The sequence below is a fragment of the Macaca nemestrina genome, chromosome 4, assembly GCF_043159975.1.
Source record: "Macaca nemestrina isolate mMacNem1 chromosome 4, mMacNem.hap1, whole genome shotgun sequence".
Classification (NCBI taxonomy): Eukaryota; Metazoa; Chordata; class Mammalia; order Primates; family Cercopithecidae; genus Macaca; species Macaca nemestrina.
The window spans coordinates 95,783,558-95,927,736 of record NC_092128.1 but is presented as its reverse complement, the minus strand read 5'-3'; the positions used below and the strand labels follow the sequence as shown (position 1 = coordinate 95,927,736).

Genomic DNA, 144,179 nt, shown 5'->3' with positions numbered 1-144,179 from the left:
TTCCCAGCGTTCTTGCCCCTTTGTCTCTCCATCTGACCTACCTTGGAATCCCCAGCCTTTGTGAAGACAAACAAACAGCTGAGCCGAGCTGTAGGAGACCACATTGCACAGATCGGCGACTCAGAGACACGTTGCACCACTTCTTTTCAGATTAACACCTTCTTCCATTCCACACAGATGTTTTTCCAACTCTCCAACACTCTTATGAGCCTTCTTCCTTTTTTTCTATCCACCACCTTTTCCCCTAGCAGATGTGCTTTACTCCCTCTCTACAGCAGAAATAGGCCTGTGAAGGAAAAGCTGGTGAAGTTGATGAAATTCTTGTATCTGAACCAGTTGTGCTTTCTTCCCTCCAGTCTTGCAGAAGAAGCTCCTCTTCAAACCACTAAGCAATATCCATGTTGTCTCTGAGTAGCATCTACTTATGCTTTTGTGATGTTGCTAAAAATAGAAGTCCTGATCTTACTGTATGTTTGATGTGCACTTCTTTTACTATGAAGGAGGACAAGCATCTTTTAAATGGTTTTATGTACATTGAATCTTCTTTACCAATTCCTTCCAACCAGCATTTTTCTCTCATTCTTTTTCACATTCTTTTTCTTTCCTTGTTATTTTTCTTCCTTTCTTAGTTGGCCCTCTATGTTCTTTGCTATATTTGAGCACTGTCTATTCTCATTTGCTTTCTTTCCACTTTTGCCTTCATTTCTGTGATGGTTTTACCTTTTTCTTACATTTCTTTGTTGAGTTCTTCCAGCTTACATTTTATCATCTCCTATGTCTCACTACCTTTTCCTTGGGCTCTTACATATCTGAAGTTCCTGTTTCATAAAAGCAGTTGCTTTATTGATTATTTTTAATTCACACAATATATATGCAGTGTTTATCTGCTTCAAGGCAGTATTTTTCTCATGAGTATTTCTTGTCTAACACTTTTTCTGTTCCTTCTTCCCTTTCCCTGTGGTGCATAGTTAGGTGGATTTTCACTTTTTGATTCTTCATTATTGAAAGAGATAAATTTTTTCAGACCAATTCTTTGCAGGTGCTTTCTGGGAAGAGACCAGTGCCAGGCTCCAACCTGGCTAGAATTCCTCATCCCCCAGGGTTTTGTGAATGGTGATGATGGGCAGCGGTGGTGCTTTCTCACGATAACAACTTTCTCTTCTCCCCTGATGTCATAGAGATGGTCCATTTTCTCTACATACAACCTTTCTGTGTGACTTCTCATTTGGCTCTGCTTTCTCCAATTTTTAAAGGCAAATAGTGTGCAGAAGCACCTCTGCCCCTTATCTGTGTACCCTGTTGCAGTGAGGGTTTGGGGTTTTGCGCCTCAAGGAGTATTCCTTTTACCTTTGATGGCTCTTTGAGATCTGCAATCTCTACATTCTCTCTCTCCATTCTTATCAATTCTTACCTTCTCTGTTATTGCTTTGGGAATTTACAGCTCCTTACTTTAATCATAGTGGAGTTCATATTTTTGGTTTTTGCATTCATTTTTTGCCTTTGGATGATTTTTAGGAAAAGCTAGAGGAAATGCCAAATATGTGCTTTAATATCTAAGGCAGGTCTGTCCTTTTATACTTTCTCTGAAACCTCACTCTGTGTATATTTTCAAGCTCTTCTATTTTTTTCTCAAGTTTATGTAAGGAAATAAAAAGTCTCCCTGGTATCCCTTGTACTTAATGTCCTTATCTACCACTGTGTCTCCTCTCATTCACTAAATATTTATTAAATGCCTACTATGGATTGGGCATAGCAGCTGGTATTAGGGTTTTAATGTTGATCAAGGTCAATGTCACCTCTGCTTCCTCTGAGCTTTTAATCTAGGAGAGAGGCAGCTGAGAATCAAACAAGCAATACAAATACTTTAAATTCACTCTCCCACCTTTCATTTACTTTCCAGTTCTCTGTAATCAAGCGTCTGTCCCTCAACTCTGCTAATATTGTTCAGACAAAGGCACCAGAGAAAATTCCATTAACAAATCCAGTGGAAGATCTTCAGTCTTCAGCTCACCTTTCTCCTCCATGGGGCAGTTCACCATTCCTCTCTCATTGAAACGTACCCCAGATTTCCGTGACCTCTCATGCCCTTTGCCCTTGTCATCTGCCCTTGATTTCTCTGTCTACTGACAGCTCCTCCTGCTTCTCATTAGCAGCGGGTATTCTAGGAGCACTGCACTAGCCAGCATGGAGGAACATGGAGATTCTGAGCTGACCCCCAGCTGCAGCAGGCTGCGCCCCGGTAGTGTTCACAGCAGCTGTGCTCCCTCACAGGCCCTTCAAGGGTGGCTGGATGGGCACCCACACTAAGTATTTAGAAATGATGGAATGAGGGACAGGAGATGACATCCAAGTTTATACAGCATTCTTGGTTTACCTGGACCTCATGGAGAGTAAAAGTTGGCATGAAGTCAATTGTGTGTGGGAATGGCAGAACTGCAGCTCATCTGCCTTGCACTGAGCTAGAAGGGGAGGGGCTGCAGATTGCGGTGTCTACCCCCTTCACTGCTTCCCTCAGCCATAACCACTCAAGGGAGATCTTGAAGGCATCTTGGAACACAAAGATGTTCCAAGTGGCATTACTTTTAATAGCCCAAAATATAAACCACCTAAAAATTTAGGTCAGGAGTCAGCAAACTTTTTCTATAAACGATCAGAAAATAAATATTTTAGGGTTTGCAGGCCATACTGTCTCAGTCATAACTTGTCAACATTGCCGTATGTAACACAAAGCAGCCACAGACAATATGTAAACAATATGGGTATGGCTGTGTCCCAATAAAACTATTTATAAATGTGGTACCGTTGTTTGCCATCCTCTGGTCCAGGAAACAGTCAATAAAAGGATATATATGAATGGTACATTAAGTACTCTTTGAAAATTAGTAATGAATATTATTTAAAACATGAGAAAATGTTATATTAAATAAAAATTGCATGATACAAAAGCGTATGAATGGCTGTAATCATGACTGAAATAACACATCCAGCACAGGATAAAAAGATGACAAAGTCAATCAAATTACTCACTGTGGTTGTAGTAGGATGGCAGGACAGTAAATAGATAACTTTGTCTTTTCTCAATATTTGTTTTCATTTGTATTACTTTTATAATAAGAATTTTTTACCTTAAAAAAATTGTTTTAAGTGGGTATGCACTCCAGAGCTTTGTTCTTGGTCCTTTTCCCTTTGCATTCTGTGTGTCTTCCCTAGATATCTTCCTGCACCCTTACCGTTTACTCTACTTTCTATGACAAACAACGGTCAAATCTATGTCTTTAGCTCAGGCTTTTCTTCTGAGCTCCAGATTCATATTTTAGCCACTTACTAGACCTCGATACCAGGGTGTCCCTCCTTCAATTCCAACTAGACAGATATAAAACTTCAAAAGTAATAATATTTGAAGTAATAACTCTGAAGTAATATCTCCAAAACGATTACTAAGCCAATATCCCCCTGCCTGGTTTAGTGATTTTTCTGTATTCTGCTTTGCCCAAAACTAAAGCCAAGCATTTACTCTAAATCCTTGCCATTTTCTGATAACTTTATATGTATTTTATTTATTTTTCCTTTTTTCTTCTTTTTTTAACTGGAACCACTCCACCTGGATTCTCCCCTTCTTCCTCACCCAAAGGAAGAGGAGAACGACCATCAGTGGCAAGTGGCAGTAGCAGCAAAGCAACTCCACTAGCCAGCTTCACACTCAGGATCACCCTGCACCTTCTCCTTGTGGGTTCTGCTGCTCTTCTGCAGCTCTGTACTCATTCAGAGAAACTTCCCTAGTAACAAACTATAGAATTGATCCATGAAGTATAATCTCTCAATGTATTTTAATTCTGCTCCCTGGCCTCCAAGCCCACTTTGACTGCCCTGGTCCAATCCCTGGTTGTTCCAGGCCCAGACGACTGCCATCGCCTCTCAGCTGGTCTTCCTGACTCAGTCTCACTCCCTTCCAGGCAATATTTCCACCAATCTCAGGGTGATCTTCCTAAAATCCAAATTGAATCACAACAGACTCCTATTTAAATCCTTTAATTCCCCCTGCTCCTTCTTCTGGATAAAATATAAACTCTTATCATAATTTTAAAAACCTTGTATGATCTGGCCTCTGCCTACCATCCCAGAGTGATGTCCTGCTGCTCCCCTCTGTCCCCTGCCCTATACCTTACGTGCTACTATGCCTCATTACTCCTTCTCAAACCCACCATGACAGTTCAGCCCTGTACCATCCAACATGCTTTTTCCTGGGATACACTTCCTGAAATATTTCTTTTCCTGGATCACACTTCCTGTATTTTTCTAGCTACATGTATCATTCTACAGGATTCACCTCAGTGGCTCCCTCCCCACCGAAACCTGGCCTGCCCCACAGCCCACCCTACAACCTTGTCTCCTCTGAGCTCCTGTTTTATATCCTAGATGCATCTGCCCCATTGCATTGAAATTCAGTATTTGTTCATCTGGCCTTTGACTAGGCCAAGAGCTTCTTGAGGGCAAGGACAGGGTCTTACTCATCACTGCACACTTAGTATATTCCAAACAGCCTAGGGCTTAAATGCTTGTGAATGAATGAAGGAGCAAGAGATTGAATGAACTGTAGTGAGATTATGATGCAGGGAACAACCCACACTAGTCAGTGGGGAAGGCATTTTGTAGCCTTGGTGGTGTTGAAAGATAGGAAATACAGTCTTTCTCTCTGGCTATTAAGTGATTTACAGCAGATCTTTTCTGAAGTGTTAAAAGTTAAATCAATTTCCAGGAAAACATGACTGGTGATGTAAAATATGTCGTGAGGGGAATATTTTCCCTCCTAATACTTTCCATGCACATGAAAGGGAAAAGTGCCCCCACCACATATGCATGATGCTGTCATCTAGAAGTTCATGCTCTCATGTTTCTCTAGGCCCTTATGTGCAGGGTAGCAAATGAGTATGTTGGCCAGGGATCAGTTCACGCACAAAGTTGGCGTGCTCTTTGCTGTGTAATGAGTCATCTCCCTGTCGGTACCTGGTCAGCCCCAGCTCTGAGACAAAGCAGATAGGAAGGGACCCATTTGACATACATCCTAGATGCATCTGTCCCATCGTGTTTGAATTATACTGTACTGATCTGGCCGGGCATGAGGAATAGTGCTCCATTTAGGCATGGAGTCACCCCTAGGGCCCTGTCTACTATAAAAGACAGCTATTGGATCCTGGGAGTGCCCATGATGAAGCCAAAAGAGGTATCAGACCACACACATAAGGAATCCATGGGTGTTGAAAAGTATTGATAAGATGGACATTGTGTCCTATGATGGAAGTCCCACATGAGAGCAAAGGCAGAACCTAAGGCCATGGTCAGAAGTCAAGGTACAGGTTCAAAGTGGACCCCAGGGAGCAGGCAAGGCAACAGCAGTTTCCTTAAGAAACAAAACATACACTCAAGACAATGGCAATATGGTATTGATCCTGGTATTTTTATGCATATAGATAAGGACTATGTACTGAACATTGTTTTGGTTTTGGGTGCCCAGAACCATTTCCTCATATGGTAGGTAATAGAACCTATCTTTCCGGTGGAAAGTGTATTCCTGTGACTTGAGTGAAGCTAACCTCACCCAGCCTTGACCCCACAGTGGGCACATGGCCCAGACCTGACCTCACATTCCTCCCCAGGATGCTGGGTCTCCAAGGTGGTTGATTGTAAGTGCCAGGCCTCTGGCAGCCATGTTGCTTTCCCGTCTGAAGGATGAACAGGCAGAAACAAATACAAGTGTGAGATGCAGAGAGAGTCAGAGACTGGAGAAGAGCATTTGACCCCTGAAGCAAGAAGCAGCACTGGAATTTCTTTTTAAAGTCTGAATTGGGTGTCTGTGGCTTGCAGCCAAAGGAATCCTCCCTCTAGAGGCCAACGCGTGTTGCTCTTGAGAGGCGGACGGACTTCATCAATGCTTGGGGCTGGATTTGCAGTGTGAGCAGGGCACCAGATCTTCTGAGAAATTTTCACAATTCTCTGTGTGACCACCACATTTTATGCTGAGATTTTGTTTCCCAAAAGATAAGTCTAGATTTTTAGTCACTGCTGTTATATTCTTTCCTATGCCTTTGTGTTCCCCATCCTTATCACACTCATGTTCAACCCTCTGAATGAGAGTATAGGAAGGCATTGGCTGTATAGCAACTTTAAGACCACTTGAAGCCACCTATGCAAAGGATACTAGAAGTCATCCTCTGAATATCCAGGGTGTTCTTGCTTAGTGGAGGGCAAGGGACTCCTAGACCAGAATTACCTGTGATCTGAGAAGTCAGCCTAGGTCTGATCTCCCTTAGAGTTTCATTTCACCCTGAAACTAAAGCTGGAAATAGAGCTCTCCTTAGTCCTCCTCCTGCAGGATCACATAATGGTCCTGTATAATTAGCCTGAAGACATTCCCTGCTATTAGTTTGTCACAAAAACAAGCAGAAAGCACTAGAAAGAAGAGTAGTTATTTAGAAGTAAATAGCAAGGGAAGGCTGGAAATGTTTGATCTCATATATAGATACGGCTTTGCGTTCTCCAAGTAATTACTTTTGGTTTACTTTTTTCGTAAAGTGCATTGAGATTGGAAGGTTAGTAAAAATGAACAATAAAATTAGGTACTAAAAACAAACAAGGCTCTCAAGGGATAGAGTCAAATAAGAGAGAGAAAATCTTGGCCCTACACTCGTTGCAAAACAGAGTTTTGTCAGCCCCTTCGACATTTGTCAGACCTTCCCTGCTAACACCAAATGAGAGAGGCGATCTCAAAGTTTGGGTCAAAGCCTTTGATTTTCAGATAAGAGATCACATCAACTTTCAGAGAAAATCTCAGATGTCCCTGATATTTCTTTACTATAAAACCTCCTCCAAGGTCTCGATTCCAGAAACGTTTGAATCGCATTTCTGCAAGGTACAAATTAACAGCCCTTACAAAGACTGTCAGAGATTTCATTTTAAAACACTATTAAATGTAGAAGGTGTTAGCCAAATTGGAGAGGATGTTTGATCCTCTCCCAATTTTCCGCTGCTGCAAAGCAGAGACTCATAGTAAATCATTCTTTGCTGTCGGTTCTCCCGTTTTTTAAGAACAAGAAATAATTTTAGAAGTTTTTCTCTTTTCTTCCTTGCAAGAGCTTTATAACATCGGCACACAGCTTGTGAAATAGAGGGAGAGAATGGAAACCACATCCGGAAGTAATCGTCTCACCAGCACTGTAATGGATTGTATGTGTTAAAGGGGCCGTGGACTACATTAGCGTGAGGGTATTTCATAAAAAGTTATGTAAATCTTAAGTGGAGGTAATGCTCTTCTCCTTAAACTTAGGGATGAGGAAACGGTAGGCCCCAAGACCTTGCTACAAAACAGTAGCTTTGCTGCTTCTTGTGCCACTAGATTAAACAGACAATTGGAATGAAACTATCACCTCATATACTCACATAAACTAAGTTTTATTGTCAACCTGGACACACTGAAAAGCATGAGACTAATGGAGCCAAACTTCCCACAATTGTTCAGTCAATTTGCTATCCTTCTATTTTTTAATTTTTGGTGGGGGAATAGGGAGGAGCAAAGTTGCCTTTTTCTCAGCACCTACTCAGTCTGTAGATAATAGAAAGTTCTTATTCCTTTTAAACTTGTGAATGAGATTCTTTATCTCAGAGGCCCAATCACCACTCCAAAGAGAATATTTTTATTTTCAAGAGATTCTGCTTTTAATTGGCTACTTAGAAAGTCTATTTTAGAAATAGACTTGCTGGAGTTAACTTGTTCTATATGGTTCAAAAAAGAAAAAAATCTACCAAAAGGAAAACAAAATGGACATTGAAATGCTGTTTTCAGGGATAATAATACTTAACAACTTGGGGGGTTGAAGGAAATCGGTCCCCTTAATATCTCAGTTCACACTTTGTCATGTTAGCACTATGCTAGTCGCATTGTGCTCAGAGGCAATCAGACACTTGCAACGATTGCTTTTTAAGCACCACAGAACTACCTGCAGTAATTTGGTTGTTTTCAACCATTCTCCAAATAAAAATATCCCTTTAACCCAAAGGTTCAGAGTTTATGAGTTTTTTTGGTTTTTTTGTTTTTTTTTAAGAAACTAAGATACACATTCCCTTGCATTTTTATCACCTTAGGCTAAAAATATAACAGAAGCAAAGACTGAGAAGGAGCTGGAAGAAATTAAGAAGAGTGCTGTCCAACGTTTGGAAATTCCTTGAACAATAATGCACATATAATGTATATGCAATAACTCTGCAGTAAAGGAAAAGACATAAAGAAATGAGGGACTGCATAAAAGCCTGGGCAATTCTATGTTTTAAATAATAAGGTGAAACAGCAAAATGTTTTGTTCTATGTGGTACCCGTTCAACTGTAATTCTATACTCCACGTGATGTGAAAATCTAAGTTTGAGCAAAGTTGGCCTTCTTTTTTTCTTTAATCCACACTGATATTGTGCCCAGAGATGGGGCTCTAGCTGTTGAGAGACTGGAAGAACTTCAGGGAGTGAGTGATCGACTCATCACCGAATCCTCTGTGTGCCAAGAGGATCACTTTGACCCTGAAGCCATTGCAAATTGTTGCTTTTTCTTGTAAGTAGCGTCTGCCCCCAAGTGGTGAAAGTGAGAGGCTGCTTTTTACATCCCAGGACACCTTCCTCTCGCTTCTAGGGCAGCAATTTTTATAGAGACTGGCTCCCTTTTACCACCATCCTCTCTGAACTACTCTTTGTTCTTCCCTCCCCTCTGTCCTACTTCCCCCTTTTCCTCTTCTCCTTCCTTTCGTCTTCTTTCTGTTTCTTCCCCTCTACTTCTTCCTTCCCCTTTGCTTTCCTGAGCCCTCCACTGTATTATTCAGTGGCCCAGACCCCCTGTCTGGGGGAGGATCCGGACTCTAATTTAAGGAATTCAGAAAAAAACAGTTTCAATAAATAATTAGCGAATAATCACTTTAAGGGATAACAACATGACATCGTAGATCCTGAACCAGAAATTGAGAGACCTAGCTTTCACTGGCCCTTGGCTCTGTCCCAGAAATAGGATATGGATATGACATGTTTATATGCAAAGCAAGAAATCTAGGCATAAGCCCAGCTTCATAGAGAACCAGGAAACAGAAAAACAAAATGGGTTCATCTGCCCTCTTTTTAAAAAAAAAAAAAAAAAGCAGTAAAGACACAGAATGCTGATCCCACCGGCTCCCGCTGAGCCACTCCAAATACATGCAGTCTAAGCAATCGAAAACCAGTGCTCATATGGCAATACAGCCTCAAGATAAAGCTCCTTGTTTCCCTCATGGTCCTATTACAGGCAGCCTGTCATCCCTTAAGGCCATCCTGAGCAACCAGTCCACCCTGGACATCATTTTCATCATGTCACATCCCTACCCAGAAATCTTCAAAGGTATATTGCCTTCAAAGTTCAAATACCTTGTGCATTATTCAGGATATCTCTCTCTCTCTCTCTCGCTCGCTCGCTCGCTCTCTCTCTCTCTCTCTCACACACACACAAACACACATACACATACACACACACACAACCATAGTCTCAACCTACTCAAGTTCTCTACTCCAGCCACATTTCCCTCCTGGGCATCCCCCAGTGTCCATCTTTTTCTTGCCTCTGTACTTTTATATGTGCTGATTCCCAGCCCAGAATAGTCTTACTCAAAGCCCACAGCCTTTTGTGGAGCTTATGTCAATCTGGAAGTCCTTTTTTTTCAACATTGAAACTGCATTAGTACACAAAGCAAGACATGTTACCCAGGGAGATGGAAGTTGAAGGCGCTTTCATACCCATATGAAAGCCTCATATCAAGATATAATACATATATTTTAATACAACTGTAATTTACAGAGCTATTAATCTTTCAAGGCAGGAGGTGGGGTGAGGGTAGGGAAGGGCAAAGTGTTCATAAACTACCAAGGAAGAGTTCTAGTGGTTTATGCTATTGCCAGAATCCTGAGACGGAATTATGACCCTATAACTCAAAGTTAGCCAGCTCTTTCCATTCTCTAATGGATGCCTTGGAGACGTGGCTTCCTGCTCAATTTCTTTGTATATTCCAGATTTCACTCCCTTCCAAATGCACCAGGGAGCCTCCTAACCACCTCATATGACAAGTTGTTTGAGCTATGTCTTCGTTAGGGAAATGCAGAAGGAAAACTCCCATACCCCTTTCAATGTAAAGATTCTGCATAGGATGGGGGCAGGAAGATCTCTCTTCCATAGCAGCAGATAGAAACCATGAAGCACCCACCCATGGCCTCTAGATCTGGCAAAAATATCCACAGGTAAGGGAAGAACTAAATACCACTTAAGGGTTGCCCATCATTTACCTTCTGGATGCACAACTAGTATAGTATTACTCACTGTAATCCATGAACCCTCTGCATCGTAATCACCTGGCATGGTTCTTGGAAATGCCGGTTCCTAGGCTGCACCTCAGACCTATACAATCAGAATCTAGGGGGTAGAACCTCGACATATGGAGGTGTTATTAATAATTGAAGTCATTCTTACCCATTTGAGCATTTGAGCATCTCTCTTTCAGGTATTCATTGTGTTTTTCTTCATTGTGCTGAAGGCAGTACTCCAGACAGGTCCTGCCTCATACAAAATCACAAAGGGCTAAATGTGTCAAAACTGCTGCTTCGTGAACCCACATCTGCCCTTGGACCTGCTGCTCCCAATCTCTGGCCCTGTGGCTATGTCAGTGCGCTCATCCTGACCCGGGGCCCACTGAAAGCCAGCCTGGACTTATCTTGCCCATGCGAGCCTGTGTGAGCACCTAGGCCATTCCTTTCACCTTCCTGTCTAACAAATTGATTTGATTTGTGCCTGGTTTTCCCGAGATTTTGCTATTCATTAGATGACGGTTAACCAATTTAATTTAATGACTAATCCATATTAAAGGGTTAATGTTGGTATTTGTTACTCTTTGGCTGAGTCGAGGGACATATTCTGAGACAGATGAAGAGGGGCTTGGCCTTCTCAATCACACCAGTTAGGTTTATCCTGTCTCTACCATTTGCTAGGAGGTCTCAAATTCTATGCAATTTTTTTCTAAAGTGGATTAATAATCCCCCCACTTATCCCCAAAGAGTGGAGCTTCAAAGCACTTTAGGAACTGAAAAGTAGTACATAAGCAAAAGAATTTGTTATTATTCATCTCAAGATCAGCCCTGATTTATGGATATTGTGGAAATTGTTTTCCTGATTTTCACTCTCCTGGTGGTAATAAAAAAATTCTGATGAAGGCCCTTCCAGCCAAGTCTATGTGGAATATGTCATTTGATAAGGTGGCCAGCGTTCCCGGAGCTGGCCCTGCCTGGGCTCATCCTCTGTGTCCTCTCCAACCTCATGACACTTAGGCTTATACCAGCTGCACCATGTGAATATGGCCTATTAAGAATCACCTAGGGAGTCCTACCCACCACACTGCACAGAAAGGAAACAGCTCCAGAGAGGTGATGGGAGGTACTGGCAGAGATGGAACCAGAACCTGAACCTTCCGACTCCCAGCACAGGACACTACACTGCCTTGAGGTCACTGTTTCCAATGTATTTTCAGATGTCTTTGGGACATTTTTATGGTTCTTGGGGATGTGCCCACCTCATCCGTTTCCATCCCTTGATGTCTCCCATTCTCCTCATCACCATGCTATGACCAAATTACCCTCTAGATAGTTCTTCTCCTCAGCTTTCACTTTTGATATTAAGAACATCCTCTAGGGGTGGCACGACACACCCAGATTCTCTGTGAGCAAAACCCACACCCTGTGCTTTGCTGGCCGTTATCTGTGTGTACTGTTCTTTCTCTGGAGTTTCATGACACGCTGACATTTGGCTGCCTACTTGCTGCTGAAAGGCTTACGTGATGGATGAGCAGTTAGACTGCACTAGTCTGCTCTGTACACAGCTACGGCCTCACATGGATGATAGGAAGAGCTGGAAGGATGGGAAGAGATCTTAAAAGTCATGACCAACTCCTCCAAAGAGATAGACAAGAATCCCACATGGAGTGTGTTGCAATATGTTCAAGGAGCTTTTCTAAAACCTATATTTCAAAAAGACTAAGTTCAAGCCTCTGCCCTTTAGGCTACATTAGAACACTGAAATGAGCCCCACAGATGGCCTTTGTACATGAACTCCTGGCATACTGGGTTTTTTTCAGCCCTAGAATTCCCTTGAACTTTGGAAAATGCTAATTGAAATACAAGGCATATGTTCTTTAGTGTGAGCCAGTGAGAGAAATCTAAGGGCTGGACAATGCTGTCAAATAAATATGATGCACAATAACAGTGGCTGTGAGTAACTGGTAGTGAATTTGAAAACCAAATCTGAGAACATTTGGTGGCTTGATTAATTTGCTTTGCCTATCCGCCATCTGTTGTTGTCTCCAGGAGCTCAGGATGGGGTGCCTGCTTGGTTCTGCTGACTTAGGCCACCTGGAAGCTCTCCTTCTATAGGGAGTGGGGGTGGACTCTGTGGAACGAAAGTCCCCAGCCCTGCTCCTCTGATCCCACTGTGCAGCTGGGAAATCAGGTTTGTAGAGGCAGCTCCTCCCATATGCTTCAGAATTACCTTTACATCCTCTACCTCTGTTTAAAACCAGTGTACATTCATAGTTTCACCTGTTTTATTTCTTCCCATGCTGAAAACTGCAGAGAAAAGTGAGGTCACTTGGTGACAATCGGCCAATTGCTTCTTTTGAGCTGAACTGTAGAATGTCACATTGGAATTGTGCCCCCCGCCCCACCCTTTTTGGCTGAATTAACTCATTCTTTTCAGAGCAAAGCTTTTCACCAAATGCCTTATACAAACTTGGTGTATAGTGCCCTTGATAAGAAAGCTCAGCCTTGCTTTCTGAACTAGGTCATGAAAATAATGCTCATCTTTGCCCTTGTCCTGCTCCCCCGACCCAGACACTTAACTGCCCCATTCATTTCTCAATAGAAACATAGTGAGTGTTCACATGTGAGCTAGATACTGGGGAGTCAGAACTGAAAGCTTAGTCCTTGGTCCTCACGGGGCTCACAGGCTAGTGGGGAAAGATAAATAAATAAAAATACGCTGCAGATATTTTGACAGAGATTTACTCAGGCTACTTGTGGCAAAGATTTATTGCTACCCCCCAAACTGATTCCACTCTTCTTCCATATTAATTGAAGAAGCTCCACACCATACCTCCTTCCCTTCCCACAAACTCCCTCCCTGCAACTTGGTGTGGTCATATGACCAGCACCTCCCCATCAGGAATATGAGTTAGAAGTGATGTGTGCCACTTCCAGGCCTGGGCCTTCAACCATGGCACACGTCCTCTACCACTTTCTTACCCTTTCTGGTGAGCTGGAACATGATAAGGCCTGTAAACTAGCATCAACCATGTAGAAGAGGATGGTGCTCCAGGTGGTGGGGAGAAATTAGATGGAAGGAGCCCTTGTGACTGCACAGAGCAAATGGGCCCCCCTACCGGTTCTGGATTGCTTCAAGAATGAGAATAAAGGGCTTTGTTTCTTAAGTCACTGTACTGTTGGGCCTCTTTGTTACTGTAGCTTAGCTTTCACTCTAATCAGTACAATTCTGTGTGCCACACTGAAGCACTGTCTGAAATGGGAGTAAACAGTCTTCTTCTGAGATTACACACAAAGGATCTCCATATTTCCTCGATTCACATACACCAGATGTTAATGCTTTCCCATATTTATCCATCATTCTGTTTGTATATGTAAATATGTATACATTTGTGTGTGTATTTCCCCTGAAATGGTCATGAGAAAGTTACAGACATAAATATTTAAGTATTTCTATCAAAACCAAGGACATGCTCTTACATACAATAGTACAGTTGTTAAAATCTGAAAAAGTAACACTGATACCCACCTTATTATGTTAGCTAAAGACCTTATTTCATCATTAGACTAATTGTCCTAATAATATCTTTTACGCAAAAGAGAGAAAAAATGTATTATTCAAGGATCCAATCCAAGATCATGTCTTGGGTGATCATTTTCTCCTTTTCTTCTTTAATCTGGAATAATTTCTCAGTTTGTCTTTGTCTTTTATGACTTTGACATCTGGAAGAATACAAGCCAGTTATTTTTGAGTTTGTCTCTCTCAGTGTGGGTTTGTCCTCAAGATTAGATTCAGATTATATTTTTGACAGGAATCTCGCAGAAGTGATACTGTGTTCTCATTGCCTCCTATCAGGTGGCACAACATTTCCATCTGTCCCATTACTGGTAATGTTAACTTTAATTACTTGGTTAAGATGCCAGATTGATCCATTGTAGTAACTATTTTTTTCCTTCAAAATAAAGATGAAAAAGGGAGAGAAAATGAAAGGAAAGGAAGGAGTCATTTTTCCCAAACAATTTTGAAATCCAGCAGGGCAAATTCCATTCACCTTTAAGGAATGGGAATGATCCCCTGGGCCTGAAGCTTTGCCATTAGAGGCATCTTTCTTTTTTCTTAAAGGGCCTCACATGTTTGCAGTTTTTATTAGCCCGCTTCCTGCCTGTAGAATTTTGGAAGTTCTATAGCCTTCTTTCACTTCGTCTTGTCCCTGTTTCTCTCAGTCCAAGCTGGCAGTGTTTCTGCTTATATAACATTCTCAAAAACTTTATGGGTCTCCTGTTTAAGTCATAGGGATTCATACCATTAGACAAGAAGGCTATTTACAGATCTTTCTTTGATAACCCCATATCTATTCCTGGCTTCTTCTTAGATGGCTTATGAGTCACATCTAATCTCTTCACAGAGCCCTCTGTGTGACTGAATACTCTGGTCTTTTCGTCCCTCTGATGCACTGGCAAGAGGTTGTCCAGCCACACCCTTGGCTTTCCCTTTAGAACATACTTTCTTGACAGTAAATCTCCTCATTTTAGTGTCTTTTGAAATATGGATTGGCTGAGAATTTCCCAAACTATCAAGTCCTGGTTCCTTTTTGCTTAACAGTTCTTTCTTCAATCCTTCTGTTTCCTTTCACATCTTACTATAAGCAGCAGGAAGAAACAAGGCTGCACGTTCAACTGCTTGCTTTCAACACTAAGCTTTCTGCTACCAGATAGCAAGGATCACCTTTCTTACAGTTTTCAATAAGGTGTTCCTCATTTCCTTTGTGCCTCCATCAGCAGTGATGCTAGCATCCACATTTCTATCAATGGCCTATTTATGGTAATTGAGGTATTCCCTTAGAAAACATAGGTTTTCTCTACTGTGCTCCCCAATTCCTTCTGAACCGTCACAAGTAAAGTCTTTAATATCAATATTTTACTTGCAATCTATTCAAGACAGTCTAGGCTTCTTCTATTATATTCCTCAAAATTCTTCTAGCATCCACTTGTTACCTATTCCAAAGCAACTCACACATTTTTAGGTATTTGTTACAGCAGCACCCCACCCTTAGTACCAAAATCTGTATTCATTTATTAGTACTGCTGTAACAAATTGCCACAAACTTTGTGACTTAAAGCAACACAAATTTATTATCTTATGGTTCTAGCGGTCAGAAGTGTAAAATGGATCCATAGGACTGCATTCGTTTTGGGGACTGTAGGGGAGAATTTGTTTCCTTACCTTTTCCAGCTTCTAGAGGTCTCCTACATTCTTTGGCTCATGACCTCTTCCTCCATCTTTAAAGTGTCTTCTCTCCTCCCTGACCTCTGCTTCCGTTCTTAAATCTTCACTCACATTTCTGTCCCTCCTGCCTTCCTCTTGTAAGACCCTTGTGGTTACCTTGGTCCCACCCAGATAATCCAGGATAATCTCCCCATATCAACATCCTTAACTCAATCACATCTGCAAAGTCCCTTTTCCCTATCATGTCTTGTATTCACAGGTTCTGGGTATTACAATGTGGACATTTTGGGAGGCCAGCAAGAATGTTCTTGAAGGTCTGTCTATTGTCCATAATGACCCACACAAAAGAAGGTAGTTAATTCATCAACTTAAAGGTGAATTCGTTGAATTAGAGGTTAATTAGTCAGTCCTTGGTATAATCACCAATAATTACAGGGAAAATAGTTGGGTCAAAAAGGAGCCCCCAACACAAATGGTGAGACATTTCATGGTCCATTCTCTTCCACATACAAACATAGAACCTGAAAGTTTCCCAGTTACTCCAATTTGATATTTGTTGTTAAACTTGATCTCAATCACAAGTATGTTGAGTTAAAAAAACATGGGCAGTGTCACTGAGCAGTTACAGTCATAGGTTATTTAACCTAACACTGCTCAGGCAGCAGGAAAAACATATGAATTTACAATCAGTCAGACTGAAACAATGTTGTGCCAGACTGTGTGTTTGTAACCACTGATAACATCAGACATAGCAGAATAATCCAGGACCAATCATGTCCCAGGTTTCTTTTGCCCAGGCTGCCACCTGGAAAATGTACCTATCAGGTTGACCCGGGTTTGCTATTAGGGGAAGGAAAGACATACCATGTCCATGAATGGTCAGAATGGAATACCAAATTGTCATAACAGATCTATATAACTCTGTACTCCTTTTGTACTAATTATTACCCAGGAGTAACCAAAAAGAATGAACTTTTCTTGAGACAACCAAATTAAGTGACCAAATTGCCTTACTAAAATATGTAGACCGGGAAAATGTACCCAACAAAGAGTCAGAAACATTTTTGTGTTAATTTTTGAGAATGCCATTCTAGCACTCAGCAATACTGAATATGGTAAGGAATACGGAATGTCCATTAAATTATTTGACTATTATTTCATTGTTAGATGTTCTTTGCAAATGATTCAGAAAGCCTAATGCATGACACAATTTCATTTTAAAGCACAATGGTGGGGCTACAGTCAGCAGATTGGACTGAAACAGCAATAGCATAACCTTAAAAAGAAAAATGTCAAAGCAGTGAGACAACAACGGTAGTCACAAAAGGGGGTCAAAGATTTGATATAGTCAATTTGCCAGGAACAGACAGAGGTAATGTCCTGTGCAATGTGGCCTACTTTACCACAGAACAAACAGGCCAAAATTTGGCAGGAGTCGCAAGTCTGGTATACAGTGGAAGCTTCTGCATCAGAAACACATGGTCTTTTACAGTGTCTAGTCTGCAATGGTGGATCTGTTGCCATTTCTGATGAGGTGAGGACACCAGGCAGCAATAGCAGCAATCTAGGCATTGCACGCTCAATCAACAGCTCAATTCTCATTGTTCCCATCAGACAAGAGGCCCTTACAAGGGCATCAACATGAGGGACCCAGACTCTCTGCTTGGGAGACACAATTTGTTTATACAGTTCATGGCCGCAGAGAGGGATGTCTTTATCTGCCCGTCTCAGTCTTTCAAGTGGCAGACCACATGGCTAGGCCATTGGTAACAGCCTAAGAGTCAGAAATAGCCCTTAGGAGTACTATCTAAGGTGAGGGTGTGGCTTTCAATTCAGCCCATTGTGCTGCAGTTGGTCTTACAGAATTGTCACTGAGGCTGGATGGTTGCTGCCACCCAGTGGACATTATCAGATGTCATCTTAGCTAAACCATCATCAGTGAAAGAGCTCAGGGTTACAGACCAACCTTGATGAATCAAGGGCCCTATTGAGCCAGCAGCTTTCCTTCAGGCAGTGGAGTGGGAGATAAAGTTTCTCCCAAAGAGATGACTGCTACTGTTTCATGTAAAACTCAGTGGCCCCTCAGATGCCACTAGAGCAGCACTCTTAAATATACTATTTCTATTTGATAAGACAGGCTCATTGGGCGCTTCCCACCTTGTTTTGTTGAGTCCCATTTGACCCATCCCAAATGGGAATATCCAGCCTGAGAGTCACAGGCCTCTGTTGGGAAGATTTTCAGTTTAAACAAGAGCTTAGTAGCAGGTTAATAGCTGCCAATAGGGAAGAGTCAGGTGGGAGGAGTACTCGGTGGCTGTGTGAGAGAAGTGGAGCTATTGTACTAAAGAATGGCCTCTCCTAGTACTCCAGCAGTCACTATGCCTCACTAAAGCTGACATTTCCCTTTCTCCCCCAGGTTTATATATTGTTTCTGTTGGACTTGCCAGACGGTACATGTGGTCATCCCTGAACAGGAAAATTCCCTCTGATATTTGTGGACATTCACAGTACAAGCATACAAAACATCATTACTAATCATGCATTCAGCCATGCAAACCACAACAGGATTAGCCCAGAAGTCCCACCCAGTAGGCCACATTATCTTCCCCTCCCTACTTCCAGTTGTGTCCAAATCCCACAGGCTGCAAGGAGCTGACCTGAATACATGTCAAGATCCACAGCAACAGCCTCTAGACCATGCTGTTTCCCAGCTGAGAGGGCAGGGGTTGAATGCTAGCAGGGAGGATAAGGCTATGGTGTTAGCCTTTTCATTTTACCTCTTTCGACCCCTCACCCCCAGGTTGGTGCCCAAGCACCAGCACTACTTCCTCTTCATATAACCCCTGGCATCCAGCGAGCACCAGGGCTCAGTGTCCCCTTTCACTCTGCCCTGTAAACACCCTGGCTACAGCTCTACCATGCTGTTCTGAGGGCCTTTGGAGACCCCTGTGCCTAGTGCCCACCTCTCACTGGCCAAGTTGAACTGTGGCAAGGACCAGGGACATGACTGCAGCACTTCAATGCTACTAAGCAAGGTTCTATGTTCACTTTTCCTTCTGAGCACTCTCCTGCTCATGGCTTAACTGATGTTTTCAGCTCATTTAAACTAATGGTTTTGGTTCATGGAAAGCTCTATGTAAATAGCAAAGTCCTCATTGCTAACACCAGTTATTTGGCTTTGAGGACTCCTGGCTCAATGTCCATAGAGACACTGTTTCAGCTGGGGCCAAGGAGCTTGCTCGCCCGTTGTCCTGATAACATTCCTGACTCTGCCCACCAAGAGGAGAGAATGAGCAACAATCAAGCACCATTCAGGTGGCTTGTTTAATCCTGGTTTTTGCAGCTCAGCCTCTAAGCATTAATTCAACTCATGTTTATTAACAGATAGAACAGTGGCAAACCCCTCTTCCACCACCACCTTCCACATGCACAATCCTCCCCTTCCCAACTACCTGGGCAAGAACATTTGCTAGCAGATCCCAGTGAGTTTTCTCATCTCTCTGATCCTGGTTTATGGAATCCTTGTTCTTCCTTTTCAAGAAAGCCAAGTCCCTTGGGCCGGGTGCGGTGGCTCACACCTGTAATCCCAGCACTTTGGGAGGCTGAGGTGAATGGATCATGAGGTCAGGAGTTCGAGACCAGCCTGGCCAGCATGGTGAAACCCTATCTCTACTAAAAACACAAAAAATTAGCTGGGCATGGTGGTGCACACCTGTAGTCCCAGCTATCTGGGAGGCTGACACAGGAGGATTGCTTAAACCTGGCACGCAGAGGTTGCAGTGAGCAGAGATTGTGCCACTGCACTTCAGCCTGGACGACAGAGCAAGACTCTGTTTCAAAAGTAAATAAGTAAATACATAAATTTTAATTTTAAAAAAAAAAAGGAAAAAAAAAAAAGAAAGCCAAGTCCCCATCTGCGTTCCTTCCTTATCACCAAAACTGTCAGGGCTGCAATTTTATTTTATCCTACTTTTTTAAGCCACCCTGTTATGGATACTGGCAGAAAACACAAAACTCTGGGGTCAGAGACAGCAGACTTTATTACTCACAGCATAGCAAGCATCATGAGCATCAGTATGCTTACACTGGTTCCCCTTGCTTGTATGTCCCATGATGGCTACATGGCAGGTCTGCATATGCAGTATGCTGTGTTATGGAAGAAAAACATTGAGCTTCAAAAATCTGCCACTTTTGGGCCGGGCACGGTGGCTCACGCCTGTAATCCCAGCACTTTGGGAGGCCGAGGCGGGCGGATCACAAGGTCAGGAGATCGAGACCACGGTGAAACCCCGTCTCTACTAAAAATACAAAAAATTAGCCGGGCGCGGTTGTGGGCGCCTGTAGTCCCAGCTACTCGGGAGGCTGAGGCAGGAGAATGGCGTGAACCCGGGAGGCGGAGCTTGCAGTGAGCCGAGATGGCGCCACTGCACTCCAGCCTGGGCGACAGAGCGAGACTCCGTCTCAAAAAAAAAAAAAAAAAAAATCTGCCACTTTTATAGCAAGCAGTAAGCAAGCCTGTTCTTTGTCTCAGAGGGAGACATTACCTCATTTTTCAAAGTTATTCACTACAGATGAAACCCTGAGAAATTACCTGGGTAAAGAGAAGTCAAGGCACATTTTTGGCATACCCAGCAAGATGTGTAAAAGCACAAGAGACCTATGGAGGGGTTTCTTAACAACAATCAGCCCTCTTGTAACCTCCCAATGGGTTCACCTTGCCTGCTCCCTAGACAGAGCCCATTTATCAAGATGGGGGAATTGCAATGGGGAAAGAGTAATTCATGCAGAGCCGGCTGTGTGGGAGATGGGAGTTTTATTATTACTCAAATCAGAGGAGGGACTTGGAAGTGGGGAGTGCTGATTGGTCAGGTTGGTGATGGAATCACAGGGGGTCGAAGTGAGGTTTCCTGCTGTCTTCTATTCCTGGGTGGGATGGCAGAACTGGTTGAGCCAGATTACCACGGTCTGGGTGTCCCCAGTGTCAGGTGATCCATCCAGTGCAGGGGCTGCAAAATCTCTCAAGAACTGATCTTAGGTTTTACAATCATGAAGTTATCCCCAGAAGTAATCTGGGGAGGTTCAGACTCTTACAGCCAGAGGTTGTAACCCCTAAATCATAATTTGCATAATCCCTAAATCATAATTTCTAATCTTGTAGCTAATTTGTTAGTCCTGCAAAGGCAGACAGGTGCCCAGGCAAGAAGTGGGTCTTCTCAGGAAAGGGCTATTACCATTTGTGTTTTAGAGTCAAACCATGAACTGAATTCCTTCCCAAAGTTAGTTCAGCCTATGCCCAGGAATGAACAAGGATAGCTTAAATGTTAGAAGCAAGATGGAGTCTATTTGGTCTGATTTCTTTCACTGCCATAATTTCCTCATTTATAATCTTTGCAAAGGCAGTTTCAATCTGGGAAAAAAAGAATAATAATTTGTAAAAGTCTGAATTATCATCTTTGCCAACTTCCTGGTTTAAATACTCCCACCATGGCTGACTTCAAACTACCACTATATCATCACTCAACTCAGAGTCGGGAAGAGATGTGCACATGTGCTGGCTTGACCAACCTTTGATAATTCTTGCTTAAATCAATCATTACTATGATTGTTGTCCTTGACTTTAAAATCCATATCTGAATCTTTCATCAAACATACACATGCATCATGTGACATACAATCATCTCCCGTTTTCAAAATGTATCCCTGAGTAACTTTCCAACTGTATATTATCATCTCTTTGTAGTTTGCTTACAAGACTGAATACAAGAGCATTTCTCTTCTGAGGATCTCAAAACAATTTCTGGAGAGGTTTGGAGGGAAAATCTTGGGTTATAGTCATGGCTAAAATAGAACCCAGAAAATCACAATGCTAAGAACTGGGATGTGACAGGTCCAGCCTCTGGCTAGTGGTCAACCTCCCTCAGTTCTTTTTGCATCTTTAGTAAACCATTATACCTGTGTTTTTAAATTTCTGAATCTGTGATCATCTTCTACAACATTATCTGATGTTAATTTTCTTCATAGTATTTATCATTCTCTTAGATTTCCTGGGTTTTGTTTTTGTTTGGTTTTGTTTTTTTAAAACATATTCATTGACTGTCTTACTGCCTTTAGGGTACAAAAACAAGAATTTTGTCTATCTTGTTTACCACTGTTTCCCCAGCACCTAGAACAGTGTCTAGCATGTGAAAGATACTCAATAAACATAGGATAAATAAATAAATTCTGATTCCTGATTTGGTATCTATTCCACTTCATTATCTTGCTTTTTTGATAGCAGGCATAGAAGATGGCAATCGAGATGGCAAACAGAAGCTCTAAATTTTTCCTCTTGTAATTAAAACTTCATTGAGTTTCAGGACATCTGATATCCTAATGCTGCCTCTCATACACTATATAAAATCAAGGAAGTCATTCAACCATTCCATGCCTCAGCTTCCCCCATCTAAAGTGCTCAAGGATCTCTGAAAGAATTGTTTCTATTTTCATTGTCGTTTCTGGGACCATGCCATGCTGGGTACATATCAACAAGTTTTTGTCTCTTTCTGACAACATTCATCTTTCTGGAGGGTAGTGGGCGAGTAGAGATGAACAGCTGTAGTCTTACATTTCTGTCACTATTGGAGAGATTCAGAAATTCTTTGAAGGCAATTTCTCAGCTTCTCTCTAACCAAGATCTAAAACATCACTCTGAAAAATTTCCCAAACTTACCACTCATCCATTTTCTCATCTATAAAATGGGGCTAATAACACCTACATCACAGGGTTGTGGCATTAATTAGATAACCTAAATCAATTGTTCTCAAAGTGGGATCCCTGGACCAGCAGCACTCGCATCCCCCATCAGCTAGTTAGCAGTGCAAATTTCTGAATCCCACTCCAGACCTGCTGAAGCAGAAATGCTAGGGTCACCACCTGCAGTTGTGTTTTAATAGGTATTCCAGGTGATTCTGATACATACTGATGTTTGAGAATGGCTGACAGATGAAATCACCTGACACTTAACACACAAATGTTTGCTTTTCATTTATTCATTCAGATCCATTAGCCACCCAAACCAATCCCAGATATACTACAGAATTATTCATCCTCAGCCCACTTGGTAGATGTAACCCATGGGTGGGAGACTTGGGAGCAGACCCTGCTCTAAAACCCAACTGTAAATGTTTGCTTCAATTGCTGTTCCTCTTCTCCACAATTTTTGCAACTTGACTGAAGGTTACCTCCATGATTATACTTTTCTTTTTCCTATATCTTGTTTCAATAGGCCACTTTACACACACATGAGTAGCTAATTGGTCACCTGCACAGTCAGATTCTAAGAAGGCCAGTAATGCTTAGGGCTGCTGGCTTCGGAATCAACCACCCTGGGGCTCACACCATCCAGGTAGCACTAAACAAGTTAGTCTTGGTGGAACCTGAGTTTTTCAAATGAAAAACTGAGTTAACAACAATAAAAGTCTCCATTTATTGAGTGACTACTATGGGCCAGGCACTATGCTAGGTATGTTACATTTGGTATACGTTGTCTCATTTAAACCAAAACAATGAATAATCTTTTCTTCAAACATCTCATAGTTAAATACTTCTAACATTTTCAATATGGTGTTGCAACATTCAGGACCCATCATATCTCCGTTTTTATAACCAAATGATAGTAAAGACATTTTGCAGGAAAACAAGAACTTCGTTAATTACTAGCTTTTCAGCAAACCTGTTAGAGTGCCCCAGTTCCATTAAGTGAGCTGTATCAGTTGGAAAAATGGGGTTAATTTTGCTGCAGGTTTAGAGAAAGTGGAAATAACTTCTAAATAGTGGTGTATCTGTGCTTTGTGGTAGAAGGTTCCTCGTTCATACTTAATTGAGAAGGCAAGTCACTGTTGAATTGTGAAAATCCTGGAAGAGTTTTTAAAGTAATTTAATGTAGCATTTTATGGTAGCTTTTGTAAGTTTCAAATTTGTGATGGATATCGAGGGATGTATATGCCTTCTGATCCCTTAGATTTAATCAGACTTCTCACTTGCTTGCTTGCTTGCATAATGGTTTATGGTACCTTTGATGATTTGCAGCCAACCTAGCACTTTTAATAATTTACTGTAAAAGCATTTAATTTTTAATGGACAAGAATGGGCTAGAGGTAACTTTTGCATTGATAAGTGTTCTCATGAAGAGTGGAAAAAAAGAAACAGTATATTTTAAATTCCAAACGTTACTGAAAAGCATTCGTCTTTTATTACAAAAATCAAATGCATAATTGAAGAACATACCTAACCCAAAATCATTGTTCATGCTTTGTTTAACTGTAAGATAGCATTGCTTTCATGATGCTATCATGAGAACATTTTTTCAAATTCTCATTTCTTTCTTATCTTCCATAGTTTTCAATAGGCTGTCCCACTAGAAAAAGCATACTTGCCACATTTTGTTACAACTTGCTAATCGAGAAGAGCCCAACAAAAGAATGGCTTGTAATGTCTGGTACCTATTAATAAAAGAAAAAAACTATCATTTTATATTCATTGTCCTTCAAAGTTTTTCTAAGAGTTCCTTCCATATAATGTGCATACCTAGGAATGACTTCACAACTAGTCTTTAAAAATATGAGAGTTTCCATGTGGAAAGAAAAATGGGAAGATGCCAGGATAAATATTTTTTTAAAGACTTGATGGAGGACAAAACATATCTTGCCTGCAGAGGCACATAAAACAAAAAATGTTGCAATCACCAAATAATCCCTTTTTCAGATATGCCATATGTAAAAATAAGAATAGCTTCACAGAACTGCTTTCTGGGGAATCAACTAACAACCTACAGCCCTGGAAAGTTTTCTACTCATCTAACATTCCACAGCTGACTGTCCCCACACTTACCCTGAAAGGGGCTACAGGGAGAACTCTGATGGTCAAGGGTTAGAGGCTGTGAGCTCTGTTTCTGGAACACTTTTTAGAATTCAGGCATCAGAGCAGTTGCTTGAGAATGTGAAACTCATTCTCTTTGTTTTGGCTTTCAAATAGCCTTAAAGCTAAACCCTGTTACAGAGGATTGGCTCCCAGGAACACTTGGTCCTTAGCCAAGGAATTTGTGCTTGGTCAAAATTACCCCATCTAAAGATAAAAGTTTCAGCATACAACCCCCATTTCCATGCATGGTTTGCTGGGGTGAACCTGCAGGTGCAAGACTTAGCTGGTTAAGAAGGACTCTTCTACTGCCTGTGATCTATTGGCTTCCTGGCAGGGGTTATATATAACAATTCCTTTCTCTATTAGCCAGATTCTCATCTCCACCCCAGCTAATGAACAGAAACTTCTAGAGCTAGTCAATTGTCTCCTGGATTTGAGGAAGCAGGAATTGCCCCTGAGCAATTAAGGGGCAATTTCTTGTTAACTTAGCTATTCTGAACTGACAAGTTCAGGGGCACCTGAGTTGGATGATCTTTGCCAATCATATCCACACATCTCTTTTCTCCAGCTCTCTCAAATTCTTTATCTCACATCACCAACAGAGTTTTGGAGGTAGAGAGCCCTTAAAGATTATTCCACAATCCACAAATTTTTTTGCAGGAAGAAACGAAGAGCTAGATAACTTGCTCAAGGTTACCCAGAAGTTAGAAATCAGAAGGCAGACTCCCTAACTTCCAAATCAGGTGCTTGTCCCATTACTTTATATGGTCTCTTTCTCTCCTCCCTCCCTTCCCCAACTACTATCATCCATTTTGCTTTGGTTTCAGGCCTTGCCATGGTGCCAGGGGTGCTGAGGAATGTCACTTCCCTGCAGTGGTAGACTTCATTGCTGCGGGGGAGGAAATAATGGGTGTTCCTGACCCCAAGCTAACAACCTTTCTGGCTTAACTTTTTTTCACTCTTCCTCTTCTAATCAGGTTTGCTACCTATTTTTTACATTCTGACAACCTACGGAAAGAGTTGACTTAATCCTGCCTAATTTGCCATTCTAGTCTCTATGACAGAAACATAATTAATTTTTTTGGACACATTGATTCTCTTAATATCCTTACCAGGTTATAAGTTTATAAACCATCTTCAAAAAGAGAACACAGAACTGTAGAAAAGGATGTTATAAATGTAGCCTTCTAGCCAAGCTCCATCTTGGCCTGAGTCCTTACATTTCCCCAAATATATGCCAACCAAATACATGAAGCCATGTACCACAGTGTTAACATTCGTCATGCATGGGCGTAGAACTGCAGTGTAGTAGAGCCAGAGAGGGAGATTATTATCGTCATTCTAGCACATCTTTTAAAAGGTTTTTTAAAATGAATGAAGGAAGGGAGGGAGTGAGGAGAGAGGAAGGAAGGAAGGAAAAAAAGTGAAAAAGAGTGCCCAACCCACAATAAAATTTGAAGCCTGAAACCTAGACTATATCAGGAAAAAAAATTAAGTATTATAAATTAAAAGGCTAAAAGCATAATATAGTCAAATCTGTAATTCCATAAATCTATAATGCCAGCTTTTTAATGAAAGGTAAAAAGGTCTATAAATTCAATTTTTTCCTTTAGCAGGTAAAAAAAAAAAAGAGAGAAAATTCTGAGTTATAGACTGGTAGTGAGTATAGATAAAAAAAGGTCTCCGCTATGAATAGGTACTATGTTCATACAAGGGGGAAAACAGACTGAGTAACAGTCAATCTTGCATTTTTGGCAGACTAAATGATTAACCATTTCACATCAGAGTCTATCTCAATCCAATCAACTCTATGGAAATTAGTCACTATAATGGAGAAAGTACTTAACTCAAAAGGGTTCATTCATTAATCACACATCAACACACCAGAAAGATAATCTTTCTGCTTAAGCTCCCAGGTTCTATTTATTCATCCATTCCTTCAGCAGACCTTTGTTGAGCTCTTGCAATGACCCAGCCACTCTGTAGGGCACTGACAATAAAAATACACTCCTTAAAATAAAGGCAATTATAGATTAGAAGGGGAAAATAAAAATAAATAAGTTAGTTCATGATCTGAACATTAACATAGATCTGCCACACACACACACACACACACACACACACACACACACACACACACAAAATACTAAAGGAGCAGGAGGCAAAAGGGAAAAATTGCACATCCGTTCTAGGACAAGTGGAGAGATCTTCACAGTGGAAGTAACATCTGAGCCACGACTTGAAGGATGAATAGGAGTTCACCACAAAGTTTCCAATGAAAATCAAACCCTGAAAACAAAAAAGAAGAGGCCAAGTTTATGAATGCTTCCATTTAGGCCAAGATTTCCCAATTGTTTACAGATCTTACCTGTAAAAAGGGATTCCACGATGGGGCACGGTGGCTCACGCCTGTAATCCCAGCACTTTGGGAGGCCAAAGTAGGCAAATCACCTGAGGTCAGGAGTTTCAGACAGGCCTGGCCAACATGGCGAAACCCTGTCTCTGCTAAAAACACAAAAATTAGCCAGGTGTGGTGGCAGGCACCTGTAATCCCAGCTACTCGGGAGGCTGAGGCTGGAGAATCACTCGAATCCGGGAGGCAGAGGTTGTAGTGAGCTGAGATCGCGCCACTGCACTCCAGCCTGGGCAACAAAGTGAGACTTTGTCCCAAAAAAAGAAAGGGATTCCACCATCAAAATAAGATTTAGAAAATGCTGGATTCTACAACATTAAACAGTTTTCTTCACAGAACCTCACATCTCACAAAATGTATGCCATAGGTTAACACTGGTTACTCCATGGGCATAAAACTGCAGTGGAGGATACTCCGTGCACATTATGAATCTAGAAAAGAGGGACACAGTATGCAGTGATATCCAGGCTTAAGGAAAGCCCGCCTTTTTGATAGAACTTGAGGGTCTACTTTTCTGTGTATACACTTTATGTCTGTATTTGTAGTCTGAACTTATTTTCATGCATGTTTTAGACTAAGATAAGAAAAGATGACTGTATGTTCCATTAATGAATGTGGAGTCCCTCTTGAAAAAAACAAAAAAGTAGCAGCCAAGCTTTATTTATTATTACTAATATCAACATTGCAAATATTCTCATACCAAAAAGGTTGTCCTTGCCATACAGGATCTTAGGAAGATGTGCTACCATTTTGTTTGGCTTTCATTGTTACGAGAAAACTAGAAAACCCAGAGTAAGACGCTGAACAATGCAATGCATATAATTGGTGATTGTGTACGAGATAGTTATACCAAATAGCAACCCAGGAATTACTTTTCTTCTTTGGATAATCCTCAACAAATAGATGAATAATGGATTTTTTCCTTCATATCCACTTCATGTGTGTGAAATAGTTTCTATTGAGTTCTGCTTTTTTTCATTTGTGAAAAAAGTACAACTGAAGTATATTTTAAAGAGTGCTAAATATTAATAAAAAGTAAAGGGGGGAAATGCAGCTGGCTGAGGTAACATGGTGAAAGACAAATGACTCAGTCAGTCACTATTCCTGTGAACAGAACTTCAGAAACTACAGCTAAAGAAAGACTTCAGCCCTCTCATATGACGCTATTTAAAACCTGTACTACCCGTATAATAGGCTGGAAAGGAACTATTCAATTGATGAAAGGAGATTTAGATCTATGACTTACATTACCATGATGAATCCTCTATTAATATTAAAGTTCTATCCATCATATGGGAAATTTCCCTCTAGAGTTTTTAACATGTCCCTGGTGGCTGCCTTAATATATAAATCATTGCCATCCCAAGAAGTCAGCACAGGATCTCTGCGTATAACTTTTTCTATATTACATCTTTTCCCATTTTATTTCTGTGCAAATTTAGTCCTTTTTAGTTTTAGAACACAGAAAGTCGCCCTCTTGCAATTATCCGTGTCCACCTCGCGCTCACAGGTGCTCTCCTTCCGCGTTTGATACTGTTTCCCCTTTCCCTTTTGTTTGCTGACAGTAAAATTAGCAGCAGTAAGAAGTCTGCCCTGTAGGTTTAGGAAATACGGCTCAAGCTGTCGGTACAAGCAATAAATGCTGGCCAGCTTATATTTTGTAGCCTGTAAAAATTTGGATACCACAGCTCAGATTCTTTGGTCGGCGGCCACAGTCTGCAAATGTCACATTTTGTCAAAATCATTTCAGCAACTGTTGTTCACAGGCATGTCCAAAGACGGGGTGATGCAACAGGATCCTGTGGGACTGGACTTGGAGTCTCTCGGCCTCATTTCATCCGGTAGTAAGAACAATGCTGTCGCAGGTTCTCAAGTGTGACAATAATTTGGGAATCTCCAAATTCAACATGCTCCAAATCCAACTAATTTTGAGATTTTGGGCAGAGGTTGGGGAGGAAGAATAACAGGCCAAGAATCATTCAATAGGCCTGGTTCTCCCTTCTGTGCCAGGAAGAAAACCTAGAATATAAAGGTTCATCTTCTACCAACCTTCAAAATTATGCTCTCCACCCTTTCAACCTGCATCTCACCTCCTCTTCTCTCCACTCACAAATACAAACACACACACACACACATATATACACACACAAAGTCACTAATTCTGGAAGATTAGAAGAATAATAGCAGCAGCATTAATGCCACCAGTAATTAACATTCACTGGGAGCTTACTAGGCTGAGCATTTGCTCAACTTTTTCTTTAAACGGGTTCTTCAGAAACCTTAACAGGCTTACGCCTGTAATCACGTGGATTGCTTGAGGTCAGGAGTGTGAGACCAGCCTGGCCAACCTTGTCTTCACTGAAAACACAAAACGTAGCAAGCGTGGTGGCGGGCGCCTGTAATCCCAGCAACTCAGGAGGCTGAAGCAGGAGAATCACTTGAACCCAGGAGGCAGAGGTTGCAGTGAGCCAAGATCATGCCACCGCACTCCAGCCTGGGCAACAGAGCGAGACTCCGCCTCCCCACTCCCCAACTCCAGAAAAAAGAAACCTTGACTGGACTTCTGAACAAAGAACACGTGGACACTGAATAGCTGCCCTTCACCCCACAGCTTAGTTTTGTTACAGAATGTGGCCAACCCACATGACCCTCTTCCACTTCAACTCTTGTCATAGTTTACCTGTCAGAAGGCTCCCCAGAGAGGGAATGTGTTTCCTCTGCTCAAACTCACTCCTGAGGGGGAGGGGTCAGCATACCTCAGAGCATCCCAAATGTTCTTTGCTAGTATGGAGTTAGAGGAAGGAGGTGTGGAACAAAATGGCCCCAGCCTCTTAGATGGCGGGCACCCACTGCTAGCAATGTAAGGGAGAAATGACCTGCCAGATTTTTCATTCAAAAAACTTTATAAATTTTTAAATCTTACTCTTTCAGAATGAGCCATAAATGGGTCAAATGATACAGAATAGTCTAATAGATGTGGTATAAATTCTTTATAATTATGGAAATGGTAGCTTCCTTATTGGTCACATGAGTCGTGTAACATGTAATTCCCTGTCTCAAGTTATTAATAATGGATACACAGTTATCAAATTGTTCTAATGAACACTTTTAAAATACTTTCTGTCACTGAAAGCAAATATTTTATTGTAGACAGATATGCTTGTATGAGTGAACTTAAATGTCCCATTATTACTACTGCTAATTTAGTGTAAATCCTGTTTTAAAAAAAAAATTGACAGCAATGACACACCAATTACCAAAAGAATAGATACTTACATTTGGAATTATACACAAGGGTCTTATTTTTACTATCTCTAAAATAAACACTCCTTACTGATCTGTACACATCAGTATATAAAGAAAATAAATTTGGGATTGTGTCTCCAAGGAAGACTACCCAACTGTCAGGCAGAGATTGGCAAATCTGCCAACTTAATAGAAAAATTAGCTTTCTTGCTCAAAAAAAAAATTCTACTTTGGGTCATAGAACTTATCCCACCTTGATAAACTCAGCGGGAAGAAATAAGGCAAGCTAGTACCATCATAGCAAAATAAAGGGTGTAAAATGTTTAGGAAAGAGGCCCAAATTGAAAAGAGTTAGGACCATTTAGGGACCAAACCATCTGGTCCCGGAATTCTCTGAGCAGTGCTTCATATCTGGTGTGAGCATAACGCTGGAAACAGGAGCACCTCCAAATGCCAAGGAGCAACACCTGAGCCAAGGCTTTCACCTGCCAGGGGAGACCAGGAATCTTATAAGCTCTCAAAGTTGGCACTGCTTTTGATGGATATATGGAGAAACAGCTGGGAATTGTGCCCTCAGCTGCCCCTGGGGAAGGAAGATCTAGAATTTGTTTTGTTTTGGAATTTTTTTTTTTCCATCAAAGCCCCATATGAGCCACAAAAATATCGCACAAGAACACCTGCTTGCAAAAACAAAGATCCAGATGGCACAGCCGAAAGCACTGTTTCCTGGTATCACCAGGCTAGAATAAAGACCTCCACAGCATCTTGAGAGAGACACAGAGAAATACCTGCAGTAACAGAGAATGGTTAAGTCACCCTCTGATTGCAGGTAACAACTTAGGTTTTCACCAGCTAAGGAAATAGTTTTTCTCAGCACAAGGAATTGGAGTCAGGGAGAGATGAGTCCAGATTCTCCCTGACCTGCTCTCTCTCTAACTGTACTGGACATCTTTTGTATTGTCTTACCAGTAGTGCCGCCCACCCCCAGCACTTCTCAGAGGGTTATAATAGGATCTTCTATGGTAGTACAATGTAGACCACCCCTGGCCACAGATGATTGGTTCAGATGGGGCACCTTATCTAGACTGGGCCTATCAGAGTCATCCCCTGGTACTTTGAAACTGAGAAACCTAAGGCAGTGTTTCCTAGGGTAGCCAGAATTGAGGATATGTAAACTCAGGAGGTTTTGACAAAAAGATAGAGAAGTTTAAAAATCTAGATAGTAGTAAGAGGGGATAATGAAACAGACGCAGAGAATAAATGAGAATCCAAAAGAAAGTCTCGATGGTGATTTGAGTCTTTGGTTCCAGATGTTCTATAGGCCCTATTCCCATTTATAAGACATCCCAGTATCCTCATAACAAATTCCTCATTTTGCTTAAGTGCATTAGAAATTTCAATAATGTGCAACTGAGGAGTACTGAGTAATAATATATCAGGTAAATGAGAGCCCAGTTTTGCAGCTGTGCTGATAGGAAAGATTCAACTACACAACATTTACAAGAATAGGAAACTTGGCTGGGTGTAGTGGCTCACACCTGTAATCCCAGCACTTTGGGAGGCCAAGGCAGGAGGATTGCTTGAGTCCAGGAGTTTGAGACCAGCCCAAGCAACATAGCAAGGCCCTATCTCTACACAAAATAGATAGATAGATAGATAGATAGATAGATAGATAGATAGATAGATAGGAAGTGGGCATGGTGGTATGTGCCTGTGGTCCCAGCTACCTGGGAGACTGGGGTGGGAGGACTGCTTGGGCTAGGAAGTTCGAGGCTTCAGTGAGCCATAATTGTGCCACTGCACTGCAGCCTACAGAGACAGCCTCTGTCTCAAAAAAAAAAAAAAAAAAAGAATAGAAAACTGCCCAAGAGGCAGGGAGGGCCAATGTGTGCCCACAGTGGTTTCTCTCCTGTTCCACCTCTCGCTGTGCCCTGCTTAGTCTGTATGTTAGGGGCTCCCCCTAGTATTCTGGGACTCCTTCTCCATGGATATTTTTATCCGAGTAAGATCAGATTAAAATATACATCAAAGGAAGTTTGGGAGTGGTAAATATAAATAAGCAATCAGCCTAAAGTGTATGAAAACATAGGAAGAGCTATTCCACCTAAAGATTGGGGCATGAGGCATGGACAGAGGGGGTGTTCACTGAAGATCCACATTGCTCTCCTAATTGGATGCTTCTAGATTGTGAATCACCGCCTACTTCCATCAGTGAATCAGAAAGACATCTGAGGCAAAGGTCCCACTATTCTAAAACTGCTCTGGGTCATTCAAGTCTATGTTTATAATAGGCTATCATCCCTAGAACTTCTGTGCCTACTTCTGCATTTAAATATTCTCTAAAACCTTTACCAACTTATTTTATTTTTATTATAGGTTCTCAAAAGAGAAATATCAGATCTCCTAAACTCACCAGTTTAAAACCTAGGAAGTTTTACAACCCAGTATATAATTAAATCCATTAGGTATGTTAAAAGAAAAACTTGAGACAAATTAAATGTAATAGTTTAGTTGAACAAGAATGAGCCTCAAAACCAAAACAGCTTCAGAGAATATCAGCCTGCAACGTAGTCTGGCGGCATTTATGGACAAAAAATGTAAGTGAGATACAGAGACAGCTCGACATTTGCTTTGTTTGAATATGGTCTGAGGGGGTGGCCACCGAAGACTGACTGAAGCTCAACTGCAGTGATTGGATATGACTCAGTTGTGTATTACAAAAGTACTCTCCTAAGTTAGGCTTTCATTTAGTTTAGGTACTAACTTAGGTTGTAGTTCTTTATGTGAGGAATCAAGTATGGAGGCATCCTCAGGCCAACTTAAGTTTCATTTAACAGGTATTTAATACTGATTATATTCATATTTATGTAGCTCATTTTACCTCAATTAGCACAGAAAATTTCACTTTAGAGTTTGTCTTTTAGAATCAGGAGATGGCCAGAAAATCTCCCCTGTTAATTACATTTATACCTAAAGTTGCTATAGGTTTAAAAGTGTATTTTTAAGTACTCCTCCAAAGACAGCAGTAACATTTTAGCGGAAGCTTTTCCTGTTTGCTTGCTTGGACTTGGTTGAGTTTTGTCATGGAATTGCTTGAGAACTGCTGTGCTGTAATTCCTGGCTGTAGCACGAACCCATCCCTTTGTGGAGGTCCAATGAAACTACTGTTGAAGGGAAGTGCCAGCTCCTCAGTACTGAAGGGCAGTCTCTCTGACTCAGGTGAAAGAGGCACCCACTGGGTATGAAGTACCCACAGGTGCTCACAGGTAGAGCAGAGGGGCATGGAGTGTTGCCAAAGCCAAAGGGCTACAAACAGAAGAAAGTCAAAGTCCCAGTGTGTTCATGCAAGGACGGCCAGAGCCAGGCCAGCTGCTATTCAGAATCTAGGCAATCACATGGATGCTATGTGGACCTTTGAGGAAGTTCTTATCAACAGCACTCAGGAGCCCAGTACCAACATGGCCCCCCATCAAAAAGAAAACAAACAAACAACAACAACAACCCCTTCATATGCGCATTTCAATCCGTTCCCTTTTCACCAGACGTGAAAGAGCAGCTGGGAGGACCCACATTAGTGATGATGTTCATTCTGCCTTTATTCCTATGCTGGAGATGGGAAAACGGCTGTCCTTGCAAACATCCTCCACGAGCCACATCAGTGTAGGTTTAAGCAACAGATTTCCTCCCCAGTAAAGATGTGGCCTGGCACCAGGCACAGTGGCTCACACCTGTAATCCCAGCACTTTGGGAGGCCGAGGTGGGCAGATCATGAGGTCAGGAGATAGAGACCAGCTTGGCCAACAGGTGAAACCCCATCTCTACTAAAAATACAAAAATTAGCTGGGTGGTGTATGCCTGTAGTCCCAGCTACTTGGGAGACTGAGGCACGAGAATCGCTTGAACCCAGGAAGTGGAGGTTGCAGTGAGCTGAGATCGTGCCACTGCACTCTCGCGTGGAGACAGAGCGAGACTATGTCTCAGATAAATAAATAAATAAATAAATAAATAAATAAATAAATAAATATAAAATGTGGCCAGGCTTATGGAAAAGCGCAGCCTAAGGATTAGGCTACGTCCTTCCTAAACCACTCGAAGTCTTAAATTTTCGTTTTTTGTTAAAGCAAATTATTACTTGAAGAGTACATTCTACATTTTAGAGCAGAATCCTTCAAAAAAAAAAAAAAAGATAAATCAAAAACCCCCAAGATATTGAAAAAGCACACACTTTACAAGAAATTAAATTGTCCTGCTCAGGTTAGAATGACAAGATGGCTGCTTGCTTATTTTAAAAATATCAAAAGCAAGACTGGCCAAAAAGAAAAAAAAAATACGAGGGAAAGTTTTGGTTTCCATTACCTATATTTGTGTAAAAGCTATGTGTTGTTTTAACTAAACATCTGGCCTTTGTCTCTCATGTACAGAATTCTGAGTTTTCTTGACACTTTGGCAAGAGGTACCACAACCCCCTGCCAGGCCAGTAAAAATCACACATTTTTCCTGCAAGAGAAAAAAAAGTCAATAAAAATGAAACATTAAAAAAAGTAAAAGCTTGAATTGGAAAGCTGTGCTGTAGAGAGCCTCCTTCCTAATCAGCTTTACACGATTGCTTTAAAAAAATCTTTAAAAATACTACCATTCTCTATTGTTTGAAAGATCTAATAGAGATACTGAATGTTTGCTCAACATATTGCTCTAAAATACATCCTTTAGATATAGGGACCTTGCCATTGATTCAATTTTCCAGAGTAAATCATGTGAATTAATTTTTATAAATATTTAATGTTTATTCTTGTACAAACTGATTCTTTAAGTTACTTCAACTCGAGATGAATTTCAACTGCTTTTACTAGATGGCAGAATAATCTCTGTCTTACATTCACATCAGCACCTTCTAAAACCCTGGCATTATCATCTGTCATAGTAAAAAGCAGAGAAGTAAATACAATCCTGCTCTCCAAATATGACAAGCTCATTATAACAAGCCACTCATAAATCCTGAAACAAAAAGTACTACCATACATTTTTTAATAAGAATTTTTTACAATTTGCATAGGATGTTTTTATTTGGAACAAAGGCAGGTATTTCTTTCTCCTTGCCACACATTATGCTGAAATGAATTATGTGGTAATACTACCATCTGCCTCGCCTCTAAAGAAGGCCTGAATTAGTTCACAAATGGTTGCAAAATACTTCGCAAACATGAAATGCAAAATAAGACTCTAATGCCTATAAATACTTCCTTATAACAACTAGGTTATACTTAGATGGAAAAGAAGAAATAAACATTATAAAAAGGCAAGTGCCCTGGAAGTATGCTGCTGGGTTGAGGAGAAGGGCTCCGTAATGGGGCTCCTCCAGATGTTAAATTAACCACCTTTTGGTAGCCCTCACTGTGACCTCAAGAAGCATAGAACTATGCATAGAGTGAGCTGCCCCTTCTACATAAAGATTTAAGTAGAAACTTGCATCCCATGGCACAAAACCTCTTATTTTAAATATTTACTAGAAGTGCAAATAGACAAGAACCTTACAAAGTCAAAAACCCAAACTTAAGTCAGCTCCTTTTCTGACTGGTGAAATTGAATTCCCATTCTACCTGCCTGCCCGAAGTTAGAATGGGTCTAGTGGGCATAGAGACATGGTAAGCAAGCAGAGAACCCTTTTCTGTTCTAAAGTGGGCCTGGTGGAAGACCCTGAAGCATCACCAGGAAGCACTCCCTGGGACTGCGCAGTCTCTGTTCCTACCTGTCCTGGTGTTTGGGCAAAACTGACAGCCATCAACACAGTAAGATCCATCAGAACATATTGAACTTATGGAGCTGCATATTCAGCCGGAAACAGAAAAACCAAAATTCACATTCAACCTACTTATACTTAATTGTATGGAGCTCAGTCTGGGAAAGTCTTCAATGTGAAATCCCAAAAAGATAATGTTAAGACATTATGATTTCACAACAAGCCACAAACCTAGGCCAACACTGGGGAAAAATAAGTAAACAACTTCAGTTGTAACTCCTATTTCACATAATAATAAAAAATTATCAATTAACTTAGAAATAAAATTTCCTGGGCATCTGTGCAATAGACAATGAAAATACTCCTATGTTCTACACAAGCAAGCTCCTTCCCTCACAAAGTTTGCGGAGCCATGGATGGTTCAGGACAAGTCAGAGTGATAAGAGCAATGATTAGCAAAGAAAAACCAGTTATCTCTTAGAAATGGAAGTCAAGAGAGACTTTTCACAACATATCATACCTCAGCTGAGGCCCAAACAGTGAATAGGTGTGAGAAGGAGAGTGGCCAGTGGACAAACGTTACATGCACCGGAAAATCATGGGCAGAGGCCTGGAGGTGAGAGAAAGCTCATCTATTTGGAGGAACAGAAAGAAGTTCATCATCAAGCAAGGAGCTGGTAGGGGGTGTCAAGAGTCCATGCGGGCAAATAAACAGAGATAAACAGAGTACAGATCATGAAGGGTAGGCAACCTGAGTGATTCTGAGGGAAATGGGAAACAACTGAAAGACATTAAGAAGGAAAGTCATAAATGTACTTTGGGATGCCAAAGAGGGTGGATCACGAGGTCAGGAGATCGAGACCATCCTGGCTAACATAGTGAAACCCCATCTCTACTAAAAATACGAAAAATTAGCCAGGCGTGGTGACACGTGCCTGTAGTCTCAGCTACTTGGGAGGCTGAGGCAAGAGAATCCCTTGAACCCAGGAGGCGGAGGTTGCAGTGAGCCGAGATCACATCACTGTACTCCAACCTGGGCAACAGAGCAAGACTCCATCTCAAAAAAAAAAATTTGTCTGATTGCGCCATGGAGAAAGAATTGGAAAAGATCAAGAAAAGGATCTAGGCAAGAGAAAAATGACAAACTGAGTTATGGCCATGGGAGTGGAAAGAAGCAAGCAGATTTAAGAGCCATTTAGAAGTTGGAAGAGAACAGACTTTATCAGGCAGACTAGTATAGTCATTAAGTTCAGACTGCTTGTGTTCATACCCTGGTTCTGACACTTACAGGGAAAGTTGTTTAATCCCTCTGCACCTCAGTCTCCCTTTCTGAAGAGCAGGCACAATAGTAGTAGCTGTTCATGGGATTATTATGACAGATGAGTGAGTTAATTCACAAAATACTTAGAAGAATTTGTGGAACATGATAAATGCTTTAAAAAATTGGCTTTTATTATTATTGAGTGTAACAGTCCGAAACTAGAAACACAATTATCATCAACTGTAGAATAAGATGTGGGAGGAAAAAGGAGGAAATAGGGATCTCACAAGGGAATTTAGCCTGGATAAATGAATGGATGATAGTAACCTTGCCAGTTATAGACCTGTTGCTGCTCAGCTCCACATCTACCCTTCAATGCGTGCTTCGAGATAAGGGAGATGGACCCAGTAAGCATTTCTCCTTTGCATAAGGGATAATTTTAAGTTCCGTCAGTAGAAGGTACTGAAGGGTTACTAAAGCAAAGAGGTACTTTTCCTGATCTAATCATGCATCCACTTGCTTGCTTCTCTGTGTGCAGTGGCCAGTAGTGCATGTGGGGTCATCCAATGGTGCTCACCCCCATCAGGTTTCAGTGAGAGATTCCTAGGAGTCTCACAGATATTCTAGAAGTTGCTTGGCCTACCTACATTCCAAAAGGTCTCCTGCTTGAGACTACAGATAAGTTCTGGCCTGGAGCAACACAGCAAACCTCCCTGCCATCACACTTTCTCCAATATGATCTAAATTCCAACCAGCTTGTTCTTTCCTTGGATATTGTCTCTCAACTGTAGTGTATTCTTCACCCCTTTATAGTTAATTTCCTGTTATGATTAATAATTATTTATATTAATCACTTTCTGTTCAAGTTACTGTGTGTTTTCTGTCTCCTGATTGGACCCTGACTGATGCAGTACTATTCATCATAATGAGAAACATAGGAGGAAAAATAGGTATGGAAAAGATAAATTCCATTTCGGACATACTGAACTTGAAATGCTTGTGGGATGTCCAAACAGCACTGTCTGGTAGGAAGCTGAGTGTTTGGGGGGTTCAAAAGCTCAAGAGAAGTGACCAGGCTGGAGAGATAGGCTTAGAATTGAGTAGTCCTAGAGCCACTAAAATCTTAGCAAATGAAGCGTGTATTTAAATGTCACAAGTCCGAGAGAGAGATTTTTTTTTAATTTTTCATATGCTTATATGTCTCATCAAGAGATCCTAAACCAATTAATCTGTATGTATGTATACAGTAGCACATTTCAACAAAAGATTTATGGTGATTTCATATTGTATATGTTCTATATCTGTTAACACTATCAAAGTTAAATGAAGATATAATTGAAAAGAGCCAAGCCCCATTTTGTTTGTTTGTTTGTTTTGTTTGTTTTTTCTTTTTATTGAGATAGAGTCTCACTCTGTCACCCAGGCTGGAGTGCAATGGTGCGATCTCAGTTCACGGCAACCTCCGCCTCCTGAGCTCAAGCGATTCTCCTGCCTCAGCCTCTCGAGTAGCTAGGATTACAGGCATGTGCCACCACTCCTGGCTAATTTTTGTATTTTTAATAGAGATGAAGTTTCAGCATGTTGACCAGGCTGGTCTCAAACTCCTGACCTCAGGTGATCTGCCCACCTCAGCCTCCCAAAGTGCTGGGATTACAAGCATGAGCCACATGCCTGGTCCAAGCCCCATATTAATAAGAGAATTCTAATTACCTTCCAAACTTGGAGACCCAACCTGGTGAAGGCAGGGAGCAATTAGTCATATGTGGATGCTGACTGTAATCAGGAAAACTCTAATGGATATGCCAACACCCCAAGTAGCAGCACTGAAAACTGGTGAGCTGCTAAATTTGCATTTTATTTGAAAATGACAACTAGATAAAAATATATTTTGAAAAAGACCCAGGCTGATGCCTTCTGCTTTTTCTGGGGTATGAATTCAGTCAATAAAACTTGCCCCTTGATTCATCCATTTCTCAAAAGTTTGGATCTACTGACTACACACACACACACACACACACACACACACACACACACACACACAGAAATTCCATCAGCATTTTGCAAAAGAACAATTTGGAAGAGGAATGTATTAAATCCTCAGGGAAATTAAACCCAAATAATCCAATAATGGCATTACAAAATTAACACTAGACTATGAATTGAATTAATTGCCTCCTACTGTGGGGTTCTTGGCTACCACAGACCAAAACAAATGAAGCCAATGATGTCAAATGCCTTAAGAGAGACCACAGGCAAGTTTGTATCACAAGAGTTCACCCACTGTGGTTTTTCAACTTTCTGGCTTGTTCTGGAGATCAATACGAAGAAAGATCTTCACTTCTGCCATCTCATGTCTCAAATTACATACGGTAGGTTGGTGAGAGATGTGAGAGGTGGCCCAGTGCTAGACACAACAGAGGAATTTTACGACTCTTTGTGAATTACCTCTAACTGTCTGTGTCTAGAAGTAGCTGGACTGTTGGAAATCCATGCAAGTCTTTTTCTCCTGAAAGGGCTGAGGGACTGGTGGGAACAAGTAAAGGTGTCTCTAGAACCCAGGCAGTCTAGTGATAAGGCAGATATTTAAGAAAAATCAGCTGCTCCAAAAGAGATTCGCTTTGGCATTTCAGTAAATACGCATTTATTTCTGTAAATTCTCTTTTAATGCCATGATGTCAGCATGCCTTTGGCAATACGTGATTACCTAAATAATATGTGTCCTGGGACCAACAAAATTAGCATGTATATGACTTACCAGGCCCCTGCTCATCTTCCTAAGGACTTTGAGAGGGAAGGAAGGATGCAGCATCTTGATGGAAAGAAAATTTTGGTGATTTACACAGCTTTACAAAATAAGACCCCTAGAGCAAAGACAGAGGGTCTGACTGCCTCCAGCTTCTCTTGAGACTCCAGTTTGTCAAAATGCCTCTCGAGTATTTGCTCGTATACACATCCTTCACGCTACAGCTGACACTGACCCCTGAAGCTTTTTAATTACCAAATAGCATTTTACAAAAAACTAATTCATGGCATTTTGTTGGGATATTATAATTTTTTCACATTCTTAATTTTGCTTGACATTTTGAAAATACTATGCCTGACTCTTTTGTGCAGATTAAAGAAAAAAGAAAAACCATCGCTAGCATGGATTAAATACTTCTTTTTCCTTCCCTCAAGAATTGACACAAACACCAAAAACAAAATACTTTTTGTTTAAGCTTAGAGAAATGAAGCATTCTGTTTGGAATCTTAATTACTATTGCCCCAAACTTACCTAATTAGAAACTCTTTTATAATGAGGAAAATTATTTTCAAAGTTAATGAATTTGCAAGCACAAGTATTGCTGTCTTCCCAGAATGAATTATTCACATTCCTTACATGCATATTTTAGTTGTACACTCTAATTAATATTAGTACTTAAAATGTGTGAGATGGATTTCACTGTTAAAAAAAAAACTTGCCTTTGTTTTTAGATGATATAAAAACACCACAATTTTTTTCTCCTCTCATAAACATTGGGCTGCACATAGAGACTTAATTTTAGATTTGGACAAAATGGAAATTATTTCATCAAAACTATTCATTTTATTGACTTTAGCCACTTCAAGCTTGTTAACATCAAACATTTCTTGTGCAGATGAATTAATGATGTCCAGTCTTCACAGCAAAGAAAATTATGACAAATATTCTGAGGTAAGTTTTTAAAGTCTCTCTGAGTAGCATTAATTATATAATATTAATCCTAAGTCTAATGATTTTGTAAAGAGTAAGAAGTAAGTTGGTGTGTACTCTGTTTTATTGTCAAACTTCAGCCTTCCTCTGACAATGTATACATGTAACTTGTATTATTTAGCACAGCAGCGATCAGGCTGGCTTCTGTCATAACAATTGTACTGGTGAGTATGGTACTTAGCAAGCATACAGCACATTAATAATTTTCAATCAACTCACAAGTGCATATTTGTAGTGAATGGTTGGCAGAACTAAGATTTGGATACATTTCAGCTGGACATTCAAAGTGTTTTAAGCTGAAAACAAACAAAAAAAACCACATTTATTTTGGGCTTAGCAATTACAAACTGGCCAATGTGTACTAAATCTATACCTTAATAAAGTGTCTACCCCTAGATGGTAAAATTGCAAATTGTTTTTATGTTCTTTTACATGTTTTGCAAATCTGCTGAAATTAGTGTGTATACTCATTTTACTCAAGCAATAATCAGAAAACAATCATTTAAAAATCTCCATATGGACAAGCTCCTATGGTAAAGACTAAATCTAATTAAATATTCTCTGTATTTGAGATGGTTCCTACAAAGTTGGCATATTTGTGATGCAGTAACCCATAAACCAATGGGTTCTTTACTAAAAATGTATTTTGTATTCTAATAAAAATGCAATTGGTTTCTTGAGAAAGCTTTAGAGTGGAACCCTCAGTAAGATGGAATAAAAAAAAGAAATTCACTGGGCCTCCTACAACTATACCCCAAAAACTGGCCAGCATCTCTGTTTCGACGTACCATGTTTCCATGTGCCACTTTGGCCTTTAAAGAGAACCATGAAAAAGGAGTGGGAAGTTTCTCCAAAATCAAATTACAAAAATATATAAAATATTCCATAAACGATATGAATCAAAAAAAAAAAAACAAAAGAGAATAACTGCAGTAAAATAAACTTTTGCCTCATTTCAGAACTTCATTATGTTCCTGCTGCTTGAACTCATTGTTGTATTCACTATATATATTTTATAAATATTTTATGGTTGTCTTACAATAGTCTAGGGACAGAGAAACTAGATTGCTTTAAAAAGCTTAACACAAATTATTTATTAAAAAATTCTGCACATAAGAACACAAATTTTGTTTATAGCTTTAACAATTCTGCAGATTAAAGTCTAGATTTCAGTTAATTGGGGGCTTATATCTATTGCTTATAAAAACAGTATGTTGTTGTAATGGTTATTTCTAATTATAGCCTAGAGGCTACCCAAAAAGGGAAAGAAGCCTCAATTTTGAGGAATTAAAAGATTGGGGACCAAAAAATGTCATTAAGATGAGTACACCTGCAGTCAACAAAATGCCACACTCAGTCACCAACTTGCCATTGAGATTTGGGAGGACCACTGAAGAAGAAAGAAGCGCTGGAGCAACAGCCAACCTGCCTCTGAGATCTGGAAGAAATATGGAGGTGAGCCTCGTGAGACGGGTTCTTAACCTGCCCCAAAGGTTTGGGAGAACGACAACAGCCAAAAGTGTCTGCAGGACGCTGAGTGATTTATGTCAAGGATCCTTGCATTCACCATGTGCCAATGACTTATTTTACTCCATGACCTGCCAGCACCAAGAAATCCAGAATCCCGATCAAAAACGATCAAGGTAAATACCTGAAAACCAGTCAAAGTGCATGGGCAGTTATATAGAGGTGGTCTAGAAACTTTAAAAATGACTACACCTTTTCAACATAAGTTTCTAAGACAGTAAGTTTCCTAGAAGGAGAGAGAGGCAAAGACACAAGGAACTGAATACCTGTACATTGGGAACTATAGAAGGCCAGGTATAATAAGCATGGCTCAAGGTATAAAATCATAAGATGGCTTCCCCTAAGCCACATATGAGCATCAGTCTCATTATCCTATAGCTGCTCACTAAGTCCATGCAATGACAGGATATTGTCTGACACGGGACCTCTCCCACATAAAAAGCCTCACAGGAGAGAGTCGTTCAGGTGTAAAGGACCCCATCTCAATAACCCAGGTCTCAAATGCAGCAGGTTTTCTTTCCTGACTTTTAATCAAAGTGTTTTCTTTTTTCTGGATCTCATCTTATAAACTCTGTTATAATCATTATTTATATTAATTAAGAAATATGTATTATCTCCTATGTACACATCAGAATGTAAGATTTAAAAATTAATAAGCTACCCACCTATTATTTTACAGTAGAGAGTGTATGCTTAAAAAAAATTTTTTTTATATGAAGTAGAACATGATGCTTTAGTTAAGACTTGAAGAAAGTACAGTGGCAGACTGTGTCACCTTATCTGAGAGACCTTCTCAGGACACTCCAGGTTTGTTCTTTTCCATGGTACTTATCCCCATCTGACATATATTTAGGGTCCATGTCTTTTCCATTTCTTTTCCATGTGACTTATCCCTATCTAACATATATTTAGGGTGCATTGCCTTTATTAGAATTTCGGTCCTACAAATCCCATAATTTTAGTCCACTGCCATTTCCCCAGAGCCTAAGAACTGTGTCTGCCACATAGTAAGCCCTCAATATTTGACAGAATAAATGAAATAAGAGAGGCACTAATAAGGTCCTGCAGAGTCAGAAAGGTCAGAAAAAAAGAGGATGTTTCTGTATGTGGAAACCTGCCTTTGAGAAGCAGCTTTCTCTTGAACATTCGGAGACTGGTGGGAAGAGGGAGGTCATTTTTAGGCACTAAAGCAAGGTGAGCCAAGAACAGCCGAGGCACCCTTTGGCAAGAGCAAAATGTATGCGAAGAGGAGAGAAAGAAGGCTAGACAGAGTAAGAGCAGACAGCGCAGATATTGAGGACCTGGACAAGGACTTGGGGCACCATTCAGCAGGAGAGGGAGAACCGCTGACATTTCTGCTGAGGTTCTCGGGTGTCATACAGTGGCACAATTGACAGCTAATCAGATGTTGGGAGTGGGGCGGTATGGAGGGAGAGAGATGAATCAATGATAAGTGTTTGGGCCTGAGTGCCCATCACAGATTCAGCATCTCCCCAATATCTCACTCATGTCAAGTGCAACACAATTCAACTCAAGTATAATTAGGCAGTTAGGACTATGGCTTGTATTTGTATGGACTCTTGCATGCTGTTGTTCTGATGGGTGAGAACATTTTGCACTGCTTACATTTTAGGAGACTGGTATTCCAGAAAATGGATGATGCAGAATTGAAACAAGAAAAATAAGAAACCTGGAGCCTGTCCCTAAAGCTGTGGCCTGTAATCTACAAATGGCTCTATAGCGAAGACCACAAGGAAGAGCAGCTACTTACATTTCATCAGCTATGGATCATCAACGGCAATTTTTCCTTGTCAGTACGACTATAATAGTATCTTGAAAGTTGTAAAAATTTAAAGCATATTTGTTATGTAAAGTTAAAAGGATTTTTGTCTGAATAAAAAAGAGCATTGCAAATGCTTTAGAAATCTCTGGTAATTGAGAGAGAGAGACAGAAGACCCTCCTCACTACCCTATATAAAAATCATAGACACAGTTACACTTAATTAAAAGAAAATTAAACAGAAGAGCACCGTGAAAAACATTATGATGGAAATTAAATAATTTTCCAGAATAACATGGTTGACAAATAAGTGAACAAGGATTACAAATCACTTATAAACATGTTTCTGTACACCCTTTCTATCATGTCAAATGTTAATGAATCTGTGATCGATTGAAATGTAAATGTCATGTGATACTACAAAATAAAAACTCTTAGACTTTAGGGAGATAAAAGAAAAAGGAAACTATGACTTACCTCTTTTAGTGTCTCCTCTGTCTACATCCAGAAATTTGCTTCTGGTGAGTTTCTTTTCTCCTCATTTAACATTTCAAGTTTTTGGTTTGCAAAAAGATCTGGCTATTTCTCAACTAAGAATTTATAAATTCAGTACCCCACAACACAAATGCACAGTGACCTGCCTTTAATCCTGAGGATATGAAGTCCTTAATCAGATATAACTAGTTGATTGAACAGTCTCAACTCCACTGGGCGCACACAGGAAATGGTTTTATTTTTCTCCCATTGTGCCCCCCGCTGGGCTGTGTTGAATCTCCTGCCCCTGCTGATCAAAGTTCCCTTAACGATACCCTGGACATACTGCATAACTCCCTCAGTCACTTCCTGATATTAAAAAACTTTGTCAAGTCCAGTTGAAGACGCCAACCTCATATCCAAAAATAAAATGTCCCCACCCACCCCCATGTCTGGCTGGGCTGGAGGAAAGGCCTAAAGTGGGAAAGGGGCAGGTCTGCTCTTTCTCCCTTCCTCCCCTTTCTCGCCTGAGAGGTAGGGTGCTGGGAGGGAACATGGTAGGCTCTGAAAAACAATCTCCCCTCCTATCTTCTCCAGGGCACAGGAGGAATGGGGATAGTGGGGATGGTCAAGAGAAACGGTCTCCTCCTCTCTGTATAAAGTTGCTGCTTCTACAAAAGCATTCTTCAGGAAGACTTGCAGGGGCCTTCACACAGGTCACCTACCTGGGGGCTCTGGGTGCTACTTGATCTCTTCCAGCTACCCCCGTCTCATCTGTTCTCCCCATAGTTTTTATTGCCAGACAGAAAAGCTCAAGCCAGCCACCCTCCCAGTGCCCGCTTGATGCATAGAGAATGCAGACATCCCAGCCAGCCCAAGGGTGGACTGCAGGTTGCCACTCCACTGCCCCCCACTGTCTCCACCCCTCTTATCCCTGTTTAGGAGGGGGCAGGCCGGTCATAAGTCTACTGCCTAAGCAAGCAGCCAGTCAGAAGTAGCATGCAGTGCGCCTGTCAAAACCCCATATTCTAGAAGTGGTTTTCTAGGAACCACTCTTACTTGGCTTCTTGGGGGAGCAGCAACTGCAGCAGGCCCCCTCCAGGGCAGACTCTCATACCTGCACATGTTGGAAGGGCACGGCCAAGGCAGGGAGGGCTGCTGTGGCTCTGCCAGGTCTTAGCAAACCACGAGCGGGTGTCTGGCTCCTGCCATCCACGGTTCTCTTTACTTAGCATCTCTTCTAAAGTATTTAGCCTCTCTGTACACCTCCAGTTGTGGTCCGCAGTTGCCAATTCTGAGTGATAGAGAGAGTGTCCTGCAACATCCTGCTACACTAATAAATAAAAGACCACCTGGTCCTGTGAGAGTGTATGACACAGGGAAACTTCTTGTTATAAAAATGGGTTCTTTACCTAAGCCCCTAATCTACGGGAAATGTTAGCTGAAGAGCCAACTGTTGGCTGTCCCCTCATCTGCTTGGCTTATTCTGTTGTGCCACCACACCGGCTCCTTCACTGGCTTCCATAAGAACCCCACTCACGTAACTCAATGTGGAGCTTGCGATTTTGCAAAGGATTTGCGGGATTGCATGGTGCAGCATTTCACTGGGAAAGTCTCCATCAGGCCTCTTCCGGGTCCCTCATTAACTGGACCACTGGCAAGTTCCCCTCCTCTCTGACCTCTGTTATTCACTCCAGAGTGGCTTCATGGGTGTGCAATCCCTGCAGTCACACAAAGCCCCATGCTTGGCTCAGTACTCTGCTGTCATTGTCTTGAATTTCTTAAGTATTTCAAGGGGCCCCACATTTATATTTGCACTGAACCCTGCATATCATGTAGCCTGTCTTGCTTCCCCCAGACTCAGCCCTGCTGGATCCCACAACACCCGTGTTTGTTAATCAGAGCAGCTTCCATTTTCTACATCAAACCCAAAAGCCAGCTTCATGCAGACCTGCATGAAGGTCTGCTTCCATCCTACAGTGGGTATCAAATACAACTGTATGATTCATGAAGTGTGCTCAAAATGCAAATTTATTTTTGTGCCCCACTGCCGCTTTCTAATACAAGGGATGGGGAAGAGGGTGTGCAGAAATCTTCCTCTGACCCTCAGTGAAAACTTGGCCAGATGCCATGAACTTCACCTCTCTCTTAAGTAATGGCAAGCCTTTGGCCTCTCTGAGTCAAAAACACGAAGTCTCAATTCCATTGTCATCAACCTTTCAGCCTGCGTTCAGCTGCTCATACATTCATTCTGCACCCTTCCCTTGTTGAGGCCTAAGTCTGGAGACAGGACCGTGGTTGGCTCCTGTTCTCTCTTCCACCCTCATCTGCTGCTTCTCTCCCTGGCTGCCTTTTTGGACTGCACTGGGAGTTAAGAGAATTTGGGATGAGAGGAGAGGGGATGAGGTAGTTCTCACCTGAAGGGACTCACTCTCAGGACTCAGGGGATGGCACTGCCAACCATTACCGGACCCTCTCCCTGCCATTCTGTCGTACTGTGAAACCTTCCAGGCCCCACCGTGGCCTCAGCCCTCAGCCCTGGGGCATGGGCATCCACTCCATACATGCTTATTTCTCTTCCGGGGTCCTCCTGAATAGGACTTGAAACATCTCCAGTAACTCTCTGCCTGCCGCAGCCTGTGGCTGGTTGTGCGCAGCTCACCCTCCACACCTGGCTGTGATCCCAAATGGCTCCTCTGTCCTGCTGCCCCCAGGCTCTTCAGCCTTTTTGGCTTTTGTTTTTCTCAACCTCATAGAATACATTTCCTTATCCTGTGGAAGCCCCTCCCTGATGAAGGGTGAGGAAGCAGTAATTCCAGACCCCTGGGCAGGGACACAGGTACCAGCTCACAGCGACAATGTAACAGCTCTCTCCAAAGGAATCTCTCCTGAACCCAAACACTAACCGTTTATTGTCTCCAAGTCAGCGAAGGAAATGAGGACTGGTGGAACCAGTTTCCAACCACATCCTTTAGAAAGTCTGCAAATAGTGATCTGACTTCACTATTAGACAACTAATAGATAATTGTATATCTATTAGTTTTGGGGGTTTTGGTTAAAACTTCACTTTTCACATCCTTTGCAACAAAGATGAATCTCTCCTTAAGCGGAGTGCTCACGGCTGCTAAAATGATGTTTTGTCTGAATCCATAAGCGTATATATACATTTTTCTGGAGAGAGAGTTCATAATTCTTGTGGAGATTCTCAAAGGAGTTTGTAAACCCATAAAGTTTAAGAATCACTATAATAAAGTATTATGTCTAGAATTATTTTAAGTTAATATCTAATCCAACTTACAGACGAATAATGTTATCTGACTGGCCATTTAGGTGTTGAGAACACAATACCAGAACAATCAAAATCATTTCAGTCATTTAGCTTGAACTCCCTCCAAATACTGGCATTGACAGTGGGATAAAATAGAAGTGAGGTGGTCATTGTGTTTTTCTCCTTAATGTGCTTTTCCAGGCACTTCCTTCCAAATATCCATTCCACCCTTCTCTTCTCTTCCAACACTTCCCTTTCCCAAGGAAATTCCCTCTGGACTGGTCCTAACCCAAGCTTCAGCTGGCCTGTGAAGGCAGCAGAGTGCGGGGCTTCAGAGGGACGCTGGGATGGGACACACCAACACACAGCAAGGGTTTTCATGGAAGGTGGCTTTCACGTGCTCTCAGGTCCACATTTCATACATCACACTATGACAATGACCTTGAGAAATACAAAAAGGAAAAAAACAAAGTATTGACTCTGGGACAAATTTCTCAGTGAGAAAAATGAAAGGTCAATGTTCACCTGACTGTGACCAACAAAATGAAATGGACAAGGAAGGTGAGTGTGTTGCCCTCCGTGTGTTTATTCCTTTTTTCCCCTTGAAGAGCTTCTTGGGAACATTATGTGAGGCTCTGTGACCCAAGTTTTCTTATTACATAATTAACACACCAATCCACAAGTTATTTCCTGAAAACATGCACTTTCACATTTCCGTGCCTTCGTTCCTGCTAGTTCCTTCAGCTCAAAGGTCTTTTTTCTACCAATCAAAATCCTTTGAGACATAGGTCAAATTTGGATGTAACTGCATATAATAAAAACCTAAATAACACTGTTTTAACCAAGAGAAACTTTTTTTTCTCCTCACACCAAATGGTCGGGAAGGAAGCAGTTCTGGGCTGGCATGGGAATTCCACACCCTCATCCAGGATCCGGACCCTCCCATCCTGCTGCTGCACCGGCCCAAGTACACGGCTCCACCAGGCCGGCACGTCCCTTTCCAGGCAGTAGAAACAAAGGGGCCGGGTAAAGGGGTGCTCTTTCATTAAAAAAAAAAAAAAAAAAGCCTGTTTAAAGAGCACCATCCAGTGGGGTGGAGAGCAAGGGGAAGGAGAGCATTAGGACAAATAGCTAACACACGCAGGGCTTAAAACCTAGATGACAGGTTGACGGGTGCAGCAAACCACCATGGCATATATATACCTATGTAACAAACCTGCACGTTCTGCACATGTATCCCAGAACTTACAATAAAATAAAATAAATAAAGTGCACCATCTGACTACTTCCTCTTTCAAGTAATTGATCACCCCACTCTGCAGGTGAGACTGGGAAATGTCGTTTCTCCATTAGGCGCATTGTCTCAACCACCATTATATGAAAAAAGAGCATGAATATCAAGTGGACAACTTAATGGGTCCCCCCCCATACGTGCTCACTGCTTTGTTATAGAAAATATGAAACATATATTAATGGTTTTTCTTCACTAAACCAGGGTTAACAGTGGTTCTATGGACATCTGGGACTGTGTCATTCTTTGTTGTGGGGACTTCCTGGTGTATCGTAGGATGCTTAGCAGCATCAGAAGCCTCTAACCACCAGAGGCCAGTAGGATCATTCACCTATTGTGACAACCAAAAATATCTCCGGACATTGCCAAATGCTCCTGAGGGTGGAGTGGGGGGTCATCCTTAATTAGAAACCACTGCACTAGACTCCTGTAATCATCTTTGACCCCCCTCCCCCCAGCTTAATAATAATAGTGATTATTAATTGTTATGATAACTACATATTTAAGCATTTAGGGCTATTTTAACCACTTCTGTTAATACTCATTTTTATGCATGAGAACTGAGCTCAGAAAGAACTTTCCCAAGAAATGAGAGCTAACAAGTGGGTTCAACCAAGGTCTGATTTTTAAGTGTTTCTCTTCTGAACCATCATCCACTGCCCTGTTCACTACCACACAACCACCTGCCATCCAACCCTGCAGCATAATAAGCATTCAGGAAACATGCATTGAATTATGTTTAAATAAGAAAAAAATAGATACACTGAAGCCCAGGAGTAAATCCCCGGCATTTTAAAACACTATATAAAGATTTTAGAAGGAAGGGAGGCAGGCAGGAGTGGCGGCGGAGAAAGGAAGAGAGGAGGCAAGGTACGAAGAGGGAGAAGAAGGAAGAGAGGGGAAGGGAGGAAGAATGGGAAGAAAGAAGGACCATAGATTCCTGAAGAGCTTTAGTTTAGTTGTTCTTTAAGGTATCTACTTCTACAGCAGGCAAGGAGATGCCTACCTTACCAGTCATGAGTGATTGTAAAAGGTAAAAGCATCACAGAATACAAACCTGACCACTTTTATCTTGGACTTCAGTAGTAAAACTGAAGTGGTCCAAGCCAGGCATGGTGGCTCATGCCTGTAGTCCCAGCACTTTGGGAGGCTGTTGGGTAGATCACTTGAAACCAGGAGTTCGAGACCAGCCTGGGCAACATAGTGAGATTCCATCTCTTTTTCTTTTTTTAATTTTGTTTTAATAAAAGGAAATTGCAGCCATCCAGAGAGCCACTGAAATATGCAGTCATGGCAAATGGAGTGAAGGCAAAGGCAGTCAGTAGGTAAACTTCTGCCTGGATGGGTCTTGCCTCCCTGGCTTATTTGCAGTCTGCTACAGATCTCACTTATGAATTAGGACAAAGCAGTAAAGGAATTAAAATCAATCAGAAGTAAGTTTGCTCCTGCGCACTGGCATGAATCGTAGCAGCCGTCCCCTCCCTCTCACTCAGATGGGCGTGCGAAGCTGAATGCTCTGTGGAAAACAGAATCACTTGCTTCTTGGAGTCAGGCCTGTATTCGGAAAATAGTATGTGGTGAGCATTTGTCCCTCTTTATTATATCCAGTGTTTACTTGGATTTCTTATTAAGTGCCCCAGAGTTCCTGAAATGTTTATTAGATGTTGTACATTTTATTCACCATTGCTAGAAATATTAAAAATCAGAAAGATTTCATTTGCCCTTTTCAAATGTTTTAAATTGTAGTAAAATATATATAACATAAAGTTGACCATTGTAACCATATTGATGTGTAAAATTCAGTGGCATTAAGTACATTTCACTTGCCGTTTTACATAGTCTGATGCTATTCACTAATTATGCTCACACTATTAATACCTACAAAATCACACCCAAAGCTTAAGTGCTATTTTAGCTACCACACACACACACACACACACACACACAAATCCTATGAGAAAAATAAGGATTTATAAATGACAGACTCTTATTTAGTAATGCCACATTTTTCACCAGAACTTTAAATTTTTCCTACAGCGCCGTTAAGCCTGTCTTAAAAGGGGGTAGTTGTTGCTAATCTTTTTCTCTCCTGAACTCTTTTATCATCTCACCAGTTTATAATGTATTATATTCACCTGAGACCACAGCGACTGCTTCTTTGGAAATGCCTGAGACAGCAAAGGTTTCTGTTAGCAGTCAGAGATGGACAGACATTAATTTCAGCACAGTAATGAAAATGAAGAGTTGATTAGTTTAATTTTCCTAAGAAATGAAGAATGGTCAACAACCACTCATCTGCTATTTTATAGCACTTTTCTTTGACCTTCTGGGCTCCTTCACATTCTTCCTAATAGCCTATTTGTACTTTGCTTCTCATCTGCTTCCCTGATCTTTTTACATTGCAGTCAATAAAATTTAGAACCTTTGCACTTAATATCTTAGAATATATAATAATAATAATTAGTGAAATAGATGCCCAAGAATAACTAATAAAAATAATTGCTCATAAAACATGCCACAGCGTTTTCCTTTCATAATATAACACGAATGTGATACGTATAATCCTATGTGTAGCTTAGGAAATAGAAAGTATTATCACCCATTATTCTCTTCCTAAATATAGGAACTAAAGTATGAAAGAAGCTAAACAGGAAAATCACGATTAGAATCAGGAGCGGAATTAAATTATAACTAGATTAATGTCAAATTAATCCTCTCTTTGTAGAAGTAGAGAAATATTATTTTAATCCTGAAGAAAAATTATCTTAAAATTTATTTCCCTTCTTGCCAGATTTCTAAGCATTGGTATATTGTGGTTAATAAAACATAAAACTATTGTTTCTCTTTCTTAAAATATGCAACAACAATAATTAGCTACAGCAATGCACCAACATAATTTGCAAACTGCTTTTAAAATATCACCTAGCTTCCTCCTTTGTAATTGAAAGCACAAAGATGTAACCAATATTGCAAAATTACTTTTAACCACTAGAGGGCAGAAAATACCCCACATTTGTGCATAATTAATTTTAAATTCTTAGACCAAAACAACAATAAACACCACCAGCACAACAAAAAGACCTTCTTGTTTTATACTGTACACTTAAGGCTCAGTTAATAACCTTAAAACTTTTTAAATTTTAAACTAAAATATAATTCCAACAGTTTAAAGAAGGCAAAAGTAAACATGTTTGTTGCATCTTAAGTCTAGTTACACATTAAGGATCATTTCTTAGCAGCAAGGAATCAGCACATCCTCTAGAAAAGGCAGAGGACTTAAAACAGCACCCATTGAGAATAAGCAAGACTATTTTTACATTAAAATATCTGCAGTGGAATGTAAAGGTGGTATTTATTATAAAATTGAAAGTCACCAAAGTCACAAAGCAATCTAATGCGAAAATACTTACATTTGAATCTTTAATGTCTATATGTATTCTCTTTTATTACAAACCAACTAATTGTGGCAAAGATCTAATTGTGGCAAAGATAGTTTTAGCTTCCTCCTAATTTATCTATGTGACCTAATTAACTTTTGCTTCCCTCCCAATGAAGCCATTTGCATTTCAGTAACTAAGGCATTACTTTGTTTGATTAGAAAGTACAACCTCTTCACTTTTTCACTCTCATTAATTAAAACACATCATGGTAAATTAAGCCATTTGGATTTCAGTGTGGGTGGGTGACATTTTAACTACTGCCCCTTCAACCTTCTCTCTCTGTCAATCTCAGCTATGTCCTACATCATGGGAGAGTGAGAGGGCAATGGCAGCAGGCTGATGGGGGAACGGAGCCAGCAGGGAGCCAAGGGTTATACATCACTGCAGACGGTGACTTCTCTGATGCATGAGGCACTCACTTGCCAATCAAACCTGATACAGCTTTTACCTTGTAGGGTTATGCGTGACTTTATCCAAGACATTAAATCATTTCTGAGGTCTGGTTTCTTAACCTACACAAACCTGCTCTCCCCACTTTTCAAGTCTCCCCGCTCTTCACTCTAACACTAATAAACACAGCACAGTGCTACAGCTAAGGTGGGGTTGGGACAGGGTGGAGGTGTCACTCCTTGCGGACTAAGAAAAGCAATGCACTTTTAAAAGCAGGGCTAGTCACAGAAGAGAAAAGCTTCTGTATTATCATCTATTGGTGGCAGTTACAAACTGACAAATTTGAAAGAATCTTCTAACAATTATAGCTGCCCAGAAATAGATCTAACATGAGCCACAGGAAGGTGTTCCAGGATGGTTATACAACAGGAATATCACACATGTCATTTCTGCATGAGATGTGAAGATTTATGAGTTGACTTCTAAACCCTTATAATTCTTCTTTTAAAATTAATGTTATCTTTCACAAAGAAATACATGTATAAAGATTTAAAATTCCAAAGAATTCCACAAGGCGAATCACCCCAGTTTCCCAGGGACAGTTCTGATGTATATGAGTCAGCTTGAGCTGCCACAACAAATACTGTAGACTGGGTGGCTTAAACAACAGACATTTATGTATTTTTCACCATTCTGGAGAATGGAAGTCTGAGATTGGGATGCCAGCATGGTGGAGTTCTGGCGAGGGCTGTCTTCCTGGCTTGCAGATGGCCACTTCTCACTATACGTTCGCATATCTTTTCCTTGGTGCATGTGCATCAAGAGATCGCTACCTCTCTCTTCTTCTTCTTAGGAGGACACAGTCCTATAGGATTAGGGACCCATCATTATGACCTCATTGAACCCTAAGTACTTCCTAAAGACCGTCTTTCCAGATACAATCACATTGGAGGTCAGGGCTTCAACATACGAACTTGGGGCAGTGGGGTGGGGGGAGGCACGACTTAATTAATAGCACAATTTATGCCTATTACCCCAGTGTAATTATTAACAGTGATCCCTTTCACTCTCAAAAATGTCTTAGTTGGATGGAAAATGACCATCCCAAGTCCCAACTTCATCCAATCCCAATTCCTCTTCCCCAGAAGCAACTACTTGCCATTTGTTATGACTTCCTCTATTTGGCTACAATCGTCTAAAAATCATTATTATACCAGGTGCATCAGTTGAAAATTGCATTTGGATGGCCAGGCATGGTGGCTTGCATATGTAATCCCAGCACTTTGGGAGGCCGAGGCGGATGGATCACCTGAGGTCAGGAGTTCGAGACCAGCCTGGCCAACAGGTGAACCCCTGTCTCTACTAAAAATACAAAAAATTAGCTGGGTATGGTGGCGGGCACCTGTAATCCCAGTTACTCAGGAGGCTGAGGCAGGAGAATCGCGTGAATCTGGGAGGCAGAGGCTGCAGTGAGCTGAGGTTGTGCCATTGCACTCCAGCCTGGACAACAAGAATGATACTCCGTCTCAAAAAAAAAAAAAAAATGCATTTGGATACTAATTTAGAGACCAAGGGGGAATATCATTGACTTAAATAGAAAGGAGTTCCCGAGAGGTAAGTTTCATGAAGATTTATTTATCTGAAAATAAATTGTCCTACCTCTAAATTTTGTTAGAATTTTATACCCAACCAAATTCTCAGCAAAGTGAGGGGATAGGAAAACTTGTGTCCTTGTTAAGACATGATACCTACACCTCCCTTCACAGTAGGATTTGCTAGCCAAGCTGTCAGATTTAGCGGGGAATGTTCAGCTGCGAAGAGCTACCTGGCCCACCAGAATGCCTTCCCAGGTCAATGGCATCCAATACCTTGTCAAAAAAGGGGTATAAATGCCATTTACACCCATCTGGATTGCTCTGGCAGGCCATATGTGCTCCGGAGCATCACAGAGGGTTAGCCAAGGTCTTGCCAAGGTTTCCTCACAGATGGACTTCTTTTTCTGCCCAGTTCTTCTCTTCCTTATCTTTCTTCCTCAGGTGTTGATCTTCAATAAACATCTTGTACTCCAAACTGCACCTCAGCATCTGCTTCCAGAAAAACCAACCTGTACCAAATGAGCAACACAGTTCAAAATTCAAAAGGTGCAAAAAAAACACCAACACAGCACATGTATACATATGCAACAAGCCTGCACATTGTGTACATGTACCCTAGAACTTAAAGAATAACATATATGTATATGTAGTGAAACCTCTCCCTCTCTCCATACCAATTCCCCTGGCCAAAGTCAACCCATGTGGCCAGGTTCTTGTGCATATTTCCAGAAATTTTCTATGGGCATATAAGAAATTGTGTGTGTAAGTAATTTATAAGAAAATATGACTCTCTCCTCCTGCCACCCAAGATGCTGAAAGGAAAGAAGGCCAAGGGGAAGAAGGCGGCTCCCGCCCCCGCTGTCATGAAGCAGCAGGAGGTTAAGAAAGTGGTGAGTCTCCTGTTTGACAAAAGGCCTAAGAATTTTGGCATTGGACAGGACATCCAGCCCAAAAGAGACCTCACCTGCTTCATGAAATGGTCCCACTATATCAGGTTGCAGTGGCAGAGAGTCATCCTCTATAAGCGGCTGAAAGTGCCTCCTACAATTAACCAGTTCACCCAGGCCCTGCACCACCAAACAGCTGCTCAGCTGCTTAAACTGGCCCACAACTACAGACCAGAGACAAAGCAAGAGAAAAGGCAGAGGCTGTTGGTCCAGGCTGAGAAGAAAGCTGCCAGCAAAGGGGACATCTCCACTAAGAGACCACTTGTCCTTCAAGCAGGAGTTTACACCGTCGCCACCTTGGTGGAGAACAAGAAGGCTCAGTTGGTGGTGACTGCACACGATGTGGACCCCGTCAAGTTGGTTGTCTTCCTGCCTGCCTTCTGTCGTAAAATGGGGGTCTCTTCCCCTGCATTATCAAGCGGAAAGCAAGACTGAGTCATATAGTCCACAGGAAGACCTGGACAACTGTCGCCTTCACACAGGTGAACTCGGAAGACAAAGGAGCTTTGGCTAAGCTGGTGAAAGCTATCAGGACCAACTACAACAACAGATACGATGAGATCTGCCATCACTGGGGAGGCAATGTCCTGGTCCCAAGTCTATGGCTCACATTGCCAAGCTTGAAAAGGCAAAGGTTAAAGAACTTGCCGGCCAGGCACGGTGGCTTACGCCTGTAATTCCAGCACTTTGGGAGGCCGAGGTGGGCAGATCACCAGGTCAGGAGATCCAGACCATCCCGGCTAACGCGTGAAACCGCATCTCTACTAAAAATACAAAAAATTAGCCGGGTGTGGTGGCGGGCGCCTGTAGTCCCAGCTACTCCGGAGGCTGAGGAAGGAGAATGGCATGAACCCGGGAGGCGGAGCTTGCAGTGAGCCAAGATCGCACTACTGCACTCCAGCCTGGGTGACAGAGTGAGACCCTCTCTCAAAAAAAAAAAAAAAAAAGAACTTGCCACTAAACTGAGTTAAATGTACACTGTTGAGTTTTCTGTACATAAAAATAATTAAAATAATACAAATTTTCCTTCAAAAAAAAGAAAGTATGTAATTATTTTATTATCCAAATGGTAGCATACCCTATGAATATTCTATACCTTAATTTTTTTTTCCGTTAAGATATATCTTGGAGGCCAGGAGCGGTGGCTCACACTTGTAATCCCAGCACTGTGGGAGGCCAAGGTGGGCAGATCACCTGAGGTCAGGAATTTGAACCAGCCTGGCCAACATGGCGAAACCCCATCTCTACTAAAAATACAAAAAGTAGCCAGATGTGGTGGCTCACACTTGTAATCCCAGCTACTCTGGAGGCTGAGGTAGGAGAATCACTTGAACCTGGGACGAGGAGGTTGCAATGAGCCGAGATCACGCCACTGCACTCCAGCCTGGGAGACAGAGTGAGATTCCATTAAAAAAAAAAAAAAAAGTATATATATATATATATATGGGAGGTTTCACATTAGTACATAAAATGCATCATCAATAACACAACCTATGGGATACAACAAAAGCTTTCCTAAGAGGAAACTTTATAACAACACACACCTACAACAAAAAAGAAGAAAGACTGTGTAAAATTTGTGACAGTGAAAAAAAAAATGTTTTTAAGGGGAAGACCCTAAATAAACCACCTAACATTACACCACAAGGAACTAGAAGAAGAACAAAACACAAATTTTTGTTTTCTTTGAGACATGGTTTCACTCTGTCACTCAAGCTGGTGTGCAATAGTGCAATTGGCTCACTGCAGCCTCTACCTTCCGGGTTCAAGCGATCCTCCTACTTCAGTCTCCCAAATAGCTAAGACCACAGGTGTGTGCCACCATGTCCAGCTAACTTTTTATTTTTTGTAAAGACAGGATCTTGCTGTGTTCCCCAGGCTGATGTTGAACTCCTGGGCTCAAGAGATCTTCCCACCTCAGCCTCCCAAAGCACTAGGAATACAGGTGTGAGCCAGTGTGCCTGGCCTAAACACGAAATTAAACAGAGGGAAGAAAATAATGAAAAACAGAATAGAAATAAATCAAATTAAGCACAGAAAAGCCATAGAAAGAATTGACAAAGCTAAAAGTTTTTTTGAAAAAATAAAATTGACAAACCCTTAGCTAATTTAACTAAGGGAAAAGAAAGAAGACTCAAATAAATAAATCAAAAATGAAAGTGAAGAAATTGCAATAGATGACTCAGAAATAAAAAGGATTATAAGAGACTATTTTGAACAATTATTTGCCCACAAACTGAATAACCAGAGGAAATAAAGTCTTAGAAACATACAACCTACTAAGACTGACTCAGGAAGAAACAGAAAACCTGGACAGACCAATAATAAGGAGAGAGATTGAAGAAGTAATCAGAAACCTCCCAACAAAGAAAAGCCAAGGTCTGATGGCTTCACAGCTGAATTCTACCAAACATTCTAAGAGGAATTAATACCAGTACTTCTTAAACTCTTCTGAAAAATAGAACCCAAAGAAATATTTGCAAACTCATTTTATGAGGCCTGCATCACCTTGATACTTATGCCAGACAAAGATATCACAAGAAAATAAAACTACAGACCAATTTGTCTGATGAAAATTCATGCAAAAATTCTCAATAAAATATTAGCAAACCCAATCCAACAACACATCAAAACAATTATACATCATGATCAAGTAGGATTTATCTCTGGCATGCATGGCTGGTTCAACATATGCAAATCAATCAATGTCATACATAACATTAACAGAATGAAAGACAATCACATGATCATTTCAAATGGTACAGAAAAAGCATTGGACAAAGGCCAACATCCTTTCTTGATAAAAGTTCTCAACAGTTTGGGTATAGAAAAAAGTTTTCAACATAATAAAGGCAACTTACCAAAAATTCACAGCTAACATTATAATCAATGGGGAATAATGAAATCTTTACCACTAAGACCTGCTACAAGGCAAGGATGCCCACTCCCCTTGCCTTATAAAAACAATCCTAATTATGCAATGATTATTGCATGTAAAGTGATTATGTAAAGTGATTATGCTCGAATTTTCATCAATTATAAAATATATGGCCATTATCCCATCTGCTTTTCTTTTTCTCTTCCTTCTCTATTCACTTTGTCACATGAAAGGATTGATCCTGCAAAAAGATGTACATGGCTAATATTGTGAGATATTAATTTACATATTTAGCCCTCCCAGTATTTCTCCTTTGCTCTTTCCTATGCTGCATGCCTCAGGTGAGGTATGTGGTAAGGTGCAAAGTAAAGAACCAACTTTCTAGCCCTGTTTCCTAAACTATATGCCTCAGAGCAAGGATAGCGGTTTTTTGTTTGTATGTTTGTTTGTTTTTTAAGAAGCAGCAGCAGAATGTCTGAAAAGAGGAGGATGGAGCAAAGCATTCCTTCAAGCTGAGAGGAGCAGAAAGAAACTCGTGGATCCTGAAGCAGTGGGAACCAGGGCACTGGAGTGAGGCCACAGCCAGTTGGGTTTTCTGTGCATCATAGAGTGAAGACATACAAATACAGAAAATTGACATCACAGTGAAAATTGCCAACTTGACTACCAGAATGGTCCTTCTGGTCACTGCACAACACCCTCCACCATCTCCATGAAACCCAGATGAGGGAGGATATACCCAAGTTACTGATGTAAAATCCTCCCATGGCCTGCAGGCTGACAGCTCAGAAACAAAATTAGATTTATATATAAAAAAAGATGCAGTTTGGTTTTGAGCTCCTGAATGTTGTATCCTAAAAGATATACCCCCTACAATAGAAATAACTGAGTTGCTCTGGACACAGAAAGTCAAGATTGTGTCTTGGTGCTATTATTTTCCTCCATGGCACAAGAGACAATGTGGATAGTCCTGATGTGGAATTAAGCAATGAACAATGATGCTTGCATTTTCCATATCAGGCAATCGAAAATCATTCCCTTCTCACTTTACCCATGACCTGCATCGGATAAGATGCTTTTGTTATAGCTTTGCATATTAGTCGGATTTGCTGACAATAATGTTGATAATTTGGCTAGCTACTCTTAAATTTGCCATTTTCCTCATTGGAGCACCTATTCGCCAAAGGCCATTAGCTTAATAATTAGTGGCCAGTTCTCAACCCTGATGTGGTCATTCATTTATCTTTTAGAATAGTTTAAATGTTTTGAGATAAATGGTTTTCTTTTCCTTTTCTGACATCTGATCTTTATCTTTCTTGCAGAGAATTGCCTTTCCAAAAGGACAAATCACCCGAATGTCTGTCAGAAGAATAGCACTTTTTGGTTGTTACTGTTTTGCTTTCTTTTATTTTGGACATCAGGTGCTTGCAGACAGTTGGGTTACTTGTACTCCTGAATTCAGGGCATGCTATCATGCCCCTCTCATTTTATATTCTTCCCTTTATCACTGACTACCACTTCCACTCCCTCTTTCCCCGAAAGGCTCTAAATGGATTCAATATAAGTCTTCGAATATGCATGCATCCTAAATCTGTGTGTGTTTAATTCAACTCAGTGATACAGTGCTTTAGATCGCATTCTGTTTCTTACTGTTTCAGTCAACATTGTTTTCTGTCTATCCATGGTGCAATATGCAGAGTTAGGAAAACAGAAACCAAACTAGGCATTTCGGCAGAGAGAATTTAATACAGAAAATTGGTTATACAGATGTTAGAGGCCTGAAACAAAAGCAAAAAGAGGACATAGGAAACCAGAAATAATAATGACAGTAAGCAGATAACACCCATACAGCTGGGGAAGCAGAGGAAAAACTAGAAATTAGCAAATCCTAGAAGCTCAGAGAAGATGCACGGAGCTTGGATTCAGACCTCTTGGGGTATAGAGTCTCAAATGTAGAGCAAGACTCCAGGAGCCTGAGAAGAGAACAGTTGCCGGAAGCGCAAGTGTTAAGCAGAGATTCTGGACACTTAACAGTGCTGAGGTGACAGAGGGGTTCAGGCCCAGCCAGAGGGACTTTGATGAACATCCTGACCCTTTAGTTGAGATCCTTTTGTAAAAGACCGTGTCCTAGCAGTGGGGCAAAACTGAAAAAAACCCACCCTAAAGCCTAAAATGAAGCCTCAACAGAATCAAAGCAATGTGCTGGTGATTTAACAGCTGCCAAAACAAAACTCAACACTTTTTAGAGGATCATAGCATAATCCAAAGCTTCTACAGTCTATATCAATAATATTTGCAGTACAATTTTTAAAAACTTCTAGACATGCAAAGAAGAAAAACATGTCTGATAAGAGATAAAGCAATCACTGAAGCAGACCCGGGAACAATCCATATATCAGGTATTAAAATAACTGTGATTAATAGCTTTTAAATAAATTAGACTCCTAATTCCAGCTCTGACATGTGAAGAGAGTAAAAGGTGTCATTCCTGTTCTTACAATAACAGAAAAAAAAGCTGAAAAAATGGAAAAGTAATGACTTTTCTTGGACCCATTAGGCAATTGAGGCAACAGGGAAAACCACCATCCTGAAATCTAAAGAGACATTTGAATACAAACACACACACACACAACTAAGGTTATGCTTACCTGGAGCAGAAGCCACTGGAGCTGTAAACAGGTAGTAACACACAAGTAGTAATTTTGACAAACTGTTGAGAGCTGAGTGTAGATTAGCATAAGAGTGAAAAATTCCTGGGGGCTACAGTCTGAGATATAACCTTTTGTAGATTTTACCTCCTCAAACCCAACCAAGTTCTTATGGTCCACAGTCAAGAAAGATCCCCTTGTGGCTCTAGCAGGAGAAGGGGAGTTATAACCATTTATAACCATACGCCCAATCCTTGTCTAGCATTTCTGTCTCACCTACTCGGGGGAGGAGAGTGATGGCTAAGTAATACTCCTGAAGGACATTGTCCAGGAACACAGGCCCACTATAAAAATGAAATTCAATTATAATATTATTGATAACTTCCCCTCCCCCTACACCATACCACCACATCAACAGCCTCCAGTATAATAACAATGAATTATATCTGAAAGAGCTGCAGGGTGCAGATTCTATTTAAGAAGGCATTCTGGCCGGGTGTGGTGGCTCATACCTGTAATCCCAGCACTTTGGGAGGCCGAGGCGGTCACATCACTTTGGCCCAGGAGTTCAAGACCAGCCTGGGCAACATAACGAAACCCCATCTCCATTAAAAGTACAAAAATTAGCCAAGCATGGTGGCACATGCCTGTAGTCCCAGCTAATGGGGAGGCTGAGGTGGTAAGATCCCTTGAACCTAGGGGGTTGAGGCTGCAGTGATCTGAGATTGCACCACTGCACTCCAGCCTTGGCAACAGAGTGAGATGTTGTCAAAAAAAAAAAAAAAAAAAAAAGAGGGAGTTCTTAGAGAAGGCCAAAGACAACAGAGGAGAAATCATGGACACTGGAGTAATTTGAAGCCTCTGGCACTTACAGCTATAGAAGCATTAAATACACCCCAACTGTTAGCCAGATTAACATAAAACTTCACAATAAAGAACTATTCCTATTATCCAACCTAACATAGCTCACTTTAAACAAAAATGTACAAGACATGTTGAAAGAAAGAAAAAAAACACAGTCTGAAAAGACAAAACAAGCATCAGAACCAGACACAGATATGGCACAGACTTTGGAATTATCACATAGGGAATTTTAAATAACTATGATTAATATGTCAAGGGCTCTGATGAAAAAAGTAGACAACAAGAAAAGCAGATGTAAGCAGAGATGTAATTTAATGTAAGTAGAGGGAGAGAAACTCTAAGAAAGAATCAAAAAAGAAATGCTAGCAAGAAAAAAAAAAAAAACACTGTAACAGAAATGAAGAATGACCTTGATGGGCTCACTAGTACACTGGAGATGAATAAGGAAGAACCAGTGAGTTTGAAAATAGGTCAACAAAAACTTCCCAAACTGAAATGCAAAGAGAAAAAAGAATGGGAGAAAAAAAAAAAAAAGAATAGAACATCCAAAAACATGGGATAATTGCAAAAGGTGAAATACATGCATAATTGAATAACAGAAGAAAAAAGAGAGAATAGAGCAGAAGAAATATGTGAAATAATCATAGTCAAGAGCTTTCCAAAATGAATGACAGACACCAAACCACAGATCCAGGAAGTTCAGAGAACATCAAGCAGTACCTAAAAAGTCTACACCTAGGCATCGCATACTCAAACTGCCAAAAACCAAACACTTGAAAAGAGCCAGGGGAAGACAAATAAATTTTTAATGGGTAGAATGAATAAAAACATGGAGTATTTTAAAACATAATTTAAATCTATTAAAAAATCAAATTAAAAATTGCTAAATATGAAATCTGAAATTTAAAATCCTTTGGAAGGAGCTTAACGACTGACTAAACTCAGCAGAAGACAGCATGGGTAAACTTCAAGCAGATCAATAGACAGTATTGAAACAAGAGCAGAGATGACAAATAACAAAAATAGAACAGAGCAGAAGAGAAATGTGAGACACAATCAGAAGATCTCCAAAGGGTAGGAGAGAATTTGATAAAGCCAGTACTTAAAGAAATCCTGGCTGAGAACAATCCAAAACTGATTAACTACATCAATCCAGCGAGTCAAGAAGTTCGAAGAACCCTAAGCAGAAAAAATAAAAAAATAAAAACAGACCTACACCTATGCACATTATAATTAAAGTGGAGAAAAACAAAGTTATAGAGGAAATCTTAAAAGTAGGTTGGGCGCGGTGGCTCACGCCTATAATCCCAGCACTTTGGGAGGCTGAGGCAGGTGGATCACCTGAGGTCAGAAGTTCAAGAGCAGCCTGGCCAACATGGCGAAACCCCGTCTCTACTAAAAAGACAAAAATTAGCTAGGCATGGTGGTGTGCTCCTGTAATCCCAGCTACTCTGGAGGCTGAGACAGGAAAATTGCTTGAACCCGGGAGACAGGGGTTGCAGTGAGCCGAGATCATGCCATTACACTCCAGCCTGGGTCATAGAGCAAGAGTCTGCTAAAAATTACATGTTATTTTCAGTGGGAAAATGCAAATTACAGTTAACTTCTCAACAGAAACAATGGAAGTCAGAAGACAATGAAGAGATACCTTATGTGTGCAAAGAAACAGTCAACCTATACAGTGAAAACATCTTTCAAAAATGAAGGTAGTCTCCACTCCTGTAATCCTAGCACTTTGGGAGGCGAAGGCTGGTGGATGGCTTGAGCCCAAGAGTTTGAAAGCAGCCTGGCCAACATGGTGAAACCTCATTTCTACAAAACATACAAAAATTAGCCGGGCATGGCAGCACCCACCTGTAGTCCCAGCTACTCAGAGGAGAAGGAAAGAAGAGGAAGAAGAAAGCGGCAAAGTAAATAAGTTGTCAGACATTCTCAGACAGACAAAGGTTTAAAGAGCTCTTCACCAGTGTGCTTAGTCTACGAGGAATACTAAATTCTTCAGGCTAAAAGATCATGTTCCTAGATGGAAGCATGGAAATGCAAGAGGGAGTACATGCCAGAAAAGGAAAGTATGTGGGTAAATTTAAGATTATTGATCATTTAGAGAAACAATAATAGCAATGTCATGTGAGCTGTATAACAGAAGTCAAATCAATGACAACCATAGCAAACAAGGTGAGGTTGAGGGCAAATGGAATTAAACTTTTGCAAATTTTCTGCATTGTTCAGGATGCAGGAAAAGCACTAATTACTAATGCAAACAAACTGTAATAAAGATATGTTTTGTAATTTATTTTGCAGCCACTAACAAAATGACACTAAAAGATACAATAAACAGGTTAATGGAGGAGACAAATTGAATAACACAATCTAGATTAATACAAACGGCAGCAAAATAGGCATGAAGGAATACAGAAGAGACAAGCTAGAAAACTAAGAGCAAGATAATAGACCTAAAAGTATCACTTTGACTTTTGATTGGAATACAGGCTGTAGATGGCAAAAAAGGAAGCAAGGAGACTAGTTAGGACACTTTAAAAATAACACAGGGAATAGACAATGGGAAGTTGGATCAGGTTGGCATTGTCAGACGTTGTGTAAAATGGCCAGATTCTGAGTGTATTTTGAAGGTAGAACTAATAGGACATGCTATAAATTGGATGAGGGATATGAGAAAAAGAGAGGTGTTGAGGATGACTCCAAAGTTTTCTACTTGAATAACTAAAAAAGATAGAATGTGAATCTAAAAGAAATTTAACGGAATGGTCAAGAATAGAATCTATCCATGAGTGTGAACCAAATGGTGCTATTATGCTGTGGGCCATTATTTTGAAGGAAATCAAAGCTTTGTTAAACACAAAAACATATCAAAGATATTTGAAATTGATAGAATTTTTTTAACATTTTATAATATTAATAAATAAACCAAACTACAAAAAATAAAAATAAAAAAAGGAATTTCCAGTTTTCCCTATTCCCAAGACTCAACAAGAGCTGACTTGCTCAATCCAATAGCAAATACTCAACTGAATGCAACGGATTTATTAAGCACCTACAGACGTGTTTCCAGAGTTACTTGCCTCATTGGCATTAACTGCAAAGATAAAACATCCAACAAGTTGTTCTTTTGGTGGACATTTAAGTGCCTGTTAGGCACCAAGCACTAATCATAGGCATTTGAAACCGAAAATGAATAGAAAAACACAGTTCCTGCTTTCTAGGTACTCCTGGACAAACTCCATATAAACTGGCCTGCAGCCAGGAGCAGTGGCTCACACTTGTAATTCCAGTATTGTGGGAGGCCAAGGTGGTATGATCTTGACTCACTGTGACCTCCACCTCCTGGGCCTCAGCCTTCCGAGTAGCTGGGATTACAGGCGTATGCCACCATGCCTGGCTAAATTTTTTTGTATTTTTAGTAGAGATGGGGTTTCACCATGTTAATCAGACTGGTCTCGAACCCCTGACCTCAAGTGATCCACCCACCTCAGCCTCCCAAAGTGCTGGAATTACAGGCGTGAGCCACCACACCCGGCCAGTCTTAACATTTCAGAAGAAATCAAAAACAGGTTGGTCAGGCGTTGGAGCATAGAAAAAAAGGTTGCAGAAGCATCAATAGGGACCATGCAAGCTTTCTCGGTGAAGGAGGAGCCTTAGCAATGACTTCAAATATTGCAATCCCATAAGAAGACCTGCACCGTCGTAGCTAGAGACCATTAACTTCCCTAAAACCATTAACTCTTCACATCAGCCAACCCCCATGCTCTGGTTCCATACTCACAAAGCAACCTCTGACAATTATTTGGCTTCTCGTGGGGGTCTGTGTCCAGGGATAGAGTGCTCGAGAACAAAACAAACATTAAAAATTCTCATTTCCCATGGCAAAATGAAACAAAAATGGTAATATTATACATAAGTACTGGCCAGGTGCAGTGGCTCACATCGGTAATCCCAGCACTTTGGGAGGCTGAGGTGGGTGGATCACATTAGGTCAGGAGTTTGAGACCAGCCTGATCAACATGGTGAAACCCCATCTCTACTAAAAATACAAAAATTAGTGGGGCATGATGGTGGGCACCTGTAATCCCAGCTACTCAAGAGGCTGAGGCAGGAGAACTACTTGGACCCAGGAGGCAGAGATTGCAGTGAGCTGAGAACATACCACTGCACTGTAGTCCGGAAGAGAGAGCAAACTCCATCTCAAATAACTAAATAAATAAACAGGCCTGCTCATGTCACAAGGGGGAAGACAAGAGGGAATATTTAACTTTCCAAAGAGAGGAAAGGAAAATCAGGATAGCAGAGTGGACAAGAGCACAGCTTTGATGCCCAGACAAAGCTGGACCATTTTTCTCACGTGTCACATGGTAATAATATCTATCTCACAGGGCTGTTATAAAATTTAAAGCTACATATACTTACACATTTACAGACATATAATTGTATCACAGCACCTGGCATGGGTATACATTAAATCAACTATCATTATTGTTACGGTGTGTGAGTTATCTGTTTATTGGCTCTCAGCTCCAAATCAACTCTTCTTCACTCTGCTTTGTGAGACTCTGCAAACGTTTCTCTTTTCTCAGCTGGAAGAATTTTAAGCTTCACCAAAAGACAGCACTGGAGTGACCTTAAAAGGCAAAGTTAACAGGAAGACACCTCAGTTTCAGGTTCTCATCTTCTAATGTTTTTATTATTACTCTTATTATTATTATTATTATTATTAATTATTCAGCATGGGAGCCCGGTGGCCTCATGGTAGAGTTCCAGTTCTGCCCTCAGGCCACTCCCTCCACCAGCAGCCACATCCACCCACACCCTCCAGCAATGGCAGGCCACATCTACAGACCAGTTCTGCTCGGCTCACACCCTCCAACAACAGCGGACCACTTCTAGAGACCAGTGCCACCTGCACCCTGGGAAGTTTCTTCTCCATCTGAAGACTTGGAAGCCATGCTGTCTTCCAAGAAGTTTGCATCTCAGCCTTGATTGAAGCAGGGAGACCCTCTGGTCCTAAGTTTCTTTTTTGTTTACTCTACCTCCAGCCTACAAGTTATAGCTCCTTAAAGTCCTCTTTGGCCTCTCTGAGTAGTTAATCACTTTTCTCTAGTAAACAAGCCTTTACTTATTAAGTTTGTCTTGTTCAAATATGTGGTTTCTGTCTCTTTACTGAACACAGACTGATACATAAGGTTTACCAAAGAGAATGAAACTTGGTATGAGTGAATAGCAGGTGGAAAGGTGTAGAGACAAGAAAAAGACTGTCAGGAAATTGCAAGTAGATGGTTCAATAGAACTGAAGGGTGGACTGTGGGTGAGACAGGGCTGTTGAAGACAGATCTGATTCTGAAGGAATTTTTTTAAGTTATGAATTCAGCTTTCATCCTGTAAACAGGGATCCATGGTAGATTTCAAGCAAGATTCATGACAGATTCGCATTTTAGAAAAATCTCCCTGGTGGCAGTGTAAGAATAACAGCATGAGTATAAAACGTAGACGTAGGCAGAGCAGTAAAAAAATATTGACTGACATTTCTAGAACTCACGAACCCCTCCACTGCCTCTATTCCCAGGACACAGGAACATTATACTTCCCAGACTGTTAATGTTATGCATGGCCCCATAATTTCCTTTGGCTGCTGAATTATGAAGAAACTGTGTAATTATGTGAATTACTTATGAGTCAAAGCAGTTAAGAACTGGTGCTTAATTATCCATGCTCCCTTCTTCTGCTGATACAAACCCTGAAGCCTCATGTTGAGAAGACAGAGTAAGGAGACGGTGGACTCCCCACCAACCTGGGCCCTGAATGACACAATGTGACAATACACAGCCCCTTGCTGTCTTGGTTTAAGGAGCATAAGGAGAAACAACCCATTGGGATTTTAGGCCACTTAGATTTGGGACTACATGTTCCTGCAGCATGAACTCGTCTATCCTGACTCCAGACAGAGACTTTCTTCTCTCTCTTTCCAGCCAGAATGATAGTTAAACATGGAGTTTGTGACACAGATGACAAACTCTTGGATGAATACACTGAAGTGTCCCTGAGGTTAATACAGAGTTCTGTCCCTCTCAATATGGAAACCAGTCTTGAAAGAGTAAACACCAACTTCTTGGCACTTCACAGCCTTGATTCAGTCATGGTTGTCATCATTTGCCATCACATCAGTTCACACAAAGATCAAATACTGGTGAGCCACACCAGCTTAAAATCATCTTCTATATATACATATACATATGTATGTTTTTTCTATATACTATTGTTATTAGGAGAAGAATTTTACAGACAGCTTTAACTTGAAGAGAGCAAAAAAATCATCCAAGCTGAGTACTGTCAAAAGAATTTCCCCTATAGCTCACAAACACTGTCCTTAGAGCACTGCTATTCAAATTGTGGTCTCTGTCCAGTAATAAATACAGATCCATGACACAATAAGTAAAGAAATTGAGCTGACTATTGGTGGCCAGGCACGGCAGCTCACGCTTACAATCCCAGCACTTTGGGAGGCCAAGGCAGGGGGATCACTTGAGGTAAAGAGTTTGAAACTAGCCTGACCAACATGGTGAAATCCTGTCTCTACTAAAAACACAAAAATTAGCTGGCCGTGGTGGTGGGCACCTGTAATCCCAGCTACTCGGGAGGCTGAGGCAGGAGAATCACTTGAACCAGGAGGGGGAAGTTGCAGTGAGCAGAGATCGTGCCATCGCACTCCAGCCTGGGCAACAAGAGTGAAACTCTGTCACAAAAAACAAAACAAAAAAAACTGTTGACCATCATCTCTCCAAACTGTTTATGTTGTCCCACAGCTTTGGTGCCCTATTTTTTTGTTTTGTCTTGTTTTTACTCTTTTCTTTGTGTCTCAGTTTAGGTTGTTTGTTTGTTTATTTATTTATTTATTGTTTTGAAACAGGGTCTCCCTCTGTCACAGTTTAGGTAATTTCAATCAACCTTTACATTCACTGCTTTGTTCTTCAGTTGTGTTTGACAGAGCAGGAACACCATCATTTCAGACAAACACCATCACTTTAAATCCTAGCTCCCTTTCTAGCCTCAGGCATTTCAAGGAAATCACTTCCCTTCTAACTACTATCAACCAGAAAGAGCAAACAGTAAAACAGAGATAACACAGCTCACAGAGGAAAGTAGGGGAAAGTCTCTTGGGTAACTGCCAAACTTCACTCTCATACAATGGGCCCAGTAAAACAGTGGGCCTTAATAAGCACATTCCTTTCCCTTCAGGTGCACTAAGCTAGGGAAGCTAATCGCAAACTCAGGGGGTAGGCCTGCAGCTGCAAAAAAAAAAAAAAAAAAAAAAAAAAAAATGTGTGGAAACAAACTCACAACTCTCCCCCCACAAATAAACACACACAAAAAAAACACAAGAGTCCAAGCCTCCAATAAACTCTCCTACCCTAAATCCTTAAACACTCTTAGTCTGTAAAAAAAAGTGCCTCCAACCTAACTCATCCAAAAGCCCCTCTCAAGTTCGTTTTCTCTAAAATAAACCTGTCCTTAACTGCCAAGCCACCTTTCGTGCTTCTTTCCTTTTTCTTTAATTCTTACAGGGTTGAGTCTACTGATAGGCCTGTCAAATGCATACTTCGTCTCTGCTACCATCACTTTTTTTTCTTCTGGCATTCCCGTTAGACTCTTCTTTACAGCTTCCATCTCTCAGTTGACATTCCCCATCTATTCATGTGTGTGGTCCACCTGAGTCTGGTTCTGTTGATTGATTTTTCTCCTGATAGTGTTTTTAGTTGCTCTTGTGTGTCCTGTGATCTTTGATTGAACGTTTGACATGTGTAAGACAGTAGAGACTGAAGCAAGAAGTATTTATGCCTGGAAATGGGCATGCCTTTCCTTCTACTACCTGCTGGTGTGAGGGGTTGAGTTGATCTAGTGATGAGTTGAACTGGGTCTGGGTTTTGCTGTTGCCATTTTAGTTCAGTGCACCACTGGCTTCAAATCCCCCTAGTGCTACTGGGTTCCTGGTAAGGGCTGGGCTCACAATATTCATGCTCCATCCTCAGCTTTGTACCTTCCCTGTGTGCCCATCCACATTTTTTGGCTGTCCCTTGCTGTAGACTGCTATTACTTGTTACCTGGTGCTTGCTGACCTGGTGTGGGGTCAGGGCCACTGTCTGTCATTTTGTTCCAGTCTCAGTATGAGGCAGGCCCAGTGTTCCAGAGTCCAGAGAATGAGGCTTTTTTATCCATCCTTCCTTCCCCAGGAGGAGGGGCACTCTAATGGACTGGGACAATTTCCTGCCTGCAATTGCAGTGGAGGTTTTTCTTTTCCTTCCCAGTGTGAACCCCAAAAATCTGAGACAGGTCTCAGTTAATTTAGAAAGTTTGTTTTGCCAAGGTTGAGGATGAGCACCCATGACACTGCCTCAGGAAGTTCTGATGACATGTGCACAAGGTGGTAGGGTCAGCGCCTGGTTTTACACCTTTTAGGGAGACTTAAGACATCAATCAATATGTGTAAGAGGTACATTGGTTCAGTCTGGAAAGGTGAGACAACTCAAGGTGAAGATGGGACAACTCAAAGCAGGGAGGGTGCTTCCAGGTCATAGGTATATAAGAGACAAATGGTTGTATTCTTTTGAGTTTATGATTAGCCTCTCCAAATAAGGCAATCAGATATGCATTCATGTCAGTGAGCAGAGGGGTGACTTTGAACAGAATGGGAGGCAGGTTTGCCCTAAGCAGTTCCCAGCTTGACTTTTCCTTTTAGCTTAGTGATTCTGGGGCACCAAGATTTATTTTCCTTTCACACCACCAACCTCAGTGGGATTTTTCCTGCAGCCTGAGGCCAGCAGGGTTTGCTGCCCTTTCCCCGGAAGGTATGGCTTTTTTGTTGTTGTTGTTCTGGAAGAATAGTCTGGAAGAGCTTTGTGCATTTCTTGCAGTGGCAGCTGCTCCCCTGCCCCAGGCTGGCACTGTTGTGGGAGGCTCTCTCTGGTCTCCCACTCTGTGCCCAATACATTCATGTGTGAGGAAGGCTCAGTGACCATCTATAGAGAAGCACCTGCAAGCGAGTGTGAACTCCACTGTCCAAAAATCCCAGGAGGTCCACACTTGCATGCTGACTCACACACAGCCTTCAGTGATTCTTTAAAGGCATCGACTGAGCCAGTCTTCCCCACCTGTGTGGCAGGGCTGTCTCCTTCTCATGTTTGGCCACAGGGAGCCGTGTTCACACCTCCTCTCCTCAGAGGCTCCTGCCTTCCTTCAGCCTCAGGCTGAGTGTTTGCCCTGTGTCTTCAGCTTCTGATAGGTTCAGGGAAAGGTATGATCTTGTAGATTATCCGTTGTTTTACTGTTACCAGAGGAGTGAGGCCCATTCTGATTTTCTACTCCTAGGTGGCAACTGGAAGCCAGAGCAATGTTTGCAAACATCAGTCAGATTACATCTCCTCATTGCTGAAAACCATGCTGAACACGATCAGAATGAAATCTCCATTTGGTGCAGGGAAGCTTTCAAGCTCTACACGGCCTGGCCCTGGTGTCCTTTCAACCTCAGCCCTCCTGACTCTCCAGGGCCCACTGTCCCACACCATATGAAGCTTATTCTCAGAGAAGTCCTCCACTTCTCATTCCTGCCCTGAGGGCTTTGGCTGGCTTTTCCCTCTGCCAGGAATGCTATTTCCTCCTTTCTCACTCAGGTCAGGGGGGATGTTCCTTATCCTGGAATCCTCAGTTTGGACATTACCCTCTCTGAGAGCCCTCCCCTCTTTCTAAAGTTTCCCCTCTCCCTGATCCCATAAAAGTTCAAACATCTTACCATATTACATATGATTTTGGAAACTTCCCAAAATTTATTTTTGGAATAAAGGAGATGGATGAGGACAAGGTTTCTCCCAGCCATATTTATTTGGTCCTCAATATTTTGCTCAAATTATCCAGGTTGGTAGTTCTCAACCTTAGCTGAGACAACAACGTCCACCTGCCGAGGGTGAAGGCCCACGATAGGCTGTTCTGGGCACCTGGAGGCCAATGGGGTCAGGGACCAGACGTCTTTATAGGATCAGCCTCCTGGGATCATTCAGGGACCACGAAGATATCATTTTCTGTAGGAAGCAAGACATCTGGTGACTGCTGTATTCTACTTCAATCCTCACTCACTCTCACCAGTGAAGCTGCCTTAGGAACAAAACCAGCCAAGCAAGGAGGGTGTTTGGTTTGGGGAAAAAATGATCTATTGATCCAAAGCAATATCTGTGCTAGTGGAGACCCTGTCTCGAGAGGAGGGATGGCAGACTCCACAGTTCCCAGCTATCAATATAGGAGGGAGCTTCGTTTTCCTGGGTCACTGAAAAAGAACAAGAGAACTCTGGCGCCTTGGTCCTGGAGAAGACCCAGGGGGAACGTCCCTCTCAGAAACACTCTGGGCAAAGGTTGTGGAGTTGTTTTTATCTATAAATGTCCATATCTGATAGTTCAGGATTTCTTGCTTTTTAGGGTTTCACTGAAGTTTTAGGTGACTAAGAATAAAAATTCTAGTTAACACATACTTCTGTATACAAAATATGCTAGAAAGGGTTATGTTATAGGTGAAAAAAAAGAATAATTTTGTCTAATTCAGAAGTTATCTACAAGTTAGTTCAAATTACAGTTTTGAAAAGGTTATTTATGAAACAATGTAGTAAGGAATCATTAAGTAGGGGAGAAAGATGCGAAAAAAGTTTAAATAATAAAACATTCTTCAAAACCTGATACAGAATTGGAGATACTTGGCTAATTAACACTTTCATTGTTAAAGCCAAGTCTTGATTAAAGTAAAATAAAAGTATTATAAAGAAATGAATCAGCAGTTTGGCAATTCTTTTTTAAATATAGTTAAGCATGAAGCTGGATTGAGTGTGGAGCCAAATTTCACATCCATGCTTGCATTGCTTCATGCTGTTTACCACTTTGCTTGGATAGTGCTGGAGTACTTGTTGGTCATGTGCCTAAAGTGAATTTCTTGATTGCACAGAATTTATAATAATATTGATGAACTTAAGGATATTAACTTTTGTATCAGGAATAAAATATGTAATATGTAGGTTTTGGGGGTAGGTAACACTGTAGCCTCCAAGGTATACTGAGTAGGAAAATTTAGGGTTGGTCTCCTGTTTTTTGTTTCTGCTTCTAGTTTTCATTCATTTGCGTTTATTCTCCTCTAGCTTTGTGTGTATGTGTATGTGTATGCATATATATATAACCAATTTTTTTTTTAGTTCCTAGTGGAAGGCTTTTACTTGGTTCTGTGAATAGTTATTTTGTTTCCTATGCATTTCTAGCAAATCATTATGTGTTCCATTTATCTGGAATTTCTATGCTGCCTTTATTGGACCACAGGAGTTAATGGAGCACACCAGCTTCCTATCCTTAAAATAATTTTTTGGATTCTAGGCTCCCTGATACTTTAAGTGTGTTGAGTATACTCTAATAAATAGAATTTGAGTCACATTTCTCTCTCTCTCTGCCTAATTTCTCCAAAATTTGTAAACGATTTGTGAATATTCTTAATTCATGGCAATGTGTTTGTTTGCATACAGTCAAGAGAGGTCAACTAGGGCTGGTCAGGGAGAGAGAACCCAGAAACGTGGCATGCTGGCAAAAGGGTAAGAATTTCTTACCAGCCAGTCACTGGCCTCTTTCTCTCTGTACAAACTGGTTAAACAAATAGTAAAAGTCACGGTTTATCTCCTCTGTAAAGTTTTAATTAATATAAAAGAGCTTTAATTGGTTTAATAATAATAAGAGCTTAAATCAAATATTTTGTCAGAAAAGTGAAAAATGTAATGCCTTTCCTTTAGTTCATGTGACTTGAGTAATCTTTGGGAAATAAAGACAGTTTTAAAGATTATTGGTAAAATACAAATGTCTTCAAAATGTAAACAGGTGGCCTAAGTTATGTTCAAATATTAGGTTTGCTAAATGCTTTAAGGTCATAAACTGCTTCTTTAGCTTTTGAAAATTGTTTAACTTGTCTGCTTTCCTCCAGGTGAGGCCTGAGGACATGTGGAGTTGGCCACGCCCCTAGCTAATGCTGGAAATAGTCAAACCTTATCAGAACATAACTTACCAGGTTTCCCATTAAAATTAAAATTGCTGAGAGTCACCATTATAACACGTAATTAAGACTACTAGAAACAGTTTTACATGCAAGGTGTATAAGAACAGTAGAATTTTTTGTAAAAGATTATAAAAGTTTTTTGCTTCTTTAAAATTTCTGAGTTATAATTTTGGCAAAATAAATAATTTATGGTAATCTGGAATTCCAAAATTAAACTTCAGTTTAAAAATTTTCTTTCCTAATGCCTAGTTTTTTGAATGGATCAGGGGGGTCCTTGAAAACATCTGGAAAAGAAGTAAAAAAGATTATTTGACATGGTTAGGTATACGGGATTGCCAAAATGATGTTCAATCTTCTTTAGGTTATATTTTTGTGAATAATACTAATATATATTCCAAAATTATATGGGATTTCTAAAATTCTAATGTGTAAGTATATGCTACCAATTATCATTATGGTTATTGTGTTAAGTTACTGTAAACCACAGAAATAACTAAATTTCCTTATATAAGGGAAATTTGTTCTACCCAAGTAGAACAAAAAAAATTAAATACCCAGAAAAGTCATATTTTCATGTTAAACCAGCTGATACTGAAATTGTTTAGATATACAATTTGAATAAATTCACAGCTTAAGTCAAATTACCTTTGATAACTCATCAGTTATCAGTGCTATGCACCTAATTTAGAAAAATAACTGGTATTCAAGAGGATATACATCTGATGTTAATAAGCATGGACTCATGGAGAACCAGGATGACCACCTTGTCCTTTTTGAGTCCTTAAAGCTTTTATTATTAAAAGTTCTGCGTTCCATGACTCATCATGGAAAAGATAAAATAATCCAAAGTGAATACATGCATGTAGTAACTTATAAATTACTAAAATAGTTTATAACCAATGTTTGGCTCTATATTCATGGGAAAACAATTAAAGCTTCAGGTACATTTGGTCACCTGGTGGGTCATTTGAACATTTTATAAAGGGATTTCGCTCAATTGTTATTTTCAGTGCATGTTTTCTGGTTGTATAAAAGCTTTCCTGGACAGGCAAGGTAGCTCACGCCTGTAATCCCAGCACTTTGGGAGGCTGAGGATCACCTGAGGTCAGGAGTTCGAGACCAGCCTGGCCAACATGGCAAAACCCTGTCTCTACTAAAGGTACAAAAAGTTAGCCGGGCATGGTGTTGGGTGCCTGTAATCCCAGCTACTCAGGAGGATGAGGCAGGAGAATCACTTGAACCTAGGAGGCAGGGGTTGCAGTGAGCTGAGATCACACCATTGCACTCCAGCCTGGGTGACACAGCAAGACTCTGTTTCAAAAAAAAAAAAAAAGAAAGAAAAAGCTTTCCCATGCCAGAGGGCTAATGTTTTCACAGCAGATTATTATGCTACAGTGTAGTTTCATCTGGTAAAGAAAACTTTTTATGGTTTGGATCTTCTGAGAACGTCAAAGAAAAACTGTCCTTGCCATCCACACTCTTACAAAACTTCAGGACCTTGAACTTTGGGTTCATAATCTCACAACTGAGAAGCGTCCCTCATCACTCTTGGAACTGTACACCCGTTGAAATCCTTAAGGTAAAACTAGCCAGGAAAGTTTCTCCCCAGAAGAAGACGGCATCCTTGATGTGAACTGCTTTTTCCACGTTCACAGATTAAGACTTCTATTATCATGAAACTCTTTTCTTTGAATATTTTTTCTTGCTTATGCCTCTATAAACAATAGAAGTGAAAAGGGAGTCAGTCTGTTATGTGCACTTACTGGGTATAGTTTTATTTGTGAGGAAGTTTACAGCCAGCCCTATACATGGAAAAACTTATACTTTGATAGATAAAAGATGAAGGCCTAATGTAGGTACAAAACTTTAATGGTACATACATTGCCTCGTATTCAGTTATAAACAAAACATTGATTCATTCCTTTTAACCCACATCATGGGTTAAAAAGAACACTGCCAGGAGGTCTTCACTCTTCTAGAAGGGCATCGTTTGTTAGGTCCTTTTTCCATGGTTTAAAGTAAAAGAAGCAATGATTAGAAATGTATCCCTCGTGATAGACTCTAGAGCAAATTATACAGTAAAGGACACAACAAACTTTAAATTCTCTTGTAAAAGTTATAATAGAATTAGCTGAACAAGAAGTGTCTGTTCCGCTGCTGGCACTTGTGGCCTATGGAAAAATACATCAGGTGAAAATTATGGAAATTCAGTGGCAGGGGATTAACAAAGAGACTACTTATTAAGTGAGTAGACTCTTTATCTAGCTCATTCTTTGCTCTATCTGATTTTAGGAGGTTTGACTTATGGAGACCCTGGGTAAGGACCATACTCCAAACTCTTTGTACTATCCTCCCAATAGTCATGAGAATAGTCTCCCTGGTGCACTGGATTCCCTCGAAGGTTTTATTGCTTGCATGCAGCCATCTCTAGAACGTCATATGGTCTCTCTTCAACTGGAATGACAAGAGCTGAAAGAAATGTGCAACCTTGAGGACACCGCAACCTATCAATGAAGTGCTGAGACCAGAAACCCAAAATGATGGTAACTGAGAGTGGTGCTAAGGCCCTAAGTTTTGGCCACACTCTCACCTAAGAGAGAATCTGACCAAAAAGGGGGAATATTTTTAAACAAAATTATGGGATGCTATTGTTTTAGACTAAGATCATGCACTAGGCCCCAGCAGACCCAACCAAGCCAAAAGGGAGTTATTGATGCTCAGAGTTCAAGGAAACACATGGATTCTAGAACAGACCCGGTTTTGTTTTTTCTCCTGCAAATCTCTATAACAAACATTCCTGACAACATAGATATCCATCCCCTGAAGTTCCCATTAAATCTTTTAACCAAATTCATTTCCTCTCGCCTAGAGATCATCAAGTTTCAGATAGTTATGCAACAAAGGTTCTAGCCAGTTCCAGGTGAAGACACCACCCCTGGCCATCAAGGAGCTACTCTGCCTCCACTAGACAGAGCAGGGCGAGAGTTCTGTGATCGCCAACAGGTAGGGACTATGCCCCAAGCCAGCATGAAGCAGTAACAGAAGAAAGACCATTGGTCCTTCTGCCTCCCACATAGATTTATGGGAATCACATCTCTCAGGGGGAAAATGAGGCAGGAAAATAGGGACTGGAGGCAGGGAACATAGGCCGATTCACACTTCAGCTACAACAGCAAATATCCTCTCCATAGGGTGTACACCAAGTAAATGACTTTGTAACTTTAATTCATCCTCTTCATTACATAAAGCATATACCATGTAACCAATGGAATCCTCTAAAGGATATTTAAACTCCCAAAAATTCTGTAACGGGGCCCTTGAGCCCCCATCCTTGGGCCCTCGCCCAGACTGTAGAATGTACTTTCATTTTCAATAAATCCCTTCATCCCTTCCTGGCTTTGTTTGTCCATTTTGTCCAATTCTTTGTTCAAGACGCCAAGAACCTAGACACCCTCCGCCAGTGACACTACCTGGAGCTTCCTTCTGCACTTCTTCTTCCTCCTCTACTCAAAGACAGTCACATGGGTCTGCTGGTCCTCAGGGCAGGTGCTGAGCACATGTGTGCTGGACATGCTGGATGCTGGGCAAACGGGTTGGGGGTCTGTGGGCAGGACCCTCCCCAATACCCCTTCTCCACTTTCCACTTTGTCCCCCTCTTCCCTTCGAAGGGCCCTGAAGAGCACTGGGGCAGTCGGACCCATCTGTGGAAGCCCCAACTCCTACCTCCTTAGAGAGCAGCAGGGACCCCTCACTCTCGAGTGCCCCTCCAAGGCTGGCAAGACAACAAGCCCGGGAGACAAGAGAATCAGTGATCCTGGCCCAGAGAGGATATGGGCAGAGGGCATGGGAAGATCCCCCGGCCCAGAGCCAGAAACAAGAGTTCAGCCAGGTGTGGGACGGGTCCAGCCCCGGCATGGAGCGGACAGCCTGGAGGGCAGAGGGGGCCCCGTGCCCAGGGCCTTCTCACCCACTGTGGAGACAGGCCCCCATGTGAGGTGGCAAGCGGGCTGGGTGACAGTGAAGGCCTCTTCCATCTGAGATATGAATCAGGGCTGCCGAACCAGGAGTGACCTGAGGCTCCCCCACTCCAAAAAGCTCCCCAACCCCAGACTGCACACAGCACTCCCTCTGGGATCAGCAGCCTGCAGGGGTGTCCTCAGTCACAGACCAGGGGGCCACACAGGGACCCCGAGGACGCCAGAGGCCCAGGCCTGTGGGGCTCATCCCTAAGGGGCCCCGGTGGGCTCGGTGAAGATGCTGACCATGTCTGTTTCTTTTATTCTCAGCCAAACTGGAGCGAGGGTCCTCAAGGGCATCCCCTGGCATTGGGCCATCTGTGAGGGAGACAGACCGGCCCTCCCCGGCCCAGCAGCTCAGCTCCAGGAGCCCATGTCATCAGCCCTCCTGGGACAGAAGCCTTGTCCTGTCCGGCCTGTATTGTACCAAATGTCTCAGTCACAAAGTTTTCCTATTTCTGTCCTGGAGAAATGGAGCTTTACTGGTTTGAAGGTCTTAGGGCCCATGTAGAGTGAAGCCTCCCAGAGGGCACACAAAAAATGGTTGCATTTAACATGGAGACCGCATTAAGTCTGGAACCTGGGACATTCTCTGGTGCCCCTTAGTGTTTCCATGTAAAGGAAGTCAAATAACTTGCCATAGAGGTTTGCAACAGAGGCACCTGAACATGGAGGGGGAGGGCTATTTAACTCTCAGAGGCTGACTGAAGATGAGGCCAAGCAGGAGAGTCCTGACTCACTGAGGGCAGGGGAAATGTGTGGGGGCAGGTAGGAGAGCACTTCATAGACATACACCATGGCCTTGTGACCTGTCACAGAACCGTGCACTTAACTAGCTGTGCACATTTTCTCTCCACTCCATTTGCTACTCTCCAATCATGCAGGGAGCTTGCTACAAAATGCACATTGCTATACCACAGCCCAGGTCTTGCAATCCAAGTCTGGCAAGGATTCCTGCACATCAATGGCCCCCGTGACTTTCATGCACACCCAAGTCTGAAGGTCCATGGCTGTCCTGACTCCTGGATGTCATCACGTGACCATGAAAAAAGGAACAAGGGTCAGCAGCAGCAGGCCAGTCACAGAAAGGGAAGAAATGTGAGTGCATGGCCTTCTCGACACCCAAACCAGTCTTTGGGCACAAATTGAGACTGCAGCTCTGGCCACTGACTCAGACCAGGGACATCCCCATCCAGGTCAGTCTGCACTGGCTCTTCTTCCTCCTGCCACCCTCTCTTTGACTGCTTGTGTCAATAAAAGGAGAAGCAGCCAGTTTTCAGAATAAAGTGTAGCTTAATTATGACATAGGAAAGACTGCAAGCCACTAGGGGAGGAGGAGGAGTTAAAAGGCTCCTGAAAATGAGAGGGGAAAGAAGGGGCAAACATCTTGGTAAATAAAGTCTCCAACCACAGCACAGTCACTGGAATTTTTTTCTTAATTTTTATTTTCAAACTTACAGTAAACAAAGCAGTCAAACCGTCTAAAGAACAGCAATTTTACACAATGAAAAGCATACACAACAAGCCAAAATACAACAGCTCTCGGGTCTATATGTTGCAGTGGTGCTGGCACCAGAGGGAACATCCAGGAAGGTTCCAGTGCCTGCCAGGGAGCCCAGCCCCACGGAGGGCCCCGGGGCTGGAGGGAAGCCACTCACACTCCCAACACATCACCCACCTCAAAGCATTCCCTTCAGGCATCTGAAGCAGGAAAGCCCATTTGACTTCCTGTGAAGCACTGAAAGGACAGCCAGCATCTCAGACATGCAGGTGATTTTTAATACACTGGTGGGAATGTGTTGGGGGGTCACCCAGGGGGTCCCTAAGTGGTCAGATACACTTTGTCACAATTTACACCTACATGAGGTGATTACTGGGCAACAGGAGAACAGGTTTCCTGAATTTCATAGCCAGAACGGGAGCTAAAAGGAGAGATTTCCTGAACCTAGAAACGGCAATGTCACAGTGAATAGGGGATTAACTTGGATACAAAAGTTTAGAATAATGCCCACCAGGAATGCATGTAGCTCCATCTCTCTTCCCAGTTCCAGTGTTCTCAGAGCAACAGCCACCCTTGAATCCATAAGGAGACAGGAAGGGGCCCAGGGGGACGTGGGGAGGCAAGGTTTGGCCAAACCACAGCAGCTACCAGAAAGGCCCAAGGCCCTCACACCTGCCTTCCACACTCTTCAGAGGACACCCCTGTAAACCGGGGTGACCCGAGGTGGCAAGCCTTCAAGAAAGGCACTACCCGGCTTCCAATCCTGCAGGCCAACTTTAGTCAACTCTCTTTTTCATTAGATTTGTTCCTGATTAAAAGACAGCTCTTGCCCCCAAAAGAGATCTTTATAGCACTGTCACACAAACAGCAGAACTTGGTCATGTAGAGCCTCTTCTGAAAATCTGGGCCCATCCTATTTCTCTGATAATTCTTGTTTTAAAGTATGCTTCCTCTTGAATTCTTTAAATGCAGAAAAACAACAGAAAATGAACTGATGTCATGAGTACCCTAAGGCTTCTACCGCACGTGATGGTTCTGCCGGGTATGGTCGTCGTGTCCTGTGTTCTGGTGTTCTCTCCACTGAGCAGTGAGTTCTGTCACTGCCCCCTCCCCAGCCTAACCAGCTAAAGAGCTGGACGTGGTCCCCACCAGCTTCCCTGTGCCTGTGAGCTAAGAATAATTTTCACATTGTTAAATAGTTTTTAAAAATCGAAGTTTCTTGACACTGAACATTATATGCAATTCAGATTTCTGTGTCTAAGAGTTGTACCAGATACAGCCATACTTCTGTAGTTTATGGCAGAGACCATACAGCCCACAGAGCTGACAGTGTTCGCTACCTGGCTGTCTATGAAAACATCTGCCCACCCCCGAAACAGGGGATCCCATTCTCTGCAGGACTGAAGAGCCCTCAGTTCAGATGCAGACAGGGCTCCCAGACAAGCACAGCTTGAGACACGGTTGTTTCATAAATTATATTAAGTATTTTTCCTCCTCCTTGTCCCTAGTTTGCAATTTCACAGTGGACAAATGGACAAACCACCATGTTTGAATTTGAATACATAGATACACGCAAGATATCTTACAAAGAACAACGCACATCCTTCTGCTTCCTCTTTCGGCTCTGCTGACAAGTTTGGTCATGATGTCATTGTACCCCCACTATGCCTGAAAGTACACCAAATGTAAAGCAGAGGCAGACACCACAAGACGCAGGCTCCACCCGAGGCCACTCCAGCTCTGCAACCAACACACTGGCCACCAGGCAGCGGCAGCCAGGCAGTGGGACAGAAAGCCGAGAAGGAGAATACGAGAGGAGGATCGCTCAGACACCAGCAACGCTGCATTTTCTCCAGACTGAGATGACAGAGACACGTTGTGAGTTGCAGCCTGACTCCTTCACTGCACCCACTGCCAGCCACCAGCAGACACCAACGTGGCCAGAGGGGAGCCAGGTGCACAGGGCAGAGGAAACATAAGCAGCACCGATTTAAAAGCAAGACTCGCTCTCAGGACTAAAGGAGAAGCTATCTAAATTTCACTATCAACAGTAATTCACTCACTTCGCTAGTGTTACATGTATGAAGTTCACCTCTGTGGAAAAAGAGAGGAAAGGGGCAGTGATGAGAAAATGCCTTTTTAGGCCGGGAGCGATGGCTCACACTTGTAATCCCAGCACTTTGGGAGGCCGAGGTGCACCTGAGGTCAGGAACTCGAGACCAGCCTGGCCAACGTGGTGAAACACCGTCTCTACTAAAAATACAAAAATTGGCCAGGTACCTGTGATCCCAGCTACTCAGGAGGCTGAGGCAGGAGAGAATCACTTGAACCCAGGAGGCGGAGGTTACACTGAGCCAAGATCGTGCCACTGCACTCCACCCTGGGCAACAAGAATGAAACTCCATCTCAAAAAACAAAAAAAGAAAGAAAGAAAATGCCTGTTTCTAGAAATCTGTGAGAAGCTTCCACCTGCAGCTTGACACTAAGTTATCTGCAGAGCAGACACACTTGGAAACCCAATGTAGTGTCCTCAGTTGCAGAGCTCTGGGGGCTGCTTCACAGCCGCTGAGAAAACCGAGGCGAAGAGTTCCATACTCTCCGTATTTAACACTAAAAGTCATGAACAAGGTCTTCTGTCCCGCACACTGCATCTCTGTCTTCAACTTACTTCTTAAAGAACCCATAATCTTACAGCAGACAGGGGCCTTTCCATACCCAGTGCTAGGGAATGCCAGGCAGAGGTCACTCCATGCTGTGAGGCTCCCATCGCCCAACCCCGCTCCTCCGCCATATTATGAGGAGCACAGAAGATGTCCTGGTGATGGGTGCACATTGCTCCTCCCACCCAGAGCACAACCCTCACCTGATCCATCTTCAGTGCAGTTCCTGGAGCCTCCCCATCCGTGCGGTCTATCCTGACCCCACGGGTCCCAGGTGCAGAGGGGCCACATCTGCATGGGAGACAGCGTCACCAGGCCGGGAGGTGGGGGGTGGATGGGGGTATCACTTGGTGAGGCTTGCCAATGCATTGCCTTCATTTTTTCTGACCAGCTGCAGATAAGTCTACTCTATTCCAGGAACTGTGATCGAACAGCAAGTACCTACAGAGGCAGAGAGAGGGAGGATGTTCGCATCTAATTCCTAAGACGGGAAAGCCAGAACAACCTGCCCTACACAAAAGCACGCATGCTCTGCACTCTGCACAGGTCTGCCAGGCCTGATTTCATGGCCAGAAGGTTTTGGCTTTTCAGTCCCCAAGGAGGAACAAGTGTGTAGCTGGCTGGTGGCACTGGCCCTGCCCATCACCACAGCTTGACCACCACCCCCCCACCTGCCACAACGTCACCCATTGCCTCACCCGACCTCACACAGCCTCTTCCCCACCCGTGACAGCCCTGCCCTTGTGTGGGGCCTGCTGTTGTCAAGGATCACGGGGGTCCAGTCCACATCCACCTTGTTGCCCTGAAGGCTGTCCAGTATACCACAGAGCCTTCCAGATGAAACCTCTCAAGAGGGCGTCCATGTTGCTCTGAAGGTGAAGTGCAAAGGCCTCAGGGAGTTCCTGACGGCTGGGGTCCCCTTGATCCCTGGAGGGTCAACGGGTTTCTGTGCCATGAAAGAATGAAACTGGGAAAGAAGAGAGGAGCTGATAAAAAAAAAACTGATGTGTCCAGGTCATGCGGTTAAAAACACAACTGCCCAGGTGTTCTCTGCAGTAAGGGAACCCCTCCAGAGAGGGCCTTCAGTCAGGCACCTTCTCTCCCTCCTGCGAGCTCGTCAGGGCTGGCATCCTATCCAGAGCAGGCCCTCATACTTCAGCAAATGAAGGTCAACACCTTCGAGCAGTTCTACGCTCACATGTGGGTTGGTCTCAGCTATACCAGAGGGGAAGCAGCACTGCCACCACGGGGCCTCCCCTGCCCCAGGGCCTTCCTCCCGCCCCACAGGACACATCCTTCGCTGTCCTGCAAGTCCTTGATGCTGGCCTTGGTGATAATGGCATCGTCACACTTGAACCACTGGTCTTTGTGCTGCGGGATAAAGCTGGTGTGGTGGCCGCTCTCCAAGGTCCTTTGACGGTTAATGTCAGCAAATAAGGAAAACGTAGTGCAGGAGAAAGGAGAGGGAGTGCAGCGGACTCAATGCTGTCACTCACCACCGCCAGAAACCAGGCAGCCTGGGAGAGGGAGCGCAGCGCACTCAATGCTGTCACTCATCACCGTCAGCAACCAGGCAGCCTGGGCAGGGAGGGGAGGCCTGTCAATCCCCAGGGACTCAGGCTGATGCACAGGAGGCTACAGGGACAAGGAGAGCCTGGTCACCCCGCTTGGCTCTCACCCAGGTCCAGCTGCTTCCTGGAACCGCATCTAGTGGGAGTGGTGACTGCAGTCAGCAGCGGGGATCCTGGAACATCCCAGCCTTTCATTCTTTCTACAACCCCAAGGCAAGAAGAATGGACACTGAGCTTTCCAGATGGAACCTCCCTTCTCCCATAGGCCAGGAGTTGAGATGGGCTCCTCCAATAGGAGGCAGCATCTGTGGCCCCGCATGGAGCAGCCTCTCCTAGCACAGCCACGGGCAGCCAGGCGGGAAGCTGGTCAGTGGCAGGAGCTCTGCTGGGCGCCCTGCAGGGCAGACAGGAGCCCATCGCTGGCTCTCCGCCAGAGGCCCCTGACACCCACATCGCTGAGCACCTCTTGCTTGTTGTTATTGAGACTGTCCATGGGCTGCTGGGACTGTCCATTCATCCTGCTCCCTTTGCTATAACAAACGACAGCAGAATTCAGCATCATTCAAAATCATCAGACACAGAGACACAAGGCTCTCGTGATACCAACACTTATCCAGGCCCGACCACACAGACACTGTACTGGGGTGCACTTTATGTTTCAGGTAGAAATCACCCCACATTTTGTGAGGATACCAAGGCAGAGCACACCTGGGTCCCCGAGTCACCTGGCCCTCCCAAGGTGGGTCCTGAATGGGCTTGGTGATGGGAGTTGGATCTGGGACAAACGTGAGTTTGGTTTGTGACACAGAGATGGTGAGGGCACTCTTCCTCACACATGTAAAGGGTTTGTTTGAAAAGCGTAAGTCAAATCCATTCCACAACCTAGACAGCTGCTTCCTCAAAAGGGGCAAAGATTGCTGCTCATTATTTCATGACCAGCACCTCTCCTGGTGAGATGGGGGAGACACGGGTACTGGGAACAGGAAGTCCCAGGCGTTATTTACTGTGTTTTCCCATGGTTGTGGTTGGCTGAAAACACAAGATCTTTGTGACCCTGACCTTAGCAACAGTACTATCACCTCCCTCGGTACATGACATCGTGGTCAGGCTGACAACACGGAGCTCTGACTCTGGTGATCTTGTTTTATTCAAGAGGTCATCTGTGTGCCACAAGACAGGTGGGACAGCCATGAGAAAGGACACCAGGAAGAGGCCGATAACTAACCAAAGGCAACATGCTTTCCACAGTGCTGGCACTGGGACGGTGGCCCTCTGAAAAACAACATCCTCCAAATCATAACATCCACGTCTCAACCCTCAGAACCTGAGACTGGGACCTCATTTGTGAAAAGTCTTTGCAGCTGGAATCAAGGTAAGGATGTCGAGATGAGATACTCCTGGAATGATCTGCCTGGGCCCCAAATCCAATGACCACTGTTTCTGACAGCAGAGGGAGATTGGACACACACTCAGAGGAGCCAGCCGTGTGACCAGGAAGCCAGGGAAGGGACATGGCCACAGAAGTTACATATGGAACCACCGGCAGCTGGAGGCTGTCTAGGGTCAGACAAAGGGTCTAGGGAGGAATGGAATCCCCCTAGACCCTTTGTAGGAAGTGGGGCCCTGCCAACCCCTTGATTTCAGATTTCCGACCTCTAGAACTGTGAGAAAATTAATTTCTGTGGTTCTAAGCTTCCAAGTTTTTGGTCGTTTGTCACAGATCTGTAGGAAACTCGTATGTGTCTCACACATTAGTGAGCAGCATGGTATTCTGGAGGCTTAAATTCCAAGGGCCCCACGATATTACAGATCTGAAAAGGAAAATGCAATCTACAACTGCAAAAGCAACGATGTCTATCTGTACTTCAACACCTGTTCCACCAATTAAAGTGCTGACTTCTCGCTGTGATCCCACCTGACTTTGCCAGTTTGAAAGTGGATCAAAAATTGTTAGAGAAACATTCAAAGCAAAATCAGTATATCTGGCAAAAACAACTCATTAAAGTGTGTCTTATCTTAAGATCAGGATAAATAGGTTTTTGGAAGGTGGGGTTTATATTAATATCAACAGTTATCTTATCACAGGAGCTCCGAGCGGGGTTCCTGTCCTGACCACAGCCCCTCCAGACACAGAACAGGCCAACACCCCCACCTAGACCTGGAGGCCATGAAAGGGGCCATGTCCAGCTCCAGGGGAAAGAACATGTACGTGGCGATCTTCTGTCACAGCTTGGCTGAGTGTTCAAATCACTGCAGAAACAGGAAAAAGGCAGAGAAGAGGAAAGAAGAACAGAAATGTCACTGGAGACTTCAGGGGCTTCCTTCAATAACATGTGTCTGTGTATCTCATTGTATTTTATGGAATTGCCTTTTAGCTACATCTAGAATTACAGATTCCATAACAATGATAACCCATGCAAGTCCTCTTTTACAGGGTTCCAGTCAAGGCTTCAAATGATGGAATTGTTCCGTGATAACACCAAGGGTACAAAAAGTAATTTCACAGCAAACCCAGCAAAGCATAGACAAGCAAAGATCCACGACCCGTAGCAGAATAAATAAACAATTTGTTTCTTTCACCAGACAGAAGACAGTCTTTTGCCTAGATCAGGAGTCACGCATTCCAGGCAGTGAGCTAGGAATGGGTGCTTTCCACATTTAAAGAGTTGTAAAATGAAACAAAGAACATGCAACAGAGATTGTGTGATCGCATGTGGCCCGTGGAGCCTGGTATCTTCACAGTCTGGGCCTTTAGACAAAGAGCTTGCCAACTCCTGGACTGGATCTGAATGCTGAGGGCCTTCGTTCTAAAATAAAAGAACAACGTAAAATCTGAGGTGGGAGTAGCTGGAGGAATTTGGGTAGAAGTAATAAAAACGTCACAACCACTCCCTCACAACCACTCCCCTCCCCTAGAAGAGTAGCTCACATCCTACTTTCACTGTAAGACCACTGCTTTTGTTTACCACAGCACAGAGAGAAGGACAATTCACTCACACCCTCTTGTTTCCTCTGTGTTCTTGCTGACTTGCTGCAATTATAAAAAATGTTGGCCAGGCGTGGTGGCTCACGCCTGTAATCCCAGCACTTTGGGAGGCCGAGGCAGGCAGATCACCGGAAGTCAGGAGTTCAAGACCAGCCTGGCCAACATGGCGAAACCCCATCTCTAATAAAACAAAAATTAGCCAGGCATGGTGGTGCACGTCTGCAATTCCAGCTACTCAGGAGGCTGAGGCAGAAAAATCGCTTGAACCCAGGAGGCAAAGGTTGCAGTAAGCCGGATCGCGCCACTGTACTCCAGCATGGGTGAAAGAGTGAGACTGTGTCTCAAAAAACAACAACAACAAACAAAAAAAAAAACTCTGCACATCAAACCAAACCAAGAGGCTGCAAGTTGTACTATGGGCTAAAAATCGAGTCTGCCACTAGAGTTGGCTTTCTGGAAAACCAACTATTTTGAGATAGGAACAGGCTACGATGGGCAGTTTCTTCATGTTGAGCTGATCCGTGGACTCCTGGTAGTTATGGCAATCACTGTGCTTGATCTTGGCACTGCTGCCCTAGTACTCTGGTCTGGTGAATCTACAAGGTGTTTTAAAAAGATAGGAGTGGTAAGGGAGATGTGAGAGACAGGAAAAAGTGAGGAAAGGGGTATTTTATCTCTTTCAATAGGTTGATTTTTCCTACCAAAAACACCCACATATAACTATGAATGGTTACAATTTCACAATGAAAAAAAGAGAAATGTTTCCACCTTTGCTGCCTATCTCTTTAGAGAATATTGATCATAAATGTTTTGTTTCAGGGAAAGAGCTGGGGAAATGATAATAATGTTCTAAGTACCACATGACCCAGCAGTCAAATTTGAGCCAGAAAAATGAAAACTAATGTTCACACAAAAACTGTCCACAAATGTGTACCACGGTGTTACTCATAATCATCACAGAACTGGAAACAACCTCATTTCTTCCCATGGATGAATAAAGAAACTGTGGAACACCTGTACCATGGAACACAAGTCAGCAGCGAAAAGGAAGAAACTACTGACCGCAGCCGCACCCTGGATGCATCCTCAGAGAGTTATCATGAGCAAGAAAAGCCAACCCAAAGGGCTCCCTGTTGTATGATTCAGTTGACATGACATTCTGGAAATGTCAGGTTTATGGAAATGGAGAAGGAGTCCCCGATGGCTGGGGTTACAGAGCGAGTGGTGAGGAAGGAGGTGATGAAGATGCTGGGTACTTTCTGCATGAATGTCTCTGTATCCCGGCTAGGGCGCCACACCACAGCACCGCAGGATGTCACCATCAGGGAACCAGGACAAGGGGCAGCAGATTGCTTCTTACAACTGTATGTGAATCTATAATGATCTCAACATGAGCAGTTTAATGTAGAGAGACGAGAGGTCTGGGAAAGGTAATTTCCTGACGGTGCAGAGGCAAGAAGTAGGAGGGCTATGTTAGAAGTGCATCTGGCACAGGTGGCAGCTGCCACCAACAAAACCCACGGAACAGATGATTCAACAAAGCACACATCAAATTTTAAAGCTGAAACACTAGCAAAAATCTCAATCTTTTCACAGCCAGGTATGGAAAGCCTTTGTTTATGGTTTGGAAATTCTGCCATCTCACCTAGGGCAAGATGAAAAGACCCCCGGGCAAAGTGGCACCTGTTTCCTTGCTAGCTTTGGGATCTGTTCTCCACAAGACTCAAAAGGAGCCTTTGCTTGTAATAATACAAAGTGAGGAAGGGCGCGCTCTCCCTCTCCTCCACCTTCCCAGGAGCCAGCACCATGCCAGGTCTCTCCTAACAACACAGGCTTCCTACACATTGTAGTTTGTGAAGTGCGGTTTCTCCTTCATGGCCTACCATTTTAGGAATGCTTTTTTTTTTTTTTTTTTTGAGATGGAGTCTCACTCTGTTGCCCAGGCTGGCATGCAGTGGCACAGTCTCGGCTCACTGCAACCCCCGCCTCCCAGGTTCAAGTGATTCTCCTGCCTCAGCCTCCCGAGTAGCTGGGATTACAGGTGCCTGCCACCACACCTGGCTAACTTTTTGTATTTTTAGTAGAAGCAGGGTTTCGCCATGTTGGCCAGGCTTGTCTCGAACTCCTGACCTCGTGATCCACCTGCCTCGGCCTCCAAAAGCACTGGGATTACAGGAGTGAGCCACTGTGCCTGGCCAACACTTTCACTTTATTGGAATTTATGACGAAGTTTAATTTAGTTGCAAAGGCCTTCTTTAAGAAGGTTTTGGTTTCCATCGTTTATTTACTAGTTTTCTGAATTTAGAACGTGATACCCCATTTTATTATGTGGACTTAGTGTTACAAAGTTGATGCTTTCAAAATTCTAAACATGCAAACTTTTGGCAGGGCACAGTGGCTCATGCCTGTAATACCAGCATTTGGGGAGGCTATGTTGAAAGGATCACTTGAGCTCAGAAGTTCAAGGCCAGTCTGAGCAATGTGGCAAGACTCTATCTCGACCAAAAACAAAGAAAAACTTTTTTAATCACAAAATTATCTGGGCATGGTGGCACACACCTGTGGTCCCAACTACTGGGGAGGCTGAGGCAAGAGGATGGTGTGAGCCCAAGAGATTGAGGCTGCAGTGAGCTATGATCATGCCACTGCACTCCAGCCTGTGCAACAGAGCAAGACCCTACCTCAAAAAATAAAATAAACATGCAACTTTGGTCCTGTTGACTATGCAGCCAGACAGAAACCAAAAGCTTATACCTCTTCTAAGGAATACTTCCACTCAACAAGGACTCTTCTGTATTACCTTTAATTAATGCAAATAAAACAAGGACTATAAAACACTAGACAAAGTTTAGGAAGGTTTTCTGCTCCTTTTACAATTGTATGCTACGGCTACTTAAATACATTAAAAAAAAAAAAAAAAAAAAAAAAACGCTTCCTAAATCTTATTACTTATCCCAAATAAAGCAGTAAATGAACAATTTCAAAAATGGCCCTAAGCACAGAACATCACAACTAAGTTTTAATCACGTGTAGGGAAGGCTGTGGACCACAGGGAGAGAGCTGGACGTTTCTCAGCTCACACTCCAGGGTCGGTGTCTACTACAAAGGCTAAAGGAGCATCCAGTTTGGCCCTCAACTCATTTACATGAGGAGGTTGGAATATCAGCTGCTGACAGCAACATCCGGCACTGTGCAAAACTGGGGAACAGAAATATCAGCTGCTGACAGCAACATCCGGCACTGTGCAAAACTGGCCAAAACAGAAGACAAACTAGCCAATCCAGGCTAGTGCTGCATCTTTGCTCAGGCTGTGTCCTGGGCATGTAAAAGAAAAGCCCTCTTTTGGTTCTGATCAAGTACAGCCTTCCTGCCAGGAAGACGAGCCCCTTCCATGTGGGTGCAGGCAGGCTTCTCACCTTCGAGGCAGTCCATGATTGTGGTGATTCCCAGACACGTGGCTTTCCTTGTTCGCCATGCTGCCCTTGCTCCCTGGGCTCAGGGGCCAGAATGGGGTGGAACAGCTGGGCAGATCCAAGCTGATGTCCCAGAAGGGGTCTATGGTAGTGGAGACACTGCTGGAAGCAAAGAGAGGGAACAATGCCCGTGAGGACTGATGCCCTCCCAGCTCCAGAGGCATCCTGGGGAGGAGGCTGCGCCCACACCCCTTCCCCATAGTGCCCTTTGTCTCAGGGACACTTGGGACTTGGGATCAAGAGCAGCAGTGCTCATACCCGACCTGTCTTGGCTCCCAAGGTGGCCCTGGGGAGGGATGTGTGTGAACCCTGAAGCCAAGGGCTGCTCCTCAAGCAAGGGCTTCCCAGCCTGGAGACCATCATAGTCACTAAAGGGCTTTGGAAGAGGATAAACTCATGGGCCCCATCAGAGGCTCTGAATCCACCGGTCTATTTTACAGCTGCATCTGGAACCTGGGGCCTGCGATCTAGGTGACACTGGAGACTTCCTTGCACACTTCACAGAGAGTGTGCTCCAGCCAGGCTGGACTTTTTTTCTTTCTTTTTTTGATAGAGTCTCATTCCATCACCCAGGCTGGAGTGCAGTGGTGCCATCTTGACTCACTGCAGCCTCCGCCTCGTGGGTACAAGTGATTCTTCTGCCTCAGCCTCCCGAGTAGCTGGGATTACAGGTGCCCGCCACCACGCCCGGCTAATTTTTTGTATTTTTAGTAGAGACGGGGTTTCACCATGTTGGCCAAGCTAGTCTTGAACTCCTGACCTCAAGTGATAGGCCTGCCTCGGCCTCCCAAAGTGCTGGGATTACAGGCGTGAGCCACTGCGTCCAGCCCCCAGCTGGACATTTTTTTTTTTATACTTTAAGTTCTAGGGTACATGTGCACAATATGCAGGTTTGTTACATATGTGTACATGTGCCTTGTTGGTGTGCTGCACCCATTAACTCACCATTCACATTAGGTATATCTCCTAATGCTATCCCTCCCCCCACCCCCTCCCCACAATAGGACCCGGTGTGTGATGCTCCCCTTCCTGTGTCCAAGTGATCTCATTGTTCAATTCCCACCTATGAGTGAGAACATGCGGTATTCGGTTTTCTGTTCTTGTGATAGTTTGCTGAGAATGATGGTTTCCAGCTGCATCCATGTCCCTACAAAGGACACAAACTCATCCTTTTTTATGGCTGCATAGTATTCCATGGTGTATATGTGCCACGTTTTCCAGCTGGACATTTAATGCTGCATTTCACAAGGCCAGTTCCTTGCTAGAGATTTATTTGACAACACTAAAAACAAAAACTCACAGACTGGGAAATTTGCTCTCGATATTTATACAAGATTTAAATCTGAGACAATTTCCTGCTGACGGAATTCAGTAGTTGAGGGTCAGCAAGGAGGTCTAAACTGCTCAGAGCAAACTCGGTTCCTGATGCTTAGAGCCAAGGCCTCTAACGGTCTATGCTCCTTACAGAAAATTGCATCCGTGACACAGCCAGCAGTGGCCTTTCCCATTTTTCACTGGTCTTATGCAGATTGCAGGTGGCAATCCATTATGGGTTCTGAAATCGTTTTAGTGGATCATGTCCAGGGTTTTTAAAACTTCAACTGCAGTAAAGAACAGAGCCAGGCACCGTGACGCACACCTGTAGTCCCAGCTACTTGGGAGGCTGAGGTGAGAGGATTGCTTGAGCCCAGGGGTTCAAGGCCAGCCTGGGCAACGTAAGACCCCATGCCTAAAAATAAAACAAAACCCAGCAGCGTGCACTAAGGTTGGTTGAGAGGGTTCCTCTAATCTAACAAAACAGTAGATTGTTCCTGCACTCAATGCTTGGAGTTGTAAGCAAAGACCGCACCTCAAAAGAATTAGGGCCGCTACATAGAGAAAATGGAACAGGAAACCATAAAATAATGAGAACTAACACACTTCAAAGCACATATGTAAATAATCTGCCATACGTGATCCACCCCTTCTTGAAGGGGGTTATTTTCTGTTTGTTTGTTTCCTGGTCAAGGACTAAAAGAAGAGAAATGTTGGGGGAAGCTTCCAAGAACATACTACCGGCTGTGGACAACACCAAGACCTCCACACAGAGGTCTCACATCCCACCGGGACACCTGCCCCAGGATCTCCCCAACAGGAGGCACCTCTACCCCATGACCTTCGCTCTCAGGGTGTCTGTTAACCATTTCTCTTGTAGCCTCCTTAAAGACCTCTCAGAGCACACACAGTTCTGGAGACTGGCAGCTCTAGAGACTGGGAGATGTCAGCACAGCCCCGGAGGGTTTCAATGCCACGAAGCACACGGCCTGTCACTTACTGGCAGACTTGGCAGGTGATGTCCAACTGCAGCCCACCAGTGAAGATCTGATCTATGACGCAGCTGCAGTGTTTGGGGTTGTTGGCCTTCTTCCTGTTGTCGTCACCTGGGGACAGAGCACGGCTCTGGGATTAACGTCTGTGTGCTCCAAAGATGGGGAGTCTCCAAGGGAAGAGCACGTTCACCCAGCAGAGACCCGAGGAACCCTGGGCCGATGCTTTAAAGGGCCACATGAGGCCGGGCGTGGTGGCTCTCGCCTGTAATCCCAGCACTTTGGGAGGCCAAGGCGGGCGGATCATGAGGTCAAGAGATCGCGACCATCCTGGCCAACATGGTGAAACCCTGTCTCTACTAAAAATACAAAAATTAGCTGGGCGTGGTGGCACGTGCCTGTGGTCCCACCTACTCAGGAGGTTGAGGCAGGAGAATCGCTTGAACCTGGGAGGCAGAGGCTGCAGTGAGCCAAGATCGCACCACTGCACTCCAGCCTGGTGACAGAGCGAGACTCTGTCTCAAAACAAAACAAAAAAGCCACGTGAGGACACTCCTCATTTCAGCAGAGGGTCTCCTCATTATTTTAACGTGATGAGAAATCACAGCACTTGGATTTGTAATGTTTCTTTTTCTCATTCCCTAAGAAGAGACACATAGCTTCAATCTTGCCAAGAAAGCCCTCATAATACCCAAATGACTGAGTATAGGGTAACTGAGCACCTTTTTCATATAGAGAATGATTGAGTCAATATTTTTCTGGTAAGACAGCTAAACATATGGTGGGCCAGGTACACCCAAGGAAGCCCCTACAACCTCCCTCCCTGACTAGGTGTCACGGTGCCCTGAGTGCAGAATGCGACACCGCAGGATGCTCTGGAACTGTCCTCATCAGCTGGAGCCCCCGGGGGACAGCATGTCTTCCTGTTAGTTGCATCTGGAAGTGCCATGCCCACCCTCTCTATCCAATACACGTTTAATTCATATCTGTGTGTGTGGGTAAGTGAAGAAGAAACTTAAGTAGTGGAACTTAATACCTAATGTGGAATACATATTCTACATAACTTCACTCAACTAGACAGTAGGGATAGTGCATGGGGCCGTCTGTTTATAGGTCACAGTTCAAAGATGTTGAATCATGACAGAGGAAGAGAGACTGATCACTGAGTCTTCTGAGCAGAGGTTTAAGATTAGAAAGAAAAATGCTACCCAGAAGGAACTCAAATTCATGGGACAAAATGTTAGAATATCCATGTAGGAAGATGCAAAGAAAGATAAATGGAAAGATGCCATGGAGGTCACAAGGACAAACAACTGCATGTAACCAAGGGCACATGGCCAGGTCACCTTGCTAAAGGGTTTCGACGATCATGTTTCTAAATGGAAGAATCTTACATTTCTTTTCAGACATTTCCAAGGGGATGAAATCAGAAGCACAAGAATCTTGGTTAGGAGACTGTGGACCGCTACAGCAAGAGTGCTGGCCCCAGTCAAGCACTTACCTCACTGATTACAACTGTCCACGGCTCCATGTCCCCATAGACTGTAGGTGCTAGGACAACCCCTGATGCATTCTAGGTAACTGGTAACTGTTTACTAAATAGCACATTTTATAAATGTGTGCATCAACGTCACTTCAGTGTTCACTACTAAATGACCACCTCGTTCCTTAGCTACTCAAGCCAAAAATAATAATAATATTATTATTGTTTTTCACATAGTAAATTTTTTATTGGAGGGGGAGAACATCTAAAATTTACATTCTTAGAAAAATTTTAGTATGCAACACAATATTTTGAATTATAATCCTTGTGCTGCACATTATATTTCTAGGCCTATTTAATCGATCATAGTTGGCACGACTACAACCATAAAGACTGTTGAGATTACAATGCTCTTTACAAATAACTCTATTCAAGAAAAAAATTGAAATGACACCCACAAAAAAAGCTGATTGCATTTTTATAATAAACAACAATGAAAGAAAGATAATATGTTTTGAGAAGAATTTAAAGTACTGAACTTAGGTTAAATTATTTAATACAAAAAAGTATTAAAGTGTCACCCTCATTTGTAATTTAAAGCCAGCAGAATATACATACTTCTAATTGTCATCCTACTAAGAAGATACATATACTGAAATCAACAAAGTTTTAAGTTCTTCAGTTTTTAAAGATGCATAGTTTAACATTACTGAGACACTTTCCAACACATCTTCTAAGCAAGGCACCAGACTCCAAATTTTTTTTTTCACTTAAAAAATATTCACTGGGCTGGGTGCATGACTCACGCCTGTAATCCCAGCACTTTGGGAGGCCGAGGCGGATGGATCACCTAAGATCAGGAGTCTGAGACCAGCCTAGCCAACGTGGCAAAAACCCATCCGTGGCAAAAACCCATCTCTACTAAAAATACAGAAAATTAGCCAGGCGTGGTGGCGAGTGCCCGCAATCCCAACTACTTGGGAGGCTGAGGCAGGAGAAGTGCTTGAACCAGGGAGGCAGAGGTGGCAGTGAGCCGAGATCATACCACTGCACTCCAGCCTGGGCGACGGAGACTCTGTTTCAAAAAAAAAAAATCATTTTACTAGTCTCTTCATTCATTTTACTGGTCTCTATAACAGATTTGAAGGAAAGTTTATAGACTGTAAGTCATGCTTTCTGTTATTATCTACCTCCTACTTATTCTTTACCTGAAGGTGAAATGTCTAACTGTGACTTGGAACTGTCGTCGACCCACAGTATTCTAAGCATATATTATTTTCATTACCAAATTTCATCTTCCCAGCCTGAAGGACTACTAGCAAACTGAGGTGGTGACAAGATTGACATGTGAGAAGTCAAAAGAAGGCAATCTGAGGTTACTGACCCCCTGGCCATGTTATACCTAAGAAGTCAGTCACTTGAGCATCCCTGGGTAGGAGGCTACTGTGTGTTGTTGAGGTCACATCCACATCACCTGCTGGCTGAGATGGAGTGAGTTAAATCACAAAAGTTAAGAGTAAAGAGTGTTGGTCAAACGAATAGACCTAATCCTGATATCCCTGAGAATTTCAGATGGAGAAGCATTTTCAAAGAAAACAATTGTTTCACAATGATCTGGACAATGAATTTTTCTTGCCTGTAAATTTTATTTGAAAAATGATAAGGATAAAAATAATTACATTTTTCTTCCTTTTACACTTATTTGACCTAAAATAAAATTTCAAAACCCCTAGAACCTGGAGGCTATCACTACATATCCTGATCATTTAACCTGGAGTTGACATACCTTCTCTGGTGTCACCACCATCCATGTACATACATGGCTAATGATGCATCTTCATCATATGCCTCTGATTAAATCTATCATGCTCAGTTACTCCTCCCAGGAAGAATCAAGCCACAGGAAAATAGGACTAAGGCTGAGGATGAGAAAAGGGTGAAGTATGGAAAGTACTGGAAGACTGGGGACATGAAGTGGGCTGGGGAGACAAGGAATTTAATGGGAGATCCTGAACACACAGGAGCAGAAAAGGGGCAAAAGCTTACAATGAACTACCAGAAATTGGAGGGGAAATAAAGATGTCAAAGATAAAAGCCAATTTCACCTAATGCACAACTGTCTCCAGCAAGATCTACTCCTCCAGGCTTAGTGGGCAGTTAACTATTGGAAGGTTGGCAGAGATGCGGGAACTAAGAAATAAACCAAGACTACAAAATTACCACTGTGCCTACTTCAATACACCTTTCTTCCCCCACTCCAGGTAACACTCACATAGAAAGCACAGCACAAAATGAATGCTCACTGGTTGGTTAGTAAAAAGTTGTAAAGTAGGCAGATAATGGGAAAGGCACCATCGTACTGTTACCAAGCAAAGGAGGCTGGCTGCCCGAGGCACTGGAAGTCAATACTGTAATACTGGGTTTTTGATAAAATAAAAACTGTTATTGCATGTCAACCAACAAAGAAATAGGAAGTCCAGCTCAAATCTGTCTCCCTGTGCTGGCGTTAGGGCAATTATTAGAAATGGTTTTGAGTGTGGATTCCGGGATTAGCAGGTGCGTGGTGGAAGGAAAGAGGAAGTCTGGGAAGTCCTTGGGCATGTGCTCCTGTCTCTTCATGCTACCTAAGGGTTCCACCTGCAAATTCAGTGAGGAGTTAGTATGAAACATGCCATAGAAATTCAGCTGTAAGGTCAGCAAGCTGGGTCTGTGCAGACTCTAGATGGCCTTATAGGTTCCAATGGATTTCAGCCAGTTTTATTAACCTACAAGCCCAGGCATTTCAGCATTTCAGCAATTTGTTTATTTTATCTGCCATCCTGTAAACTCAAGAATTTCTATGACTGTTTTCTTTAACTCTTTGGCACACAGTTTCAACACCCTTCTTCTCAGAGGTTGTCATTCTCACCCTCACCTTCTGGTTCTTGCAGGCTCAGTTCTAGCCTCCCACATTGTATTAGTTTTTTCTCACAATGCTATAAAGAACTGCCCAAGACTGGGTAATTTATAAAGGAAAGAGGTTTAGTTGACTCACAATCTCACGTGACTGGGGAGGCCTCAGGAAACTTACAATCATGGCAGAAGGCCAAGGAGAAGCAGTCACCTTCTTCACAAGGCGGCAGAAAGGAGAAGTGCTGAGAGAAGGGGAAAGAGCACCTTATAAAACCATCAGATCTCGTGAGAATTCACTCACTATTGCGAGAACAACATGGGGGAAGCTGCCCCCATGATCCAATTACTTCCACCTGGTTTCTCCTTTGACATGCGGGGATTATGGGGATTACAATTCAAGATGAGATTTGGGTAGGGACACAAAGCCTTACCATATCACACATGTCATACATAGAGCCTAACCTCCCCACATCCCATTCCTTGATGGGGTGTGGGGGGCAAGTGGGGAGGGGGGTGACATCCCTGTTCACAGCCATCACAGGAAGTCATGACCCTGTAGGTGCAGAGACGTGGCTCACATTTGTATCTTTTGGGGAAAACTGAGATAATCAAGGTGGGGCTAGGGTCTGGGGACGAGGCAAGTAAAGGACTTTGCCACGTCCGCACCCACCAGGCAAGGAGCAGAGGCTCTGTTAGGGCGCCATGCCAGGGGCTGCAGTTTCAAAATCCTGCAGACTCCACCCTCGATCTGGCCGCACTGTCCTCAATCCTGCGAGGTGACCTGGGGAGGGAGGACAGGTCGCATGCTCCGACCTCACCAGGGACTCCACTGGACCGGAGTTCTTCCTCCGCCCAGTCCACATGAGAACACTCCGTGGCCGCCGGGAGACAGCTTCAGACCTGGAAGCCCTGGAAAAAGAAACTGATATCGCCATCGCCGCTGCCGCTAGAGGGCGCCTGGGGGCGAGGCGCGGGTGGGGCCAGGCGGTGTCCTACAGGAGGCAGGGCGGCGAGCCGAGAGGGGCGGGGCAAGAGGCCGGGAGGCGGGGCCAGCGGCCGCAAGGCGGAAGAGACCCTCTCACCTCCGACACCGCGCTTCTCGCTGTCTTCACTCTCAGTACCTCTTCGCGTTCTTGCCAGTGCCGCATCGCTGGGCTGGCTGCCTCCGAGGTCTCTAAGAGCCGCCTACCGCGCCCCGCCCGCCACCCGGCAGCCCCCAGCCCCTCAAGGACGCATCACTTAGTGCCGCGGTCACGGCTACCGTCACAAGCGCCCCCAGCCCCACCCTACCCCGGCCTGCCCGCCGTCCTTCTCCCGCCCCCGCCCCTGCCTGCCAGCTCCACCGGGCCGCAGGTGCGGACGACCTCAAAATTCCTCGGCCCGCGAAGGCCGCCAGCTGCAGGGAGCAGAGGGGAGGCGCGGTCCCGCAGCGCCCCCAGACTCATGTCCCAGGTGTGTCCAGACCCCCGAGGCACCGCTCGCAGGGCGATGACAGCCCGCGAGGCTCGGCCTCGGCCCCCGGCACCCTTGGTCCCAGCTACGCCGCCTCCTGGTCTTCCCCCAAGTCCGAGGGAGAGGTGGGATTCTCCCCGACGCAGTGGAAACCTGGAATCCCTTTTAGGGTCCCGTTCGTGCTGCACCCTTGACTCCACCATCTGCAAACGGATTCTTGTCCGGAATCCCCGAAGCCTTTAGGACAGCTCTTATTCTCTTGAATGAAGAGTCTCTAATTTTCGGAAAGACCACAGGCTAAAAGTCAACTGAGTTTTCTTGAATAGTTATAGTTAAATTTGAGGCAGGAATTGAATTTCAGTTGATAGCCACAAAGCGGACTGGTACGAACCTACTGGATGGTCATTGTGGTGACTACTTGGAGGCACCTTCCACTTTGTGGATTTGTTTCAGTTGAAATTCATTTCCATAGAACTTATTTAGGTCTTTATTACTGATTTGACCGCTTTCAATGCAGAGGGAAGCCTGTGATTTCTGTGCAGCGTCAGGTTGAACAATTTAACAGTGTAAAATGTGTTTTCTGCCTGCTTTGAGTGGACAAGCCAAATGTCCCCTCCTTTACTTTTCCAGGTTGTGCCTTTTTAGCCAAGAAGCATGGAGGTCATTCACGGCAGGCCCTACTGTTGCAGGGAGCTTGAAGGAGCTGACATACTGTCCAACACCTTTTACTCTAATGAATTGCACACCCCCCTCCAAACGACTACTCGCCCAACTGCCTCAGAGGACAGGTAAAACAAAAACTAGAAAAAGCAAAAAAGAAAAAGCAGTTTTAATGTATTAGTGTATTTTATTATGTGATGAAAAACATGTATTGTTCTGGGGCTCTTCTGTTTTTTGTTTGTTTGATTTTGAGACGGAGTCTCACTCTTGTCACTCAGGCTGGAGTGCAGTGGTGTGATCTCGACTCACCCGGACCTCTGCCTCCCAGGTTGAAGTGATTCTCCTGCCTCACCTTCCAGCGTATCTGGGATTACAGGCATGCTCCACCATGCCCAGCTAATTTTTTTGCATTTCTAGTAGAGACAGGGCTTCACTATGTTGGCCAGGCTGGTCTCAAACTCCTGACCTCAAATGATCCACCCACCTCGGCCGCCCAAAGTGCTGGGATTACAGGCGTGACCACTGCACCGGGCTGGGGCTCTTCTGCTTATCATATCACAGGGAAGGCAAAACGTGGCAATTAACTGAACCGTCAAGTGTCTGTAAGGAACTCGAGAAGTAAGTGGCTGTGTACTATAAAAGCCAGACATCATATTCATCCACTACATTCTAAAATCGTAGAATGGCCCGTTCCTTCATTGGGAAATTAATATGTGGTAATCAAAGACTATTATAAAGAGTACTGTATTGGTTCCCTAACATGCCCTTCTACTGTCTAGAATTTGCTGCTTATAGTTGTGTAAATTTTTGCTTCACCAAATTCCCTGTAGCACATTAATTACACATTATGATTTAATTTATGAAAAGCAGTTTGGTGATTTCTCCAAGAACTCAAAACAGAGTTACCATTTGACCCAGCAATCCCATTATTGGATTCTAAGTTGTTCTTATACGTTGTTCTATCAAAGGAATATAAGTTGTTCTACCATAAAGACACAGGTATGTTCATCGCAGCACTATTCACAATAGCAAAGATATGGAATCAGCCTAAATGCCCATCAATGGTTGACTGGATAAAGAAAATGTGGTACATATACACCATGGAATACTATGCAGCCATAAAAAACGAGATCATGTCCTTTGCAGCAACATGGATGGAGCTGGAGGCCGTTATTCTAAAGCAAACTAACACAGTAACAGAAAACCAAATATCACCTATTCTCACTTATAAGTGGGAGCTAAACATTGAGTACACATGGAGACAAAGAAGGGAACCACAGACACCAAGGCCTACTTGAGGGTAGAGAGAGGGAGGAAGGCGAGGACCAGAAAACTACCTCTTGGGTACTGTGCTTATCACCTGGGTGACAAAATAATTTGTACACCCAACCACTGCAACGTGCAATTTACCCGTATAACAAACCTGCATATGTACCCTTGAACCTAGAAAAAAAGTTTTTAAAAAAAATTACAATGAAAAATATTGCACCTAACATATCTAATGATTACTATGTGTCGGCACTCTACCAAATGCTTTGTATGTAGTAATTCGTTTAATCCTCATGACAACCCTATGAGATAAGTACTACTGTTATCTGCATTTTACATATGAAATAACAGATACACACAAGGAGTTTGCCAAGATCTTAGTGTCAGCATTTCCTCTATTGTATTTACTTGAATCATTTTAAGGAAAGGAAAAGAAAAAAACACCTCAAAACACCTGGACAATGAAAAAATGACTGGTTGTCTGCTTGTTTTGTGGAGTTCTTTTCTTTCTTTTTTTTTTTTTTTTAGACGGAGTCTCGCTCTGTCACCAGGCTGGAGTGCAGTGGCACAATCTCGGCTCACTGCAACCTCCACCTCCTGGGTTCAAGCAATTCTCCTGCCTCAGCCTCCCGAGTAGCTGGGACTACAGGCGCACACCACCACGCCCAGCTAATTTTTTTGTATTTTTAGTAGAAACGGGATTTCACCATGTTGGCCAGGATGGTCTCGATCTGCTGACCTCGTGATCCATCCACCTCAGCCTCCCAATCATTTAAGAATTCTTTAGGAAACCAGACAGGCAGTCACCCAACCTCAGTTTAAACACTTCCAAAAAGGACAGCACTTCCACACCAGGCAGTCCATTCCACTTTTGAATGCTCCTGATTGTTAGATCATTTTCTTTCTAATGAGAACAATTTTTTCCCTTGTAATTTCTGCCTGCTGATTCTGGTTCTTCCCTCTGAAGCTATGCAAATAGTAATTCATCGTCCCATGCTAGCAGCCCTTCAAAATCTGAAGATTCTCTTGGCCCCTCTGAGAGTTCTGTTTGCCAGACTAAACACTGATTCTCACAGATTCAGCTCCTTTTTCTTCTTGCACTTAGCCTTTCACCATCTCGATCAGACTTCCACAGGTCTTCTCCAGTTTACAAACATGCTGTTTATATTAATAAAGAAAAAGAATGATTTTTCCATAATTATAAAACTAACACACATTCCTCATAATGTAGAAATCATAGAAATCTGTAAGGAAAACAAATTCTTTCTGTTTCCAACAGAAAAATTATGAAAATGAGGCACAGGAAAGAAACCCTCTGTACTTCCTTTATCCAGAGATAATAACTACTGTGTTAACATCTTAATATGTGTCCTCTCCAATTTTTTTAAATGTAAAGATCATATTCAACATTTTTTAAATCAATTGCTATTTTCACTTAATGAAAAGAAATATTCTTATATTGGGGGAAGAGGAGCTCTTGTCACTTCTGGGTCAGTCCTGGCTGCCCCTACTCCCTCTACCGTTGACCTGATTCACAAGAGTGGCTTTCAGCCCTTAATTCCCGTTCAGCTCCAAGGGCTATCACATTAGGCAGAGCTTCACTTGAGTCAAATGAAATTCTTAGTGGATTGTGTGTGATCTGGGAATGGGCAGTTGTCCCTGGCTCAAAAACAGCAATGTGAGGTTTTATATTTGGCCTAAAGGAATCCAAGAATTTAGGGCTGCCATGTCTGAATGCACCACCAAAAAGCACTGTCAAAGGCTTCTCACTGAAATGTTGATCCCCTCTACCTAAAAGGTCCTGTAGTTGGTTAGTGATCGACTCCAAAACCCTTTAACTGGCATGAAATTTAAGAGAAGCACATTTTTTGTTAACTGACTATAAAATTCAACACGATATATGGTCAACTATAAACTACAAAAAGGTATTATTTGAAGCTCTATCTAGGTACAACCATGTGTCTGGCTACTAATAACTACAATTTGCTTTCCCTTTTATTTCACGTGAATTATTTCCTTTCACAATCCCCAGACTGAGAAAACCAGGATGATCATGTGTTCTCAAAACCCCTCCTCTTAACCCCCTCTTAAAAAGCCACCAGACAGCTTACAAAAGAGTCTCTTCTCTCAGTGTTAGTGATGGAGCGGCTCTGGGCGGTGTTCGCAGGATACCAGTGGCCCGTCTGTTCTATCATTGCTGAGGCTCACTTCTCCAGACCAGGTGCAGGGTCTGTGGCTCCCAATTTGAATCACAAGGTATCTCAACAGCAAAATAAAACAATACAAAACAGAAAGCCCCTGGTTTTTCAGGATTACCTTCATAATGGTAAGGATGAATGTGAGCCCTAGCATACGTCTGCACTCAGCAGCTTAATTTTCTAAACATGGATATACTTAAAGGGACACTCTTTGTAAATACCGTGATGTATCCAGGTACAACTTAGATCATGTAGGCTGTACCTACAGCTTAGATGCAGCCATCATGGCCCTCACTTGGCAGTTTTAGCAGTGACGCAAAACAATTTCCTCACATCAGCCTACTTTTTTTTTCTTTTCACGATAGGTGAGGTGAATACAAAAATTAGCCAGGTGTGGGGGCTCACACCTGTGGTCCCAGCTACTTGGGAGGCTGAGGTGGGAGGATCACTTGAGCTTAGAGGCAGAGGTTGTAGTATGCCAAGATCACACCACAGCACTCCCGACTGGGCAACAGAGCGAGACCCTGTCTCAAAAATCAAAACAAAATAAAACAAGACAAAAATAGGTGACGCAGTCTAGCTGCCCTGTTACCCAGGACTGGTCTGCAGACAGGGTACTTCAAAATCACCTGAGGAACTTCCTAGAAAGACAGATTCCCAGGCTTCCTCTGTGGACATGCTGACTCCCCAGGTCTGAGGTGGGGCAAGGGAATCTGCATTTTTAAGTTTTTCAGCTTACATTGAGAACTACTGCGCTAGCAGCACTGAAAATGTAAGAAAACCAGGACTACGGTTCTGGCTTACCTGATGACCAAGAGTAAGTTAGTTGTTACACTTTAATGACTTTATTCAAGTGGATTTTTTAGAACAATTATGCTAGCCACTATTTTATATAAACTTGCTTATCTCCATTAAAAATATTAAGTATATAAACAGGTGGTTTTTTGTTCTCATTTCTTCTATTGAAAATTTAAGTGTGGCAGGAACAGCTACTCAAAATCATCAAGATTCCTATCCCCTTTTTCATTCAGCTGACTTCTCCTTACTTCTAGCAAGTTCTCTTAGCTCACAGGGCAAACATATCCATTAAGGAAGTGCCTTGAGAACTGCTTAGGATTTCATTATATAATAGAATTTCATTATAGAATTTGATTATCAGTTCCCATTTTGTTTCTGGATTCACTTTTCGGTTTTCTGACTCTTAAAACATTTTTTTAAATAATAGTTATCTGCCAACTAAAAATGAGGGTTATGTTTATTTCAAGCTTTTCTTTAATCATGCCTCCCAGTAATTACTGGCTAAATTACTGAATTTGGGACTTGATGCACAAAATCTTGTACAGTGACTTTAAAATGAAATATTGGTTCATCTATAGGGAATGTACCTTTTCAAAAACAAGTAAACAATTTTCTATTGCTAGAGATGGTAGCACCAATAATTTGATAATTATTCTCTTTGTTATAGAGATGTATTTTATTTACATTGAGAACTACTGGGCTAGCAGAAAGGGAGAGAGAGGGAGAGATAGAGGGAGAAAGAGGTGAGAGAGACAGTGAGAGAGAGGGGGAGGAAAAGAGGTAGAGAAAAAGGGAAGCGGAGACAGAGAGGAAAAAAGAAAGGTTTAAAATTTCATTAAAATTATTAAAACATAACCCTCATTTTTAGTTGGCAGATAACTATCATTTTTTAAAAATGTTTAAGAATCAGAAAGCAACGAAGTGAATCCAGAAACAAATGGGAGCCTATAATGAAATCCTAAAATTATTACATCCTAAAATGTCAATTTTTATTTTAATTTGGTTCCTTCTCTACAATTCTGTGAGTATTAAGGCTAAGGGGAGGGAGACGTGATACCTTAAAGTAAGAGGGAAATATGACTTATTTATGCATTGTCTTTTATTTTAAATGATTTCCTGCAACTTTCCAGCTTTAGGTGGATGCCAGTCCAAATGATTGATTAGCATTTTCTACCAGCTCATCTTCCGGAGACAATGTAATATACGGGGGTCAGATGTTGAGAAATTGACTCATTTAGGTTTTGAATGTAACTTTTACAAACTTAGATATTAAAGCTTAGGTTGTCATTAATCAAATGCATTTAAATATTTTTAACTTGTCACGTCCCCGAAACCGTGTCTCTTGATCGTTGTCAGACAGCTAGAGAGGACGTAGAGGTCTGAGAGCTGAATGCCAGCATCCCTTCTACAGCACCCCAAATCAGTGGGCCCAGGACTCTCCTTGCCTAGCTAGTGCGGGGTTAGCAAACTTTTTCTGTAAAGAGCCAGATGCTAGGCTTTACCGTCTCTGTCCAACTATTCAACTCTGCCATTGTGAGGCAAAAGCAGCCATAGACTGTAGATAGTTCATAAATGAATGGTCATGGCTGTATTCCAATAGACTTTTATTTACAAAAACAGGCAGGGAGTTGGATTTGGCTCATGGGCCATGCTTTGCCAACCCTCAATCTAGTGACTTCACAGGATAATACATTCCACTTACAAGACAGTCCTGAGTGTTGCTTCTTCATTCTATTCAACAATTATTCCAGGTGGAGGAGAGGGGGGTTATGTTAAGCCGAGCACTGTACTGGTAAAGAGAAAAAAGTTGCTCCACAGGTCATACCTCTTTCTCCTTCCCTCTCTCTCTCTCCCTGGCTCTCCCCTTCTCTCTCCCTATCTACCTATCTCCCCTTCTCTTTCTCACTCTCTCTCCCTTTCTCTCCCTCCCTTTTTCTCCCTCTTTCTTCCCCCTTCCTTCTCTCACCCTCCTCCCCAACCCTTCACCCCACCCCCCTTCCTCTCCTCCATGTTTCTGAGTGGCTGCCACTGTTCTCACGGTATAATCCAGAGGATTTTGAAGGATAGGATACTGTCCTTGTTTTCCTCTCATGCTCCACCTCTCACCATGGCCCTTCTCTACATGCCCCAAGTTCTGGAATTCTATATCAACTCTTCTAATATAGTTCAAAATTCAACTATATTTTCTCAACCCCTAAGATCTGGGTAAGTTCTACTCAAATCTTTACTCATGCCTTGTAGAATACCTCCAGATTTATCCAAGTTCCCAGGATAAGGATAGGGATAGCATTTGAAAGTCTCATGGTCACTTCTGACTTTGGGTTCCTGGTTGCACTTAAAAGAACACACTGGCCCAGATGTGAAACTCAATCATCCCTCATTTTTCTCTGGCCCAGATGTGAAACTCAATCATCCCTCATTTTTCTCTAAAGACCTTGTCCATGCAGAGCATTTGTGAGCCTGGTAAACTTCACTGAATTGTTGGGGATCAGGAGGGAGAGTCACACCATGCCATGCTACATGTAACCAAAACACCTTAGAGCCATAACTTCCACATTCTTAAAAGGTCTTTAACCAGCTGTCACCAAGGGTTTCTCCCTGGGTTTCCAACCAGTGCAGTCCCCAGTAGCCTCACCATCCTGCTGGCTCCTCTCATCTCCCTCTTCCCTTACTCCCCTTTCCTCTCCTCTCCCTCTTTCAAGAGCAAACAAACACGTTTCTCCCACTGCAGAGCAGTTTAATCAGTCTGAGCTTGCTTGAGCTCCTACCAATACCCATACTTTCAGAGTCTGTGTCTACACCAAGTGGCTTAGCAGAATATTTTACCAAACAAAAGTAATTCTTCCCTAAGAGAGATTCTAGACTAAAGCCAACACTGTCAAGAATTTTCCAGTCTATTAAACTCTAGGCCTTGCTACCTGCTATTCCCTTGCACGCCCCAGTATTTCCTCTCTTTCCTCTAGATAACTCCTACTCATCCTTTAGAACACATCTTGGCCGGGCGCGGTGGCTCAAGCCTGTAATCCCAGCACTGTGGGAGGCCGAGATGGGCGGATCACGAGGTCAGGAGATCGAGACCATCCTGGCTAACACGGTGAAACCCCGTCTCTACTAAAAAATACAAAAAACTAGCCGGGCGCGGTGGCGGGCGCCTGTAGTCCCAGCTACTCCGGAGGCTGAGGCAGGAGAATGGCGTGAACCCGGGAGGCGGAGCTTGCAGTGAGCTGAGATCCGGCCACTGCACTCCAGCCTGGGCGGCAGAGCGAGACTCCGTCTCAAAAAAAAAAAAGAAAAAAAAAAAAAAAAAGAACACATCTTGTGATTCCCCCAAGAATCCTTCCTCCTGAAAGGATTCCTGTTTGTCCTGCAAAGTGCCTTATAGGTATATACCATAATACCAATCCAGGACCACTTAAATCCAAGCTTAAGTTTAGGGTAGATGCAAACTGGGGCCACAGGGAAACTGGTTAACTTCTGACTCACCTTCAACAGGAGAGGGTAAGCATTTTAAGGTCCCAGCTTTTTGTGTAGATGGTCTCCTTTAGTTTCCTCACTTGGCTGATTTCCGTATCCCTCACCTTAAAACAAAAATGTAAATTTGCCAGGATTGGCCCTGCCCTAAGGGCAGAAGTGACTTCCCTGCTTGCTTACTTCACTGGGTTCCTATTTACCCTCTATGTAGCACTCATCCCTTTCTGTCTTGTCAAAAAGTTAGTTGCTTTTAAGATTTTTTTTTCTCCTCCCAGTATTTTTAGTTGTTTTCAGTGGGAAGTTTGGTCCAAATAACCTAGGCCGCCATTACTGGAAACTGAAAGTCATTAAATCCTTCCTAATTAGGAAGCAGAACTTTTGCCAGATACTTTGCAGGTGATTTTGTGAGGCTGTGTTCCTAACCAGATTTCATTCCTCTCTCACAGAAAGCAGTACAGGAAACAAATCCACCTCTTTGGCCTTACTTATTTATTCAGTAGTATTCATTGGGTACTTCCTGTGTGCCAGGCACTGGGGTAAAGCCTGGTTACAACAGTGAGCCAATAGAATCCCTGCCCTTCACTCCTTTGTTAACAAAAAGCAGGCTGGGCACGGTGGCTCAAGCCTGTAATCCCAGCACTTTGGAAGGCCGAGATGGGCGGATCATGAGGTCAGGAGATCGAGACCATCCTGGCTAACACGGTGAAACCCCGTCTCTACTAAAAAGTACAAAAAAACTAGCCGGGCGCGGTGGTGGGCGCCTGTAGTCCCAGCTACTCAGGAGGCTGAGGCAGGAGAATGGCATAAACCCGGGAGGCGGAGCTTGCAATGAGCTGAGATCGGGCCACTGCACTCCCGCCTGGATGACAGAGGGAGACTCCGTCTCAAAAAAAAAAAAAAAAGAAAAAGCAGAGAGAACCATCTGAGCTACCAGTTTCAAGATTAGATAAGCCCTACCAACCAATTTAGGAAACCCCCATATCTCCAGTCCACTGCATAGTACTGTTGTAATGGGTGGGACTTGGAGACATGATTACCATACAAGGTAACTGTTGAATAGAATAGTGCTTCTAAAACTTTAGCAAGCACAAGAATCACCTGGAGGGCTTCTTAAAACATTACTGCACCCCATCCCCAGAGATTCTGATTCTTAGGTTCTGAGATGGAGCCTGAGAATTTGCATTTCTAAGAAGCTCTTAGGAGATGCTTATGCTACTAGTCTAGGGACCACTGTTTGAGAACCATTGTTGTAGTAGCCCTAGATAAAACTTATGAGCAAGTAGCTCCTTTAGAAGATTAGAAATATTCCTTTACAATACTCTCCGTTTTTGAAAATCCAAAAATAATCTGTAGCCAAGACCATTTAATGAGGAAGAAGGATTTTCAACAAATAGAGCTAGGACAACTGGATATTCACATGCAAAAGAATAGATGCATGAGATCCCTTATCTCGTATTGTATCCAAAATTAACTCATCCTGAATCAAAGACCTAAGCGTAAGGGCTAAACTGTAAAATACTTAGAAGAAAACATAGCAATAAATCTTCATGGCCTTGGATTTGCAACTGTGTTCTCAGATACGACATCAAAAGCATAAGCAATAAAAGGAAAAACAGATCAAGTGAACTTCATCAAAATTAAAAAACTTTTTTGCTTCAAAGGACACTATCAAGTAAGTAAAAAGAAAATGCACAGAATAGGAGAAAATATTTGCCTATTATACCTGACAAGGGACTTGTAAGTAGGATATATAAAGAACTCTTAAAACTCAAAAATAAGACAAATAACAAAAAATGCAAAGGATCTGAATAGATATTTCTCCAATAAAGATATTGCCAATAGGAACATGGAAAAAAATGCTCGATATCATTAGTCATTGGGGAAATGCAAATCAAAACTACAATTAGATACCACTTCACATCCACTAGAATGGCAATAATTCTTTTAAATTTTAACAGAAAATAACAAGTGTTGGCAAAGATGTGGAGATATTGGAATCCTCATACAATGTTGGTAGGAATGTAAAATGGAGCAGCTACTGTAGAAAACAGTTTGGCAGTTCCTCAACAAATTAAACAGAATTACCATATGATCTACTTCTAATTTAGTTCCCCAAAGAATTAAAAACAGATATTCAAACCAAAATTTGAACATGAATATTCATAGCAGTATTATTCACAAGAGTAGAAGGTGAAAATAACCCAAATGTCCATCAACTGATAAATGGTGAAACAAAACATGATATATCTATATGGTAAAATATTACATAGCCATTAAAAGGAATGAAGGGCTGGGTGCTGTGGCTCACGCCTGTAATCCTAACACTTTGGGAGGCCAAGGCGGGGGGGATCACCTGAGGTCAGGAGTTCAAGACCAATCTGGCCAACATGGTGAAACCATGTCTCTACTAAAAATATAAAAAATTAGCCAGGCGTGGTGGCGGGCAGCTATAATCCCAGGCACTCGGGAAGCTGAGGCAGGAGAATCACTTGAACCCGTGAGGTGGAGGCTGCAGTGAGCCAAGATCACGCCATTGCACTCCAGCCTGGGCAACAAGAGTGAAACTCCATCTTAAAAAATAAATAAATAAATAAATGGAATGAAGTATGGACACATACTACAAAATGGATGAACCTTGAAAATATCATTATCCCAAGTCAAAGAAGCCCATCACAAAAGGCCATGTGTTATATTATTCTATTTACAGGAAATGAGGGATAGACTGAGGGTGGGGAGTGTAAGGAATAATGGCTTAGGAATACAGGGTATTCTTGAGATGATGAAAATGTTGTAAAGTTGACTGTGGGGATGCTCGCACCTATCTGTGAATAAACTTTAAGGCCATTGAATTATACACTTTATTTTTAAATTAATTATAAATTTATAAAATAGTGACAGGGTCTTGCTATGTTGCCCAGAGTAGTCTTAAACTCCTGAGCTCGAGCAGTCCTCCTGCCTCAGCCTCCCAAGTGCTGGGATTATAGGTATGAGCCACTGCACCTGGCCTGAATTGTACACTTTAAATGGATGAATTGTGTGGCAAGTTAATTCAACCTCAATAAAGCTGTTTTTAAAAATAAACACATGGGCAGACGCAGTGGCTCACACCTATAATCTCAAGCACTTTGGGAGGCCGAGGCAGGTGGATCACCTGAGGTCAGGAGTTCGAGACCAACCTGGCCAATGTGATGAGACCCCGTCTCCACTAAAAATGCAAAAATTACCTGGGTATGGTAGTACACCCCTGTAATCCCAGCTACTCGGGAGGCTGAGGTGGGAGAATTGCTTGAACCCAGGAGGCAGAGGCTGCAGTGAGCCAAGATCATGCCACTGCACTCCAGCCTGGGCAACAGAGTGAGACCCTATCTCAAAAATAAATAAATAAATAAAATTTAAAAAATAAAAGATAAGCACACTACAACTGATGACCAAAAAAAGGATAATCTGTAAGTCCTCCGAAATTTAACCTCGTTCTTTGAGCAGTCCCATGATGCCTAAATAACCAGTATCATAATCTACCTGACACTGAGAATTCTGTGTTCTGAAGATTTAATCTAAAAATTCTTATGAAGTGGTAGGAATTTTATGCAATCCGTTATGCAGTTTTGTGCATCTGTTTTGTTGCTGAGGCTGTTTAAAGTCTGTCTTTTTCCACAGGTATCAGGAATTAAGGGAGTCACTTCAACAATGTAGACTTCCTTGGGGCGCTGAAAGAGAGTATGGTGGGATAATACCGATTTCACTCCCCGAGGACCACAGGCCAAAGTGTGAGCCTCCTCGTGTCATGGGCAAAGGACATCAGCATTACGGATTTGGTGGAGAAACCTGGCCAAGGTAAATAAACTTTCTGCCATTCACAGAAAGTGTCTTTATTATCCATTTTTCTTTTTTTCTATTTTGAGTCCTTTGTTTGCTTAAATCTGTCTTCCAAGTTATTTCTTTTACTATTTATGAAAAGACACAGAATGAAAGACTAATTTCTAATTGTGAAATAATAATAAATGAATGGTTTTTGCTGTCCTTAGTGATGTTAAAATATTGTGATCAGAAATTTTGATTCATTTAATTCCTTCACTTATCATATCTTACCTAAAACTAAATGGGAATGTTCCTGAGATAGAAAGAGAGAAAAACAATTAAATGTTAAATATTTTTGAGCAAAGACCTGGCCTAATTTGTATAGATGCTCTTGGTTTTTGGAACTTTTGATTTGTAATTTGTCATTCTTTTTGATAATCACTAGAATCTGCTGGACGTTGTTTTCGAGTGTTAAAACCTTTCAATAATAGTCTATAAATCTTAAAGTCACTCAGCAACTCTATTCAAAACATATTAAAATTCAAGAGAAAGCAAAAAAAAAAAATCTGAATAGCAAATGTCATATTAAATATTTCCTAAGGATTAAGACATTTACTCAGAGCAGAGTCTATCCTACACTTGGCACAGAGCCTGCTTCCCCCTGCTTTATCTAACAATCCTGATTATCTGGCTCATGAACACTTTAGTTAACTAATTCTTTGTTCTAAAGCAGGTAAAAGAAATAAATTAAGGAAGACAAACCACAGCAAGAGAGAGAAACATTAACAACAGGGACATGTGCCACCGGTGACCTTGTCAAAGCCTTAGAAAAGCAATAAAAAGCAGACAAATAAAAAGTCACAGGCCAATTAGAAAGATTCAGACATCAACACACATAGATAGTGAGGCCCTCACGTTCATTCATTCACTCAGCAAACGTGTTGAAGCCCATGCTCTCATGGAACTGCAATCTCTTTGTGAAGCAGATGCTGCCATCCTTGTTTTACAGTGAATAAACAGACCCGAGAGATTCAGCACCTTTCCTTGGGTCAGACAATTATAAAGTTGTTAAATAGGGATTTGAGTCCAGATTTATTGACTCCAACACCCCAACTTCTTTTCATCTGTTCATTTTATTTATGCAATCTGTTTATTCATTTATCTGCTCTGTAATTTAAGTATAGGAAGCATTGTTCTGGAGACTGGGGAGATAGCTCTGTATGGAATTTACAGCTACTGCCCTCCCAAAATTTAAATATTAAAAAATGCACAATGCTTTGTAAGAATTAGAAGTATTCATACAGAATTCCTGTGTGTAAAAAGAAAGCCAAAGACTTGTTTCTTAAGGGCAATCTACTTCGAAATGAGATTGGTGCATGATCTCTTACTGAATGTGCAGGGAGAGAGAGAATACTTGTTCCACTCAGAACGCCAGTTATACCTGGCGTATCTCTTAATTTTTTATTTATTTATTTATTTATTTATTTTTTGAGATGGAGTTTCACTCTTGTTGCCCAGGCTGGAGTGCAGTGGCGTGATCTCAGCTCACTGCAACCTCCCCCTTCTGGGTTCAAGTAATTCTCCTGCCTCAGCCTCCCAGCCTAGCTGGGATTACAGGTGTGCGCCACCATACCCGGCTAATTTTGTATTTTTAGTAGAGACAGGTTTTCTCCATGTTGATCAGACTGCTCTCGAACTCCTGACCTCAAGTGATCCACCTGCCTCGGCCTCCCAAAGTGCTGAGATTACAGATGTGAGCCACTGCGCCTGGCCAATCCTGTTCTTCTTAAACTAACCATTGCTCTCCAGTCTGGGCAACAAGAGTGAAACTCTGTCTCAGGAAAAAAAAAAAAGAAAAGAACAAGATTATGGGAGGATATTAGATTAGCTCACAAAACTGTGGGATGCCTAGAGAAATAGACTCATTGTTTGGCATCCAGGAATAGTGACCAACTCACTCCCAGGACTGGCCTCATCAGGGAGGAAGTGCCTCTTTAACTGGACACCTCTGCTGCCACCTTATTGGCAGTTTGGATGCCCCTCATGAAGCTCATGTTCTCAGGCTACTCACAGTCAAATCAAAGTCTAGTATAGATGGGGATGATTGGCAGAACTTAGGGCACATTTGCACCCTGGCTGCTAGGAAGGCTGGGAAATGGGGTGTTCCAAATGTGGGAAACTAGCAAAATGTAGAGAGGGTATTGTAAGGATGATAGTCTTGAGTGCCAGTGGACTGTCACTCTAAACAACAGCTGCAACAATAACATGCTTTTCTATTCGATGCATGGTACCTGGGCCAGCAGCATCAGCATCACCTAGGAAATGGTGAATACCACATCTCAGCCTCCACCCAGATTTACTGAAACAGAATCTTCATTTTAACAAGATACCTCAGATAATTCCAACATGCAGCAAAGTTGGAGAACTGTTGCTTCAATGTAAGAAAATGCAGCTGGGCGCGGTGGCTCACTCTTGTAATCGTAGCACTTTGGGAGGCCAAGGTGGGTGGATCACGAGGTCAGGAGGCTGAGACAGGAGAATCACTTGAACCCAGGAGGCGGAGGTTGTAGTGAGCCAAGATTGTGCCACTGCACTGCAGCCTGGGTGACAGAGTGAGACTCTGTCTTAAAAAAAAAAAAAAAAAAAGCAACAATTTTCATACAAATGAAAATACACTCACCTCCCCAAAAGCAGAGGCCAAAGGAAAGCGGTTTCCAACTTTGCTATATCCAACTCCAAGTGCTCACTCCTGTCTAGTTCAGTTGTAATCTTGTCCCAATATTCTATACCCATGCCCTCTAATAAAGCTAACCATCACCAATGCATCCTATATGAAATAATAAGGAAAATGAAGAGGAAAAAAGAAGATACATAAGGCAGAATACACAGCAAGGCAGCAAATAGGAGAAGCGACCATAGTCCTCATTCCTGCACCTGGTCATGAGGCTATCATTGGTGGTATAATTTCCTTCCTCCAGAAAAGAAGTCATTATATGAAAAAGACACTTGCACATACATGTTTATAGCAGCACAATTCGCAATTGCAAAAATATGGAACCAGCCCAAGTGCCCATTAACCAAGTGGATGGAGAAAATGTGGCATGGATATACCATGGAATACTACTCAGCCATAAAAAGAAATGAAATAACGGTATTCACAGCAACCTGGTTGGAGACCATTATTCTAAGTGAAGTGACTCAGGATTGGAAAATCAGACATTGTATGTTCTCACCTATAAGTTGGAGCTAAGCTATGAGGATACAAAAGCATAAGAATGATACAGTGGACTCTGGGGACTCGGGAGGAAGGTTGGGAAAGGGGTGAGGGATGAAAGACTACACATTGGGTACAGTGTACACTACTTCGGTGATGATTAGACCAAAATCTCAGAAATTACCAGTAAAGAATTTATTCATGTAACCAAACACCACCCATTCCCCAAAAACTATTGAAATTAAAAATGCTTTTATAAATAATAATAATTTCCTTCCTTCACTACCTATTCCAAGTTCCCTTGCCCTCAGCCAATACCTGAGCTGGTAGGAGTATGTTACTTGATAGAACAACCCAAAAGTATGTTCTGAGAGATCTTAGCTCTTAGTGGTTCTGCCTGTGTAAGGCTGCTATAGTGTTTCATTAACTCCATGCTACTGAAGACAATACTAGGTGTTCAAAAGGTTCCCTAGGTTCCAGAAATACTCCTTTCCCCCATCATTGTATAATATCCTCTGGCCCTTGATATTCAGGATCAGTCATCCTGCCCAAAATTACCACATCATCATCAATTCAGCTTCCAATGCAATTGGGACCACTGTTGTATCCCCGGATGGAAGCGTTTCTCCCTTGACCTCTAAACCACCAAAGCTCAAGGTGGCTGGGGAGGGAGTCAAATTTTCTCAAGTGTAACCATAAGTATAACAGTAAGAGGCACCACTCCCACTTCCACCCTTTGGTTTTCAGACCATGCATTCTGGCCAAGGGGGAATCTATTTATTGGTCACTGGTTCAGAGCGTGTCCTGCACTCTTTAGGACAACACTCAGCCGTAATTGAATATTCAGTAAGCCATTCTAACGTTCTGTAAGTATGGCAAAATATGACATTCTGTATATATGGCGAATCATTTGAATGCAACCAACTGTTGCCCAATGTCTTTTGTGGTAAATTGAGTTCCTTAATCAAAAATAATATTGTTTAAGACGGCATGGCAACAAATGAGACATTTAGTAAGTTTACTGATGATGTTACTTGCAGAGGCATGGTGAGAAGGGAAGGGAAATCCCTATTTTGAAGAAGTGTCTAATCTTATGAGTATAAGTTATCTCTTTGATGATGGAAGGGGTTCAGTGTAATTATCCTACCACCAGATGGCTGACTAGTACATCCAGGGATAGGTCACCCTATCAAGCACTTAGGATTGGTCACTTCTGCTGGCAAACTCAAATGCGCCAACAGCCAGGTGAGTCTTAGTGAGGGAAGTTCATGTCGCTGAGTCCATATGTGATAATTTCTGTGTGCCGCCATGATCACTTCGTTACGAAGCCACTGAGCAAGCACCGGAGTGACGAGAAAACCTGACACGCACAAAGCTGGTCGTTGTATCTGCCTAATTATTGAGAACATCCTCAGTGGTGGGGTTCTCTAGGTGAACATTCTTGTGGGATACAAATAACCCTCACACTCCAGGGCCATTCGGAGGCTGGAAAAAGCAAGTTTCTTGGAATCTGCATTGGGTAGATGACATTCACAGTACACGCACTACAAAAATGTAGGCTGGGGCCAGGCGCGGTGGCTCACACCTGTAATCTCAACACTTTGGGAGGCCGAGGCGGGTGGATCACCTGAGGTCAGGAGTTTGAGACCAACCTGGCCAACATGGTGAAACCCCGTCTCTACCAAAAATGCAAAAAAAATTAGACAGGCATGGTGGCAGGTGCTTGTAATCCCAGCTACTCAGGAGGCTGAAGCGGGAGGATTGCTTGAACCTGGGAGGCAGAGGTTGCAGTGAGCCGAGATTGCACCACTGCACTCAAGCCTGGGCAACAGAGTGAGACTCCATCACAAAAAAAAAAAAAAAAAAAATGTAAGCTGCATGTTCAAAAGATAATTGGGCAGCCACAAGTTGCAGGTGAGCATAGTATACATGAAAACATGAAAAGGTTACAGATGAGGTCCATTGTCTTTTGACCACTACCCCGCAGTCTCACTCTCCTTCCTAGAGGAGAACCACTGTTACCATTTTGGTGTCTCCTTCCATGCCTTTTGTTATGCACTTACGCTATTATACATGTACCCATTGAAAATGTACAGTGTTATTTCATATATATGTGGAATCACTTGATACATAGTATTAGGCAATTTGGGGTTTTTTTCTCTGTACAATCTAGAAATGGTCACATGTCTGTAAATGCAGATAAACATAGATCTACATCATTCTTTTTAATTTCTCACAGTATTCTACAATATGGATGCATCATAGTTTAGCCATCATGTATTGTTTCTCTTCTCTCTGTTTCTTTTTACATTAACCATATTTAAAAAGCATCCTTGTACAAGGCTTCTTGAGCTCGTGCTCAAAGGTTTCTAAAAGGCAAATCCAGCTGGGCGCAGTAGCTCACGCCTGTAATCCCAGCACTTTGGGAGGCTGAGGTGGGTGGATCACCTGAGGTCAGGAGTTCGAGACCAGCCTGGCCAACATGGTGAAACCATCTCTACAAAAATTAGCCAGGTATGATGGTGGGTGCCTGTAATCCCAGCTACTCGGGAGGCTGAGGCAGGAGAATCACTTGAACCCAGGAGATGGGAGTTGCAGTGAGCCGAGATCACGCCATTGCACTCCAGCCTGGGTAACAGGGCAAGACTCCATCTCAAAAAAAAAGTTAAATAAATAAATAAATGCCAGATCCTAAGTGGGTCACAGTATAGGGATTTTTTTAAATTTTAGTGCATGTAACCCAAATGATTTATATTGTCATGGTAGTGTCTAAAAGTATTCATTTCCTCACACTCTCAGCCATCTATATTATCAAAATGTATAGCTTTTACCCATCTAATGAGTATAAAGGGTATCATGGTTATGAGAATGTATTTCTCTGCTTACTAGTTGGCCTTATCTTTTAGGTATGGCCATTCACATTTCCTTTTCTATGTTTATTCTTCGCCCATTTTTATTGTTTGTATTTTACTCATAGATTCTTGTTGGTTCTTTTTGTTCTGGAAACAATCCTTTACGTGTTATCTTTGTTAATATTTGCAAGTAATTCTTCTAATTTTTATTTTATTTAAACTTTTATGGGTTTTGTCTGAAAATTAAATTTGGGTTTTTTAGTTTTTTATTTTTTATTTTTTTAAATTTTTATTTATTCTTTTTTGTTTGAGACAGAGTTTCACTCTGTTGCCCAGGCTGGAGTGCAGTGGCATGGTCTCAGTTCACTGCAACCTCTGCCTCCCAGGTTTAAGCAATTCTCATGCCTCAGCCTCCCGAGTAGCTGGGAGTACAGGCATGCACCAACATGCCCAACAAATTTTTTTCTATTTTTAGTAGAGAGGGGGTTTCACTTTGTTGGCCAGGCTGGTCTCAAACTCCTGGCCTCAAGTCATCTGCCCACCTCGGCCTCCCACAGTGCTAAGATTACAGGTGTGAGCTCCCGGCCTTATGATTAAATCTGATGATCAAATTTTCTTTCAAGTTTTTGACTTTTAAAATAAAGTTATTGTTTTAAAGGTCCTTCCTACCACCAAAGAAAAAGCACATTCCTATACATTTTATTTTTGTATAGGTTTTTCTCTAAATTCTTTAGATTTTTAAATCCATCTGAAATTATCTTTCTGAATAGTGTAAATAGAAATGGATTATTTTTCAAATGAATACTGAATTTTTTTCTATATTAAAAAATATATCCTGGCTGTACGTGGTGGCTCATGCCTGTAATCCCAGCACTTTGGGAGGCTGAGGCAGGAGAATCATTTGAAGCCAGGAGTTTGAGACTAGCCTGGGCAACATAGCAAGACTGTGTTTCTAAAAAAAATAAAAATAAAAAATAAAATAAAATAAAATAAAATACATAAAAAGTTTTAAAATTTTAAAAAAGAAAACTGCATCTTTTTTCCCCTGGTTTAAAATGACACCTTTGGTCAGGCACAGTAGCTCATGCCTATAATCTCAGCATTTTGAGAGACCAAGGCAGCAAGATCTCTTGAGCCCAGGAGTTCAAGATAAGCCTGAGCAACATAGCAAGACCTCATCTCCATTTATTATAAAATAATAATAAATAAAATAAAATGACACCTTTTCATATATTGAATTTCTACATATACGTGGATGTATTATTAATCTATTTGTCTTTTACTATCTCACCATTGTGTTAATTTTAAAACATGTTTAATTTAATCTTTTCTTTCTTTTCAGAAAGCTTCCTATTGAACAATTTTATTATTTGACCCAGAACAAAAAAAGTGATCTCTATGGAAATGATTCTTTGTAAGTTTGGGTTTTTTCCCTTATATAAAATCAAATAACATTTTTAAGTGGAAATGAGTTATATGAGACATTATTAAAGCCCCAAATGGGGACTTTTAGAGAAAAAAATTATTCCTTTTTAAAAATAGAGACAATTAATGCCAGAAACCAAGACCAAACAAACAAAAGCAAATAAATAACAAACCAATAGTTTTAGTGTTTAAAAAAATCAAGAAAAAGATAGGAGCTGATGAATACTAATGTTCAAAGGAATTCCTAAAGGTTATCTTGGTCCATTTCCCTGCCTTTGACCTACTTATATAACCTAGTAAGAATCTGTTACATTTATTGAAATATCAATAGAAAACGCCTTAGTGGCCCTCAACAAATTTGCAACCAGAATTTTACGAGGATAGAGTTTTTTTATCATCTGCAAATAACTCCTAATAACACTTCCTAAGTATCTTTTTTAACGTAAGCCATACTTGTTAATTTACCCATCATTTAAAGGTATTCTTTTCAAGTGTATTATTTTATTATGCTTTTAAATAGTTTGTCATGTACATTACAAAAGCATACATTTTTATTTTTAGATAAAAATAAAACACAGCTGGGCGCAGTGGCTCACGCCTGTAATCCCAACACCTTGGGAGGCTGAGGCGTGTGGATCACCTGAGGTCAGGAGTTCAAGACCAGCCTGGCCAACATGGTGAAACCCTGTCTCTACTAAAAATACAAAAATTAGCCGGGCATGATGGCAGGCGCCTGTAATCCCAACTACTCGGGAGGCTGAGGCAGAAGAATCACTTGAACCCAGGAGGCGAAGGTTGCAGTGAGCCAAGATCGTGCCATTGCACTCCAGTCTGGGCGACACGAGCAAAACTCCGTCTCAAACAAACAAACAAACAAACAAACAAATATTAAACACCACAGCATTGAAGTAATAATGAAACTATCACTTATTTATTAAGAAGTACTAGTTGTTGATAGGTAAAAATTTAATATAGAAGTTAGCCACTAGATGGCGCCAAAAAGACAAAATTTGTGGTTGTCTTGCTTTATCCCTTTGGGATAAGTGAATTTTGCAAAGCAGATGTGAAGGATGGCAGTAAACTTAATGGACTGATTTAGGTCAAGGAAGAGGTGTCTCAGCATTTGTTACTTTCATTTTATCTTTTCAAATCTTGAAGTTTTAAAAAAGATTTTATATTTTAAATTTAAGTTGTTTTTTTTTTTCATTTCAAATCAAATCAATTTTAGGCATATGCTTATCAATATTGTAGTGGAATTTGTCACATGAGAATAATTTTAGATGCTAGCTTAATTATATATTATATATATTATATTATATATAGTTGCCAATCTATTAATAACAACTCTAGATTCCTTGGATTCATATATTCATCACTTCCCTGCCCTTTGTGCCCCCACCATCTCTCCAACTCAGTGATGTCGGTGGAAGACAGAGCATGCTTTTCTAGTTTCATGCCCACGGATTTAGAGTTGAAATTTAAAAAGATATAAACTTTTATAGTTCATGGGAATCTCGTGTTTATAATACATTACAGGATAATAAATTTATATGGCTTACATGCCACTTTCTAGGGAATATCTGCTAGCATGGAGGAACATCTAAAAAATTAAAGTGTATTCAATTTTACTGACTTTTACTATCAAATTGATAACATTCTGTTCATTTTTCACACCTGAAGTCTTTCACAATTTTATCTGCATAGGCTGAAACGAATTGTTGAAATCCAATGTAGATGGATGATTACCCGTCTTTAGTCGACCTTTTTCCAGGTCTGCAGGATTATTTCTTGGCATGCAAGGTTCGGAGTAATTAGTAAATGCACAGCCTTGGAATGAACTGCTTCAGAAAAGGCATGCTTCCAGGAACTTGGTCCGTTTTGTTCTATCCTCTCTCTGCTGACCGGGCAACATTTACTATCATGAGATATCAGCAACCCTGAGTAAAGGTAGAAAGCACACATGGTACTTAAATATCCTCTCCAGCCGGGCCACACTCGGGTCACTTTAGGCCGTGAAATTGCACCACATGTATAATGTCCGGCTTCCTCAGAGCACTTTGGCTACTGCCTGATTATGAGAGTAAAGGTCAGAAAGAACCAAAGTTGTCTTATCATTAGAAGTAGTCATCCCGGCCGGGCGCGGTGGCCCAGCACTTCGGGAGGCCGAGGTAGGCGGATCATGAGGTCAGGAGATCGAGACCATCCTGGCGAACACGGTGAAACCCCGTCTCTACTAAAAATACAAAAAATTAGCCGGGCGAGGTGGCAGGCACCTGTAGTCCCAGCTACTCGGGAGGCCGAGGCAGGAGAATGGCATGAGCCTGGGAGGCAGAGCTTGCAGTGGGCCGAGATCACGCCACGGCACTCCAGCCTGGGTGACAGAGCGAGACTCCATCTCAAAAAAAAAAAAAAAAAAAAAAAAAAAAGTAGTCATCCCATGTATCTTCACTGCAAATGGAAAATGCAGAAACAGTGGTGAGCAGGACTGAGGTTAGAATAAATGGATGGAAAAATTAATCAACAGACAACTGAGATAAGGAAACAACATCTCTGTCTTGTCAATATTCAGGGATCCAGAAAGTTAATCAAGAACATTATCTTAATGGCATTACGGTTTGAAAATGGGGTTCATCATTATTATTCTTTTTTTTTTTTAAGGCAGACTTTTGCTCTGTCACCCAGCAACTTCCACCTCCTGGGTAATCCTGAGTAGCTGGGATTACAGGCATGCACCACCATGCCTAGCTAATTTTCATTTTGTATTTTTGGTATTTTTAGTATTTTTCTATTTTGTATTTTGCCCAGGCTGGTCTTGAACTCCTGAGCTCAAGCAATCGCCTACCTTGGCCTCCCAAAGGGCTGGGATTACAGGCGTGAGCCACCATGCCCAGCCTATATCATTAATCAAGTTTCTAATAGGAATATAAACCTTTAAAAGCCCTTAATATAAGTTAGAACTTATTTCCTGTTTTTATTCTAGGATACCCAAACCGCCGAATTCAACAGTAGGGTAAGTAAATAACTTATATTTTCCTTCTCTGTTATAATCAAAGAAAAAAAATTGACATTTCTTATGTCTCAGAAGTGTGAAAACAAGTGAGACTTTCCATGAAAACTTTTCTTTTGTTTGTTTTTTTGTTTTGTTTTGTTTTTGTTTTTGTTTTTGAGACGGAGTCTTACTTTGTCGCCCAGGCTGGAGTACAGTGGTGCCATCACAGCTCACTGCAGCCTTGACCTCCCCGGGATCAGGCGATCCTTCCACCTCCCAAGTAGCTGGGACTACAGGTGTGCACCACTATGCCTGACTAATTTTTGTAGAGATGGATTCTTGCCATGTCGCCCAGACTGGTCTTGAACCCCTGGGCTCAAGTGATCCGCCCACCTCGGCCTCCCAAAGTACTGGATTACAGGTGTGAGCCACAGTGCCTGGCCTGAAAACTATGTTTTAATAGTTGGAAGGAAAGGCTGGTGCAAGTCCAGGATAACATTACTTTTATTTCTCTCCTATTATATCCCCTGCAAATCTTTTTTAGTACATGTTTTATTTTCATATAATTTTAGATTCATAGAATTATTGTGAAGATAGTGTGGAGAGTTCCCATATACATCACACGCAGTTTCCCCTATTGTTAACATCTCACATTAATATGGCACATTTGTCACGATTAATGAACTATTGCTGATGCATTACAATGACCCATGCTTTATCCATGCTTTATCCAGATTTCCTCAGTTTTTCCCTCATGTCCTTCTTCTGTCCCAGGATCCCATCCAGCGTACCGCATTACATTTAGTCATCATCTCTCCTTAGGTTCCTCTTGGCTGTGACAGTTTCTCAGACTTCCCTTGTTTTAATGACCTTGACAGTGATTAGGATTATTAGTTAGATATTTTGTAGAATGCCCCCAAACTGGGCTTTGACTGATACTTTTCTTATGGTTAGAGCTGGATGATGTATTTGCGGAAGGAAGACCACGGAGCTAAAGTGCTGTTTTCATGACATCGTAGCAAGGGTACATGCCGGCAGCATGATCTATCCCTGGTAATGCTAACCCTGACCGCCCCGCACAGGTGTCCTCCGCAGGTTTCCCCGCTGCACACACACTCCTTCTTCCCTCCTGTCCCCCCTGCACTCTAGAAGAAGCTCTCTGTGTCTGCGCGCAGCCCACACTTAAGGCATCTGGATTTATACTCCACCTTCTTGAAAGCAGAGTACCTGCATAAATTAGCTGGCATTCTACTCCATTTACTTATTTATTCAATCACTTCTTTCTCTCAGTATAGACTCATGGACATTTATTTTGTACTTTAGTACTTAGGCAGCAATCCAATACCACTTTCTTTTGTTACTAAGATTGGCAATGAGGAGCTCTTTGAGTTCGCTCCTATATTCCTTTGACATTTCCCCATCATTGTGGGGTTTTGACTTTTTTTTTTTTTTCTCCTTTTAGCATTTCCTTTCTTTCTGTCACTCTAAGATAATCCAGGCTCATCTTATATAATAGCTCCCAGAGTGGCCGGGCACAGTGGCTCACACCTGTAATCCTAGCACTTTGGGAGGCTGAGGCGGGCAGATCACAAGCTCAGGAGTTCAAGACCAGCCTGGCCAACATGGTGAAACCCTGTCTCTACTAAAGATACAAAAAATTAGTCTGGCATGGCAAGTGCCTGTAATCCCAGCTACTCGGGAGGCTGAGGCAGGAGAATCGCTTGAACCCAGGAAGCAGAGGTTGCAGTGAGCCGAGATCGCGCCATTACACTCCAGCCTGGGTAACAGAGCAAGACTCCGTCTCAAAAATAATAATAATAATAATAACTCCCAGAAACCCTAGCTCCTTTGATTGAAGATAGGTGTTAGAAGCCGAGATCTGAGCACCCAGTGTCCTCCGTGCCACTGGAGTCCTCTATCAAGCTTAACAGAAATTATTAAGCTGCCATTTAAAAAGTTGTGTTTCAGCTAAAGACCTATTCAAAAGGCTATTAAAATTAATGTCTAGGTTTTTTTGGTTTTTCTATTTTTAAAAAAACGACGAAGTGAAGAACCCTTGTCTTGGGCTTTTCAAATTCTCTTCATAAACAGTTTGAAAAGTAAAGTCCTTTTTGTTAGGTCACATTTCTTGGATTCACCTTTCTCCTTGCAGCCTGGCAAGTTCCAAGGTGGGGGGCCGGAAGTCTGAGATCAAGGCGTCAGCCGGGTTGGTTCCTTCTGAGGACTGTGATAGAGACTCTGTCCCATGCCTCTCCCCTGGCTTTTGGGCTTTGCTGGTGATCTTTGGTGCTCCTTGGCTTGTAGATGCATCATCCCAATCTCTGCCTCATCTTCACATGGCATTCTTCTCGGGTGTTTGTCTGTGTCCAACTTTCCGTTTCTTAAAAGGATACCAGGCGTATTGGGTTAGGGGCCCACCCTGCTCCAGTATGGAGTAACTTGGTCTTAACTAAGTATATCTATAATGACCCTATTTCCATACAAGGTTACAGTATGTGGCCCTGGAGATTATGGATGGGGGTGGAGGGGAGGAATTCAACACATAACACTTGGTCTTGCTTTTTTCTACTTAATTTTCTTGTTATGAATAACATTTCTCTATCCCATGGACTTCCTAATTTTGCTTTTCTTCTGGTTTAGACAGCTCCCACATGGTTTGTTTGTTTTTTGTTTTTTGTTTTTTGTTTACCTCTGCCAATTCTCCAAATGATAGGAAAATTATACCCCTATGCTCTCTTTAACATGTTTATTTTTTCCTTCAGTGTGCTAGCTGTTTTTGGCTTTTTGATTTTGAAGCAGTACTGTGTACATAAACAGGAAGTATATTTTGTTGATTGATTGCTTAAAGAAACAGATGCCCTGGGTTGAAAGTTCATTCCAAGATGGTTAGAGATCACTTTGCTGAAGCAGAATGCCCAAAACAATTCATGGGAGCCTCTTAAAATAAGACACAGTAATTAAAAGCAACTAGAAATTCTTCCTATATACCATTCTAAAAACACGGGCCAGGCGCGGTGGCTCAAGCCTGTAATCTCAGCACTTTGGGAGGCCGAGACGGGCGGATCACGAGGTCAGGAGATCAAGACCATCCTGGCTAACACGGTGAAACCCCGTCTCTACTAAAAAATACAAAAAACTAGCCAGGCGAGGTGGCAGCGCCTGTAGTCCCAGCTACTCCGGAGGCTGAGGCAGGAGAATGGCGTGAACCCGGGAGGCGGAGCTTGCAGTGAGCCGAGATCGCGCCACTGCACTCCAGCCTGGGCGACAGAGTGAGACTCCGTCTCAAAAAAAAAAAAAAAAAAAAAAAACACAAAACAAAAAAACACAAAACTCGTTTATTTTCTGCTTTATATTTTTTATACCAGTTATGAAACTTATTCACTGATAAAGAATTAAGCATGATTTATTTTAAAATTAAATTTAGTTTTATCTAGCAAAATTAAGAAAATGTCCTGTTTTATGGTATACATTCCAAGAGAATGCCAACTCCATGAGCACAGGGACATCGACTCACTGTCCTGTCCCCCAGCATTAGAACAGTTTCTGCCGTTAAAAAAGGGGTCCCAATAAATATTTGGTGATTAATTTTTTCAATCATACTTCTTTCTGTTCTTTTCATTTTGTTTTTTTCCCTCAATAAATCATAGAGAGATCTGCTTGCCATATCCAATTGAACACCCCTACCACACACACACCTGTCGTGGCGCCATGTTCCCCACCTTCACGTCACCTGACGACCTCTACACAGGCATTAAAGCCCGCACCCAGCAGCCCTTTCCTCCCACGGTGCCAACCAAGACTTATGATTCAACAGTTTTGAAGACAAGAGGTAAAATGTGATCTAGAATCAGAACTGTATTAATTCTTATTATTGGGGTTTCTTCAATAATAAAATTAAAGCAAGGAGCACAAAGGACTCAAGTCACAAATGTGTGACTCAGTAGATCAGGAAACTTGTTCTCAGCTGCAACTTTACAATCAGCTGGAGCACCACCACCGACCCATCAAATTGGACTCTTTGCAAGTGCTCCCAAACTTTCCCCTAGACAAAACGTTGTAGAATTGGTGGTTTTTATTCCGCTTCTATTTTTATTTATGTCCTGCTCTCATGGTTTAGTTTTTAAAAATTTCATCCTAGCCCAGGTGATCAGCACAAGGGACAGTGTTTGGATCAATCATAGAGTCTGGATGTGGGTGCAGCAGCAGTGATAGAATTGAAAGATCCCCATTGAAATAAGATGCAGAAAGCAATGGGAGTAGTTTGTTCAGTCCTTCTTCACACCCTGGAGCACGTTCTCCCAGCTGCAAACCTTAGAGTCTTTGTGAATGTGTTTTATCAGAGAGGACAGGAATCCCGTACACTAGTCATTGAATCTCTCCCACACTAGACACCTTAGTCTTTGCTGAGGAGACCTACGCATGTGCGTAAACAGAGAGGCCACCTCTGGAGAAAGAGTGAAAACACTCAAGAGAGAGGGATGAAAATGATACATGGTAGGCAAAGGCAAATATTTGTTGAGTGCACTTAGGTGAGGTAGAAAAGACTCAAGAATTGTCCTATCCTGCAGGACAAGACTCAAGAATTATCCTGTCCTATCCTACACATGAATATTTGGACCAAAATGCAAGGACAGAATATTGCCATCATCGGCCTCAACTTCAGTGTCTTATTAGCAGACAGTAACGTTTTGAAAGCTAGCATAGTGGAGTATGTAAGAGCATGGATTCTGGAGTCAGATGCATGAGTAGAATTCTGGATCTGCCACTTACTTACCTGTGGTCCATGGGAGAGTTTCTGAACTTCTCTGTTCTGCTTCCCAGTTTGCAAAATGGGAATATTATTAATAGTACCCACTTATCAAATAACAGAGATAAATGTTAGCGGTTATTCTCTTACCCTGCTAGCATATAATCACTGCGGTATGTGTGTACCATGCTGAACTTTCCCATTGCCTCTCAGACCAGGCAGCATTGGAAAAAGGCAGTGAAAGCTGTATCAAGTGTACTGGCTGTTAGTGTTGGGCACCATGCTTAGCTACCCAGCAGAAGTGGTGAGAGATGGTGCTGTGCAAAAGAGCTATAAATGTTCTAAAGGAAATGATAGGTATGATGCCTCAACAAGTAAAATTTGTATGACTTTGTTATATAAATTGTCAAAGTAAATTTCTTTTTCTCAATCCTGAATTCAGTAATTTCTGAAATCATATGAAGTACATATAGTTAGCAAGAAATCACAGAAATATGTGTTTAATTCATATCAACACTTTTTTTTTTTTTGAAATGGAGTCTTGCTCTGTTGCCCAGGCCTAGAGTGCAGTGGCACTTTCTGGAACCTCTGCTTCCTAGGTCCAAGTGATTCTCCTGCCTTAGCCTCCCAAGTAGCAGGGACTACAGGCATGTGCCACCACACCCACCTAGTTTTTGTATTTTTAGTAGAGACAGGGTTTCACCATGTTGGCCAGGCTGGTCTCGAACTCCTGACCTCAAGTGATCTGCCCACCTCAGCCTCACAAAGTGCTGGGATTACAGGCATGAGCCACCATGGCCAGCCCATAAAAACACTTTTCAGTGCAGTAGTACATAAGGAACTGAAAACACAAGTTATCCTCTTAATTTCCTGCTCTTCCAACCCTCTACCTCTCTCCAACCATTCAGTCACTCAGGGAATTTTTAAAAGATGAGCATACTCTAACAACCCTTATCAAAAAATCTTTCCAGGAACTAGTATATGGCATTAGGTTTCTACTCTTTCACTTGTTTTAATTATTCTTTATTAGTAATAGGAAGCATGGGCCAAGTGTGGTGATTCATGCCTGTAATCCTAGCACTTTGGGAGGCCAAAGTGGGCAAATCACTTGAGTCCAGGAGTTCAAGACCAGCCTGGCTAATATGGCAAACTCTAACTCTACTAAAAATACAAAAACTAGCCGGGCGTGGAGGTGCATGCCTGTAGTCCTAGCTAATTGGGCAGCTGAGGCATGAGAGTCTCTTGAACCCAGGAGGCAGAGGTTACAGTGAGCTGAGATCATGCCACTGCACTCCAGCCTGGGTGACAGAGAGACTCTGTCTCAAAAAAAAAAAGAGAGAGAGAAAAGGAAGGGAGGGAGGGAGGAGGGAGGAAGGAAGGGAAAGGAAGAGAGAGAGAAAGAGTAAGGGAGGGAGGGAAGAAGGAAGGGAGGGAGGGAGGGAGGGAGAAGGAAGGAAGGAAGTTAAGAGTTCAGGCTCTAGACTCAGATTGCCTGAGTCTGAAGTCTACCTGTGAGATGGGGACAAATCACTTATTCTCTCTCTGCTTCAATTTCCTCATTTACTAAAGTTGGAATAACTATACCTTTCTTATAGTAATGTTAAAAATTGCATGTGATGATATATATAAAACAGTACTGTGACTGGCACATGGTAAGTGTTCAATAAACGCCTGCACTTGTTCTTATTACATATGAAGATGGGTGTTCAGAACATTCTTTAACTTGAAACTTATCACGAGAGCAAAGCAAGCCATGCTGTTTGGTAAAGCTTATCAAATTATAAAACAAAATCTAAGAAGCCGTATTGTTTAAGATGTTCCCTTTCAATACCTTTTTGGTAAGCAGGTACTAACTCAGTTTCAGAAAACTTGATATTTAGGCAGAGAAAAGCCAAGACAGGTAATATGGAAATGTATTTGTTGAGCCCCCAGAGACCAGAAAAAAAGATCAGAAAGAGGATCCAGGAACACTTATTATTTACCTAAGATCTCTCTCATTAGGAAGAAAGGTGAAGTACTAGTGACTCCTATTACTACTGAGAGCACTAGGGTTAAAGACTCATTCTCACGCTGTGTGGCCCACATGCTGCTCCTGTACGTGCTCAAGAATTCAAGAGCAACAAGCCCAGTGTGGTGGCCTGGCCTGCCCTGCCCTTGTAGTCTTAGTTATTCAGGATGCTGAGGTAGGAAGATCATTTGAGCCCAGGGGTTCAAGTCCAGCTTAAGAAACATAGCAAGATGCTATCTTAAAAAATATATAAAAATAAAAGAGAATTCAGGAGCAAGCTGAATCTCTCTAAAGCTGTAACTACATAGGTAAAATATACACCAACATCCATCTCTACCTTATATTATCTCATTTCTATTTATTGGACCTATTAATCCCTTAAAAGACTGTTCTTATTTATTGCTTTTCCTGAAATTTTCAGGTAATCCTTATAGATATGAACTGATTGATATTCCCATGGATTCAAAGAAGAAAGCACTGACTTGGCCAGGTCAGGGTGTATATTATGATGTAAGTATCTTTTTAAATGTGTGTTTAAGAGAAAGTAACAAATATTTTTAGTCAATACATTTATAAAAATCTAGGCTGGGCATGGTGGCACATGCCTGTAATCCCAACACTTTTTGAAGCCAAGGTGCACAGATTGCTTGAGGTCAGGAGTTTGAGACCAGCCTGACCAACATGGTGAAACCCTGTCTCTACTAGAAAATACAAAAATTAGCCGATTATGGTGGTGCATTTCTGTAGTCCCAGCTACTTGGGAGGCTGAGGCACGAGAATCACTTGAACCTGGGAGGTGAAGGTTGCAGTGAGCCAAGATCATGCCACTGCACTCCAGCCTGAGCAACAGAGTGAGACTCTGTCTCAAAAAAAAAAAAAAAATCTAAAAGATTGTTTTCATTTTCCATCTGAATGTAAAATTTGAGATTTTGACTGTGACTTACATTTTTCAGTTTTCTTAGCTGATTTCATGTACTGTTGGTAGTTATGGAACATTCCACAGTTACCAAAAAAAAAAAAAAAAGATTGCCCCCAGGAAGATGGTAGGGGAGGGCTGCATTTCTCACACTGTGTTCCTCCAACCCTGTTCTTACAACTTATAATACATCCAGTCACTCCAAATATGCATAGAGTAAATGGAAGATTTCCAGAAAGATTTACAAGCTATTATTGTTCCAGCCATATTATCATATTGGTGTCAAGTCTAAAATGAAATAAAACAATAGGCACCATTTATTGAGAAATTGCTACACACCTAACCACTCTAAATACATCATTTAACCCTTTCAATAACCTCCTAAGGTTAGCATCATCATTTTCATTTTATAGATAAGGAAACTGGTGACTAAGAATTTGTGACTATGTCATGATCACAGAAATCAGGTTTGTGAAGTTCTAGTCTCTGACCTTAACCTCTGCCCCGTAACTCCACATGGATAAAAAGAGAAAATTATAAGTCAAGAGGGAAAATATCTAGACATTTGAAAATAATAATGGCTAACATGGTTGGTGAGAAGCAGTGCCAAGTGTTCTCCATATATTATCCCGTGGCATCCAGCAATCCATGAGATAGGCAAGTGAGAGGTTGGAAACATTTGAATTTTACTTGGCAAATCATTATGACAGGCCCAGCATGTGGTCACTGCCATGTCACAGAGTCATCTATAAAGTAAGTCATTTCCTGTTTGTTTTTTAAAGTTAAACATCAGAAAGAATTCCTAACGAAGTGTCTGTTTTACTGGATCTCTTTCAGTTTTTAAGCAAAATCTATATCTAAGCAACCCAGAAATATGAGAAGTTATTCTAGAACTCATCCTATCATTACATGTTCTTATAGCCAAAGGCTCCAGATCTGTAGCTAAGTTTCTTCCTAGTCATTAAAATCCTGTTTTCCTCATGTCACATTCCTTTAGCAGCCATCCTGAATAGCTCTCCTCTGCCTGAGTGTAAATCCCGATACTTTAACTGAGGTGCAGAGACCCCTCAGGATCTGCCCTTACCTCCAGCCTGCAGCCTGGCCCCACCCTCTAGTTCCCAAACAGGTTCATGCCATTTCGCTTCCTGGAAGCCCTCCTCCAGGGCCTCTCTGCCCAATACTTGTTAATTCAAGGCCCAGCTCAACCCTCCTCGTTTCTGTTGTGTAGCAAAGAGAACCAGGTCAGGAGGCCTGTGTGCTTGCTGGTCACTCCTCTGTTGCCATTTGCTGCATAAGTTATATGAGGCAGATTATTTCCCTTTTCTGAGCTTTAATTCATAAAACATATCTGGGTAATTTCACTAAAATCTGTCCTGTAAATTTCACAAGATATGCAGATCATATGAAAGATTGAAAACCTAGAAAATACTATAATTTGTAAGGCATTATTATTACTCCAGCAGAAATGATAGCTCCCTCTTCTAAATTCTACAACACATACTGTAACCAGTAACTTTTCACATGTATTTCATATTTCACCAACTAAATTACGAGTTATTTCAGAACAGAATATGTTATGTGTATATCCCCACAGTGCATTATACATAAATATTTTTGACTGATTATTTATTTCTTTTTTTTTTTTTTTGAGACGGAGTCTCGCTCTGTCTCCCAGGCTGGAGTGCAGTGGCCGGATCTCAGCTCACTGCAAGCTCCGCCTCCCGGGTCCACGCCATTCTCCTGCCTCAGCCTCCCGAGTAGCTGGGACTACAGGCGCCCGCCACCTCGCCCGGCTAGTTTTTTTTGTATTTTTTAGTAGAGATGGGGTTTCACCATGTTAGCCAGGATGGTCTCGATCTCCTGACCTCATGATCCACCCGTCTCGGCCTCCCAAAGTGCTGGGATTACAGGCTTGAACCACGCCCGGCCGATTATTTATTTCTTATTTCTGATGATTAATCCCACTTTCTTAATCTTTATTAACTGCTCTTAATTTTCGACCTTTCAGATTTTCTTCTGGCTCATCCCTAACTCTAACCAAGTGTTGCGTTTCCCTGGACAAAGAAGTAAAAATAAAATAGATACTGAGCTTCATGGGAGTAACTCATGACTCACCTTTTTTTTTCTCTAATCTCTAGGATAATACCCTATACTTGTCCTTCCTATTTTTTCTGCCTTTCATCATGTAATTGGGGGAGGTAATCTACAGCGTTCTGTATCTACAATGCTCTATTCCCATTAAAGGATTTTTTTTTTAAGAGACGAGGTCTCATTATGTTGCCCCATAACCAGAAAGGAGGAATTGTTGAGTATAGCCTACAGCTGCCTCCTCATGTCTTTTAAGTTTGGCCTAAAGATTTTTCCATACAGAATGAACTGTAACCTAACTGGATGCATAAACAGACTGTAACCTACTATTGTGCCGATCACCTAGCTTTAGCTGTTTCTGTGTCTCACTTCCGTTTTCTATAGGTCACTTTCCTTTTTCTGTCCATAAACCTTCTTCCACCACCTGGCAGTGGCAGAGTCTCTGAACCTATTTTGGTTTGGCAACTGCCCAGTTTATGAGTTGGTTTTTGTTTAATTAAATGCTTTAAATTCTAAAATATATAAATAAAAATGAGAAACAAAAGAAAAAGAGATAGCCAGACGCAGTGGCTCATGTCTGTAATCCCTTTGGGAGGCATTTTGGGAGGCCAAGGCGGGTGGATCACTTGAGGTCAGGGGTTCGAGACCAGCCTGACCAACATGGCGAAACCCCGTCTCTACTAAAAATACAAAAATTAGCTGGGCGTGGTGGGGCATGCCTGTAATCTCAGCTACTCAGGAGGCCGAGGCAGGAGAATCGCATGAACTCGGGAGGCAGAGGCTGCCATGAACCAAGATGGCACTACTGCGTTCCAGCCTGGGTGAGAGTAAGACTCTGTCTCAAAAAAAAAAAAAAAAGAGAGAGAGAGAGAGAAAGAGAGACAGATTCTGTCTCATGCTGCCTTTCTCAGGTCTATTAATTATTTAACACCAGGCTGGAGTGCAGTGGCTGTTCACAGGTGCGATCATGGCACACCATATTCTCAAACTTCTGGCCTCATGCATTCTCCTGCTTCAGCCTCCTAAGTATCTAGGACTGCAGCTGTGCACCACCACACCAGGCTCAGGAGGATATTTTTTTATAGTATTTACCTTTCCTATTGCCAGAGCAGTGGTCCTCAACCTTGGCTGCACATTAGAATCGCCAGGGGTGCAGGCTGCATCCCACACCAATTAAATCCTTCTCTGAGAATGGAACTCATAGCAAGAATGCCTTGTTTTTGAAGGACTTGTAACTTGCATTTCTGGGATAATAGTCTTCCCTCTCCTTCTACTGTACCCAGGGAAGGAGAAGGGACACTACCAACCTGATACACAGGTCCAAAAATGTGTCACCCAGCTGCAAAACAGAAAACTCCAGGAACCATATGTTAGTACTTCCCATCCAAGCCAATAAGAAAATATGTATAACATACTGCTCCAACACTTATGAGTTCTGTGACCTGGGTAACATACTTAATCCTTCAATACCTGGTTTCCTCATAGATAAAGCAGGAATAATAATAAAATCTACCTGATAGTGCCGTCCTGAGAATGAAATACACAGAAAAGCACCCAGCACAATATTTGTACATCGTAAGCTCATAATAAATATTAGCTGCTATTATTATTATTATTTCAATGGTTATAGTATTTTGTTGACCTAGCAACATAAAGAAATGGGTAACCTTGGAAAGGAGAATATTCCACATAAGAAAGTTAACCTTTTAAAAATTAATTCCCGGGGCTTCATGTTAACAGAGTGTGTTAAATGTCGTTTTTCCCTCCTCCTTTCACATTGCATGTGGATGCAGCAGCTCTGCCTTCAGCAGCTACTGAGATCAGGCGCCCCTTTCCCACCCAGACCCCAGAGCTGCCCTAGCTTTGCCTCTTTGGACTGGCCCAGTTTTCCAGAGTCATTAGTGGTCATTGCACTTATCACTCTATTCAGGGCCTCTTCTGCTACCCTTCTCTTCCTGCTGAGATCTCTTCTCACTGACCATTTCCGTCCATTACCGAACCAGTCAACATTCCTTTTCCTTTTCCAATTGGCAAACATAAATAGGTTTTATTTTTGTTTTGAGATGGAGTCTTGCTCTGTCACCCACGCTGAAGTGCAGTGGCATGATCTCAGCTCACTGCAGCCTCCACCTTCTGGGTTCAAGCGATTCTCCTGCCTCAGTCTCCGGAGTTGCTGAGCCCACAGGTGTGCCCCACTATGCCCAGCTAATTTTTCTATTTTTAGTAGAGATAGGGGTTCACCGTGTTGTCCAGTTTGGTTTCAAACTCCTGACCTCAAGTGATCCTCCCTCCACGGCCTCCCAAAGTCCTGGGATTACAGGTGTGAGCCACTGTGCGCGGCCCATACATAGGTTTTAATACTTGACTCTTCTGGACTGTTTGTGTCATTGCTTACTCAAGTGGCTGAAGACTTTTGTCCGATTTCTCAAGAGCTTAAATGTCTAGCCTTAGCTTTTAGGATATGAGAATAGTCTCTAGGATGAAATCTACCTTGTAATAATTTTTTTGATAAGATGAGATATAATCACAAAGGTCAAGTGCCATACGCCTCCTTACCTTGGACTTTTTGAAATGTTTTTAAGAAAACCATTTTCAAAGCCTCGCTGAGAATAACACAATGTTCATTACAACCCAGTTTTCTGCAAACCTAAATATTTGGACAGACCCTTGGCTTCCCTTTGAGAGAGAGCTCACCAATATCACCCCTTCAAAGGGGAGCAGTTTTTCTTCTTGATCCACCTGCCACCTTTCCAATCTAAACTGCCCATCCCCATCCTAGAGATACTTTCCTCATTCCAGGGACAGTTCTCTCTCCAACACACCACCCATACTCCACACTCATCCTTAAGTGGCCAGAATGAATTTGGTGATCATGCGGGGACCTCCTTTAGAAAGGAGTCATCTTATCAAATAACTGGACGCCCACAGTGCACCTCTCCGTGGCCACCAGCACCCTGTGCCCCCTCCCACCTGTTCAGGCCCATTGACATACAAGGGGCCCAGAATGGGAAACAAACGGTCTGTCTCTCTCCTCATCTACCGTCTCACACCGCCAGTGTTCCCGCCATTCCATCTCAGGCAGCACTGTTATCCAACCAGGTGTCCTCTTCTCCCTTCAGCCCTCTGTCTTTCCTAAGCCCTGACTAGATGCCAAAAATAATTCTCTCTGCCAGTCTCTTATTTGCTCCCTCTCTCCGTCTCTCTCTCTCTCTCTTTTCATTCCAGATGTAAATGAACAAAGTGCCTTATCATAACCTGTTAGTGTAAAAATGGTGCTAATACAATAGAATTAATTAAAATATCTAATAAAGAACCAGTATTCTCAAATGCTAAGGCCTCTGCAAATGGCAATGTGGTCTCCACAGTAAACCTTTTAACCTCCCCTATTTAACCTGGTTAAGTCCCATCATTCAAGACTAAAATAAAACAAACAAAAAAACTATATTTGCTTTTTTTGTTTCATTTAATATATTACAACCATGTTATTTTAGTGATAATTTATGGAGTTTTGGTGCCTAGCACAGAACTCTCAAAACCTTGTACATGGTTTTGCATGCAATAGGTATTCAGTAAGTGTTTAATAAATAGGTTATGAGTTACATATATTATATGAGCTATGCTGGGAATGTAACCACAATTTATATAGTACTATCCCTCTGAGAATATATTCCAAATTCAAAACAACTAATGTCACTTCTTTGTAGACTGGAGTGTCTGCCTAGAAACTAACATCTCAGGAACTGTAATTCCTTTCTGCTGTGGGCTTATCTTCCATATCAGATACAAACTCTACCCTGAGTTTAGTATATTGAGCCAATGAATACCTTTGGAGTGAATGGTTTCCACCACCCCTCTCTCATTATCCTCTCAGAGTAACATCCCCTTAACATACTGAAAACTGATCAGTTCCCCTCTCAAATGTTTCCTGCCTCTTTAGTCCCTTCTCAAGACATCACAGGCTACAGTAAAATTTCACATTGCTTATTTCCTTTCCCACACCCTTGAATGTGTTTCAGTAGGTCTCTGTTGTTAGTTCAACCAGTGTAAGACACGAGATTAATCCAGCCCCGCAGCACAATATTTTTTTAAAAGTCCTTCTTGGCTGGGCATAGTGGCTCACGCCTGTCATCCCAGCATTTTGGGAGGCCAAGACAGGCAAATCACCTGAGATCAGGAGTTCAAGACCAGCCTGGCCAACCATGGTGAAACCCCATCTCTACTAAAAGTACAAAAATTAGCCAGGTATGGTGGTGGGCACCTATAATCCTGGCTACTTGAGAGGCTGAGGCAGGAGAATCACATGAACCCGGGAAGCAGAGGTTGTAGTGAGCCAAGATCGCACCACTGCACTCCAGCCTGGGGGACAAGAGCAAGACTCCATCTCAAAAAAAACAAAAACAAAAAACAGTCCTTCTTATTTCCAAGTAAGCTGGCTCTGCAAATAATGAAAAAGATAAGGGGATCAAAGGGGGCTTTCTTTATCCCTGAATAAGTAAGACACACATTTGTTAAAGGTTTACAGGGGTAGCAGTGCCTTTTCCCATGAGTACTCTATATGTAAAATGGAATCACTTCAATCTCAAAGGGTTGCTATGACCAGCATAACCCTTAGGCCCAGGAACTTTAGAAGGCCCCACACTTTAGAGGGCCAGTTCTGGCCTTCTACTGGCTGTGGCCCTTTCTGTGGAGCAAGCAGGTATGTTCATCTGGAGCCCATGCTCCCCTGTCTCCCTCCCCTGACCATGATCTTGAACCACAGAATTCCCTGACCAAATGGCTTTGAACCCAATCCTAGGCCCTTCTTGGGGTCTATTCCTCAACTCCATCCACCCACGGGTTAGCAGTGCTGCCAAGCTGTCTTATACCTCATGGCCAAAGGAGTGACCAAAATATGACTGCATGCCTGTTTGCTAGAAGTGGGGTGGGGGATAAATGGAGCGGGTAAAGAAGAAAGCAGTCAGGGTGCTGAGGCCAGGGACCAGCGGCTGGCTTTTCCTGAACCACCCTGTCCCAGTGCAGAACTCGAAGTAGTCCAAGAAGTCCAATTTTAAACCTGGAAAGGAACATATTTTATGTAACATTTATTTACTTGATTTATAAATTAAACTATTTAGACAAATGGAATACGGACTTCTATTTTCTTTTTTTTTTGAGATGGAGTCTTGCTCTGTCACCCAGGCTGGAGTGCAGTGGCGCGATCTCGGCTCACTGCAAGCTCCGCCTCCCGGGTTCATGCCATTCTCCTGCCTCAGCCTCCCGAGTAGCTGGAACTACAGGCGCCCGCCACCACTCCCAGCTAATTTTTTTTTTTTTTTTTTTTGTATTTTTAGTAGAAACGGGGTTTCACTGTGTTCACCAGTATGGTCTCGATCTCCTGACTCGTGATCTGCCTGCTTCGGCCTCCCAAAGTGCTGGGATTACAGGCGTGAGCCACTGGGCCTGGCCCATTTGTACTTTCATCCCAGGCCCTCAGGTGTTAAGGGTGGGCCTGGCTGTAAGGGCACCCAGCAGCCTAATGTTCAGGAAATGCTAGTTCCACACTTGCCACCACTATCCATACCTCTGCTCCTGCTGTTCCTTTGGCCTCCACATCTCTGTGCGTCATTCAAGGCCCAGTTTCTGCGTATAACATGACATGGCCTCTCATCTCCACCCTCCCTCCCTGTTTCCCAGCTCCACTTCCCCATTCAGGTGGAATCAATCTCTGCCTTCTTTGAACTTTCAAATAATTGTGTCTCATGGTCGAGCATGGTCTATAATCCTAATGCTTGATAGGCTGAAGTAAGAGGATCACTTGAGGTCAGGAGTCTGAGACCAGGCTGGGCAACATGATGAGACCCTGTCTCTACAAAAAGTATTTTTTAAAGAAAAAGCCAGGAGTGGTCGTACAGGCCTGTATTCCAGGCTGTTCAGGAGGCTGAAGCCAGAGGATCACTTGAGCCCAAGGGTTGGAGGTTTCAGTGAACTATAATTGTACCACTGCACTCCCGCCTGGGTGGCAGAGTGAGACCCTGTCTCTGAAAAAAAAAAAAAAAAAAAGTACTATATAAATTTCTTTCTTTTTTTTTTTTTTTTTTTGAGACGGAGTCTCGCTCTGTTGCCCAGGCTGGAGTGCAGTGGTGCGATCTCTGCTCACTGCAAGCTCTGCTGCCTCCCGAGTTCACACCATTCTCCTGCCTCAGCCTCCCTAGAAGCTGGGACTACAGGCACCCGCCACCACGCCGGGTAATTTTTTTGTATTTTTAGTAGAGACAGAGTTTCACCGTGTTCGCCAGGATGGTCTTGATCTCCTGACCTCATGATCTTCCCACCTCGGCCTCCCAAAGTGCTGGGATTACAGGCATGAGCCACCGCGCCCGGTCCATAAATTTATTTATTTTACAACAAAGAATTACTTTTTTAAATCTTTTTGTCATTTGTGTTTCATGCTTTATCTCCGCTACTAGCGTTCCTGGATGGCAAGATTTGTTTCGGATCCACGCTTGTTTCTAACCCCTACTGTGCACATATAGGTGCTCAGTAAATATTAAGTATCATAAGAGAGATACAGAGAAAAGGTGAATTTCTAAGTAACCAAAAAGACTGCAGTGAAACTCACTTATTCACTCATGTTTACATGCATAGCTTTTTTGAAAATATAAAGTAAAACTCTATAGTTACGTCTGAAGAATGAAAATTTCATTTGAATTTGAGTGATGTAAACTTCATTGGAAATTCATAAAAGACATCAAATGGTTTCATTTCAGGCAGGGAAGGAAAAGTAGAAGGCATACAATGTTAGCTAAACTTGGCCAAACGAGCACCTCAGAGCCCTTTGTATTGCTAATAAAATTTCATTGGAGGTAGAGTATTCAGGGACATTTCTCCAATACACATTATCAAAGTCCCTGCTAAGGCAAAAGACTTTTAGAAAAGACCTTACCATTTATTTGATAGAATATTGTGTTTAACTCTATATATGGTTCCAATTATAGCAATTAGTAATTAACTAGTAATTAATGACCAAAAAAAAACAGTATCTGACTTCAGCCTGGAATTTCCTTTGCCTCTTTCCTGCTGAGATGATGAATCAGCTCTTATTCTACTAGATGACATTAACAGCAGTAATCTTTATGTTCATATTTTAGTTTCCTAGAGGTATTGAGAAAAATAAGCCAGTATTCTACCCAAAACCTCCTAAAACATTCGCTCCTAACACTTCTTTAAATTCATTGGACCCTATTTGCTCTGCCAAAGAAGCCAACATACAAAGAAATCTTGAGAGGTCCCACTGGCTCACTTCGTACACTCATGATTTTACAGGTATGAGTTCACTTTCATAACAAGTAAAAATTAGAACAAAATTGGAGTATTTAACAAATGCTATGACAAGCTTTCAACTTCTCATATTTTTGCATTTTTCTCAATCTAAGTATTTAAATCCTAAGTAATAGGAATTAAGGTGGGTGGTAAATTTCTCTTCATGGGTAGCTGGGAGGTAGGGTTGGTTTTCATTTTATTGGTTCTAATTATATTACAAAGGGAATGGGTAAGTTTTCCTATAAAGGGTGATATAACTGCCGTTCTTCGTTTACCCTAACAAAATAATAAGACGATGTTTCCATTAAGGTCTGGGGCCCATGGACCCCCTTGAACTGGATGATTACCATGAAAAGGTGGTAGCAGAGTTAACAGGACAGATAGGATTTGACCCAGAGCCTGTAAGTAATTACAGTCAACTCTCAGTTATTTGGGGGGAGAGTGCTGGGCTCTTTCTTGGTTTGCCACTTTTTGTGTCACGGGTTTTAGCAACCAAGTTAGCAAATGGAAATTTTTATTCATTTTAGAAGTGAATTCTGAGCTGATTGGAACTGGTTTGAATACTGTGTCTGCTGTTTGGGAAAACAAGCAAGATTTATTTTCTTGGGCTAGGCACAGTGCCTCACACCTGTAATCCCAGCACTTTAGGAGGCTGAGGCGGACAGATCACGAGGTCAGGAGTTCGAGACCAGCCTGGCCAATATGGTGAAACCCTGTCTCTACTAAAAATACAAAAATTAACCAGGCATGGTGGCGCTCACCTCTACTCTCAGCTACTCAGGAGGCTGAGGCAGAAGAATTGCTTGAACCCGGGAGGCAGAGATTGCAGTGAGCCGAGATCGCGCCACTGCACTCCACCCTAGACGACAGAGTGAGACTTCATCTCAAAAAAAAAAAAAAAGGTTTCTTTTCTTCTTCAGAGTGTTTTTGTTTTTTTAAAAAAACAGATTTTCTACTGTGCTACTGTTGCTGAAATAACTTACAAAAGAAGCAGTTTACAAAAGAATTTAATAATTTAATGAGATTCCTAGTAAATTCCGTAGATCTTTGCTTTTTTTTTTTTCTTTTTTGAGACAGAGTCTCACTCTGTCACCAGGCTGGAGTACAGTGGCACGATATCAGCTCACTGCAACCTCCGCCTCCTGAGTTCAAGCAATTCTCGTGCCTCAGCCTCCAGAGTAGCTGGGATTACAGGCACGCAGCACCACACCCAGCTAATTTTTGTATTTGTGGTAGAGACGGAGTTTCACCATGTTGACCAGGATGGTCTCGATCTCCTGACCTCGTGATTCGCCCACCTCAGCCTCACAAAGTGCTGGGATTACAGGTGTGAGCTACTGCGCCCAGCCCCTTGCATATTTATATATCTTGTACATTACCATGCTTTTGAAGAAATAAAGGCTTCCTCTTGCTATTCATAATAATTGAGAGCTGGCTGAATTACAATTAAAAGCCAATACATTCTCTGCAGATATCATAGAGACTTTTAAATTGATTATGCAAAATGGCCTGGAAGAAATAATCAAGCCCTTTAATGAGCAAAGGTGTCATCTATTGGTTTAATTACGTAAATGAGATGAAATGACCTAATAGTTTGCATATGTGTTGTTTTATTTGAGACCTAAATTTTCTTCTCGACTACAAATTTTGAAAACAAAATTAACATTTTAAAGATATATAAATTGTGAAAAACACATGGAAAAACAACTGTAAGATTATTTCAATTTGAACACTTTAAAAACTGAGCTGGGTCAGGCTTGGTGGCTCATGCCTGTAATCCTAGCACTTTGGGAGGCCGAGGTGGGTGGATCACCTGAGGTCAGGAGTTCGAGACCAGCCTAGCCAACATGGTGAGACCCCCGTCTCTACTAAAAATACAAAAATTAGCCAGGCGTGGTGGCAGGCACCTGTAATCCCAGCTACTCCGGAGGCTGAGGCAGGAGAATCGCTTGAACCAGGGGAGGGGGCGGAGGTTGCAGCGAGCCAAGATCATGATGGGCGGGGGAAAAAGAAAACAAAAAAACTGAGCTGAGGGTTGGGTGCCGTGGCTCACGCCTATAATCCCAGTGCTTTGGGAGACCCAGGCAGGTGGATCACCTGAGGTCAGGAGTTCAAGACCAGCCTGGCCAACATGGTAGAACTCTGTCTCTAGTAAAAATACAAAAATTTGTCGGGTGTGGTGGCGCATGCCTGTGGTCCCAGCTACTCAGGAGGCTAAGGCGGGAGAATCGCTTGAATCTGGGAGGCAGAGGTTGCTGTGAGCCAAGGTTGCGCCACCGCACTCCAGCCTGGGCAACAGAGTGAGACTCTGTCTCAAAATAAATTAATAAACATAAAAACTGAACTGAACATACTTATTTTACATTACCTTCAGCATTTCCTAAGTTGATATAAAATCATAACACCAGGAGAAAGTTTATAGACTGTGCTGTATCATTCACTGAAGGGTTTTTTAATGATTTTTATGTGGAATTTGCAATGAGCATTCTTTAAGGATAGAAAATATTATATGAGCACATATTGTCAGGTATGTTCAACAACTGTCCAGATTTCCAGAGATTCGACCCTGTATGGTATGTACAAAATACATATTCCATTATATACAGAATGTTTGCCAAATATATTATACGCAAAATCATTGTGCAAGCAAATCAACTCTTAAATATTTATGAATAACAAGATAAAATATACCTAAGATAATTGGAAGTTTAAAAGAAAGTTTTAGTGAATCTTGCTGGTTTCTGATTAAATCATAAAGAATAGACCGGGAAAACATGTTTTAGTGGTAATAAAAATGTGTATGAAATGTTTTATTGTAGTAGTATAAAGTAAAAGCACTAAAAACTGCTTCTTGCATACAGGAATATATATGGTCAAAGTACAATATGGTAAGTCCTGTCCTTTTTTATGACAAATTTAACAAAGCACGTCAAAGAGTTGAAGTTTTTTCTTTTCATCGCAGTATTTACTCAAACTTGATTAGCTATAGGCTGTAACAAACTTGTTACATCAATATGGAAATTTCTCTATGAACAGACTAGCTTTCAAATGGATGTTCCTAAGTCCGTTTTTTGAAGTCCAAGCTACCGTGATTATTTTCTCACTAGTCTCATTTGTATTATCTCTGCTGTCAATTCCATCATCATTATACATACATTCTTTGGTAGTTTTTTTACTTTAACATATTATTATAAAATGTTTGAACATACAGAAAAGTTAAAATAATTTTATAATTAACACCCATATACTCACCACCTAGATTCTACCACTAACATTTTTACTATGCTTGTTTTATCACATAATCTATCCATCTTTCCATCCCTCTAACCATCCATCATCCAGAAATAATTAAAATATTTTATGCATTTTAGATTAAATTGCAGACATTAGTATACTTCACTCCTAAACATTCAGCATGTATATTATCAACCAGAGTTCAATATTTGTTTGCAGTTGTTTTTTCTCTTAAGGTGAAATAAAGTTCAATTGCACAAATCTTAAGTGTACATTCACTGAGTTTTAACAAATACACCTTTGTAACCCAAACCCCATCAAGATACAGAATACTATCATTCCAGAAAGTTTCCTCCTCATACCCCTTCCCAGTCAGCTGCATCCTCTTCCCACCACCCAGCGTGTATCCATTAATAGCCCTTTAAATACACTCACTACTTTCGCAGTTACCAGACATAATTGAGTTCATAATATTTATAAAACAACTTAAAAAGAAGCACAGACATGACACCTCAGACCAGTGTTTCTCAAAACATAGCACATCTCCAGCCTCACCGTCAGCTGAAATGCTTGTTGAAAATTCAGCTTCCTGTGACCCACTACAGACCTTCTCACCCACAATCTTGGAGGGTCTTAGGAGCTTAGGAATTTCATTTCATGCCAGCTCTGAAGATGATTCTGATTCAGCCAAGGTTTAAGGGCACTTGCTAAGGCCTAATAAAGGAGACTTTAGCTAAGATTAAATAACTGCACATACTGCTAATGCCATCTGTTAGTGATGGACAGAAGTTTTATTCCAGTGATTCCTTTATATCTTTGAAGTTTAAAAGCAGAATACCCACACAGAAAGAGTTCTGTATGTCCAAATAAAACACATGCCCCTTTCATATTCACTAAAACCATTAAAGGAGGAAAATGTATTTGGACCCAAATTTCAATGTCTTTAAATTAATATCAAAGAGCGTTGCAATGTACACTCCTACACCCATCTCATGTGTACTCAGACAGTGAAAATGGGTATGACTTTTGACCTACTATTTATGGCAATATCCCTGATTAATTTTTTTCTCCTTTTTATCCCACAACTACAGCAAGAAAAATTCCATCCTGTCTTCAAACCTCCCAGACCATTGGAAGGACGAATTGCCCGATTAATTCAGAACCGTCGTTCTCTGGAGGCTATAGTCCAGGAAAGACCACGTTCCTGTCCAGACTGTACTCCTAGAGTTTTGTGTAATTTTCATACCTTTGTACCCAGTTCTAAAGAAATGATGGCACTTAGTGATAACACACCAGCAGGTGTGACCCATAAAAACCAGGATATCGAAGAGAAGATTATAGAAGAACAGAGCTTGCTATCTACGTATGAACTCCCATCTTGTTACCCAACAAAAGATCTGACTAGCATTTATGACATAAAGCCATTTCCAAAAATCACAGATACTAAAAAGACAGAAGATTTATACTGGAGACAGCAGTCACTGAAAACCCAACCCACACCTTACTGTAAACCAAACCACTGGATTCACTACGAAAATCTTAAATCTCCCCTGCGTGATCAGTATAATATGTATCCAAACCCTGTTAGCCTTAGTAAACCTAGTGTTTTACAAAATAAACAAGACACGGAAGCTTTCACTTTAGAACATTTTTTAAGTAAGCCAGAAGACGAGTTGGTTTTGAACATGGAAAACAATGAAGAAACAAGACCTATTCTTGGTTGGATTCCTAGAGCTGGAGTGACCAAGCCTCAGACCAACCTGCTGGAGCTTAAGAACTCTTTTTCAAAAACTGGTGCACAAAAGCGTTTCCATAAATCAATTCTAGAAGACCATAAAGACCTCAGGGATAATGAGCATTCAGGGATGAAGCACCAATTCTATGGCCATAATTCCTATTATTTCTATAACTGAGATACTCATTCTTCCCTTCAAAACCCAGCCTCTTGCAAGAAGCTAAAAAATAGAACAGAATTTCCTTCATATTGCTGGATTTTGTTTTCTAGATGAAGCCACAAGGACCTTGTTAATGAGGTTTATGCTTTCAGGAATTTAAGTTAGTATCTGGTTGGAGGAACCCAGAAAAGGTGATGTTCTGACTTCTTGAAAAGTTTAACAATTTGGCAGTAAAATATTAGAACTAGAAAAATGTATAGTCTTTAACCTCTCATCTTCAGATTCTACTCTAAGGAAATTTTCCAAAATCGCAAAAAGCAATGTGTACAACAAAGTTTACATCGTTTCACCAGAAAAAAACTGAAAAGCTGGAAATAACTCAAATGATCAATAATTAATTAATGACTATACAAATTATAATATCTTAATAAAATAAATATGAGAACACTGTCCCTTTATGTAAATTTTTGTACATAGTAGCGTTAGATAGAAAAGACAAAACTCAAACACCCAGTTAATTGAGGGATGGACAGCTCTACAAACTACATTGTCTTAAAAGTATGTGGACTCTGTTCCTTTATGTAAACATGTAAAGAAAATAAGTCAGCGAAAAAAATGAAACCCAAAACTCTCCGCATGTACGCATTACAAATTGAATTGTTTCCTTACTCTTAACCTTCTGACTAAGAAACATAACTATTTCTTTTATGCAGATAAAATTATTTTACTGAAGATCTAGCAATGGCTTTAATTAGCAGCTGGTGAGTTGTAATTATAGCAAGAAAGGAAGGCTTGATATCAGTTATTACAGAGCACCAAATCTTAATTTCTGGAGTGTGTTCTCTAAGAGTTTTGCTAACGCCCATATGCAAGTCAATTCATTTAATGTGCCAAGAGGTAGATTTTAAACATAGTCTATCATGGAAGTTCA

At 42.1% G+C, this 144,179-nt stretch overlaps 3 protein-coding genes, 1 long non-coding RNA gene, 1 other non-coding gene and 2 pseudogenes across 8 annotated transcripts; 4 read left to right on the top strand and 3 right to left on the bottom strand.

Moving 5' to 3' along the window:
- Positions 1–2,184: 2,184 nt before the first annotated feature.
- Positions 2,185–2,618, top strand: LOC105475923 (tRNA-splicing endonuclease subunit Sen15 pseudogene; annotated as a pseudogene).
- A 973-nt stretch (positions 2,619–3,591) lies between these two features.
- Positions 3,592–3,817, bottom strand: LOC112425543 (small nucleolar RNA U3). Its single transcript, XR_003016666.2, has one exon. It is a non-coding gene; the product is annotated as a small nucleolar RNA U3 (small nucleolar RNA).
- Positions 3,818–40,648: 36,831 nt separating this feature from the next.
- LOC105475713 (neuropeptide VF precursor) lies at positions 40,649–44,639 on the top strand. The gene is made up of 3 exons (XM_011731207.2): positions 40,649–40,833; positions 42,115–42,515; positions 44,033–44,639. Exons 1-3 carry the CDS (start codon positions 40,696–40,698, stop codon positions 44,082–44,084), a joined length of 591 nt encoding a protein of 196 aa, XP_011729509.1. The 5' UTR covers positions 40,649–40,695; the 3' UTR covers positions 44,085–44,639.
- A 10,669-nt stretch (positions 44,640–55,308) lies between these two features.
- LOC139362626 (large ribosomal subunit protein eL8 pseudogene) lies at positions 55,309–59,036 on the top strand (annotated as a pseudogene).
- Positions 59,037–66,266: 7,230 nt separating this feature from the next.
- On the bottom strand, positions 66,267–84,159 carry LOC139362818 (uncharacterized). Its single transcript, XR_011622241.1, has 5 exons — positions 83,903–84,159; positions 83,018–83,191; positions 82,428–82,665; positions 71,768–72,053; positions 66,267–66,607 (listed from the first exon to the last, which is right to left on the bottom strand). It is a non-coding gene; the product is annotated as an uncharacterized lncRNA (long non-coding RNA).
- Positions 84,160–84,265: 106 nt separating this feature from the next.
- Positions 84,266–98,083, bottom strand: LOC105475922 (uncharacterized). Its single transcript, XM_071094943.1, has 5 exons — positions 98,018–98,083; positions 97,114–97,177; positions 92,569–92,674; positions 90,198–90,356; positions 84,266–86,045 (listed from the first exon to the last, which is right to left on the bottom strand). Exons 1-5 carry the CDS (start codon positions 98,081–98,083, stop codon positions 85,769–85,771), a joined length of 672 nt encoding a protein of 223 aa, XP_070951044.1. The 3' UTR covers positions 84,266–85,768.
- Positions 98,004–143,693, top strand: SPMIP4 (sperm microtubule inner protein 4). Of its 4 annotated transcripts, XM_071094942.1 has the most exons (11): positions 98,231–98,387; positions 99,018–99,175; positions 110,441–110,617; positions 117,990–118,061; positions 121,053–121,082; positions 124,709–124,890; positions 128,238–128,326; positions 137,948–138,122; positions 138,429–138,520; positions 140,981–141,007; positions 142,445–143,693. In XM_071094942.1, exons 2-11 carry the CDS (start codon positions 99,042–99,044, stop codon positions 143,264–143,266), a joined length of 1,800 nt encoding a protein of 599 aa, XP_070951043.1. In that variant the 5' UTR covers positions 98,231–98,387; positions 99,018–99,041; the 3' UTR covers positions 143,267–143,693. The 4 variants fall into 4 exon arrangements, with proteins under 4 accessions (XP_011729506.2, XP_070951043.1, XP_011729507.2 ...); XM_011731204.3 differs by lacking the exon at positions 140,981–141,007 and having other exon boundaries at positions 98,004–98,387; XM_011731205.3 differs by lacking the exons at positions 138,429–138,520; positions 140,981–141,007 and having other exon boundaries at positions 138,057–138,122.
- The last annotated feature ends 486 nt before the right edge of the window (positions 143,694–144,179 follow it).

What these genes read in the sequence shown, in the direction of transcription:
- LOC105475713 (XM_011731207.2), top strand. Translation starts at nt 40,696, where the DNA reads ATGGAAATTATTTCATCAAAACTATTCATTTTATTGACTTTAGCCACT. An exon ending in ATTATGACAAATATTCTGAG is followed by an intron (nt 40,834 to 42,114) that starts GTAAGTTTTTAA and finishes TTCTAATTATAG; the next exon opens with CCTAGAGGCTACCCAAAAAG. An exon ending in CCCGATCAAAAACGATCAAG is followed by an intron (nt 42,516 to 44,032) that starts GTAAATACCTGA and finishes CTTACATTTTAG; the next exon opens with GAGACTGGTATTCCAGAAAA.
- LOC105475922 (XM_071094943.1), bottom strand. Translation starts at nt 98,083, where the DNA reads ATGCGGCACTGGCAAGAACGCGAAGAGGTACTGAGAGTGAAGACAGCG. An exon ending in CGAGAAGCGCGGTGTCGGAG is followed by an intron (nt 97,178 to 98,017) that starts GTGAGAGGGTCT and finishes CCCTTCTCTCAG; the next exon opens with CACTTCTCCTTTCTGCCGCC. An exon ending in AATCATGGACTGCCTCGAAG is followed by an intron (nt 86,046 to 90,197) that starts GTGAGAAGCCTG and finishes CTGTTTCTGCAG; the next exon opens with TGATTTGAACACTCAGCCAA.
- SPMIP4 (XM_071094942.1), top strand. Translation starts at nt 99,042, where the DNA reads ATGGAGGTCATTCACGGCAGGCCCTACTGTTGCAGGGAGCTTGAAGGA. An exon ending in CCAACTGCCTCAGAGGACAG is followed by an intron (nt 99,176 to 110,440) that starts GTAAAACAAAAA and finishes CTTTTTCCACAG; the next exon opens with GTATCAGGAATTAAGGGAGT. An exon ending in TAGGATTTGACCCAGAGCCT is followed by an intron (nt 138,521 to 140,980) that starts GTAAGTAATTAC and finishes TCTTGCATACAG; the next exon opens with GAATATATATGGTCAAAGTA.